Here is a 144179-nt window from a genome sequence, read left to right as displayed (position 1 = left end):
CGCGGCTATAGGTATACGAGAGAGGGAGAGAGAGAGAGAGAGAGATGAAGAGGAAAGGCAGGCAGGTTAACCAGATATCAGTCTCCGGTTTGCTACCCTACACTGGGGATGGGAGATAGGGGTTCGAAAGATGACAGCAGGGAGGAAAACGCTAAAAACAAAACAAAACAAAAAACAAGAAAAAGAAAAAAAGAAGCAGACATGGAGACACACACACACAAAAGGCGTATACGAATTCCTTTTGCGATCGCAGGCATGAAAGCTCATACTAAGGGAAATTGCACTCTTAAAGGGTGCCTTCTCGTGTCTATAACTCCCGTCCTTGCACCCATAGAAAACGGTGTTTAGGCGAAATAATATGCCAATCAGAAAGGGTAACTTTATAGAATTGCACCCTTTCCCTTAATGTGTGTTAAGATATCTTTTATTTTATCACTACTATAGTTCTTCAGACGTCCGCCGGAGTGATCCGAAAATGCTTTCCGATAGGTTTCTAAACAAACAAATAAAGCGAAAGAAGAGAGCGACGCAGCCAATTGGAACTGCGGACTTGCAGATTGTCGGAAGTGTTACCTCTCGCCAACTCCATCCACATAACCAGTGGCGTAGCCAGAAATTTCATTCGGGGGGGCTCACGTTGATGCTCGGCCTCCTCTTTATGGAGTTTGTCGAGTGATCGAATATATGAATAATAACTGCATTGCCATTGCCAAAGATACCGCAAACGAATGCTTGAGCGCTACGCACTGTCAAGACACGTAAAATATGAATTTTTTCATAAAAGAATACACTCGTCTGTCCCAAAAATTGTGTCCGAAATAACTGATATCAATGCTTCCATGGTTTTGATCTATTTAATAAGTAACGAAAATATCACACGAGCTTTAGAACTATATCAGTTCGAAACCAGCAAAGCAGTGCGTGCCGCTGATATGAAAAATGTATAGGCCATGAAATGAGAGAGTTGAGGACAAATGTTTTAATGAAACTTTGCCAGTCAAGAACCTTGTTTACATTATTGTACATGTGCAACAGCCAGTGAAAACTTTCAATGACGCTGTCATTTGTTCCAATAGATTGCTCAGGAGCAGCTGTCACCGGTCGTGTATTGTGAGTAATTGTACCTAAATTATAGTCGCAACAGAGAGCACATATAGGAAGCAGGAGCTCTGCAAAATATACGAGGGCGAGTCAAATGAAAGTGATCCAACGCGAATATATGACAAACGGGGCATATTATTTAAAAGTAGTCTCCATGAGTATTTAGACATTTGTCCCACTGACTAACGAGTCGCGTGATTCCCACCTCACAAAACTCCTTCGGCTGCTGCTTCAAAAAGTCTGTGACTGATTCTTTCACGTCATCGTCCGACACAAATCTGGTTCCCTTGAGCTTTTTTTTTCAATTGCCCCAAAATGGGGAAGTCGCAAGGCGACGTTTTGGCTGTATGGCGGATGTTGCAGCGTTTCCCACTTCAACTTTGCCAGTTTTGTAATAACCACATTAGCGGCCTGGGCACGGGAATTGCCGTGGAGCAACATGACCCCATTCATCAATTTTCCACGTCGTGTGTTCTTTATTGCGACACGCAGCCGATACGGCGTTTCACAATATCGGTAACGATTGATAGTCTTTCCAGGTTTAGCAAATTCTCTCAGTAATGACCCCTGATGACCGAAAAAAAAAAGTCAACAACACCTTTCCGCCGTAAATGACGGCCTTTGCTTTCTTTGGGGGTGGTCTATTCGAACGTTTTCACTGTAGGCTTGGCCATCGTGTTTCAAGCTCGTAGTAGTGGCACCATGATTCGTTCCCGGTCACAATTGCAGACAAGAAGTCGTCCCTTTCATTGTGATACCGGATCAGATGAGTCAAGGGAGCGCCGAACTTCTCCGTTTTCTGGCGGTAGCTCAAAATTTTGGGCATCCATTGTGCACACGAGTTCGGATAACCGAGGTGTTAATTAATTATGGTGTGAACCGAACCGTGTCTGATGTTCACAGGCTCAGCCACTTCATCGATGATTATCCTCCGTTCTTGTCTAATCAGCTCATCAACCTTTGCAATTGCGTTGGGGGTGATTGCACGGTGGCTTAGGCGCGGTCTTTGATCATTTTTGCAACTTTCTCGTCCTTCATTGAACCATTTCCGCCAACGCTTCACAGTGGCCAGTGAAATGCAATGTTCAACGTATACGGCAGCCACACGGCGAAAAATTTCTTTTTGGGAAACACCTTCAGCTGTCAGAAACCTCATGACAACACGCGGTTCAACTTTTGGAGTGTCTATTATGTCACGCAACCATCTTCAACCCAGTGTGTGAGTGCATTATAGAACATTTATTCTCACACCTGCGTGTCACTTTTGTAATGAGAGATGGCAGTGTGCTACGCGCATGCCTTACAGATAATGAACCGAACCATTATTGCACGGGGTTGGTTGGCTCACTTTCATTTGACTGGCCCTCGCACATTAGAAATGCGAAGATACAATCGAATATACAAATGCGGAGATACAGCTTGATGAGATGTCTTTTCGGGCGTGAAAAAGACATTCTAGACAAAATCCAGAAGGACTTCCGGCGCCGGGGGTTGTTTTGGTCGGCGGTGCATGCACAGCACGGAACAATTTCCGGGGGGGGAGGGGGGCTGCAGCCTCATCAGACCCCCCCCCCTCTGGCTACACCCCTGCACATAACTACAGGGGGGGACCTTAATAGGACCTTAATAGTGGAGTGGGCCTCCATACGTTCTGATACGCTGACGCCAGTGCTTCAGTTTGTCTAACTCAGCACGATGGTCAAACAAATTCAGCGAAGCTAGCAGTAAGGTGTCAAAGGATGGAAAGACAATAGGACAAAGTAGTTGTGTGTTCCTGTTTACACTTTAGAACCGTAGCGCGGCACCTCCACAATAATTACTGTGTTTTTAATGGTAGAAGACTGCTCCACATGCACCTGCGAATGTTTATTCTAATCAATGCATAAAACAGCGAGAGCCTTGGCCTGTGTAATATTGCCCCGGCAACGATGCTACACAAGAAAAAAGATGCGCCTGAAAGACTATGGTTGGCTGACGCGCAAATTAGCAAATTATTAGCCAGCTATACGAAGTAAGGTTCGTAGCTTTATCAGCCGTTTAAACTTGTAAACATTCATTTACTAACTAAATTAACAACGCCTGGTCGGCCCTATCTTCATTGCGGATAGCAGCGGAAGATTGCTCCTCGCTGCATCGGTTCATATCCCGCATCCTCCGCTGGAGATGAGTAACCTCGCAATCCACCAGCCAATCACCGACAGACCAAGTGACACGACGGCATGGTTTACGGCTATAAAAGCGTCCCCGGCAGTTTCCTTTTTCAGAGGGCGAGGCAACAGCGGCGCGGTCACCCTGTTGATTTCAATAGGTGAAACGCCAATAGTGACGACACACAAGAAGGAATACAGACAGACAGGTCCTGTCTGTATTATTTCTTGTGTGTCGTCACTATTGGCGCTTCACCTATTGAAAGCTATGCACCAACTAGCCCCACAACGTGTTTTACTACCCTGTTGATCCGCTGCCTGTCCATCACCCAGGTATGTTACTTTCCCAATGCTCGGTGCATCCGTTCTGATTACCGATATACGCTGCTGTTCTCCCGCCCACATGACTGCAACCATGGTTTTGTCTATATTTCTTTGTACTCTGCTCTGTTAAATACTGCCCGCAGGCTTTTATTGAACGGCGAAGTGGAAGTTAACCTTGGTCTCAACGCTCGTTCTCAGCGCGATCTTGCCTCCCAAACCCGGTTAACAGATGTGGATAAACAAGCTGAAATAGCGGAAATGCTCTCCGAACTCCTAAACGGCCAAATGATACTGGGTCTGGATATTGCTGAAATGAAAATGTTTCGATCATCTGTCGATAGGAGGTTTGAGACTTTGGAAGCTCGTGTATCTTCTCTGGAATCACCTACAAAGTCTAGTGGTGCGCAAGATTGCAATGACAACCTCAAGTCCAGCATTTAAAAAAACGCTATATCAACTCTTTCTTGCAGAAAGGACAATTTAGATAACAGGTCGCGTAGAAACAACATTATTATACATGGTCTCAGCGAGGGTCCTAACGAGAATTATAAGGAACTTTCTTCCAAGATTGCTAAGTGGTTCCAGGACACTCTTAAGATCGCATGTCTGCGTATCGAATGGTGTCATAGACTCGGCAATAATTTAAGAGGCCAGTCACGTCCCGTTATTAGGAAACTCCTTGATTTTCAGGACATGGTGCTGGTGCTGAGGAATCGTTATAAACTTAAAAATATTAGCTTTCGTGTTTCAGAAGACTTCTTGCCACAGGTTCGCAATGTTCGCAATATTCGCAAGAAGCTCTGGGAAGCGTTCTGCACTCATAGGGATAGTGGCTCATCTGTCCAACGTCGATTTGATCATGTATTTATTGACAGGGTACGATACGATTGGGATAGCACAACCAATACTCTCGCCAGATCATCTGCTGGCTCTACTAAATCCAACGAAACACTTGCTAGGACCAAATCCCCCTGACTCTATGGTACTGGCAATAAACTTTCCATTTTAAACGTTAATGCAAGAAGCCTTGTCAGCAATTCCTCTAAATTTATCTCCTTCGTCTCGTCTTACTCGCCACATATAATCGGTGTTACTGAGACCTGGTTACATGATGGTGCGCATGATTCTGAGGTAAGCCTCGCCCCCCTCCTTGTTTCGAGGTGGTTCGGCAAGACAGAACATTCGGAAGAGGAGGCGGTGTTGCGCTCTATTATGTCAATCTTGCCTTCACTTTTTTGTACTCCCTGCCCCACTTGATACTGAGTCTTTGTGGTGTAAAGACCAACTTGAAAATATGTCTTTGATTATAGGGGTCGTTTACCGTCCAGCTGGTTCTAATATTGAGCATTTACACAATCTAAGTGATTTTTTGCATAGTTATAATACTTCTTCATCCAAAGTTATCTGCATGGGCGATTTTAATGCTCCTGGTGTTGATTTGTCTTCTATGAAAGCAAGCTGACACGAAGTAGCTATCGGGCGGGAGTTGCTCCACATTTCACTGTCCTGTGGCCTCTACCAGAACGTTCAGGATTCACTCGGTAAACTTCAGTCCTTGATCTTGTCTTTCTTACTACATCTCTTTTTAATGCCGGCTACGAATGCGATGATATTGATGGTATATATGACCACAATGCTGTGTTCATTGCAGTTCCAGGCATCGTCCCTAAATCCCGCTATATCTACAGCGCTGATCGTTTGCCAATAACGGACGCCCTATGCGATTCTTTTCATAAGTTTCAACTGAAAAGTAGCACTACTGATACTAATACCTTGACAAGTTTCTTCGAAAATCTTGTCAGTAAGTGCATCAACCTTTTCATTCCTTTAAAAACGAAGACAGCAAACACCGACATTCCTAGGATGACTAGGGAGCTTTTGCATTTATCACGTCGTGTGGCCAGATTACGTCGATCGAAACGCTGTGGTGACTCAATAAAACTCACGCAATTCCATAGCGCTAAAAAGGAACCCTGTTCTAAAATTATTACTGCCAAAGAATTTTATTACAAGGTAACCTTGCCGAAATTAATGACGGCTAATCTCCGTAAATTTTGGAAAGCCATCCTACCACCTGGGTCATCCTGGGACACGTTAATTATTAACAATGTTGCAGTTTCTGATTCGCAGACAATAGCTTCTTCTTTTAACACCTAAATCCACTCTGTCTTTACGACTGATAACTCTGTTTTTCATTCCGGACCGTACCCTCCAATCGATGATATATCACTGTCTCCTGAGGGTGCACTTAACTTAATCCTAAACTTAGACACCAAGAAGTCGTGTGGTCCTGACGGTATCCCGACTGTTTTTCTCGTTAGATACTCTCTTTGGTGTCTCAAATATCTAACAATTATATTTGGAAAATCTCTCTCAACCGCTACCCTTCCTCCGTCGTGGAAACTTGCTTTTCTATTCAGCCCTTATTTAAGTCTGGTAACGCTCACTTTTTATCTAACTATAGGCCAATCTCCTTAATAACACACTCATGTAAATTACTTGAACACATTATCTTTAAACCCTATTATAGAATTTCTTGAAACTAACAAAATTTTATGCACTTTCCAGCATGGTTTTAGACGCGGCCTTAGCACTACAACACAACTGACAGAATTCGTTCATGACATCAAAAGCTCCTTATACATAGGCGACCCCCCCCCCAGATTAAAGCTATATTTATAGATTTATCAAAGGCCTTCGACACTGTATCACACCCTAAACTTATGCCCAAGCTGTTCGCTGTACTAAAATTGCATCTTTGGTTGACTTCGCAATATGTACGTTTCCAGTCTACTAACTCACCCTTGATGCCTGTTTCATCAAGGCTTCCCCAAGGCTCAGTACTGCGTCCTCTTTTATTCCTGCTTTATCTTAATGATCTCCCCCCTGCACACCTCAGTTAAAATAAGTCTTTTTGCAGATGATTGCGTTTTATATGATACAATTAAACCTGCTACTGATCATATTGTCCTTAAAATTATTTTGCTGACTTCTGTAACTGGTCCAAAGCAAGGGAAATGAATATCAACTTTTCCAAGACTCTCTCCATGTCTTTTACACGACGTTCATGCCCTTCCTTTTTTGCCTATGACTTTAACAGTATTACTTTAAAATATTACTTTAAATATGGTCTTCGAATTCAAATATTTAGGTATCCTGCTAACACATTATTTGTCATGCTCGAAACAGATTGATGTCACGTGTAACAGGGCCCTTAAAAGACTAGGTTACTTACATCGTACGCTGCCTCTTGCTCCTCAAGAAATTAAAGATCTTACATATAAAACCCTCATTCGCCCCATCTTGGAATATGGCTGCATTGTGTGGAATCCATACAAACACTCTGTCATCAAAAAACTAGAACCAGTGCAAAAAAAGGCAGGGCGTTTCGATTGTAGGAGATATGACAAGGAATCTTCACTGTCTAACTCTCTTCCCGTACTTGGTCTTACTACTCTTGCAGAGAGTCACAAACTTGAATGCCTAAAATCCCTCCACGTGTTAATCGATTCTTCTCGCCTCTCCTCTCTACATAACTATTTGACTTTTTCCGAATCCTCATGTACGAAAAGTCAGCCTGCGCTAAATATCTCAACCTTTTCTGCCCCCACTATTCGCTTTAAAAAAAGTTCTTTTCCATCAAAAATTGAAGTCTGGAATTAATTGCCGGGCAACATCCACTCACTACCACTGAAACAATTCACGCAAGCTTGTTTATAAGTGTTTATATGTTTGTTGTTTATCCCACTCCTGCAATAGCCTCATTGATGCTGCAGTAGGTATAAATAAATAAATAAATAAATAAATAAGTACGATGTTACCTGCACACAGGCAAACATGAACACCTCTAACTTGATGGCTGTGGACATTCGTTGTCGAAACGCTTGCTTGAGAAAGAGGGACAGTAGCATTGGCCGAATTGCCCTTCGTGCTGCGTCACGCATCAACGCGAACTAGGCGGCGCGAATACTGCGCACACGAAACCATCAGCTTTCGGCGTGCCTAGACAATGGCCTTGCCCAGACTCTGCACCCACCGCAGATGGCTATCGAGATAGAGCACGCGTGGCCGCGCTCAGCGGCCGCCCGAGTATACGATGACCCCCTCTCCAACCCTTCCCTGCTGCCTTGCATGCGGTAGAAGGCGGCGCGCTTCCTCCCAGCCTTCCTCCCTTCCGCGCGCGAAATCGAGCCACCGTGCATGAAGTGCAGGTTGTCATTCACAGCCTGCTGCGATCATATGACGTGAACAATTATTTGGCGGAAACCACTGGGTAATATACATTTACGGCATTTTACTTGATGGAAATGTTTAGATGTCCGGGCAACCTTAAGTATTGAAGCTGTAGGTTCAGCAGAAAAGACCATTTAAGCATCCTGAAATTAATGAAAGAGTGCACTGAGCGTGTTGGCCAACGAATGCACCCATTCTCAAAATTTTCAGGGAAAGTAAGAGTGCAAAAGGGGTGTTTCGGCATCAAATCAAGTCTCGAGGGTGTAATTTTCTTGAGAGGGCTGTTGCTACAATCTTAAAAAACTTTGCACCCTTTGGAGCTTGTCCCACAACCATAATCTTCATGTGTCTTGCTTGTTTCCTTTTTGGAAAACTCTGCGCTCGTTACTTTCTTGCCGAGAAAGCTATACCGCGCTGATGACGCACACGTCGTTCATGGCCTGGAAGTACCGGGCGCGCAGCGTTAAAAAAAAAAAAAAATGCGCGCAAGACAGAGGACGATTATTCTTGTGGGACAAAATAAGCCCCTAAGGGCGCAATATTTTTAAGAGAGTATCGTTCATGGGCGTAATCATTACCCATATACGTATATTGATGGCGTTGCTCATAGTGGTTTTACAGGCGATGTTACTAAAACCTGAGCGTGTCTCTCGCGTTCAATATGTCACCACGAGTCGTGAGCAACTTGGCGTCGAGCCCGGCTTCGTAAATGTGAAAGGGGCGTCTATGGGCGAATAAGAAAGAGGTGGCATAAAATACGTGGCCTTCGTTGAACTGAGATTTAAGTAGAATCCGGAAAAAAATTTCCGCTAAGGCCGCTAGAGTATTTGTAAACTTAAAGGTGAGGTTTTCTAAAGGTCTTCTTAACATTTTAGAGTGCCTACGTACGTACGTAGATTACCACGCATGAATAATTCTTATTCTGGGAAACATCATTTGCATGTCTCACTTGGCGTGTCCTGGTTTTCATTTTCACTCTTTTTGTTTCCTATATATGTAACGTAAGAGTTCGGCGATTTTAGAGCCCAGTGCGTTGAAGAGTCTCGGAGGGACGAGTTTGTCTAAGCGTGAGTTTATCAATATTATTTTCACAAAGATATATAAAAAGTGCAATTAAGAACGCGCCATTGGCCTTTTAAGGCAAATGTCTTGCACATTGTTGACAAAATTTTTAGTACTACGTCATTTTACTGCGACAGCTACAAAGCGCTGGAAAATGGGTTTGCTTTGTCCATCCATCCATTCAGATAAGAAATGACTATTTCTGGCGTCGTCAGGCCTCCTCTTCATGCTCAATTTGAACTATGGGGTGACGATAAAATTCAGGCGGAACCAATCTCATAATAAATGTCGACAATTAAGGGACACGGAAACTATCTCTACAAGCATATTGAGTTGGTATAGTATACGTTCTCTTGAGAATTGATAGGCAGATGTAAGCGCTCTCCCTAAAGCATGCAATTTATTATAAGGAGTTAAAAATTTGGAGGACGCTTAAGCTTCGCATTTGAGAATGAAACACGATACCAGTCAAATATCCCTGACTGCTTCTCATGCTTCCCGGCAACTGCAGCTTACATAACCGTAATGTTTTCCTGGAAACACTGGCGGCGAACGCCATGAACAAAGGCGAGTGGGCCGCACCGCCGCTCCTACTGAGACAGACTTCACACGGCAGCTGGATGGAAAGCGCTATCGCCTTAAAAGGGATTTGCCTTTGAGTTTCCGTGGAACAGAATTATGTTTTCTCGTATATTCAAATTACAACCCGATGCCATCGTGTCTGTACGTTGTATGTAAGTCGTACTTTACAAATTTTCTGACACATTTTATTTTGAGAAATTCCATTAGTTCAGTAACGCCTGTGCTCCACGCGGAGAGTCTTCGTTGATCGGGATGCATAGTTTGAGATGATTTTGCTGCAGTTGCTGCTTGCGCTCGGCTGCACGAGCCTGTTCTTGGGCACGGGCTGCAGCATCGGGACGGCGTAGACGAGCTCGTTTCCAGTTCTGCTCGCGGCGTTGCTGATCGAGAACTGCCGGCTCCTTAGAAGTATGCATGACTCGTTGTCTGCCCATTTCGGAGCCGGAGAGAAATTGCTGCGCGCCCGCTCGCCGCCAATCGCGTGCCTATCTTTCGCATTTTTTTTCGTGCATTCGCATGTGGTTGCGCCGGAGAAGTTTTCGGCGTACAGGCGACAGACGGACGGACGGACGAATCGGCTAGCTATATACAGCTTCGCTGTAAAACATCGTGATCGAGCTAGTGCCGTATCTGCCGCGCCTCGGCCGAAGTAACACGTCGCGCTTGGTTTAAGTTGGAAAAAAAGCTGTGATACCTGTTTTCTCAGCGTAGATGAAGTGCACGGATGTTTTTTTTTTTTTTTTTTGCCACAAACCCTATCACCACAAAAGCGAAATGACAACGTCAGTGCAAATGTTTAAAGTCGCGTTTTGTTTCGTCCCAATCGCCATGTCTTTCTCCAATGAGCAGAAGGTAAGATTTTTTTAAATATTACTTATGGCAGATAGCCCTTGATCTAAATTACTCGATGAGGCGGCCATTATTCCCACGAGAAATCAAAATGTTCAAATAAATAATGAACACAATTATGCTAATTAACTTCTTACTTAATTACTTTACGCCGCACATTACAATCTACGAATTATAGCCGCTGATTTCGCGAGCGTATCCACTTGGAACGAATTCTCTGGACAGCACCAGTCCTGAGATATTCATATTCAAGGTGTCGGACGAAATGCATTAGTGTTACAGTTACTTTTTTAAGAAGCCGCTGTTTTAAGCATTGAAGCACAAAAGTAACTGGAACACCAGTGCATTTCTATATATCAAAATAATCAGTACGATATATTATGATATATGTTGTCTCTTCCATGAGTCTTATTGGTCGGCTGGGAGTTTCTGTCTTAGGCCATGTAGGCATGTTGCGATGAGGGGCGGAATGCAAGAAGGCACGTATACTTTGTATTGGGTGAAAGTTAAAAAGATGGATTGTAAAAATTATTGACGTGCCCTTATAAATGACGTGCCTCATAACCAGATTGCGGTTCCGGCAAGTAAAACGAGAATTTAAATGGTCACGACGCTTTGTTTTAAATAGATACTAGTTAGAAACTACAAGTCAGTGTAAACTTATAACAGATTCTTCGAAAACTCGATTTTCAATAACGTCGCAATTATAAACTGGGGATGTTACGTCGAAACCCCAGGGACGGTACGCCAGTGTAATGTCGCGCATTACAAAGTACTGTGCTCTTATTTGGGCCGTTGTGTATCACTAAATATTCTTAAACTGTCTAAATTTTGTCATCGGCCCTCATAAATTCAAGGTAGTCGATTTTTATCGCCAAAAAAAAATGATAACTGCTCATGTAGACTATTTCAATATCAGTGATGGCCTAGTGAAGGAAGTTTAAGGCGGCTACAATTGCCCTTTGTGGACAATCTTCTTTTTCTTCTTTTCTTCGCCCTAATGCGATGGTAAATCTGAAGATGAGACGGTGCTCTGACGATGATAAGATGGCTTCAATGGCAAAAACAATAATTATCAGCTTACGAGAATCAACGAAAGAACGGTCACAGCAAACCCACTTTCCAACACTTGCATGTGTTGGTGGGCTAGTTGGTTAAGCATGATTACAAAGACGGCGCCGAATAAAACAATACACGAAGAAGGGGGACACGAGACACGAGACGAGTTGTTAGTGCGCCTATGTGCTGTCTCGTGTCCCCCTTCTTCGTGTATTGTTTTATTCGGCGCCGTCTTTGTAATCATTCGAACACTTAACTGGTGTTGCAGTAATAAAGTGTTATCCATCACCACCACCACGGCTTGAACGGATACTTCCGCGACAATGTGCGCTTAGAAGCAGTAAGCGGTAACCAGCAAGCTATTGTACAACATTTGCGCTTCGCCATTTGTGCGCTGTTTTATGCGCCTGCTCGTGTATTTCGGCGGTGACATGCGTATTACCGTTAAGGACGAAGAATTTTTTATTGCCAAGATGACGGTGTCATATCTACTGCGGGAGCTCACGAAATAAGGTCGGAGCTGAACGGATGACTGCGCTTACTTGCTTTTGAACAGGTTTAAAATTGGGTGCCTATAATGGGCTCTCCCTTTTCATTGTCGAATTAAGACAGATTAAGAGACTGATTAGGAGTAACAAAAACAATAAAAGAGACGCGCTTCAGGTCGAGTGCTCCTCCGATAGATCATATGCATGCGTCATTGGTGGCACGTATAAGAATTTGTGTACGCCTTGCTTCCTTTCGTGAAGCCGCTAGAATATATTAATGACAAAGATTGGGCGCCAAGCCTTATAAAGAGTGAATGAGTGTGTGGTGTTTATTGGCGCAAGGGCCAGGTATGGCCAAAGAGCGCCAAGCCAGTTTATAAAGAGGCGTACGAGATGAAAAGATGTTTTCCTGCAAACAAAGAGACACTAAAACGAAGCGTTCTTATAGGGTGCGAATAGTGCTCTGCCGTGAATTGTTTTGAGTGACAATGACCATGTTAGTATGTTCACGTAGCGTTTTCTCAGAAATGAGTTATATAAACAACACGAGCCATATTGAACGAAGGTGTTGACGTCAACAAACAAGCTCGGATGCTCGCAGTAAGCGATCTGAATTCATCTCTGGAAACCAATTTATAAACTCACAGATTTAAAATGGAAAACGTATTTTTAATTAGAGGAAGGCAATAGCTCGCGCAACAGGAAGGAAAAACGAAGTGCGGCGATCGAGGCCGCATGGCAGGGTAGTCCTACGTCTTGCTGCTGGGATAAACAGCGGCGTAAGACGCGCTGCTCTCGGCTCTTCGGGCGTATTGTCCACCATGCTTGAAGCCTGGTCAACCGGACAACGAGGCCTTCGGAGTTTGCGACGCGCGCACTTAATGTCACACTTCATTTAAAGGGCCTTTCACGACGACCCGTCTGCTGGTCATTTGTGTTTCCACAAAACATACCACCGCGTTAGGAGCCGTTTCTTTTGACCAGGCATGTCTACCTTTGTGGCCAAGTACCTCGCTTCTTGAGTCCAGTGTCAACGGCGGAAACGACCGACTTCGCCTCCTGCTAGGCTTTTACAGCCCATCCCATGTCCCGAGCCACCATTTGCCATCGTTGGGATAGACCTAGTCGGTCCTCTGCCCATAACACCGGCAGGTTATCTATGGATCGTCACAGCTGTTGACCAGCTCACACGTTACGCACAGAGCGTTCCTCTACGCTTTAGTTCAGCCTCAGGCGTTGCCACCTTCTTTCTGGATGCCATTGTGCTCCGTCATAGTTCACCTCGTGTACTGTTCAGTGACCACGGCAAGACTTTCATGTCAACAATGATCAAAGCAGTACTCGGAGCTTGTCGCACAGTTCATAAGACGACATTCGCATATCACCCTCAAACAAATGGCTTAACAGAGCGATTTCATCGCACACTAACAGATATGATATCGATGTATATCTGACCACACCACGACAACTGGGACAAACATTTACCTTTTGTGACGTTTGCTAACGACACTACTATCCAGTGAACTACGGGGTATTCATCTTTATACCTAGTTTACGGTAATTCACCGACATTCACCATCGACACCGCTTTCTTCAATGCCCCAATTAACACCTCGGCCAGTATAGCCAAACAGTTCGTTTCGAGACTTGAGGAATGCCGTCAACGTGCTCGCTTCAACACAGAAGTCAGTCGGCTAGATCGCAAGCAACGTTACGACATCTCTCGTCGCGACGTCTCCTTTCGTACTGGAGAGGAAGTGCTCCTTTGGACGCCCATTCGTACACCCAGTTTGTGTGAGAAGTTTGAATCCTGCTTCCTTGGACCCTAAATTATTAATGAACAAACATCTCCCTTGAACTATCACGTTACTCCCGTAGATGTTTCTTCGGATCATCGTTATCGTGGTTCGGAGATCGCTCACGTTTCGCGCCTCAAACGATTCGTCCGGCGTTTCCATCGTGGCTAAGTCGTGGCCTGGCTGGCCGCGTGCGCGCGCGGGGAAATTAATGCGAGCATTATTCATATGCTTCATATTCTCACATGTACATACTCACCATAACCGTTTTGGAGCCTGGTGGCGGGGCTCTCACTCGGGAGAATGAAGAAGAGACTGGTTGCCTAAATCTTGTCTCACAATAGACACACACACACACACACACACACACACACACACACACACACACACACACACACACATATATATATATATATATATAGAGAGAGAGAGAGAATTCTTCTGAACATTCTTTTATTACAGATGAAAGCAAGCCTGATTTACGTGGTCTTTTTCCATTTCGCATTAGGTAAGGAAGATTTGTTTTTTACTATAAACTAAATTTCGTTGTTTGTGCAAGTGCATTTTTTCACAACGACACATTTAGACACTAATAATTCAAGTCAATAAAATTCAACAGTAGGCGCTGAAATCTGAATTCAACAGTTCCATTGGGTCCGGTCAGTTTTCACACTTCTTGTAGCGAGCGGATTATTATTATTATTATTATTATTATTATTATTATTATTATTATTATTATTATTATTATTATTCTGGTGGTAACACATTCCATTCGGAAATCGATTTAAGAAATGACTATAAGGGCATCATGTCGTTCCTTATATTTGTGCCATGACATACATGCCATGAAAAGCATGTAGTATCACTGAAGTCTTGGCACGACATGTGCATGTACGTCCTGCCATTCACGTCATGACGCACATGACATGACATAAAATCAATGCAATTCATGTCATGTAATCAATGTGAAGTCGTGCATACATGTCATTCACACCATTCATGTCATGACATATTGCTATGACAATGTGTCATCTCATTGATGTCACGACGAGTCATTCATGCTTGTATGCATGCATGTCTTGTACTCCCATGCCTATTTTGATATATGTCGAACAGAGAGGTTCTCCATCACGCCCTCATAAACAGACATGACATCATCTTCCAATGGCTTCCGGGGCACAGAGGCATCGTCGGAAATGACCTTGGTGATGATGCCGCCCGGTCAGCCCATAAGGAACCCTGACAGTTCCTATACTCTTATCAAGGATAGACGCTGCGAAGCGTCATCGTTTACTTGCTCAAACCAAGACTGAAACTTTGTGACACACCTGGATTTTCTCCAACTGCCGTCTCCACCGGCTGGATCCTGCATTTAAGCTGCAGATTCCACCGACCTTCTCCCGCTGTGATGCAACTTTACTGTGCTGCCTCTGGTTAGGGGTGCTTTTACGAAAGCCTACTCATTCCTTATTGGAATGTCGGACATACCAATCTGAGACTCGTGCAACTGTGAAGAGACGATCGAGCACGTGTTGTGTTTTTGTAATCTCTATGACAACAGACGTGATGTTCTTCAGAGGTTGTTAAACCAATTAGATAACCGACCATTTTCAGATGCTAAGATTCTCGGGCAATGGTCCCACGCGCCTCAGGCTTCCAAAGCAACGCTGGCACTGCGGCGTTTCATGAAAACGACTGGCCTCAGTGTCAGATTACAAGTGTGAAGTTATGGACATCCGCACATATTGACACCGATAGTACCTTCTTACCACCCTCTCCCTTCGTTTTTTTCCCTTAAACCCCTTCCCTTGTGTAGGGTAGCAAAGCGGAAGTGCATCTAGGTGACCTCCCTACATTTCCTTCTTTCCTTTTCATCCTCCTCCACCTTGACATATGTCCAGTCAAAGAAACGACCACGGCCGCATGACGACGCACGTGGACAGACAGACAGACAGACAGACAGACAGACAGACAGACAGACAGACAGACAGACAGAGATAGATAGATAGATAGATAGAAGAACAGATAGATAGATAGATAGATAGATAGATAGACAGACAGACAGACAGACAGACAGACAGACAGACAGACAGACAGACAGACAGACAGACAGACAGACAGACAGACAGACAGACAGACAGACAGACAGACAGATAGATAGATAGATAGATAGATAGATAGATAGATAGATAGATAGATAGATAGATAGATAGATAGATAGATAGATAGATAGATAGATAGATAGATAGATAGATAGATAGATAGTGCTAGATAGTGCTGAAGTAGCAAAGTATCATCATCGTCGTCATCATCATCAGCCTGGTTACGCCCACTGCAGGGCAAAGGCCTCTCCCACACTTCTCCAACTACCCCGGTCATGAATTAATTGTGGCCATGTTGTGCCTGCAAACTTCTTAATCTCATCCGCCCACCTAACTTTCCGCCGCCCTCTGCTACGCTTCCCTTTCCTTGGAATCCATTCCGTAACTCTTAATGACCATCGGTTATCTTCCCTCCTCATTACGTGTCCTGCCCATGCCCATTTCTTTTTCTTGATTTCAACTAAGATATCATTAACTCTCGTTTGTTCCCTCACCCAATCAGCTCTTTTCTTATCCCTTAACGTTACACCTATCATTCTTCTTTCCATAGTTCGTTGCGTCGTCCTCAATTTAAGTAGAACCTTTTCGTAAGCCTCCAGGTTTCTGCCCCGTATGTGAGTACTGGTAAGACACAGCTGTTATAAACTTTTCTCTTAAGGGATAATGGCAACCTGCTGTTCATGATCTGAGAATGCCTGCCAAACGCACCCCAGCCCATTCTTATTCTTCTGATTATTTCAGTCTCATGATCCGGATCCGCAGTCACAACCTGTCCTAAGTAGATGTATTCCCTTGCCACTTCCAGTGCCTCACTACCTATCGTAAACTGCTGTTCTCTTCCAAGACTGTTAAACATTACTTTAGTTTTCCGCAAATTAATTTTTAGACCCACCCTTCGGCTTTGCCTCTCCAGGTCAGTGAGCATGCATTGCAGTAGGTCCGCTGAGTTACTAAGCAAGGCAATATCATCAGCGAATCGCAAGTTACTAAGGTACGTATTCTCCATTAACTCTTATCCCTAATTCTTCCCAATCCAGGTCTCTGAATACCTCCTGTAAACACGCTGTGAATAGCATTGGAGAGATCGTATCTCCCTGCCTGACGCCTTTCTTTATTGGGATTTTGTTGCTTTATTTATGGAGGACTACGGTGACTGTGGAGCTGCTATAGATATCTTTCAGTATTTTTACAAATGGCTCGTCTACACCCTAATTCCGCAATGCCTCCATGACTGCTGAGGTTTCGACTGAATAAAATGCCTTCTCGTAATCAATGAAAGCTATATATAAAGGTTGGTTATATTCCGCACATTTTTCTATCACCTGAGTGATAGTATGAATATGGTCTATTGTTGAGTAGCCTTTACGGAATCCTGCCTGGCGCTTTGGTTGACAGAAGTCTAAGCTGTTCCTGATTCTATTTGCAATTACCTTAGTAAATACTTTGTAGGCAACGGACAGTAAGCTGATCGGCCTATAATTTTACCAAGTCTTTGACGTCCGCTCTCTTATGGATTAGGATTATGTTAGCGTTTTTCCAAGATTCCGGTACGCTCGAAGTCATGAGGCATTGCGTATACAAGGAAGCCAGTTTCTCTAGAACAATCTGCCCGCCATCCTTCAACAAATCTGCTGTTACCTGATCCTCCCCAGCTGCCTTCCCCCTTTGCATAGCTCCCAAGGCTTTCTTTACTTCTTCCGGCGTTACCTGTGGGATTTCGAATTCCTCTAGACTATTCTCTCTTCCATTATCGTCGTGGGTGCCACTGGTACTGTATAAATCTCTATAAAACTCCTCAGCCACTTGAACTATTTCATCCATATTAGAAATGACATTGCTGGCTTTGTCTCTTAACGCATACATCTGATTCTTGCCAATTCCTAGTTTCTTCTTCACTGCTTTTAGGCTTCCTCCGTTCCTGAGAGCAGGTTCAATTCTATCCATATTATACTTCCTTATGTCAGCTGTCTTACGCTTGTTGATTAACTTCGAAAGTTCTGCCAGTTTTATTCTAGCTGTAGGGTTAGAGGCTTTCATACATCGGCGTTTCTTGATCAGATCTTTCGTCTCCTGCGATAGCTTATCGGTATCCTGTCTAACGAAGTTACCACCGACTTCTATTGCACTCTCCTTAATGATGGCCATAAGACTGTCGTTCATTGCTTCAACACTAAGGTCCTCCTCCTGAGTTAAAGCCGAATACCTGTTCTGTAGCTTGATCTGGAATTCCTCTATTTTCCCTCTTACCGCTAACTCATTGATCGGCTTCTTATGTACCAGTTTCTTCCGTTCCCTCCTCAGGTCTAGGCTAATTCGAGTTCTTACCATCCTATGGTCACTGCAGCGCACCTTGTTGAGCACGTCCACATATTGTATGATACCAGGGTTAGCGCAGAGTATGAAGTCTATTTCATTTCTAGTCTCGCCGTTCGGGCTCCTCCACGTCCACTTTCGGCTTTCCCACTTGCGGAAGAAGGTATTCATTATACGCATATTATTCTGTTCCGCAAACTCTACTAATAACTTTCCCCTGCAGTTCCTAGTGCCTATGCCATATTCCCCCACTGCCTTGTCTCCAGCCTGCTTCTTGCCTACCTTGGCATTGAAGTCGCCCATCAGCATAGTGTATTTTGTTTTGACTTTACCCATCGCCGATTCCACCCCTTCATAGAAGCTTTCGACTTCCTGGTCATCGTGACTGGATGTAGGGGCGTAGACCTGTAGAACCTTCATTTTGTACCTCTTATTAAGTTTTACAACAAGACCTGCCATCCTCTCGTTAATGCTATAGAATTCCTGTATGTTACCAGCTATATTCTTATTAATCAGGAATCCGACTCCTAGTTCTCGTCTCTCCGCTAAGCGCCGGTAGCACAGGACGTGCCCGCTTCTCAGCACTGTATATGCTTCTTCTGGCCTCCTAACTTCACTGAGCCCTATTATATCCCATTTGCAGCCCTCTAATTCCTCCAATAGCACTGCTAGACTCACCTCACTAGATAACGTTCTAACGTTAAACGTTGCCAGGTTCATGTTCCAATGGCGGCCTGTCCGGAGCCAGGGATTCTTAGCACCCTCTGCTGCGTCGCAGTTCTGAGCGCCGCCGTGGTCAGTTGCTTCGCAGCTGCTGGGACTGAGGGCCAGGGTTTGATTGTTGTGTTCATATAGGAGGTTGTGGCCAAGTACTGCACCAGGGGGGCCAATCCTGCTCTGGTGAGGGAGTGTGTTACCGGTTCTGGTCACCGAGATCAGGCCACACTCCAGGCCTGTTTATGCAATTTTATCAACACGCAGATTTTTTTTAATCCGGTGGAAAATTGCGCGGCACCGGGATTCGAACGACGGACCTCTTGCACGCGAGGCGGATGTTCTACCTCAACGCCATCGCTGCACCCCCCTGTAGCAAAGTATGCTTCGCAATAAAAGCCTATAGAATGATGCCGATATAACCATAGCTTTTATTTTGTTCCTATGTCGTCTCTAAAAAAGATATGCAGCATAAGCCCCATAGGTTGTATATGGACATATGGAGATACCTTATACAACCCGTATGAGAACATGTGGAGTCCCATATCCTCTTAAGGGAACATAAGGGTTTTTATATAGAATCCGCATATGTTCGTTTGCTGAGTGTAAGTTAGAGTGCATATGGGGTTTTTTATTTCTTATTTTTCAACAGGGTGCCCCATACGAAGTATGGGAATCGACATTGGTTCGTATGAGATTAATGGAAATGGGACATATGTATTTTCTAGATAGATGTATTTTACATTCCGAAAGCTTGGAATTTGTAGCTTGCTTATTCGCAGTAAACTGCAATTACACTGGTGCTTGAACAAGCACATTATAGAAGATGTCAACCAATTAGTGCAATATTAAGTTTGCGTGTGCGCTTGATTACAATTCAAATCTGGCAAGAAGGAACAGATCTCGGCTACTAAATATATCGACGCTTCTTACCTTTCTGAAGAAACACAAGTTGCATTAGCTCGTTGCTCCGCAGGATGTTCATTGCCACGGCTCAGTTCAATTACGCCGCCCGCGACGCCGAGCTCGGTTACTAAAGGAAAAAGAAAAAGGCGGCGGCTTGCCTCGTGTGCCGATACGCCGTATTGCGTGTTCTGGAAGCTTGTTCTATATAATATTTGTAAATATTCTCACGTAGTAGTGACGGCGAAGAACGCAGCAAAACTGTCATTGACGAAACTAGCGTTCTATTGGGCGAACGTGCCCTCGAAAGCACCACCTCTTTCTTTGCTTGTTACACTGTGTCTGTTTATTGTCCTTCTAGATACATAGACGTAACATTGACTCAGCTACGTAACAACAAAATACTCAGCGCTGCTATCACCTTATCAGGGCGTCATCACTGAGAAACTGATTTATTTAAACGTGTGCAAAGAGATGTTGGTGCTTACTGCATGCTCTGGCTGCCCATGTGCTGCCGATGTGCCAATAAAAACAAAACCATTCAAGCATGTGGTAAAACTGCGTTGTCTCGTTTTTTTACTCTTGCAGGCCAAGCACTTACAGACGACTGCAAAGATGAACTAAGAAAATCGTTAAGGAGCCAGTTAAGCCGGGTTATAGATTTGGAAGATTTTTCATTATGTTTTAATAAGTACGGGCTATCCTATTCGTTCAGTTTTACAAACGGCTTCTTGGTTCTTGCTTACAAAAACGGAAAACTCGATGGGAACTGCAGCATCCATGTTGAAGAAACATCCTTGCGCCTGTCCTGCGACTTTAACATTTCAAGAAGCTTTGCGCTGTACACCGTTTTCAAGGAGACTTTATTGAGGTCAAAATTCTTCGCTGCCGATGCTATGATCACAACAGGCAGTTTACATGTTTTGGTAGAGCTGAACTCCGATACTAATGGCGGTAAGTAAGAAGTTTCCTGTGGTAATACATAATTCATTTTATGAAGCCTCGTGTAATGTGCTTTACAATTGAAGCAATCGAAGGAAATCATTCGTGTTGTGAAAATTGTTACGAAATATAATTTCAGATTTCCACAGCCTGTTAACATCCTGAATGTAGAATTCACAATGACGTTTCATTACATTCAGTCGTAATTTTGTTGCTCTATATTCATGAAACAGGAACTAAATAAAATCATAAAAGTGACTTCGTACTTCTTGCTTTCTCCTGCAATATTCTTAACAGATCCTGGATTCCAGCAATAACCGTAGGCAACACAATCCTTCGCACAGTTAAAGCATCAGCGATCGCTAATCACAGGTTTCAATGGCACATAATTTTTACTGGAAGTCTTCACGGTTCGGCGCTGACTATATATGCCTTTTGTAAACATATCATGCTTCCCTGGTAATCTAGAATGTAGGCTCATATAGTACAATAGTATCTCGGTATTCGCTAAAGACTACATTTGATTAAATGGTCAAAGATTCTACTACGCTTCAAGGAAATGTGATTATTTTATCAAAGTTAGTGAGCACTTTGCCACAGACCGTGTTGATGAACAGCATTTTTTAAGATTATCAGCGCAACATGATAGCAAACGTGTAATTGCAGGAAAAGTTTCGGCTGCGCTATCTATAGCGTGAGTCGGTCCTATTTCGGTAATTCATATTTTCAATATGCACCAGAGAACGCAAGAAAAAAGAACGAAAAACAGTAAAAAAACTTTAGAAGCTGACGCCTCCAGGTTTTATATAATATCCGAACGACAATGCGTTATAATGCATTTTTTATGACACTGCAATTGGTCGCATTCAAGCATTCGTTTGTACAATCAACACAATGCAATATTTTCTTGTGGCAATGACGAAAGTTCGAAATCCGCGGCACGGTCTTCCCTTTTCAAAAGGGGAAACGTAGCCTTGAATTTCGTGAAAGAACAATGGCCGATAAAATATTCGAAAAAATTGTGCAACATTATGCAATATACATTTGGTTTATACTAGAACAAAAAATGAGAGCGTTGAGCATCAACATGCCAAAAAGATTTCTGGGGTGTTACGGGCCAAAACCTAAGCGGCAGCCCAGTGTGCTCTTGCGGCGACTGTGGTTAAAAAAAAAAAAAGAAAAAAAAACTGAAGCTGGTAAAGCGGCACGTGGCTCCGCGTCAGCGTGCGAACGTCATGAATGCAGAGGACTGAAAAATAAAAGAAGAAACGCTGCGCCACAATTTTCACAGGTAATACCGTGAATTCAGAAAGTTATTCGCTTACCTTGTCATTCTTTTTGGATGGTTCATGCATGGGCATTTTGCTCAAGTAAGCTTCCATTTCCTCCGGGAACGTCTGTAAGCTGCGTCACCATGACCGAGCATTATTGCGGGGCGCTTTAGTTGCCGAAATTGGCTGCATAAGATGCGAAGAAATGCCGCTCAGCGTCTCTAATCGCGTGGCGCTTTTAAAGCGAAGCTTTATATGGCTCTGCGAAACGAAAATCCATCTGTGCGCATCTGCGTACAGAAAACTGTCATCACCAGCAATGGCTCGAGCGTCGTCCTATCGAGGAAAACTTGAAGTAGCTCGAAGAAGACGAAGACAACAATCGAAAACACACAACAGGACGCGCGCCATGCTGCCAACTGGAAAACTTATTGAAAGATCACACAGCTTTTATAACATGTAAAAAAAAAACACCAAAACCAAATGGTTAAAACGCATGCGCCTACTGCCTCCAATTATAGGTGCTTATTTAAAACAAGTTATCTCAAGTTTTGTTAGGCTGAGCGACGTTGTGCTAACGCATTTATCTCCTGCTTTCGTAATTTAGTAAGCTTCTACAACTTCTCTTTCTTTCTTACTCTTTGCGCGCTTCAGAAAACCTAGTGTCATGAAAAATTGGGGTGCATGAGCATCTGTAGCAATGCGCAGCTAAATGGCTGCCGTACCTGTTTTTTACACAGTTTTAATGCTGCTTAGCTCTCTCATTAAACCAACCCGGTTTACCCGGTGTACACTTTTCCGCAATGTAAAGGCATTTCGTAAACGACTTCAGAGGTACACTTCCTGAATCGATTTTCGTGGTTCGTGTTTCATTCCGGGCGTTTCCAATTTTTCACAGCATTGCGCAATTTCGAGAGTTTACAGGGAGCGGAAAACAATAAGTTGATTTGGTGCCTATTGGCCACTTTCTTTAGATTATACCTTCTGAACATACGGTATTACATGAAAAGGCTTATTTTGCTTTTTCTGCTTTTCGATTTTTCTTCATGACCGCTTTATTTTTTGCAGAATGCTTCGCACACGGCTGTGATGACGGAAGATAGGTACCCGGCTGTTTTTAGGCGTTCTGTCTGCAGTAGGAGGCTATTTATCTTTTGGTGCTCACAGGTTTTGATCATTGCAGCTTCAATACAGGAGATGGATGTTCCCCTTTTCACGGGTTATGAATGAGCACTGTCATAGGGAAGCATGCCTTTCTTAGAACTATCAAACATGGTGAATTGAAGCAAATGAGAGATTAATATCTAAGAATTGAATGTTACTATTATTCGGCAGTTCAAAGGTGAACTTTACTCCCCCACCGTGCATACTAAAGATTCTCGTCTTCTTCACAGCTATACTCCGTTCCACACACAGCAGTCAACGTTGTGGAGGCTAGAGAGACTTTTTGCAGTGCCTTCGTTCACACGTCGATGTAGTTCGATCTCTTTTCATCGCGCGACTGGTTTCTATATAAGCTCAGTATTGCATGAAAGAAGTTTTAATACTTAGAAACAAACACACTGCGCTATACGGCTGCTAACCCGTTGTATTAGATCCTTTTTATTCTTGTTGCTCTTTTCGGGTTTTATATTTGCAATCCGTCGCGGGGAGCGTCACCTGCCCGCTAGCGTGAGCGCATGCTGTTGGCACGCAGCGAAGCATAGACGGAACGCGCGGGGTGATAGCTTTTCTCGGCCGTACTTCTTGCGCAGGTTTCGCTGCGTTGACTGCTATGTATGGAACGAAGTAAGCTTCGTTGGCGCACATCGGCGCAACCGCGAACGCGTTCGTGCCACTGTGTCACAGAGTTGCATGCCCGCGCCCCTCTCGAGTGGGCCGACATTGCCACCGCAGCCGCAACGCTGCTTGCACGGCGATGAGGGAGAGCGCTCCCCATTGTCCCTGAACCCGCCCGACGGGTTGATCACGTGGGTCGCCTGAGCGCGACGGAGGGACGAAGCGGTTCGGCGGGCGGCAGAGCAGTTTGGAAGACGAAGCAGCGTGGTCGTGCACCGGGAGACAGCTGAAGATGTGGTCGGCAGGCTGAAACCTCCAGGCCGAAGTCTTCGCCGTTCGACCGACAGACGGTGCAAGTCCGTCAGGATCTTCGGCAGCGAGGTACCAGCAGCCCGACGCTCTTCAGACCGGGATCTCGGCAAGCACGCCACAGTTAAGCCTCGTGTTCCAGCCCGCTCTCAGAACTTTCCGCCGGACTCTCTTTTCTAATCGCGTTTAATCTTTCATTTGTTTATCCATCGCGTGTTAATTTTTGTATGTTCTGTTAGTGTAGTGTTTGCCGTATTTATTGTCGCGTATATTTTTCATTTGTGTCGCGGATTTTTTGTTATTTCGCGAGTGTTAATGGTTCCCACGTGGTGGGCTTAGTGTCGCGCGAGTGGCGTCAGGGCGTGTGCTGTGTGACCCGCACGCCTTCCGCGAGCTAGGACCCACTACTGGAAGTTTGCATGTTTTTTTTCCAATATGTCTCGGACATGATTTTACTTTATTAAATTGAATGTGTGTGTTTTACGTCGCCTCCCGTCTCATGCCTCTGGTTCACGGTCGATCAGGCGTGGACCTTATCGCCGGTCAGCAGTCGAACCCTCACTAAACGCACGCGGGGTGGGTTTGTTGTCGCCCCATCCCCTCCGGTTCGGAGAGTGCGATTACCTCACCCATCAATCTTTGACAACTGGCGTCCGCACGACAGGACTTGCTGACCACGATCTTCCGTGACCACGAGGCATAGCGCGCGTAACAGACGCTTATCGCCGAGAGCGGGAGAAGGCCGAGATATGGCTGATGGACTCCTCGAGGAATTGGAGCGCATCGTGGCCGTCGGGAGGCAGATGGGCCTTGAGGGGCCAGCGCTCCGGGAGTTTGTGCGCGACATGCGCTCCAAAGAAGAGGCGGATAGTCGCGAGCGCAGGAAAGCGCGAGAGCTACGACAACGCGAGGCGGAGGAGTGCGATGCGGCACGGTCTTCCCAGCGCGTCCTCGAGTTAGAGAGGGAAATTGCGCTGTTGCGCGCGAGGGGGGACCGTGACGAGAGCATTCGGAACTGTTACGTTTCGCCTACAACGCGCGGTAATGCCGGCGCGGATGCAACGGACGCCGGGGCTTTGTTCAAAGCGGCGGACATTTTGGCCCGTCCGACGCCGCCGCGACGCCTACCCGCCAAGCGTGTCCAGGCGTGTTTCAGTGCCACGTGTCTTCGTGTGTGCGTGTGTGTGTGTGTGCCCTCGCTTGTCAAAGCGCGGCAGCCGGGGAGCGGAGTTCCCCGAATGAGGAGCCTGGAGGTCTCTCGGCTCAACCGTTCGCGCCGTCGTGTGGGCGGTTGGCGATGCGTCACTACACTCGGTTCAGCAGGTCTCTCGGCTCAACCGCTCGCGCCGTCGTGGGCTCCTGCTGCGCCGTCCCGTGACCTTCATCCCGTGACCTTCATCCTGTTACCTTCTCTTTTGGACCGCGGCGCCGAGGGTATAAAAGCAGCTGCCCCCGGACGCCAGGAGAGAGGCTCCGATTTGTACTGTTGAGTTACGTGCTCTCCCGTCTCTCCACTTCGGTCGAACTGACCGGCCGCTCTTTTGCTATGTTAGAATAAACAAGTTGTTCTGTTACCAGTCTTCTCATGCTTTGCCGGGACCTTCGGATGCTTCCAGTGCCCCAGGCCGCCAGGCCAACGCTACCCTTGGGGCTTGCGACCCATTGGCAATAACGGGCGTCAGCACCGAGACCCCAACAACTCGTGCCAGCGGTACGATTACAACATCTGGTTGCCAGCGGTGAGATCGCGACAACGGAGGCCAGCAGCGAAGAGATGCGGTTGACTGTATGCTGAGCAGCTCAACGACCATCCGGGAGCAGTGCAACAAGCCCTGTGTGATGACTGGTTGCCTGCAGCGGAACGACTGCGCTGAAGTCTTGGCTGCGAGGTTTGGTGAGTGCGGGACTTTCTTCTTCTGAGTTTTGCCAGGCTTTTGTTAGTGTTAGAAACAGAGCTGGTAATTGGGGTTGTCGTTGCTGCCGGGTTAGTTTGCGGCAAGACAATAGTAGGCAGTAGAGAAAGCAGCATTCAGAGCAGCCATGGATTTGAAGTCGTTGCGCAAACCGAAATTGCTGGAGCTTGCGAGAGAGTTGGGTCTGGATGTCTCAGACAAACTCAGAAAACCAGAACTGCTAAGGGCTATTCTTGAGTTAGAAGCTGAGGATGACGAGCTGTCGGAATGCCTTGAGACCATTGAGGAGAGGGAGGAACAAAAAGAGAAACAGGAGCGCGAACTTAAAGAACAGAAAGAGAAAGATGAGCGCGAACGTAAAGAGCAACAAGAGAAAGAAAGAGAGCGCGACCGTCAACACGCTTTGGAAATGAAGCGTCTCGAGTTAGAGATGGAACGCGCTCGTAATGGAAGTCAGGCACACGGTGCAGGAGAACGAGTATTGTTCAAAATGACTGACCTGATGCGGCCGTTTAAGCTTGGAGAGGACATTGGTTTGTTCCTGGTTAACTTTGAGCGAACGTGCGAGAAGCAGGGGTTCTCTCGGGAAACGTGGCCACAGCGCTTGCTCACTTTGCTACCCGGCGAGGCGGCCGACGTAGTCGCTCGCTTGGAGAGAGAGGAGGCAGAGGATTTCGACAAAGTGAAATCGAGTCTGCTAAAAAAGTACCGGCTGTCAGCGGAGGCGTTCCGTCGGAAGTTTCGGGAAAATGAGAAAGGCAGAAGTGAGTCATATACAGAGTTTGCGTACAGGCTTATGTCAAACATGCAGGAGTGGCTCAAAGAAGAGAAAGCGTTTGGTGACCACGAGAAAGTTCTGCAGTGTTTCGGGCTAGAACAGTTTTATAGTCGGTTACCTGAGAACGTGCGGTACTGGGTCTTGGATAGGCCAGACGTTAGTACGGTGGCTAGAGCCGCTGAGTTAGCCGAGGAGTTTGTGACGCGTCGGGCTCGTGGAGCTAAGGACGGTCAAAAGGGTGAATTTGGCTCCAAGTTTGAGAGGCCAAAGTTCACGCCCATGAGAGCAAAGGGGGACACACGTAGTTCGGATGCGAGTGAAAGCAGTCCGACCGAACGTACGGAGACGGCGGCAACCGAAGCCGAACGCAGAAAGCGGTTCGAGACGAGGCAAGCGCGCGTTTGTTATACGTGCCAGAAGCCGGGTCACTTTTCGGCGCAGTGTCCGACCGAACGTGAGGAGACGGCGGCAGCCGAAGCCGAACGCAGAAAGCGGTTCGAGATGAGGCAAGTGCGCGTGTGTTATACGTGCCAGAAGCCGGGACACTTTTCGGCGCAGTGCCCAGAAACAAAACCAAAAGTCGTGTTTTTTTCATTAGGCAGCACTGACGAGAACATGAAGCTTCTCGAGCCTTACATGCGAGACCTCCTCGTGAACGGGAAAGAGTGCCGAGTGCTTCGCGATACCGCAGCTACGATGGATGTCCTTCACCCCTCTTACGTAGAACCCGATATGTTCACGGGCGAGTGCGCATGGATCAAGCAAGCAGTGGAAGCTCATAGCGTGTGTCTGCCGGTAGCAAAAGTGCTTATTGAAGGACCTTTCGGAGCACTTGAGACGGAGGCCGCAGTGTCATCTATGCTGCCCCCCCCGTACCCGTACCTATTTTCGAACAGGTCCGATCACCTCCTGCGCGAGAAGGGGCTTTTGTTTGGTGAGGCTAGCGTTCAGGCCTTAACCAGATCGAAGGTTCGGGAGCTCGCTGCAAAGGCGGTAGTTGCGGGGCCAACGTTGTTGAACGATGAAAAAGGGTCAGAGGCGCAGCAAGCTGGTATTCAGAGCACGCCCGAACGGGATAAAATTGAGCCTGTAGCGTTAAAGGCACCAGATACTGGAGAGGAAATTCCCGATGCGGGAAAGTTAGAAGAGCTTCCGGGACTAGGCTCAGTGACAAACAGGAAAGACACCGATCAAGTCATTAGTGACTTAATAAGTAAAGCATCGCTGTCGCCTGGGCAGAACACCGAACTACACCAGCTCTTACAAGAGTTTCAAGGTCTGTTCTCTGAGAGGCCTGGTAGGACTTCTGTCCTTACTCATGACATAGAACTTACCTCCCCAGAGCCAGTACGATCCAAGGCGTACCGGGTGTCACCCCGCCAGAGCGATATTATGGAGGCTGAGGTAAAGAAAATGCTACAGCTCGGTGTTATTGAAGCGGGTGAGAGTGATTATACCTCCCCTTTGATTTTAGTTGAGGTACCGGGCAAGGAACCTCGTCCTTGCGTCGACTACCGCAGGCTTAATTCCATCACTAAGGATCAAATTTATCCGATCCCTAACATCGAGGAGCGCCTTGAGAGAGTGAGTAGCGCTCAGTTTATTTCCACCCTAGATCTTGTCAGGGGTTATTGGCAGGTTCCACTTACAGAAGAGGCTAGTAGGTATGCGGCGTTCATTTCACCAATGGGGACATTCCGTCCTAAAGTTTTGAGTTTTGGTTTGAAGAACGCGCCATACTGCTTTTCAAGCCTCATGGATAAAGTGTTGCGGGGACAGCAAGAATTCGCTTTACCGTATCTAGACGACGTAGCGATATTCTCCGCATCCTGGCCTGAGCATATGGCCCACTTGCGGGCAGTGCTAACCCGCCTGCGCGATGCGGGCTTGACAGTCAAAGCTCCCAAGTGCCAGTTAGCACAGGCCGAGGTTGTCTACCTCGGACACGTGATTGGTCGGGGTCGTCGCCGCCCCTCTGAAATAAAAGTGGCCGCTGTGCGAGACTTCCCGCAACCGCGCACGAAGACCGATATTCGGTCGTTCTTAGGTGTCGCCGGCTACTATCAGAGGTACATCCCCAGGTACTCTGATATCGCGGCTCCCTTGACGGATGCTCTAAGAAAGACAGAGCCGCAAACAGTCGTCTGGGATGAGACAAAGGAAAGAGCTTTTAGCGCCCTAAAGAGCGCCCTAACAAGCCAGCCTGTGCTACGATCGCCCGACTACACAAAAGGGTTCGTTGTTCAGTGTGATGCTAGTGAGCGAGGCATGGGCGTTGTACTGTGCCAACGGGAAAATGGAGAAGTAGAACACCCCGTCCTGTATGCTAGTCGTAAGCTGACCAGTCGTGAGCAGGCGTATAGCGCCACCGAGAAAGAGTGTGCGTGTATCGTGTGGGCCGTTCAGAAATTGTCATGTTACCTAGCCGGCTCGAGGTTTATCATTGAAACGGATCACTGCCCTCTCCAATGGCTGCAGACCATCTCTCCCAAAAATGGCCGCCTCCTGCGCTGGAGCCTCGCTTTGCAACAATATTCCTTTGAGGTGCGTTACAAAAAGGGGAGTCTCAACGGTAACGCCGATGGCTTAAGTCGAAGCCCCTAACGTGGGAATCAGCCTCAAAATTGCTTGTTACTGATGTTTTTCTTCCTGAGGCAGGATTTTTAACCTATTGCTTTTGTGTAGTGTTTCAAAGTGATGATGTGCTTTTTAGTGCAAATTTTCCGATTTGTGGACGCGTTCTGAGTGCTGCTAAACTACTGTAAGGAACTAGGCAGCAGTATAAAAGGGGGAAGAGCCTGGCAGGGCTTAGTGAGGGTTGTGCCGTGCTTGCTGACTGAGCGGTTGACTTTTGGCGTGGTTCTAACGCTTGCCGGAAACGAGAACAAAAATGTCAACTCTCCCGAAGTCACTTTGCAGTGTCCTGTGTGCACCTGAACGTGAGAACGAGGCCTTCTCTGTGCGCTGCGCTCAAGAAACGCCCAAGGACGCCCAACTTCGGTTATGAGCATCATCGAGCGACATCCCTCCGGACAGCGGATGCAGTCCCCTGACCATCGGGATCTCCTTCCCCCGGCGGGGCGGTCTGTTACGTTTCGCCTACAACGCGCGGTAATGCCGGCGCGGATGCAACGGACGCCGGGGCTTTGTTCAAAGCGGCGGACATTTTGGCCCGTCCGACGCCGCCGCGACGCCTACCCGCCAAGCGTGTCCAGGCGTGTTTCAGTGCCACGTGTCTTCGTGTGTGCGTGTGTGTGTGTGTGCCCTCGCTTGTCAAAGCGCGGCAGCCGGGGAGCGGAGTTCCCCGAATGAGGAGCCTGGAGGTCTCTCGGCTCAACCGTTCGCGCCGTCGTGTGGGCGGTTGGCGATGCGTCACTACACTCGGTTCAGCAGGTCTCTCGGCTCAACCGCTCGCGCCGTCGTGGGCTCCTGCTGCGCCGTCCCGTGACCTTCATCCCGTGACCTTCATCCTGTTACCTTCTCTTTTGGACCGCGGCGCCGAGGGTATAAAAGCAGCTGCCCCCGGACGCCAGGAGAGAGGCTCCGATTTGTACTGTTGAGTTACGTGCTCTCCCGTCTCTCCACTTCGGTCGAACTGACCGGCCGCTCTTTTGCTATGTTAGAATAAACAAGTTGTTCTGTTACCAGTCTTCTCATGCTTTGCCGGGACCTTCGGATGCTTCCAGTGCCCCAGGCCGCCAGGCCAACGCTACCCTTGGGGCTTGCGACCCATTGGCAATAACGGGCGTCAGCACCGAGACCCCAACAACTCGTGCCAGCGGTACGATTACAACAGAACACAGAGTGCCTGCCGGGCTCGACCGTCGCCGCTGACCAACCTCATCCCTCTGGAGTGAGCCTTGCGCAGGTTCGTGCCCAGCCCGAATCCTACCTCGTGCCTCAGCCCTTGGGCGCCGGGGCCTTCGAAGCGAACGTGAGGCCGGTGCTCCGAGAATCAGGCGGTGTGGCGGGTAACGATGGTCAGAAGCCGACCACGAAAAACGTCAGCCGCCGCGCAGGCAAATTGTGCCATCGCAGGCCGAGAGAGGCGGCGAAGTGTGTGGCGCGGCGGAGGCTGGCGGGTTGCCGCACACCGCGGAGGTACGAGGTACGGACCGCTAGCAGATTGCAGAGGGTGAGGAAGAGGCCGCGCGAAATGGCGCAGAGGTCACGGAGGCGTCGACGGAGCTCGGCGGTCGCGGAGCGTTGCTCGTCGTCGCGAAAGAGAGCGCGAGCGATACATTCGCTGCGGCAGGTGCCGCCAAGCCGCGCACTTCGTGGCACCCGGTTGGTCAGGCGCTGCCCGTGGGTGAGGACCGGGCAAGGTTCAGTGTACCCCAATCACCGAGCCAAAAGCAGGCAACCGGGGCGCGAGGTGACATATCACTGTAGAGCGGGTAGCGCGTCTCGCCACCTCTGCGTCGGGAAAGCTCGGGGGACGGCAGGATTGCGACCCCAGCGAGTACGACTGAAAGAAGCGGGTATTGAGAAGGGAAGCCGGCACGGCATTATAATTTAGTTTGGTTAATAGTGCCTCGCTACATTTTTTTAATGTTTCACTGCGTTTGTTCTTTGGTTTTCCTGCCCTTCAATACACCGATCTGTGATTTTTGTACGTTTTGTTTTGTGCGTGTGGGATACGGGTTGCGTGTAGACTGCGCGTACCGGCTTTGCCGTGGTTTGCGCCAGTCACAGGGCCCAAGGGGACAATACCGTATCGTATTCATTTTGGAGCTGGGGATTCTCGGGACCATTATTTTATCACTAGTTTTCTGTTCTTTTGCGTTTGAGTTGGGCTGTGGACTGCACTGACTGGCCGAGAGCGAGGCGGCGATGTGCGCGGACAGGTGCCTTGTGCGAAGTGCCGTGACCCACACGACGACGTGATTGTGCGCGTGACCTTCGAGTGCGTGGGGAGTGCGGTCTCCTTAAGGTGCGCGTACATGACTCTGTGTTAGTTTGAATGTTATTAGAATAACATTCTTGTCGTCGGGGTGGTGTCACAGAGTTGCATGCCCGCGCCCCTCTCGAGTGGGCCGACATTGCCACCGCAGCCGCAACGCTGCTTGCACGGCGATGAGGGAGAGCGCTCCCCATTGTCCCTGAACCCGCCCGACGGGTTGATCACGTGGGTCGCCTGAGCGCGACGGAGGGACGAAGCGGTTCGGCGGGCGGCAGAGCAGTTTGGAAGACGAAGCAGCGTGGTCGTGCACCGGGAGACAGCTGAAGATGTGGTCGGCAGGCTGAAACCTCCAGGCCGAAGTCTTCGCCGTTCGACCGACAGACGGTGCAAGTCCGTCAGGATCTTCGGCAGCGAGGTACCAGCAGCCCGACGCTCTTCAGACCGGGATCTCGGCAAGCACGCCACAGTTAAGCCTCGTGTTCCAGCCCGCTCTCAGAACTTTCCGCCGGACTCTCTTTTCTAATCGCGTTTAATCTTTCATTTGTTTATCCATCGCGTGTTAATTTTTGTATGTTCTGTTAGTGTAGTGTTTGCCGTATTTATTGTCGCGTATATTTTTCATTTGTGTCGCGGATTTTTTGTTATTTCGCGAGTGTTAATGGTTCCCACGTGGTGGGCTTAGTGTCGCGCGAGTGGCGTCAGGGCGTGTGCTGTGTGACCCGCACGCCTTCCGCGAGCTAGGACCCACTACTGGAAGTTTGCATGTTTTTTTTCCAATATGTCTCGGACATGATTTTACTTTATTAAATTGAATGTGTGTGTTTTACGTCGCCTCCCGTCTCATGCCTCTGGTTCACGGTCGATCAGGCGTGGACCTTATCGCCGGTCAGCAGTCGAACCCTCACTAAACGCACGCGGGGTGGGTTTGTTGTCGCCCCATCCCCTCCGGTTCGGAGAGTGCGATTACCTCACCCATCAATCTTTGACACACTGCTACCACGTTCGTCGTCGTCGTCGTCGTCTTCTTCCACAGCTGGCTCTATTCCAGCGTTTGAATTTCACTTCTGTTGTCGTAATGGGGAGGCTGCGTTTACGGGGGTATATGTGCCATTAATTAAGGGCCTTAAGGGTCATGAGCCATTCATCGTCTTATGTGACGGGCAGATGTAATTTTGAAGCAATTTTGCAGGATCTCAAGCATCAATGGCAGGCGGATGCCGCTAATCACGCCACCGAGCAAACTCGAGACATCGAACGCAAACGACAACGGCAGCCTGCGAGCACACCCCAACTGATGCCGTGCTCTCCGTCGCAGCCGAACGTGTGTTTAACCTCATTAAGAAACACAAAGACACAAGCAATAATTGAGCAACACTTTAATGAACCATCGGGATTAACCCAGTTAAAAACACCGGGGCCCCACGTTTCAACTTCGCCGGTTAACCATCTGTGTGGACTGCTTGGGCGGTGATTCTTTCATCTTGCCGGCTCACCAATGTTTCGCACACACAGGTTCTTACAGTCTTACAGTGTTAAAGTCATCTGGATGAAGTATTGCGAGAGCAGATCACATCAACTTTGCGGCGAAGCGAGTACCTTCGACGGGATCGAGCCCAATACGGTCAACCTGGCGCGCAAAATCTTGCTCGCGACATTAGGATTTGGTTAACGCGCCAACGCGAAACCGAAACACGTTGCATTGTTTCCTGAAGTGCGATGAACGGACAGCAATAGCAAGTTCTAGCGTTGCGCCTCGGCTGGTGTTGTAACCATGCGCGTGGAACATTGCGCGACGCACCACACACAAATCCCGCTGGGCAGAAGGAACAGCGGCTGGAGAGCTGGCGGGCGTCTCACAGCCCACGATGAACGACGCCGCCAGTACGGGGGAAAGCGTCGCACCTCACGTTAGCTTAGCGCTTACTCTCCGTTCCGCTCGGACCAACGCATGCACGCGGCAAATCAGCAAGAACGCTAGTGTGCCTCTAGTATATGCATGCGCTCAACGCTCGTGCCAGCAGGGTGGTGGTGATAAACTTTAATAAATATTGAGCCGTATCTTAAGCTATTCCTGGGTTGGCCTTTGGTCTCATGAAGTGGCCAGCAGTCGGTGACGTCCGGCGACTTCCGAAGCCCAGCCCACCAGCTGCTTTTGGACAGCTGGGTCGGAGCTGGATACCGCGACCTCCCATCGCTCGAGGTCAGTGAGTTGCCATTCTGATGGCGGCTGGAACTCGGAGCATATGTACAGTATGTGATGGAAATCAGCTCTTGGGGCTCCACACAAGGTACACTCTGGAGAGAACAGCCCTGGGTGCATTAGTGCTTGAAGGGCGGGGGAGAGAAAAGTGCGAGATTGTAGCTGGCGCCACGTCACCTGCTCTAATTTAGTGAGTGATTTGTGAGGCGGAGGATAGTGGAGTCGTTGCTCTCTGTAGTGGAGTGAAATTTCGTGGTATGTGACAATCAGCGTCAAGCGTAACGCTGTAGCGCTGGCTCCGCGGCCGAGCCGATTCAGCAGAGCGTCGATGGTGCGTCTTCTGTCGCAAAGTCGGCGCATACGTCGTCGAAAGCGGGACGACACGACAACGCCGACAGCGGCGCCAATGTTGATGGTGCGAACACATCTCGAGTGTTCGTATGATTGCTGTCGCAATTAAAAGCTGTTGCTGCTCTGCGCCTGCGTTGCGGGGACCAGCCACTACGCTGGGAGATTCCCGTGTTGGGATTCAATTCTACACATCTTCAAATTCCACCGTATTGTCCAATTCGGCAATGTCGGCACTTTGAGCCAATCAGAGAGACCGTAGAAGCGAGCTGGGCCTCCCTGATTGTCTCCAAATTCAGCCATTACATAATTTGCCAGTACGGCCAAATTTGACAGTCTGCAGAATAGTACCCCAGCTCTCTCAGCATAAAACATTTATTCTCGTATTATTTTACCTCGGGCTCATTGAACACAATAACAAATGCGAGTGGCGTACTATTGAAAGGCAGCGCTGTGTCAGCAGTTTCCAAAGGCGACGTGTATGTGTTGCACTGTATATAAGAAGGTATTCCGCTTAAACAATTTCTTTGTAATTGTTCCATCTTCCTTTCTTTTTTTTTTCCCACAGGTCAAAGCTATTCTTGCACTGCGAATGTGAGCGAAGTGTCCCTATCGATCCTTCCGCCACGAGTGTCCCATTTTGACGAAATCCAAAGAAAATTCCTGGAATACACTAAGAGTAATGTCACAGTCAGAATAAAAAAGGCACTGGAAAAGTCTTGCGAGGGGTCAGCCGGTCGCTTCCAAGAATTGTGGCGAAATCATAAGCTCGACAATACCAACTAAGCGTTTCAATGCTCAAGGTATTCGAGAAATGTGGATGAGCAATTCTCCAACATAAAAAAAAGCATCGAATGATGAGCTCACTGCAGGAGAAACGTGCGATAATGGTGGATCAATAGACTCTTTCAATCGTAATAAATAGCTGTTGACATGGCGACGACTTGACATGTAGTGTTATGTTTTTTGGACCACGGACATCGCTGTAAATGTTTGCGAAGCAGGCGCCTTTCATATAATGAGAGATGAAATTCTCGAAGCACTCATTTTCAATGCGTTAGCATTATGAGTGTCAACGTGCAAAAAAAAAAAGCAAAGGAGTATGTGTATGAAGTGTGAAATGCCATGTTGTGTGGTAGAGGTGGACAGCCGAGAACTTAGAAGAACATATATAGGTATGTGTGTATGAACAGGGTGCCCCAACTATTATGCACCAAGATTTAAAAATATGCAAATGCCACGTAGCTGGACAGAACCGAGAAATTGTTGTCTGCCGTCGCTTGGAGATACTCAGGGTACCTTTTTGCATTCCGCCTAATTACATAATTAGTGTTCATTAATTAATCAACTTCACTAATATTATAATTAGAATTAAAGTGTCAAGGAGAATATTGTAGAGCAACATGAAAAACTCCCGGTACAGCTTTCTGTTGCTCATATACGCACTACATAAAAGCGTTTTCCAAGCGTAAAAGAAACCCACAAACAAACGCAAAACTGACGGGCGACTGGCCGCTCGAGGCATTCGCGGGCTTCTTTCACGCTCGGAAAAACACTTACGCGGCACGAATTGAGCAACAGAAAGCTGTATCAGGAGTTCTTCATGTTCCTGTGCAATTCCTTCAGTCACACTTTTCATCTAATTATAATACTCAAGAAGTTGATTATTTATTAAGACTAAATATGTAATTAAGTAGAATGCAAGAAATACTTTTAAGTTTGTTTTCTTGCGTACGTAACCCCTTACATCCATATAAAGGTGTTGGAGTGAACTGACGACCACATTGGAATGGACGATTTTTTGGGAAATGCACCCTTTCGCCCATTGGGTGTTTTACAAATATGCCCACCACATCTTCTTCTTACAATCATATCTGTTCTTTTATCACTATCTACAATCTTAAGCAAAATTACACGCTTTCGGTCGTATCTTGCCACACAACGATCATGTCCGCATTTCCCTTCTTTCACGCTGCGAGCCCGGTACTTACAAGTCACGAACGGCACGCGCGTTATCAGCATGACAAGCATTCTCGACAGGAAAGTAGCGAGCGCAGCATTTTCAAGAAAGGAAACGCAATCAACACAAACGATGATCATTGTTGTGTGGCAAATATACACCTCGAAGGGTGTACGTTTGTTTAAGAGTGATGCTGTTTAAGTGGATGTCTGAAGTTTTCCGAGGCGTCTATAAAAATAAAAAAAGCAAACAACAGTCTCACAGCATCCTAGCGGGATTCGATCCACAGACTTATGTTTTCCAGTCAGAAATGCTGCCGTTTGACCACTCCGCTCTTTTTTTTTTCTTTCATGGTATTTATTACAGTAACATTCAGCCCGACATTCAACCAGTTGTGCATAGTCAGAGAATGGAGGGCAAATGAAAGTCACACACAGAAAAGGCAGCGTTCAAACTGTGAGTGGAAACGTTGGTTCCACTTTAGAAGAGCGGTAAGGATTCGCACCTCGCCAAAATGAGGTACCAGTTCGGTTGTACAGCGAGTTCATTGACACTACCGTAGAGAATAACCGCGCCTAAAGAGTGTACTGATGCCTTTAGCTGCTATAGCAGGCTGACGCAATGGTCTTCAGTTTATTGGTAAACTAGCACCAAGGTAAAACAATTTAGGCGAAGCTAGCAGTGAGGTCTGTAAGGCAGGATGGAGAGAGGAAGACAAAGCAACAGTGTCTCCCCTTTGCGACCGAGGCATTCCCTCTCCACAATAAAGGCTGTGTTCTTATCGGCAGTAGACTGCTCTGCATATACAATGCTATGCGATTAAAGCGCGATATCCGGAGCACGCGACTGCCACCACTTCTTGCTCACTATAGCACTGGACAAATCAAGGCGATTCATTTTTTTTATCACATGAAAGCGAGAGTCATTGTGATTTGCATTGTGACTGCAACCGGAATCTCAGCAATCGCCCAGCGTTCACAGAGAGCGCCGGCGCCATGCAGTCGGACTACCGCATTTCAAGCGCTGAGCACTCTATACTGGCGAATGTTTATTCGAACTCATACCGCATGAAACAGTGCAAGACTTAATGCGCATAATATTCTCTGCCGGCGCCAGTCTTACCACCTGAAGAAACATCACACAAGAACAATTTATATATATTGTAAGGAAGCGCTTTATTCCAGCCGAGCTCTTGCTGCATCCACCAGGATCAAGCTGTGCAGATGTTGATGATATGTACAGATGAAGATGTACAATGGATGATGATAAGTGGAGATGATGGAGTTGAAAGTCAGTCAGGCGCTCACACTAATTCCATCTCGTTATGGTTTTATATGGTCTATGGTTTTGAACGAGAGACATGCACTATCTCTGTCCCACGGCAACGGTGATCGGACGGCGTTCTAAGGGGCGAGACGAGGTAATTTGCAGGTGGTGCCTGTTCAATGACCGTATAAGGTCCAATAAAGCTTCTGAGAAATTTTTCGCATAAGCTGGGAGCGCGCACAGGAGTCCGAAGAAGAACTTCGTCGCCAGGAGAAAAAGTCACAGCACGGTGAGTTGAGTCGTAACGAGACTTGCGAGCGTCCTGGGAGATGCCGGTGTTAAGGCGGGCGAGGTAGCGGCAGCCCGCGAAGCGAGACAGAAACTGTTCCGAGAAACGAGCTTCTGGGGGTACAGGAGTACAAAGGTACGATATATCTAGAACGAAACTTGAACGGCCATAGACGAGGAAAAAAGGTGAAAAGCCGGTTATACGCTGCGTAGCCGTGTTATTAAGTTCTATTTCAGTAACCTCTGGCGTGCCTTAAGATAGTGTGCGTGGCCCACTACTATTTCTTATTCATTGTAAGGACATATTTGATGTAATAGGGGCCCCTGTCAATATTGGTCTGTTCGCAGACTGCTGTATCATTTTTGACGATATTAATGCAGTTATAATGATCTGCCATCGTTTCATTTAGCCTTAAACAACATTCTTGAGTGTAGCAACAAGTGGGGAATGAAACTTTACTCTGGTAAATTTATGCTTCTACGTACAACAAACAAAACACTACCCATGAAGTTTTATTATTCTATTGGCCAAAACCCCTTGGTCGAAGTGAGCGAGTACAAGTATCCTCGAATTGCAATTACCAACAACCTAAATTGGTATGGCCACATTGCTGCTACCGCCTCTTCTCCTTTTAGAAAGCTATGTCTACTTCGCCATAAGCTTAAACATGCATCCCATGAAGTAAAATTATTAGCCTATACCACTTTTATTCGACCCAAATTGGAATATTCGTGCGTCATTTGGGACCCGTTTACCAAAATCAACATTAACGCTCTTGAAAGGATACAGAGAAAGCCATACGTTTTATTTTTTCCAAATACGGCCGAGAAGAGTCTATAACTGAATTATTGCGGACAAATGGTTTTCACTTCCTTCAAACTATGCGAGAAATAAAACGCCTGAAGTTCTTTTACCCCTTCATAAACCGTAAATTTTCTTTAGATCCTAGTCCATAGATAACTCCTTCTGCATCCAGGAAAACACGTTGTTAGAATTAATGGACAGCCAATTGCCTACGAGAAGACGCACCGTTTTCTAGGAGTAATAATAGATCGAAACCTCTCCTGGAGTCCTCACGTCTCTTACCTAAAAAGGAAACTAGTGATGATAACAGACGTGCTCAGATTTCTTGCAGGAAAGTCATGGGGTGCGTCTGTGAGTGCAATGCTCCAACTCTATAAAGCACTGTTCTGGGGTCTCCTACGCTACAGCTTACCTGTACTAGGTGGGACCGGTAAGACCAACCTCCGAGCCCTCCAATCTGTACAAGCTCAAGCTCTGAGAATTTGTCTTGGCCTTCCGAGGTGTGCATCAACGGCAGCAACAATAGCCATCGCGCATGACCACCCTATCAATACGTATATTCATAGCGACTCCTTACGGGTGCACATCAGGCACTTTGCCCGACTTCCATCGCATCATCTCGCCTCCCTTCCTGCCGCTCGACCTCGTTCAGCGTTTAGCAGAATTATTGCCGCCAACCACGGAAGTTTACCGTCAAACTTCACACATGCAGCACGGCCATCTCTACCGCTGTGGTGCCTGCATCCACTCCAGGCCCTTCTTGTTATTCCCGGCATCAAAAAGAAAACGGAAATGTCATCTATTGCCCTCAAACAAACCGTCCTTTCATTCTTACATGAAAAACACAACGAACGCACTCACGTTTACACGGACGGTTCTGTCTCCTGTAATAGTTCAGCTGGAGCAGTGGTACTTCCCGCTCAATCTGTCACTATCAAATTCAAGACGTCTCACGTTACATCATCAACGGCTGCAGAACTCGCAGCTATCCGTGCTGCTCTGGAGTTTATAGGTCCCAATTCACCACATTCATGGTCCATCTTTTGTGATTCAAAGGCAGCTCTCCAGTGTCTGCTGTCCCCTTTCAACCACGGACCAAATGTACAATTAGTCGCAGACATCCGACTACTCCACCATTACGCAATCGACAAGGGACACAACATCATCTACCAGTGGATACCGGGTCACTGCGGAATTTCGGGGAATGACAGTGAGGATGACGCTGCCCGGTCGGCCCATGATGGTGCCCAGATTGTACCCATACCGCTGTCAAGAACAGATGCAGCCACAAGTCTTCGCTCCCTCGCACTCGAGCTTACGCTAACTCTGTGGAACACCAGCGAATTCACGAACACACGTCTTCACAGATTGGATCCAAGTTTGCAACTCCGTCTTCCACCAGGGTTGCCACGAGAGGAAGCAACACTTCTGTGCCGCCTATGGCTCGGCGTGGCATTCACGAACTCATATTCCTTCCGTATTGGAATGGCCGACAGCCCTGCTTGCGACACCTGCGGCTGCGAAGAGACGATCGCGCACCTCCTCTGTGACTGTCCACGTTACAATGTGGAAAGAAAAGTGCTCGTGACCGTGCTCGAAAAACTGGACAATCGCCCCTTCACAGAAGAGAAAGTTCTAGGACACTGGTCCAGACGAGTTTCGGCACTCAAGGCCTTGAGGGCCGTGCTCAAGTTCTTAAGGACATGTGAATTGTGTGAACGACTTTGACTATTGTTGCGCGTAACATCGCGTTACTGTGTGCATTTTTCTTGTTTTTTTTTCTTCTCTCTTCCTTCTCCTTTTATTCCCTTTACCCCTTTCCCCAGCACAGGGTAGCCAGCCGGTATTTACACTGGCTAACCTCCCTGTCTTTCCTTCCCTTTTGTCTCTCTCTCTCTCTGACACCCTCGCTCTCTTCCCTTACGTTGCCAGGACAAACTTCTTTAAATTATCTTCTTTTCCTCCAGCTATGTAGAAGAATGGAACCTCATCCCTTTCCATCATCTGAACCCTCTTGAAGCAATCTAAACTCATGTCATTAGCATTTCCTAAGCAACATTCCTGTTTTGCGCTATTTTTCTTCCTTTCCTAAGTTTTATATTTTGCAATTCTGCCTTTTGTACACGCATTTTTTATGTGTTACCTTGCCCCTCCTGCTTAGGCCACACGGCGTGCAGTATGATGTAAATAAATAAATAAATAAATAAATAAATAAATAAATAAATAAATAAATAAATAAATAAATAAATAAATAAATAAATAAATGCCAATGTCACGAACGCAGGATTGCATCCCAGTTTGTGCGGTCAGGGCGGATGTACATCGCAATCATGTCGGAGAGGGTACGATGAAAACGCTCCGTCAAGCCGTTGGTCTGCGGATGGTAACTGGAAGTCATATTGTGAATTGTGTTTGAGGCGCGCAGAGCTTCGGTAAGGATAGAAAATAGGAACACTTTGCCACGGTCGCTAAGGGGAACGCGCGGAGCGCCATGGCGTAAGAAAATGTTGTGTATAAAGAAAACGGCGACTTCAGCTGCGGTCCCCAGCACCAGTAGAACGGGACGTTGCGGTATTTCTGTGTAATGTCCCACTTGTTGAAGTCGCTTACGAGGGCGTAGCTTTGGAGCCAATCCCCTACGTCATCCCCACGTAGACCAGCGAAGACTTGAGGGCCGCGCTGGCGGCTATTGATGCTCACGACGGAAGGCGAAGGCTGCAGTGGAGCAGCGGCATCAGATGTGCCTGGATTCGATGAAGCGAGCATGGCCGGTGGTGTTATGCTGCGACCCGAGCGGAGCTCCATTGAGAACCTGCAAGAGGTCTTGCGGAACGAAAAGCACCGTCCACCACTTGTAGGGAACCGCTTTATCCCAGCCGAGCTCGTGCTGCTACCACGAGGATCAAGCTGTGAAGCTGTTGATGATATGTACATATGAAGATGCACCATGGATAATGATATGTGGGAGATAATGAAGTTGAAAGTCAGGCAAGTGTTGCGCTTACAACACACACATACACACACACACACACACACACACACACACACACACACACACACACACACACACACACACACACACACACACACACACACACACACACACACACACACACACACACACATATATATATATATATACACGAGAAGAAAGGGGGTTAACCGAGGGGCCCGATTTTTATTAGTCATATCATGAGAAGCCAACAAACACTGACACCAAGGACAACATAGGGGAAATTACTTGTGCTTAATGAATGGAATGAAGAAATGATAAATTAATGGAAATTAAAGTGGATGAAAAAACAACTTGCCGCAGGTGGGATCCGAGCCCACAACCTTCGCATGTCGCGTGCGATGCTCTACCAATTGAGCTACCGCGGCGGCGTCTCCCCATCCACTTTCTTGGGTATTTGTGTGTACTAGTAAACCCTGGGAGTGTTCACGTTCTCGTGACGCCTGCGGCAACAAGGACGTTCCACGTCCGCCGCCAAGGTCTGTGAGTGGTGGCGCTGGCTAACACTCCCAGGGTTTACTAGTACACACAAATACCCAAGAAAGTGGATGGGCAAACAGCGCCGCGGTAGCTCAATTGGTAGAGCATCGCACGCGAAATGCGAAGGTTGTGGGTTCGGATCCCACCTGCGGCAAGTAGTTCTTTCATACACTTTAATTTCCATTAATTCATGTTTCTTCATTCCATTTATTAAGCACAAGTAATTTCCCCTATGTTGTCCTTGGTGTCAGTGTTTGTTGGCTTCTTATATATATATATAATGGCTATGTAACAGCCCCGAGCCTAAGTAATTTAAACAAAGAGCGGTAAAAGGCACGATAGGAAATACCACTGGGGAAGCCATATACAAGAACTAGCAGGATGACATCCATAGCCTACGGTTACCATGTAACGTTTTCAAACTGTGCTTTGCCGCAAGCCGCTGGGAAGTAAGTGCACATTTCTTTTTAGCTGCTAAAACTGTTTAAATGTCTGAGCACCCTTACATTCTGGAGGGTGTATGTGCCGCACAAGACACCCTTCTAGCAACCTGAAGTTAATTAAAAAGGTGCGCTTAAAGTCTTCTGCCAACGAGTATAACGGTTTTCGAAATATTCAGTAAAAGCAAGGGTGCAGAAAGGATATTTCGATATCCAATACCCCTCGAGGGTGTTATTTTAGTTACTGTGTATTGATGTTTCCACTAGTTGAAATATATTTTTGCGGACGCAATGGTGAGAAATAGACAAGGACATCAGACGCATAGCCGATTACCAAGCGCTTGCAGAGGACAATCTATCTGCCTTGAAGAACACGTGTAGAACGAGGGACACGCGACGATATTTCCCCGTTTATTTCGCATCATTACAACTAAAGAAAGAAAGAGGGGGGGGGGGGGCTTCGCACGGTGTGTCAGCGAGTGTTTGGATCTCTTGAAAGCGTGAACTGCCACGAACTAAGTAGCGCGAATGATGCCTGAACCCATGGAAATCCAGGCAAGTAACATGGTAAGCCACCTGCCACAGGCTAGGCTAATTATTAAGCGCCAGCATGAAAGCAGGGGGCGTCACCTAACAATCATGACGCCTAGTCAATATAAAAAGAAGTAATCGGCCCTTCCACTGTGTGAAGAAGAATTAGCAGCGAAAGTGTTACGTGTTCTTCTAAAATGACAAAATTATATATGTGCATGACTACACTTATGCAATATATGCTGCTTTGCTGCAGCCGGCGCTCACGTTCCCGGTTCTGTTGGCGTTCCCGCTCGTCACGGGCACGCTGTGAATTTTCGCCAGGTATAGGGGATAGCTACGACGGGCGTTGGCAGCGTCTCTCCGCTGGCGCTGACACTCCCGGTTCCAGTCACATCGCCGCTCTTGACGGGCTCGCTGTGACGGGCCCGCTGGGACACGATGGGCCAGGCTCATCGAAGGGCGCACTGTCGGCCTTAGCGGCTTCCCGCCACAGGCGCGCCTGTTCTCGCTGTCGCCGCCGTCGTCACTCTAGAAGGACGCGTTGGTCCTCTTCCATGTGTACGATACGCGTCCCCTTCATGGAATCTCTCAAGAATAACTGCTGATAAAGTCGCTAGGCGACAGTTACGTCACTCTATAGACGAACACACATTAGACAATACATACCTGTACGTCCATTGCGGCCTTCACACGGACATGGTAGCTGTAGCAGCGCTCCCTCTAGCGGCGGCGAACGAGCGCAGCGTCGATAACGACGGGTCATCAATCACCCGACACGATTCTTGCGACGAGCGCACTAGGATGAAGAATGGGGCCATCCATCATAGAATTTGACACTTATGCTAATGAACCTACAAGACTACACTCATTTACACTAGCTTTGGAGACAATTTTTTTTTTGTCGACGCGACGGTGTACACGCACGGACGCAGAAAATCTGCCGGGCAGCCATATACAGCTTCGCGGTAACATAAACTAAATACTAAATGTAGGCCCTCGTCTCCCATAGTACGGCTTCCACCAGCGTATAGTTGCGTGTATACATATACTGGGTGTTTCAGCGAACACTTAAATAATTTTTTTTTAAAAGTCGCCTGTGGCAGTAGCGCAATTTTAGTTCTTGAGGTGGTCTACTCGTAGCGGTGGACATTATTTGCAGAAAATATTGTTATGCATGATCGCTTAAATAACAAAAATTCGCTAATTAAGGTTTCAACTAATGACCTTATGGCTCCTAATGCAATTTACAAATTCTAGTAGTGGAATGCCTAAAACGACGATTCGTTAAGAAAGTAACTGGAACGCCAACGCCATTCTCCGCAAAGTTCGGGAATTAATATATCCAAACTGGTGTCATCCTTAGAATTCGTTTTAACTGGACCCGCCTTGTGAAGTCCACGGCTGCAATTTGTAAATCGCAATATGGGCCACGAGGTAAACAGCTTAAAACTTAATTAGTGAATTTTGCTAATTAGTCCATTATGCACTTCAATATTTGTGCAAGTAATGTGCATCTCTTCGAGTAGATCAGCTCATGAACTAGAATGGTGTTATCTGCCACAGGCGAACTTTCAAAAAATGTTGAAAGTGTTCGTTGTAACACCCGGCATATCTAAGTATACCGCATCACCGGCTTTCCACACTTCTCACACATATACACTTTTTTTCCCTCTTTGACCCTCCTAATGCTAATGCATTAACAATTGCGCACGTCCGACGCCTGTGTTGGAAGCGTGAGAACGCGAAGCTTTTGATGCCGCGCCGCCAGCGCGATTTATTTTGGATGACCACCATGGCACCAGCAATACGGAAAATCGCATAGCTCGCACTTTTTCTGTGCCCTGATGACCGGATGAGCTCCATCATATGACGGGATAATAGCCAACCAGACTTCATTCTTATTTTTGTTTCTTTGTAGCAGACGAAATGCTGCTTAATAGTCCTCTCACCAGGTTTGAGCACTGCCGACAGAAAAGCACATAATTTCCGCTCCGACAGGCGTAAATTCATGTAATAGCTAGGAGGAATGCCAGTTAGTGGTGAGTTCAGACTCAAATCAGTCAATTACGGGAATGTCGTCGAGCAGGTTATTGCTTCTGGTATCCGCACAATGAACGAGCTTTTTGGTTCAATAAGCAATCTCAGCTTTGATTAGCTGCCGTGCCTAATAACGTGCCGCGTGTGGGAAAGGTCTTCAACATCTTTCCTATTTTTTTTTATTTACTCTCTGACTTCAAAGAAGAAATTGTCCTGCAAGGGACATTAAAGGCAAATAATAAGTCGACATAGACTGCTTAGATACAACTACAGAAATTTCGCAACGACTGTTTCGATCCAATAAAAGACTTATATTATGAGAAAATGGCTGGTATATGTTAATAACTTGTCTATTTACTGCTACAGCAGTTAAGTGCTGGAAAATGGATTTGCTTTGTCTGTGCGCCCGTCCGTCCATTCCGTTACGCTGACTACGACCATTGTCATTAACGACGTTGTTCTGTCGTCGGCAGGTCACCTCCTTATTCTCGGATTTACTATCGCACTAGATCGAAGAAAATGAAAACTGTCCACAACGGCCACTACATCGCTGACGCAAATGACTGGTGTAAAAAAAATGGAGTTTCTACTTCTTGAATGCTGTCACACTAAAATTTTCTGCGAATGGACGCAGAAACCAGTTTCAATAAAAGTTGCCTTTTAATGTCAGCGACTACGTCAACCTTCTCACTCGTCGACAGTGGCGTCAAGCCTGAATAAGATAACTCATTTGAACAATTTAAGACAATGCTCCACACGAGCATGACGTTATCAAGCACTGCAGAAACTCAAACCTAGGCTTTTTTGCTAAAACAAGAACGTTATTTACTCTGTGATATACTCTACGCAACGTTATGCGTCTCACTTGCAAATAGTAGTATCAGGCCCACTCACGCATTTTTTTTATTTTCATTTTTTTTTTTTCAGTTCTCATCTGGAATATTTTCATCCCATTCCCCATCCCTATATTGAGCAGCATGCCAGCGGTTATATACGCGCCGGGAAAAATATCTGTTTTTGCAATAAGAGCCTATCTCTCTGTCTACGTACCGTGTAAAGTTGCGGAAGCAGAATTTATATGGAAGAAAAATTATATGCCGATCCCATGGACTGCTGAAATAAGCGGACGCGAACCGTCTCGATGGCTTCAATCACACTCCCGAGGTGGCGCAAGTTGCAACTAAATTGCAATTTGTCGTGTATGTATACTGATAATTGTACAGCGTAACTTGTTAGCTCGGAGGCGTCGCGCGTACACCTTGAAAGCCATGATCAAGTGCACATCCCAAAGGAGAGATTGGCCAATATAATTTAGGTTCCCTCTAAGCAATATGAACACCATGCGAGTGTCACTACGCAAGTGCTCCCTCTCGACACTCCTCTACGCTAACGTCACTTCAACCTTTCCAAACCCACGCGTTAACTACGTGAAAGACCTCCCGCTACCTCTACTTGTCAAGACATCAATGCCATAAGGCAAAGTGACATACTACAGTTGAGCGTGTGTAATACGATAACATTATCAGGAAAGGCCCACCCCCGCCTTTACTGCACTGCCTTCAGAACTAGCTGGGGCTACAGAACATATCAATACCCTCGTGAACTAGCGTCATGATTGGCCAACTAAGAAACCGAATTTTATGAAGTAGTGCTCCGCGCCTGCGCAGTTTTAATTACACAAGTTTAGGGTCAGTCCTCTTGCAGTTAATCTGTATCCGGGATCAGCCTGCTTTGCTTGACGAGACAGTCGACTATGACATGCCGAACCTCGGCTAGTCGGGTAAAGGAATACTCGATTTAAAGCCATGACCAAGATTTAGGGTTCCTTGTGACGCCTTCTTGTGTTGCAATTATAAACGTCGCTATATTTTACCGCCACGCCCGTCATATTTCAGCTCCTATCATCATCACCTCCTATCATATTTAAATACATTTAAATGCCCTGGCATTTTTTGTTTGTTTTGTTCACTGCATGCCTGCATGACGCGGCTATAGGAATACGAATTCATTTTGAGATCACGGGCATGAAAGCTCATACTAAGGAATATTGCACTCTTAAAGGGTGCCTTTTCGTGTCTTTAACTCCTGCCCTTACAGTCATAGAAAACGGTATTTAGGCGAAATAATATACCCATCTAAAAGGGTAATTTTATAGAATTGCACCTTTTCCCATAATGTGTGTCCAGACGAAATGCACAGTGCGTTTTACTTTCGCAGTGATATCGTTTATTTTATCACTACTATAGTTTTTCAGACGTCCACCGAAGTCATCCGAAAATGCTTTCCGATAGGTTTCTAAACAAAAGAAGCGAAAAAAAAAGCAACGCAGCCATTTGGAACTGTGGATTTACAGATTGTCGGAAGTGCTAACTCTCCCCAACTCCACCCACATAACTACAGAGGACCTTAAGAGTAGAGTGGGCCTCCAGATGATCTGATACGCTGACGCCACGTTCTGCAGTGCTTCAGCTTGTCTAACTCAGCACGATGGTCAAACAAATTAAGCGAAGCTAGCAGTAAGGTGTCAAAGGCTGGAAGGAGAATAGGGCAAAGTAGTTGTGTGTTCCTGTTTACACTTTACAACCGGAGCGCGGCACCTCCACAATAACTGCTGTGTTTTTAACGGTAGAAGATTGCTCCACACGCACCTGCGAATGTTTATTCTGACCAATACGGCATAAGGCAGCGCAAGCCATACCCCGTGTATTATTGCGCCTGCAACGATGCTACACCAGAAAAAAAGATATTGGCAGCTGATTTACGAAAAAAAAAAACCTGAAGCAACTTAAAGTAAGCCAGTAGTAAAAAGCGAAAGGCTGGGTAGGCACTGAATGTCGTAGTTTCACCCGAAAGGTGAAGCGTCAATTGGGGTAGAAAATTATTAGACAGGTATACGAAGTAAAGATGATAGCTTTATCGGCAGTTTAAACTTGTAAATATTCATTTACTAACTAAATTAACAACGCGTGGCCGAGCCTACCTTCCTTGCGGATAGCAACGGAAGATTGCTCCTCGCTTCATCGGTCAATATTCCGCATCCTCTGCTGGAGATTATTAACGTTACAATCTACCGCCCAATCACCCACAGACCAAGTGCCACGACGACATGGTTTTCGGCTATAAAAGCGTCCCCGGCAGTTTTCTCCTTCAGCGGGCGGGTAAACAGCGGCGCGGACACCCTGTTGATCCGCTGCCTGTCCATCACCCAGGTATGTTACTTTCGCAATGCTCGGTGCATCCGTTCTGATGACTGATATACGCTGCTGTTCCGTCGCCCACATGACTGCAACCATGGTTTTGTCTACATTTCTTTGTATTCTGCTCTGTTAAATGCTGCCCGCAGGCTTTTATTGAACGGCAAACCTTGGTCCCAACGCTCGTTCTCAGCGCGATCCTGCCTCCCAAACCCGGTTGACAGATGTGGATAAACAACCCGAGATAGCGGAAATTATCTCCGAACTCCTAACCGGCCAAAAGAAACTGGCTTTGGGTATTGCTGTAATCAAAATGTTTCAATCATCTGTCAATACGAGGTTTGAAACTTTGGAAGCTCGTGTATCTTCTCTGAAATCATCCTCAACATGTAATGGTGCGCAGGATTGCAATGACAACCTACACACTCAAATCCAGCAATTAAAAAACGCTACATCAACTCTCTCTCTGCAGAAACGACAATTTAGAAGGCAGGTCGCGTAGAAACAACATTATTATACGTGGTCTCAGCGAGAACCCTAAAGAGAATTAAAAGGTATTTTCTTGCAACATTGCTAAGGGGTTCCAGGACACTGTTAAGATGGCGTGTCCGCGTTGCTATAGGTGTCATAGACTCGGCAATAATTGAAGAGGCCGGTCAGGTCCCGTTATTATGAAACTCCTTGATTCTCAGGATAAGGTGCTGGTGCTGAGGAATTGCTATAAACTTAAGAACACTAGCTTTCGTGTTTCAGAAGACTTCTCGCCCCAGGTTCGCAATATTCGCAACAAGCACTGAGAAGCGTCCTGCTCTCATAGGGATATTGGCTCATCTGTCCAACATCGATTTGATCATGTATTCATTGACAGGGTACGATACGATTGGGATAGCACATCCAATACTCTCGTCAGATGATCTGCTGGCTCAACTAAACCCAACAAAAAACTTGCAAGGACCAAATCCCCCTGAATCTATGCTACCGGCAATAAACAGTCCATTTTAAACGTTAATGCAAGAAGCCTTGTCAGCAATTCCTCTAAATTTCTTTCCTTGGTCTCGTTTTACTCGCCACATATTATCGGTGTTATTGAGACCTGGTTACATGATGGTGTGCATGATTCTGAGGTAACCCCCCCCCCCCCCTCCCTCCTTGTTTCGGGGTGGTTCGGCAAGACAGAAAATTCGGAAGAGGAGGCGGTGTTGCGCTATATTATGTCAATCTCGCCTTCACCTTTCTGTACTCCCTGCGCCACCTGATGCTGAGTCTTCGTGATGTAAAGACCAACTTGAATATATTTCTTTGATTATAGGGGTTGTTTACCGTCCACCTCGTTCTAATATTGAGTATTTACACAATCTAAGTAAATTTTTGCATAGTTATAATTCTTCTTCATCCAACGTTATCTGAATGGGCGATTTTAATGCTCCTGGTGTTGATTGGTCTTCTATGAAAGTAAGCGGACACGAAGTAGCTATCGGGCAGGAGTTCTCCACATTTAGCTGTCCTGTGGCCTGCACCAAATCATTCAGGATATCACTCGATAAATTTAATTCCTTGATCTTATCTTTCTTGCTACATCTCTTTTTAATGCCAGTTGCGAATGCGATGTTATTGATGGAATATCTGACCACAATGCTGTGTTCATTGCAGTTCTAGGCATCGTCCCTAAATCTCGCTATATCTACCGCACGTTTCTTGACTTTAACCGCGCTGATGACTTGGCAATAACAGACGCCCTATGCAATTCTTTTCATGAGTTTGAACTAATAAGTACCACTAGTGATACTAATAACTTGACAAGTCTCTTCGAAAATCTTGTCAGTAAGTCCTTTAAATACAAACAAAACAAATAATAAAATTCCTTGGATGACTAGGGACCTTTTGCATTTATCACGTTGTGTGGCCAGATTACGTCGATCGAAACGCTCTGGGGACTCAACAAAACTCACCGAATTCCATAGCGCTAAAAAGGAACTATGTTCTAAAATGATTGCTGTAAAGGAATTTTATTACAAGATAACCCTGCCGAAATTAATGACGGCTAATCTCCGTAAATTTTGGAAAGCCATCCTACCACCTTGGTCATACTGGGACACGTTAATAATTAACAATGTTGCAGTTGCTGATTCGCAGACAATAGCTTCTTCTTTTAACACCTACTTCCACTGTCTTTACTACTGATAACTCCGTAACCCCTAATTTTAATTCCGAACCATACCCTCCAATCGATTATATATCACTGTCTCCTTGAGGGTTTACTCAACTTAATCCTAAACTTAGACGCCAAGAAGTCGTGTTGTCCTGACGGTATCCCGACTTTTTTCTCCTTCGATACTAACTTTGGTGCAGCAGATATCTAACGATTACCTTTGGAAAATCTCGCTCAACCACCGCCATTTCTCCCTCGTGGAAAATTTCTTCAATTCTGCCCTTATTTAAGTCGGGTAACGTTCAATTGTTATGTAACTACGGACCAATCTCCTTAACAGCACACTCATGTAAATTACTACAACACATTATCTTTAAACATATTATAGAATTTCTTGAAACTAAAGAAATTTTATGCTCTTTCCAGCATGGTTTTAGACGTGGCCTTAGCACCATAACACAACTGACAGAATTCGCTCATGACATCAGCAGCTCTTTAGACATAGATGAACCAGATCGATGCTATTTTTATAGACTTTTCAAAGGCCTTCGAGACTGTCTCACACCCTAAACTTATGCACAAGCTGTTCGCTATACTAAAAAAATGCCTCTTTGGCTGGCTGGATGTCGGACTCTCTTTCCCAGCGTTCGCAATATGTCTTTTTCAACTCTACTAACTCACCCTTGATGCCTGTTTCATCAAGATTTCCACAATGCTCAGTACTGGGTCCTCTCTTATTCCTGTCTTATATTAATGATCTCCCCTTACACACCTCTGGTAAAATAAGCCTTCTTGCTTATGATTGCGTTGGATATCATACAATTAAATCTGCTACTGATGAAATTGTCCTAAACAATTATTTTGCTGACTTCTGTAAGCGGTTAAATGCGTGGCAAATAAGTATTAACATTTCCAAAACTTTGTCCATGTCTTTTACACGACGCTCATGTCCTTCCTTCTTTGTCTATGCCTTTAACAATATTACTTCAAATATTATTTATATAGGGTCTTCTAATTCAAATACTTAGGTATCCTGCTAACACACGATTTGTCATGGTCGAAACACATTGATGCGACCTGTAACACGGCCGTTAAAAGATAGGGTTCCTTACATTGTACGCTGCGTCTTGCTCCTCAGGAAACTAAACTTCTTACATATAAAACCCTCATTCGCCTCATCCTCGAATATGGGTGCGTTGTGTCGAATGCACACAAACACTGTAACGTCAAAAAACTAGAATCAGTGAAAAAAAAGGCAGTGAGTTTTGTTTGTAGGATATATGACAAGGAATTTTCACCGTATAACTCTCTACCCCTACTTGGTCTTACTCCTCTTGCAGAGCGTCGCAAACTTGAATGCCTAAAATTCCTTCACACGCTAATCAATTCTCCTCGCCTCTCCTCTCTAGATAACTATTTGACTTTTCCAAATCCTCGCGTACGAGGAGTTACCATGCGCTAAATATCTCAACCTTTTGTGCCCACGTTGATTCCTTTAAAAACAGTTTTTTTCCATCAACAATTGATATCTGGAATTCAATACCGGGCAACATCCGTTATCTACCACAGAAACAATTCACACAAATTTGTTTATGAATCTTTGTATGTTTGATGTCTCATTGAGGCTGCAGTATGTATAAATAAATAAATAACTAAGTAAATAAATAAGTAAATAAATAAATAAGCAGGATGTCATGTGCACACAGGCAAACATGAACACACCTCACTTGATGATCGTGGACATTCGTTGTCGAAAAGCTTGCTTGAGAAAGAGCTGCAGTAGCAGTGGGATATAAGTGGTCCTTGTGGGGAAGGAGGAAAGGCTAGCACTATGTTATGCGACTCATGCGGGAGCACGGCTCAGCGCGAGCAGGTTGGAGGCGATGGGATTAAAAGAGAGACAGGGTAGGAGGGATAAAGGTAGAGGGTTGTCCTAGCAGCAACACAGCAGCCTGGCCGGGAGGGCCCAGTGGGTTCGACTGGAGGAGTAGGCTGGAGGTAGACCGTATAGGAGATGACCCAGCGGAAGCGAACTAGTGGCGGATCAGGAAGCCCGAGGAGGTGGGATGGCCGTTAGGCAATCCCTCTTTGTAGAAATTTCATATAGTCTCGACGAGAGCCCCGACGAGTCGAGGTACTCGACGACACTTAGGAAGGCTGCTAGCTGATTACGACAGGGGAAGAGGATATCTTCCTGTCGTGAACATGGGAGCCCCAGGCGGTGGAACTCTTGCAGAAGTCGGTCGCGGTGCTGCAAGTGAGCAGGGCAGGCCAGCAGGAGGTGCTCCAGAGTCTCTGGTTCACCACAGGAGGCACAGGCTGGCGAGGTGGCTTTCCCAAAGCGGTTCCGGTTGGCTGCCGTCCAGTAGCAGCCAACTCGCAGTCGGAGCAGCAGCGAGGCATCCATTCGTGGGAGGCCGTGCTGTAGAAGAGTCCGTGGAGGCCGGCCCAGGGATACCCGTTTATCCGGGTGGCAGGCGATGATGTCCCGGCGCAGCCTGTGTCTCGAGAAGTCTGCGGCCGTTACAAAAGGGCTGAGGGGGACGCTTGAGTGGTGGGAACATTTTTCAAGAGTGTCCGCCTCTATATTGCCCGGGATCCCCATGTGTGTCGGTAGCCAATGTAGGGATAGTGAGCATCCTGCGTCCTGAAGGGCCGTCAGTCTTGAAGAGAGCAGCGCAACCCCGAGGCTAGCCCTGTCAGGGTTCTGCAGGCAGTGTAGCGCCGCCTTGGAGTCACAGATGATGGCTGGCGGGGTCGCTGGTAGCTCCTCTGCCAGTAGGTCTACAGCAAGGTGGAGTCCTGCTAGCTCTGCGGCGGTAGAGCTTGCATGTCCCGGGACACGGCACAGCTTGCTCTTTTGTAGGGCCGGTGCAACGCAGGCTGCTGTGGAGGAGCCCGTCTCCGGTATCACAAATCCATCGACGAAGATGTGAAGGTGGTCCCCAAGTCTCTCTTGGAGGAGAGAGGCTGCCGTCTGCTGTAGGGCACATGTTGGTGAACGGTTCTTCGAGACACCTGGCAGCTCCGTCGAGATAGGGATTGGTGGTCGATGTGGCGGGCGATGCAGTACACCGTCTGCAGGCGTGTCCTCTATGACAGCCGTCCCATGTGTGATGTAGGCCGGGAACGTAGTAGCAGTAGGAGAATTACCTTTCGAGCTGCGTCTCGCATTATCACGACCTAAGCGGCGAGAAGACTGCGCCCACGAAACCATCAGCTTTCGGCGTGCCTAGACATTGGCCTTGCCCAGGCTCTGTACCCACCGCAGATGGCTGTCAAGATAGAGCCGGCGCGGCCGCGCGCAGCCGTCGCCCGAGTAGAACGACCCCCTCTCCAACTCCTCCCTGCTGCCTTACATGCGGTAGAAGACGGCGCGCTTCCTCTCAACCTTCCTCCCGTCCGCGCGCGAAATCGAGCCACCATGTGCATGAAGTACAGGTTGTCATTAACAGCCTGCTGCTATCATATGACGTGAACAATGATTTGGCGGAAACCGCTGGAAATATACATTTACGGCCTTTTACTTGAAGGAAACGTTCAAGTGCCTCAGGAACCTTAAATATTGAAGGTGTAGGTTGAGCACAAAAGGCCTTTAAGCATCCTGAAATTAATGAAAGTGCGCACGAAGCGTGTTGGCCAACGAATGCACCCATTCTCAAAGTTTTCAGGGAAGGAAAGGGTGCAAAAGGGGGGCATTGGCATCAAATCCAGTCTCGAGGGTGTAATTTTCTTGAGAGTGCTGTTGCTGTACCCTAAAAGAACTTTGCACTCTTTGGGGCTTGTTCCACAACCATAATGGTTCTGTGCCATGCTCGTGTTTCCTTTTTGGAAAACTCTGCGCTCGCTACTTTCCTTCCGAGAATGCAATGCCGCGTTGATGACGCGCACGTCGTTCATGGCCGGGAAGTACCGGGCGCGCAGCGTTATAGAAAGGCGCGCCAGACAGATGACGATTATTGTTGTGGGACAAGATAAGCCTGTAAGGTCGCAATATTTTAAAGAGTGTATCGTTCGTGGGCATAATCATTCCCCATATACGTATATTGATGGCGCTGCTCATAGCGGTCTTACAGGCGGGGTTAGCCTGAAACCTGAGCGTGTCTTTCGCGTTCAATATGTCACGACGAGCCACCATGGGCAGGTTCATGTGCATTTGATTTCTGATTAGGTTTGGGCCCACTGTACAACGTCGTCGCAAGCAACTTGCCGTCGAGCCCAGCTCCGTAAATGTGAAAGGGGCGTCTATTGGCGAATAAGAAAGAGGTTGCATAAAACACGTGGCCTTTGTTGAACTGAGAGATAAGTAGAATCCGGAAAAAATGTTCCGCTAAAGCCGCTAGAGTATTTGTAAACTTAAAGGCGAGGTTTTCTAAAGGTCTTCTTAAAATTTTAGTGCCTACGTAGGTTATACGCCAGATTACTACGCATGAAGAATTATTCTTTTGGGAAACATCGTTGCGTGTTTGCTTTGTTTGTTGAACTGAGAGATAAGTACAATGCGAAAAAACATTTTCTGCTAAGTCCGTTAGAGTATTTGCAAACAAAAAGGCGAGGTTTTCTTAAGGTCTTAACATATTAGAGTGCCTACGTAGGTTATACGCAGATTATTACGCACGAAAAAATAATAGACATCATTGAGACCCAACTTCCGGGTACGGTCTACTACACGGGCACTGCCTCAGACCAGAGAGGGCACGTGGCTGTAGTTTTAGATGACGAACACAATATCACATCATGAGTCACGGTACTTAACGCCAGACCCAGTGAGCGTGGAGAGGTGGCCATAGCAACCGCCACCTCGCACATCCTAATCAATAGTCCAACGCATACCTCATAATCACAGATTCGCAGGTCGCACGCAAGGCGTACCTACGGGGCACAAACCTCCACCCCGCCGCACGCCGAATCTTAATGCAAATCCCCATCGCCACCACACAACACAGGATCAGGCTCATCTGGACGCCTCGCCACGCATCACTGACGGGCAATAATCGCGCTCATGCGGCTGCCCGAGTGCCTACCTGCCGGGCGGACCCGTGCAGTGAGACGGCCAACCCAGACTCTGAAACGTACAACATTCCACACACGATCACAGACACTCTAGATCATTATAGACGGAGCCGTTTCAGATACAAGCCACCTCCTAAATAATTTACCCGTGAAGAAGCTGTTTCCTTGAGACGCCTTCAAACTCATTTCTTCCCGGACCTACTGACTCTCCACCGCTTCTTCCCCACCTCCTACCCCAATAGATGTCCAGGCTGCAATGCCCCACCAACTTTTCATGCCACGGTGGAGTGCCAACACCCACCTAATAGCACCAAACTTCTAAACAACCCTACCCCAACCTATCTGCAATGGGAGGCCGTCTTGTGCCACGGCGAACCTCGGGTCCTGCAGGAGCTCATCCAGTGGGCTCACGACGTGGCAGTGGCCATTGGGGCCCTGGAGTAGGGGCTCCGACCACAATAACTGAACCCTGAATAAAGGTTGTTTCTCTCACTCTGCGATCAGAGGCGGTGGCAAGCACTGCATGGGGTTCCGAACGCGTTAATTTAGGAAGTAGCGCTCGAAGCACCGGTTGGCTTCCGCGTACGGGTAAGGCACGGTGGTAAGAAGGAACACCCCCCACAACAGAGTGCAATATTGGACCTCAAATAACTACCTCCCAATGCACGCTCAACGTATTTTTGATAGTAAGCGGGGTTGGTTCTTAATAAATTTTTTCGTTATCCATTAACAGCAAACATTTTATCAGCGCAATTTGAGACATATGGGTGCCAGACTTTGTGTTCAAAGTGTTAGCTTAAAGAGTATGAAGGACGCTTAACGATTTTTTCCCTCAAATTTCTGGTTTGTCGTTGCCCATAGTGCTAAATAAATGTGCGGAGACATCTGTAGACTAACCGGACCGAGCACGGATGCGCAAGCACCTTCCCCGTACGCTTTACTCGCGGATTCAGATAAACACCACCGATTTCATGAGCGGGGCCGTTACGCTTGCGCTTAAAAAGCTGTAATCGGCTCAAGAAATCGGAACACAACAAACTCCTGTCACTACACCCATCGCAAGATCCCGCTAGCGAGGTCACTATACTAATCCACTTGGCCCGAATAGATACACTATCCAACTATGCTATTCGACGCCACATTCAGAAGATCCGGAGAACCAGTGTGTCAAGTATGGGCAAAGTCCCCGGACTCACTCCATACTAAAAAGGAATAGCTCAACGCTCTCACTTATCCACGCTTGCTAACTGGCTCAAACATTGCACCGTCCATTATCTACATCTGGGATTGCTGGACCACTGGACTGCAAGAGCTACACTCTACACTATGGCCACTGATAAGGGCCCACATAAAACACGTCAATGAGTCCACAGAAATGGATTCCTTGACGGGAACCCCGCAGGACTCTGACAGCGACGGCGCGGGCTAAGAGTCCTCAAGAGACAGCGAGAAAGCGAAAGTCTCTCTGTGAGCTTTCCTACCTGTTTGCACAGCGCTGTATGCTAGCCTTAGATACTTTATGTTGCACTAGCTGAAACATTATGCGGCCGAGGAGAGGCCTTTACATGTGCTGCTCCCTCTCAACTCGCCGCGTAAGGTATTCCCTGATGTAATCTACGGTTTTAGACGGAACCAACTAGCCCAGCTAGCTATTTTTGCTGCATTAGAAAGGTATCTTTCAAAAAAGAGTAAAAAGGAATATGTCTACTTCAAATACCGACATTATTAGAAAAGGGTGGGCATAAAGTAAAAATATAGCCTAACTAGCAGTTGTAGCGAAGCTTGAAGAAAAGTAAGAAGAATATTTAGTCGCCAAGTAAACACCCCATTCAAACAAATACTACAATATAGCAGAGAACAACGTTTCAAACATACAAGAACAACTTATGAGTAATAAAAATATCATGGCAAAAGTACATCTTCTGAGAAGTTTTACTAAAACGTGCTAAAAAAAAATATAGTTCCTTTACTCTGTATGAGCTCGATGGTAATAAATTCAACTCGGTGGTTCATAGCATGAGGTGCGAGGTCAAAAACTTTCTTCTTGAACCGAGGACTCGTTGTACGCTGTAATCATGATAAATGCCAAGTCAAGTAGGACGTGGTAAGAAGATAGAACCGTGAGCAAAGGCTACACTGCCGCCTTCTTAAGAAGTGACAAACAACAGGCGCATAAGCTTACTGCGCGAGTAAGGTGATTGGATGAAAAGTGGTTGCTTCAGTTCTGGTATAGTTTGATATCCTGAGCTTTACGATGTGATAAATAAAACAGCCTGTTTCGGAGCACAATTCACCGAAACATAAGGGCTGGTATGGCGGCGGTGTGCCGGGCAAAGTTGAGCCTACTGCTTATACTTAAATGGTGACATCAATATGGGACATAAACGTCGCCTACATTGTGACATTTAAAAAAAAATTAATTCAATTCTGATGTTTCACATGCCAAAACCTCGATCTGATTCAGAGACATGCCGTAGTGAACTCCGGGTTAATTTTGACCACCTCTGGTTCTTTAACGTGCACCCAATGCACGGTACACGGGCGTTCGTGCAAGTCGCCCCCATCTAAATGCGGCCACCGCGGCTGGTATTCGATCCCGCGATCTCGTGCTCAGCAACGCCATAGCCGCTAAGCCACCATGTCGCGTCAAGGGTGAATAATATAACGGCGCATATTTTCACATTCAAACGTAACAGTCGGAGTCGATACCTTAGCTAGTGAGAATATAGATGCCCTTGTCGAAGCGTTGATAATACTTGCACTTACAATTATTGAGTAAATGCTGCGCGAGACGGCACGATATGCATATACAACAGCTATTAAACCCCTTCCCTGTTCTTCCTGAACACGAAACCGTTGCTCAGTATCAAATGAAGAGTGATCTTCGAGATATGCAGCCAACAACCGTCCAGCACCATGATTCACCATTTGAAAATGATTGCGAGTGTTAAGCAAGATACTGAATAGGCTGCATACAGAGCGCGCCATCTGAAGAGGTGCCAAATGAATAAGATGGTAGCCGCCACAGTGAGCAAGGCAGTCGTATAGGGTAAGTATCATTAACTAGTAACCAGAGGAAAAATGGCGCGAGACCTTCATTACCCTCCTTCTTTAACACGTCTTGCCTGCTCAAGCCTCGACGAAAATCAAAACCTGCGTTGGGGTCACATAGATCACTTCCCTGTTCTTTTCATTTCTGCTGTGGAGCAAGTTAACTCTCTTCCCTGACACTGACATTAGTTCCGGAAGTTACCGACAGCGACTGCAAGGTCGGCGCTGCCGTCGCTGGAGAGCGTGCGCAACCTTTTCTTTGAACTGTTGGAGTCTTCGCAAAGCTTTTCACTGTAACTTTCGGCCAAACCGATCACGACTAAGCTCTCGACCGCGCTGTCCTAACGTCCAAATAGTATCTACGGACTTAATCAAGGTTTCCCAAAAGAGCACACTGACGACCATCGCGTCAAAGCTGTCAGCACAGACATGAGTACCGGGAAATTTTGTTGAGCGAATTTCTCTGCCTCAAACGAAGATGACATGTCAAAGCAGCATGTCCTGAGGGCAGAATTCAGTGACATTTAACTGCTCTTGCTGTGAGTGCGTTTCTGAAGGGAGTAATATACAACGTATTGTCGCAGAGGACTTGATCAAGCAACATGTTCGCTGAGTTTTTCTGACGCTATGCTGCATTAGCGGTGGCGTCTACTCATAGACTTCATTGAGCACATTAGGTTTCGAATGTTTCCTCAGAACCGCTTGCGCCAGCTCAAGAGGCTTATGCAGGATATGTCTGCGTGAAGTTGGCCTTGTTCTAAGGCCAGCAGGTAGTGTCAGATTTACTTCAGATTTCCTTTTTTGCCCTAGACGTGTACCAGAACTCATGACTGAGGTCTGATACGGGGGACAAGTTTCTATGGTAAGTGTTTACTTCAAATCATATTTGCAAACCATGATTTTAGTTCCCTTTAGCATATATGTGGCAGCGGAGGCGCGGGAAAGTCTAAATGAAAAAAGGTTAGACAAATTTGACGTCTCAATTACAATGTTTAGCTAAGGGCACCCTCTAACGAACCAGCTTGCAATTGTGTTGATTCTGTGGTGTTTTCAATTGTTCATTTGGTGTTGTTTAGCAGCACGCTGTGATCCGCCTGTTCTCTCCTTCATGACCGACCGTGATTTCGAAAAGTGAGTCGCTTTCCCGCAGTGAGCAAAGTGAAGTAAGCACCTGTCGCATCGGGTGACTTGAGCTGGCAATTGAAGGTGCGGTGGAACGTGCAACTTTTATCTTAAAATAATCCACACTCAACGAGAGAAACAGAATCGGGATTGTAAATTTCGAAAACACAGAAATCATAATGGGCCAAATGATTAGTGTGCGTCTAATGTGAGGGTGTTTGTTGAAATAGTTCATTCAAGCATAGCGTCACTTTCACGCGGAGCTTGTGAAGCGCATGCTTCTACTTAAAGTAGTGCAGCACTCCTATCTCAGTGCTGAGCGCGCGCGCAAACACAAACACACACACACACACACACACACACACACACACACACACACACACACACACACACACACACACACACACACGCACACACGCACACACACACACACACACACACACACACACAAAGAAACACAGGCAGAAGGAACTGACGGAATGACAGATGGGTACGCCCGTGTACACAATCTCGCGCATGCGCACCCACGCAAGATGGAATAAGAGGAAATGTCCGGCTGCTAAATATGCCAATCTTATGATATCAAACAGTCCGTTTCGATGGCGGCTACATGAGCGCGGTAATTGTTTCAGTAGAACTGACGCTTCAATACAGGTTGATGTACTTCCTATTTCATCTGAGTTAAGCACAGCGTTGCTGAACATGAAGCATTCCTTTTTTCACGGCCGGCAGACATTTAGAGGAAATTTAGTGCTACTTCCTCGAAAATCCTGAAATTACAACTGTTCAAAGTAAAAAAGCTTGAGATCAGAAAACAACTAGAATACTCAACTCCTGAGGTTTATTCAGGCTCATTACTTCACATCCAGAGCATCTTAACTGATAACTGCCCTTTGTTGGGTAAATTGTGAACAAAGTGTCCGTTTGGGCTCCAAACTTAAATTTTGTCACCATCAGTGACCGTAATATCACGGAATGTGGCGAATGGATATAGGCTAGAGGTATTCTTTTCGTATCCGAGGAAATTGTCCAGCATTTGCCAGACGGTGCAATCCCTCCCACAGGCGCCGTAGCGCGCAGTGCTTGCAAGTTGCGTCAGCAGGTCAAGATTCGTGCCGTGCGGTACATAAACAATGTGATTTATGAGATTCCGATGTCCAGCGGGAAGTGTCACATTCACAAAACGAGCGGATGCATTAATAAGACATTACAAGAACATTTGCGATGATTGAGAAACGCAGGTCCAGCATATTTGTCATCGCATGGCACAGCGTGCGATTGCAGGCCAGTATTTGATTCAACGCGTATGCTGCGGAGGTACAAGGAAGAAAAATCCCGCATTATAGCGGAGGACTACCTGATAAAGAAAAAGTGCCGACACGTGCTTAAGCGAGGCGTCATTAGACAGACACCGAAAAGAAAAACACTCTCTTGGTGCATTTACGCACTGATCTTGTCGTCTCGTCTCTGGAGAAGGCGATGTCGTGTTGTGGGCTTTTTTGCTAGCGTATTTCAGTTTTGTTGGTTTGTGCATGAGTGTTTTTTATTTGCGTGTTGTGTACTAGCAATAGATAGTCATTCGTTGGTCAGCGCTCGTGTGGTGTCGTCCTTTATTCGTGTAGAGTCTGATTTGTTCGTGGTGTAGGTAAACATGGCGCCTTCGCTGAAGTTACAAACAGAATATTAATCCATTGCAGATGAAACCGAATGTGCTCTACGTTGTCACTGCTTTTTTCGCCGTTGCCTTGGGTGAGACATTTTTTCCACTTTTATTTTCTAGGGACGTATTAATTTTTTTTACGTACGTGCAGCCCTTTCTGGTGCTCATGCATTTTTCGCCTTCCCATGTGGTTAGGAGTGCGGCTGTTTGAATCGCTCTGCTCCTTCGTTATGCAAATACCGGAGCTGATGTAAAAGTGCATTTCGTTCTGAAAAAGTGCGCAATTATTAAGGAATACTATGCTCCGAGTTATGAAAGGTAGACGATAAGCAAACTTTGAAAACCGATGCGATAAATTGTACTTCCACGGTGGAAACCAAACGCGGTTGCTTTTTGGACGTTGAAGTTGCAATTTTACTGTTCTGTACTTCACATCATGATATGATTCAAACCGCAAAAGGACACACGTCATGCGCTAAGTTGAGCAACCTGCTAGATGCGCTTTGCAGTGTTATGTTAATCATTAATCATCTTGCGAAGAAAATAATTTAGTAAGGCTCAGCTAACGTTCCACAGTTGTTCGAATGGTAGATCCAACACACTTGTGCGAATATAGGTTAAGTGAAGCCTTCTGGAATCGTTTCAGTTTAATCGTGTGCAAGCAGGCATATGATGCGTGTAGCAGTCTATTATTTGCAACTCATGTAATTGTTCGCACTTTCATGCGTAAGTGTAAACACTGTTTCACATGGCCTCACTGTGTGCGACGTCGATACAGCGATCCAGTGAGACAATATATAGTTTTAAAGAGAGGGGACCCAATTTTGCGAGATGCTATCTGCCAGGCTTACAAAAGACAAACAAACGCAGGTAGAGAACAATGGATTGCAAAAGTGGCTCAAATGAGTATGAAACTGTGGGTACACAAAGCCGCCTGGGGATGCACCATGTGTAAACATCCATGTTTAGCTACTGGTGAAGGAAAAGGTGAGCACAGGTATGTGTACAATAAGATGTGAGAGGTGGCGATAAAAGCTTAATGCTCCAACACCTCTGATGAACACCTCAGCAATCAATCATCCCAACCACATGACCCACGCAACCACGGGGACCTCCTGTTAAGTACAACCGGCGAGATCTTTGTTGACGTGCTGGTGTTCTTCGTGCGTTCCCTGGCCGCGCTTCACCTGTGTGAGAGACACTTCACTGCGTCTATCGGCGGGACAGCGACTCCATACACAGTTGAACAGGCAACAAATTATATGTCCACATGCTACACCGAAGCTGCTCTAATAATATAGCATTATAAGGATTGTACTGCTTGCAGCTTCTGCTCGCTTTGCGAACCATAACAGAACACTCGTGAGGACAGATTGTTGCGCATTGGTGGTCGAATCAACCCACCAAGTCGTCCCCTTTGATTTGGCAGCCCTCCGGGATCGGCCAATTTTAATATCACGTTGTGTCCTGCAATCAGTCACGTTTTGATTACGCCATCTCCCGGAACAGCCTAGTTTCGTTTTACACGGTCTCCGAGGTTAACCCTCTTTACTTGGCAAGGACCAGACTGGTGGAAAGACAGGAAACCCGGGACTGAAGGACAGGAGGTAGGCAAAGACAACTTCGCGAAAAGAAGAAGACAACAGTGGCTGAAAACTTAACCGAACTAATCTGCAGCAGATGCAGTGAGCAGACGTGGAGGGTTATATAAACGCGATGAATTAGCGCTATCAATGGTTTTGTCTGAGTTGCCAAGACATGTGGCTTTCTTTTGCCGAAAATGTTTTATGTGCACACACACCGGGAAGATTTTCTCTTACTCCGGGACTGCAACGTATTCACGTCAAATGGAAGTTCTGCATACAAAGTGCATGTCTGCGCCACGTCAACTGTCACAGAAAGTTAGACTGACAATTCTTCAAAATATGAAACGTCCGAGAAGTTCACCAAAGGTCAAAAGCATGAGTTAAGACGCCAAACTAAAAACAATGATGACAGCAATCGAGGAGATGCCGAGAGTCTAAAATGTAAAAGGGCGAGCAAGATGCACACATTTATGTAGCAACATATGCAACTTTTGTGAAATATATTTTGCCAAAATAATTTTCTATGCCACCGATGCTCGGCCTTCGTAGTATTGCATCGGAGGAGATGCCACTGAAGAAACATATCCAAAGCACCCTTAGCACTTCCTTGTGGTAACGGTATTTACATAATGCAGCTTGTCATGTCTGGATATTTCTGTTACGGAAACAATATGGTGTCTGCTATTTTTGAGAATACCACCTCGATGGCTCAGTGGCTGTGGCGTTCAATTGGCGAACATGAAGTACCATTAGCGCCCGGCCTCTGTACTCGTCTCGTCCTTGGTATGTTTTTTTTTTTTTTGCATTATTGTTTTTGTTTCCAAGATACCAAGTACCATGATCAGTTCACGACCGTAAAAAGCGCATTTCCATAGTGACGGGTTGTGAAAGACAGCAGTTTCCCACAGAGATCGAAGCAGGTCTTGCGAAATTAGTCTCAGCAAGACTCACTACGGCTCGCGGAGAACATAGTAAACAGCGATACGCAAGCGATCCACAAATCGCTGTACGTATAAAAGCAGTTTTGGTGCATGCAATAGGTTCAACCAATGCGATCGTATACTTTGATAGGGGAATGGTCAAAATATGACGTTGAGGCAGCGGAGGTCAGTTGGTATGTACGACCCCGGTTTCAAGTCTAGGCGCGGTATAGTCCTCCTGCTCAGTGTGAAACCGTGCAGAGATGTGCACAACAAGGTCAACATAAACTGTAACAAGCTCACAGATATTGTCCAGAGCTCTATTAACCTGCAATATTGTTGGCACTGAAGTTGATGACAATGACGATGACGATGATGGTAATGATGATGATAATGATGATGATCTCAAAGGCTTTGACGCATAACCAGTAAGGCAAAATGGTCCAGGATCCGGCAGTGCAGCAGAAATGCGTTCTTGAAACACTTTCGAACTCAATGAATGAATGAATGAATGAATGAATGAATGAATGAATGAATGAATGAATTTGCAGAATGGGTGGTTCTATAGCCTGGTACGGCATGGTGGCTGTTGGAAAACAAACACTGCGATTGAGCTGTCAGGCGCATACGAAATAATTGCTGCTACAGTTTTATGCTTATGGTTTGATTCTCTTATTTGTTTCCGAGTTGTTAAAGCGCCCCTCACCAGGTCTGGCCATATTGAGCTGACAAGCGCAGAGCATACATTGCGCGATAACAATCGTGTCTGCAAAGTATGACATCTCTACGCGCCGCCGAAAGATAATAAATTTCAATCCGAACGCATTTTCCCACTTCACTCGCAGCCACCGCACCCCAAGCCGGACGGTAACGTAATCGTGCCCCTGTGCCTATGTAATTGTGTCCGCAGTGTGACGTCGCCAGTGGGGACACGTGACTTCGAGAATTATTAAGGCACTATCTGTTATTTGTGTGATCTGTAGCTTGAATTGACGATTTGAAGTTTAGAGAAATAACAAAACACACAAACGGAATGCCCGCGTGGCCTTCTTGTTTTACTTCGCACCGAAGCAAGAGAGACGTACTTCCGCTTCGTCTGCTAGTTTCCACGGTCGTGCGGTCACTTGCGCAGGTAACGAAACTATGCCATTTTCTACCGCGTTCGAGCGCGTGATCACGCTCTGCGATCCACTTGTTCTGCCTCAGTATTCGTACAGCACTGAATTGTACCGCTAGACATGTTTCCTTGTGCACAGCGCGCAAAATCGTGCGCTGCACGAACGAGACAACAGCTCGCGCGCGGCGCGGTCAGCGAAAATACGTAGCGCAGGAAAACAGAAGCGAGGAGAAAAATAAATGAAGGCGCGGCCTGTGACGTATGCGTCATGCGCTCCTCAAGGTCTGGTATGGGAGAACACAGGGAAGGAATTTTGCTTGCGTAGGCTAGACGAAGCGAGTGGAGAGAACGTCTTGCTTGGCAGTGGAGCCCGCCTGCTGAAATCATGGGTTCGCGGCACTGAAATATTTATATCTCGGCTGTTAATGAGCCGACCTGAAAAATTTTTGCGGCAGAACGCTCCCTAGAGGACACGTAACAACTTCCAGCGTGTGACCAACATTTTTTATGGGGCCTGGTGAGGGAACCTTTAATGGGAAACAACTCCAAAACCTTACTTTCTCACTTTTTCGTTCCCTTGTTTTCTCGTTGCTTTCCAAACTAAGTCGCATGACGTTGTGCGTAGCTCGAATACGATAGCTCCAACCCCAAACAAAATGTCTCTCATACAGTTATCGATAGGTATAGCTACAAATCATTCGTCTCTTATATGCTAAACGATATTTCGTGGCATGCGACAGAACCCCGTGAGGTTGAAATCAGTTGAATGTCTTTCACTGCTCACTCATGCATGGGAACATTCAATACCTGTAATGAATAAATATACATGCGCATCTAATGGTCGCGACTAGTGCACTTCTGATAAATAATGTCGTTCATATTACCTGTAACCGCTAAAGGTCAATTGTTTATGTGTCACTTTATCTGAGTATTTCAATGCTTCTCTACTGTGACAGCCGTTAAGGGCTAGAAACAGGGCCTGCTATCCGCGACGATAGCTTAGCGGCCGCTTTTAGACGCATTTCGAAGAGGACGAAATGCAAAGATGGTAGTGCGCTTAGATTTAGGTACATGTTAAAGAGCCCCAGATGGCACAAAATGGTGCTGCCGCATCCTCCACTATGGCGTGCCCGCTGATCAGATACTGGCTTTGATGTGTAATGACCCAGACGTTATATAAAGAGGGCTTGCTGTCCTTACCGATACGCTTGTGAGGACGGAACTCGTCGTCGGACCACTTCCTCATTCTCAGCTTCAGCCTTTCCACGGGGTGAAGAAAAAGAAACTTTGCTCAGCACTTTGACTCGAACTTCCATCACTGCGGCAATGTGCAGTTGGGTGCTGGACAAGCTAGCCACTGCGTAATCACGCAGCTTTGTCACTTGGTAATGTCTGCGGGGTTTGTTGCACCACACAAACTCTGAGAGTGATGGAGTCTGTACATGCATTTCGGAGGCCAAGACAGGCAATCTAGGTCGGCGTACTCACTTGTGAGTGCGCTGATTCACGATAGCTCCACACTCATATTATAGACGTTGGATAGAGTGTGAGTGAGTGACGAATGGTGTCACTGGACTTCAGTATATAAGAAGAGCAATGAGTTAGGCTAGCGTGGGTATCCATGAAGGTCAATGACGGTGTGTTTGAGCCGATGTGTACGGACGTGAGTGACTGTTGGCGAGTGTGTGTGAACACGAGTGTGAATGTGAGTTAATGTTAGTAGATGCGAGGGAAGGAAGCATGAATGCCAGTGTGGGTGACAGAGTATGAGGGCGTGTGAGTAGGAACGCGAGGGAAAGTTGATGATTATGAGTCGATACAAACATGAGTTTGAGTGAGTACATAGTCTGAACAAGTATTGCTGAGTGAGTGTAAGTGGGTATGGAATTATTCTACAGACCTAGCTAGGTAATGCTGATGTAGCGGAGAATGACATTGTGTCGCAGAGATCTTGTTCTCGAGAGAAAAAAATGGCCACACACACTGTAAAAGCCGATTGCAGTGGCAATAAATGAATTTTGAGCCATGATAATTCCTGAAGCCCGCTTATATTTGTTTCACCTTTCTCGGTCTGCACGAATAAACAAACAGAAGAGTATATAAAGCTGTTTATTGCGGTTGTTTAATGTACCAATGTCCTGTAGAAAACCAAAAAGCGCAGTGCATCTGTGTACATAACGAGCACAAGGCATAAGTCAAAAACAGTCATATAAGAGTAGAGACAGGAACAAGATTGTAGGGGGGGGGGGGGGGGGGAGTAGGTGAGAACAATATAAATAAGGTTTTTGCTCTTGTGGCAATCCGGAACTCCGAACAAGGTAACCTTACAAAAGACATAAAAAGTGTCAATCCCAGTTTCATGACGCTATAGCGCGGCAGAAATGTTAAACTATCACTCATGTCGACGAAGCGAAATACTCCTGAAAAGGCTGTCTAAATGCAGTCGAAGACTTTAGTCCGTCGCTCTGAGTGATTTAATGTATTGCACTTTTCATAAGCTCTTCATGCCGTAGCTAAGTCCTGACCTTCTGCTATAGTGGAGAATTTATAAGCCGACCGTTTTATTGCTTCAAAAATACAATTTTCCTTCAATGGCGTGCAATTTTTCCACCTTCTTATGCATTTACTTTCCCAGGCATCTGATTGCCTTATTGTTCTTGAAGTGAGCCGTATGTTTATATTACGCTTTCTGGTACTTTCATAAAACCTTATAATCTGGAGAACTTGGAGTTTTTCGTAAATTTCTTAAGCGATTTTTGAACTTTTGACATGAGTTAAAACTACTCTGCCTCATACAAAAACATGATGCTGACATGATGACCCTATGTAGGACTGCATAATTGTCATGCAGACACTGCGCCGAAGTATTAATAAAAAATGGTTTCCCATTCCACATTTCTCCCAGCTCTCAAGTTGAGACAACTAACCGGTTCCCTGCAGGATAATCCCCTTTAAGACACACACCAAACAATTTTAGAGACAGCTAGAGTAGATTGAATTTACTGTTGAAATAAAACATGCGCTAATAAAAGTTTTCTTCGGCGTAAGTTAAATGTATCTTGCTTTCCTGGTATTGACCGCAAGTTTATTCGTCGCTAGCCACTCAGAAGGTTCACACAGCCAAGTCTTCGTGTTTTACATAAAAGAAGGGGTTGCGGGAAAGCGCAGGTTGCGAGATCATTCCGGTAAAAAGTGTTTTGTTCATGGTGTTGGCGGTGTGATCTGCTTGCATTCGCGTCGACACTGGAGCTAAGTAACATATCGACTGCAAACATGCATACCTTCTTTACGCCTGATTGTCGGGCATTGTTTGTTCGCCATTTCCAAAGCATCCTCTTACCATACTAACGTAGCGAAGGCATTCTAATGCGAATGACATCCCAAATCTGTTTTTCCAGAAAGGTAATTAAATGTTCTCAGCCATTAAGACAACTTTTCGGATCCGGCATATAAAAACAGACTCTCCGATAGGCTCATCAGATTAGCTCACACCCTCCCCACGCAGCAATGCAAAGATGCCACTGGAAAAAGAATAATAATGAACGTTGCAACTGCAGTCTGTTAACGGCCAAATGTACATTGTGAGTGGACATATAGCTGCATGAATTCCACGTTAATGGGCGTTTAAGTATTATTCGCTGCCGATGGGTTTCGCATGTGCCTATACTTCTCGTTTAACTGGAAGGGCTGAAAAATTCTGTCCGCACAACACAATAATTATTTCTCTCATACAGTCATAGCTGTTATAAGCTCAATCCGCAAGTCGTCTTCATTTCCACCGGTGCCGCAGCTGTCCGTCCAAGGAATCTCAAAGTGCTTTGTGACAATTAAAAAAAGAAAAACAAAGGACGCCTGTATTATAAGTACAGCGCGAGGAAGACAGGACGGACAGGAGTAGACGCACGTAGCGCTGACTTTCAACAAGTTTTGTTGGAGAAAAACTCCCATAATTACAACAGAATGTAACAATCGCGGCACTGAAATCACGCAAAGCTGCATAGGGAAGGATTTGTCGACCCAAGCGGGCCGATTAACACCCAAAGAACAGCAATAATTTATTCTTGGCGTGTTCCTTTCACCGATATTGCCCATGAAGGCTGCTGACTAAAAATTGCGTAAGTGCTCTCTCGTGTTTATCAGGTGCGCAGCTTTGAGCAAGCACAGTGACCGCTTATCACGTGAAATCACTGAACCGATAAAAAACTGCGCATTCGGGCGATACCTGTGTAAGCACTCCATCTACAGCTTTATCGACGAAAGAGTTGTGTTTCATTTATAGGCAACATCGGTAAAACTGACTTCCCAACGTGAAGTGCTGGTCGTTTTCGCCCGTCGCGGTAGCTCAGTGTAAATGCCGTCGCGCTGCTGAGCGCGAGGTCGCGGGTTCAATCCAGGGGCCGCGGCGGCCGCAGTGCATCGTCCGTGCCCTTCTCATGACCCGTGCCTTGCGCTGTTAATCGTTATTTACGCATTATGAAGGGACCAAATGGCAAAAACGTGCGCCATTAATACGGCGCACGTTGAAGAACCCAATGGGGGAGAGAGAGAAATTTATTTACAGAAAGGTAGAGAGGTCGGCCTGAGCTATAATTTGCTCTGGCCTGCTACTCTACACTGGGGAAGAGGGACGGGGAGGGAAAGGGCTGATGAAGAACCCAATGGGGGTCAAAATTAATTCGATGCCTTCCCCTATACATCGCGTATGATATCATGGTTTATGGTATAAAGACAGAAAACCCCAGCCTTTTCTTTTATTTAATGACACATTTGGATTCGACGTGTCTTCTCGTGGTACAGCGCCACGATTGTGACACGGTGCATGTTCTTATGAGTGCACGAGGGGTCACCCCAAAGTAAGGCAGTAGGTTTTATTTATTTCGTGCAGTTTTTCTCACAATCCAAAATTTGGAGTCGGCGTATACTCAATGTTTCAAATACGGATCGAATGCTACCCACTAACAATTCATATTCCCATTCGAAAAGGAATTGTTGGGCATTTTCGAATATTTGAAACTAACCAAATAGATTGCAACCAACCACTGCTGAAATCTAGCTAGTGTTCTCTGTCTTCTAAGCAAAGTATCGCAAATTAGCAGAAGTAAGAAAACAACAAAAGTGTTAAAAGCAACGCAGAAAAAAATGCACAATGCAAGTTTTGTTTTAGGTTTGGCGGCGTAAACCTACATGACAATCTGAGTTTCTTGTAATATGTCATTAGTGTTGTTTTTGTTGTAGTCTAGTCATGTTGTTTTCCTGGAATGTTAACAGATGACGCTTTACTAACAATAACATCCGTAATATACAGGCTAGCAATGCCGGCCAATAAATTAAAGCTGCAAGCATGGGCCGAGAATAATGGCATTTTGGGAGAACTTTACAATGGTTTCAGAATAGGTAGGCGTTTGGATTATAAGTTATTTGTTTATATCGAGAGTAGAAAGGAGGCCGTTATATGCGGCCTTTTTAGACAATACAGGGGCGTATGACAATGTAGACCGCAACATTCTGTGGGATATTCACGAAGGGAAAATCTTAGGCGACGATTGTCTACAGCTTTGAGAGAGATTTACCTAGAAAATACTGTTTGCGTTGAATGGGAAGGGATGAGCAGTGAGGAGAAAGCTTTATCAACAAAGGGATGAGGCAGGGGTGCCCTTTATCCCTAGTGCTCTTTATGATGTACGTGGTGAGGATGGAGAGGGCGCTAGAAGGAAGCAATATCGGTTTTAATCTCTCATACAAACAGGCGGGTACCGAGAGCAGCAGCTTTCAGGTTTGTTTTATGCGTACGACATTGTGTTCCCAGCTAATAAGCAAAATGATATACAACGGCTGGCTGATATCTGTGGGCAGGTAGGCAACAATTTAGGTATGAAATTTAGTGTTAGAAAATCAGGTGTTGTGATATTCAATGAAAACAGTGAACAGACAGTGTCAATACAGCGCCAGGAAATATCTCGGGTACGAGAATATAGATACCTTGGTATATCGATAAACGAAGGCAATAGATATATGGAAACACAGGAAAAAACAATAACAGTAAAAGCGAATAGAAATGCGGCCATAATAAAACACAAAGCGCTATGGGAATACAATAGGTATGAGGTGCTCCAGGGTATGTGGAAAGGTGTAATAGTTCCAGGACTTCCATCTGGAAATGCGGTTGTTTGCTTGAAATCAGGGTACAATCAATACCAAAGGTCAGCGGGACGCCTCGCATTGGGCACTCACGGGAAGACCAAGAATGAAGCTGTGCAGGGTGTTATGCGCTGGGTAAGTTTTGAAGTGGGTGAAGTTCGTTGTAAAATTGATTGTGAAGAACGACGGAGGAATACTGAAGCAAGTAAATGGGCTGGGAGAGTGTTCAGGTATTTGTAGAGCAAAAACACTGGCTCACAGTGGAAGAAAAGAACTAGGAAGCTTACCAGCAAGTATCCGGCCTGAATGATGAGCAACACAGTAACAAAGAACGTCAAGCGGAAAGTCAGAGAGACTGAGATTATCTCATGGGTGGCGGCAATGGAAAAGAAACTTGCCATGAGTAACTACTTAAGAGAAAAAAAATCAGTAAAGAAACAATTTATGATAACTCAAAGGGAAGCTCATTACTTTTCGAAGCGAGATCACGAGCCATAGAACACTCACTTCTAAAGCGAGATATAACAAGGAAGAAGAAGCACGTGCTTGCCGCCGTAAAGCTAGGGAAACGATGGAGCATGTTTTACTATAATGTGAAGATATCTGCCCAGCAATCGATTTAGGCACCACTGGTCTCCTTGAAGCCCTTGGTTTCAGTGAGACCAGGGGAAAAGTAAACACGTCCACAATAGAGATTAGTAAGAGGCGATAGGAAGATTGGTAAAAGAAAAGTAGGGAAACGACAAAGTACGGAGGCGTACAAAAACAAAGTTCACAATAGGGATTAAGAAAATTCGGTTGTTTGAAGTCATCGCGGTTTTTCTTTTCTTTTCTTTTTCTTTTTTAACCATAGGTAGGACATTAGGCAATATTATAGCAAGAGCTTGGTGGCGCGACCTACCACCCCGTTCCAAATGGGACGCTCATAACATTCATCCATCCATCCATAAATGACAGCGAAGGCTGAGCGAAGAGCGTTCTAGCTTTAATGATGGACACAGTGATGTTTTCCTTGCAACATGCTTTTTACATGTGTACGGCACACAAGTCGTTCTGCAGCTTTTTCTTTTCTTCCTATACAACTTCAAACCTTCTTGCCCTAAACACTTCTTTAGGCTTTTTGAAAGCTACAGTCATACAACATCCATTCTTTCTTGGAAAGGTTTTTGCAATTAGGCAATTAAAAGTTGTGGAGAAGGTATTCGTGCATGCTTTTAATATGACAATCAGTAATCATCTGTTTAAACTGATAATTTTTACGCGTTACTTAACTGTCTTTTTACACTACCCAGTGCACGCGTGATACCTAATCATACCTAAGTACCGCTGATGTAAATATACGCACCATCGTTTGGCTACTTTACATGCGATTCGATACTTACTATTCGTATTCGATCCGTATTCGACGAAGTTTATATACGCCCACTACGACAAAAAATAGTTATCGCATTTAGAGAGCACACTCTCGGGCGCAATAGACGTCTGCCCCCGTTTTACATACTGTTAAAACCATATGAACCTCAGTGTTTCCGTAGTTTTCTTCTCTGTTTCCTCTGGGCCTTTAAAACGCTCTCCTTTAAGCTTTCGATTCAGGCATGGAAGTATGAAATCTCAAAAGGCAAGCTTACGGACTAAAGAGGGCTATGCAACTTGGCGTTGTCACACCAGTTTCGTGAGGTAGTGCCGCAGGCTCAGTGCTGTGTGGTCTGCAGCGTTGTCGTGATGCATAAGGTTTTCGCCTAACTTCTACAGATTGGGGCTTCTCTTCCAGCTGCATTATGAAACCGCTTGGGTACTCCGACTGCCACTACTTGGTTAAATTAATTTGTTAACATGCTTAGGGTGCATCACGCAATTTCCGGGGCCAGCTATGTATAAAAAATTATGGGGTTTCACGTGCCAAAACCACTTTCTGATTATGAGGCACGCCGTAGTGGAGGACTCCGGAAATTTCGACCACGTGGGGTTCTTTAACGTGCACCTAAATCTAAGTACACGGGTGTTTTCGCATTTCGCCTCCGTCGAAATGCGGCCGCCGTGACCGGGATTCGATCCCGCGACCTCGTGCTCAGCAGCCCAACATCATAGCCACTGAGCAACCACGGCGGTTTTCGGCTATGTATGTATGTATGTATGTATGTATGTATGTTTGTATGCATGTATGTATGTATGTATGTATGTATGTATGTTTGTATGTATGTATGTATGTATGTATGTATGTATGTATGTATGTATGTATGTATGTATGTATGTATGTATGTATGTATGTATGTATGTATGTATGTATGTATGTATGTATGTATGTAAGGACGTCTTGTTGGGCAAATTGGTCACAATTCATCTTGGGTACTAGGCGCTAACACACACAGAAACAATGAAGGAGACGGGACAGAGCGCCTTGGGTACTAGGCGCTGTGTCCCGTCTCCTTCCTTGTTTCTGTGTGTGTTCGCGCCTGGTACCCAAGATGTATGTATTGTGAAGAAGAAGACGCGCCTCGCGGCACAGCCGCATCGCCAACACGCGGCTCGTCTCCGCTCGCGCTGTTGATTGCTGGCGTCCGTTTGGACAGTGCTTCGGGCTGCCTCGCCGTTCCCGGTCGCTGTGCCTTCGCATTAGGCGCCACCAATAAACCCTTTCACAATTGGTGGAGGTGCTGGGACTCAAACCCCGTCGCTTGAAACCCTGGAGCTAAGATCAAGAACGCTACCCCCCGCCATGACCGACAGCTCATCCCAAACGGCACCGACGCCACAGTCCGTCACCTGCACCGGCGTTCCACGACAACGGGACCCCAAGATCTTCAGCGGTGCAGACGACGAAGACGTAGAAGACTGGTTTGCGTCATATGAACGGGTGAGCGCACACAACAAGTGGGATGATCCAGCCAAGTTAACGCACGTCATCTTTTATCTGGCTGGTGTTGCCCAACTGTGGTTTCACAACCACGAAAGTGACGTACCCACATGGTCGCTCTTCAAGACAACCTTTACGGAAGTGTTCGGCCGACCCGCTGTTCGCAAGCTGCGCGCCGAACAACGCTTGCGCGCCCGAGCACAGCAGACGGCAGAAACGTTCACAAGCTACATAGAAGACGTCGTGGACCTTTGTAAACGAGTCAACGCCGCAATGCCCGAAACTGAGCGAATTCGCCATATACTGAAAGGCATCGATGACGGCGCATTCCAGATGCTCCTAGCCAGGAATCCGCGCACTGTGTCTGAAGTTGTCAGCCTATGCCAAAGTTACGATGAGTTAAGGAAGCAACGCGCTTCGACTCGGCGTCCTCTGGGAAGCGACGACTTGTTGGCGAGCCTTGACAACATGTACGACCCATCCTCATTCCTTCAGCGGGTCAAGGACTTCGTGCGTGAGGAAGTTGCCCGCCAACTTTCTTTAGTCCCCTTCACTCAGGAGCCCACCTCCCGTATTCCAAACACGCTCCGCACCCTCATTTCAGAAGAGGTCGCCCAAGTTGTCCCGTCCGCACACCATCAGCCGCCTGCAGCCGCGAATCTCAACTCTGCGCTGGCAGTGCAGCCTGTCGCCGCGCCTCTCACCTATGCGCAGCCAGTCCTGCCTGTGGCCGCGCCTCTCACGTACGCGCAGCCAGTGCGCAGGCCTCCACGGGCGTCTTTCGCGACCCAGTCCCAACCGCTGCCACCGGAAACCCATGCTGCATCTTGGACTGCACCGCGAGCTAATCCTTGGAGGACACCTGACAATCGACCTATCTGTTATTCCTGCTGCACTCCCGGACACGTCGCCCGATATTGCCGCCGTCGCCCTCAAGCGTTCGGCGACGCCTCGCGGCCCTTCCAGTACGGCAGCCAGCCATTTCGCCAATACGCCGCTCCTTCCCCCCAACCGTACGCTCGTGCTGACATCCCAGAATTTCCTTCACGTCGCTCGCCATCCCCTCGCCGACGCTCGCTCTCCCCAATGCGTCGGCGACCCGCACCACCTGACCAGGAAAACTGAACGTCGCAGTTCAAGAGGCAAGAACTGCGCCCCATTCGAACTGTCTAAGTCCTCGCGCCTCTCCTGCTAACGTGGTCGAAATTTGTGTAGAAGGTGTTCCTGCATTCGCTCTTGTGGATACCGGCGCTGCCGTTTCTGTGATAGCCGCCAAACTGTGCCGTTCGCTGCGCAAGGTGACCACGCCGCTTTCTGGACTGTCGCTTCGTACGGCAAGCGCGCAGCACGTCACTCCGCACGCAGCCTGTACTGTACGTGTGCTTATTCACGGCATTGTTTACATCGTCGAGTGTATTGTTCTTCCCACCTGCTCACATGACGTCATCCTCGGATGGGACTTCTTATCCAGCCATAAAGCCGTGATCGACTGCGCACGCGCCGAAGTTGAATTTTCCCCTTGCGACGCACCCTTGGACGAAGATTGCGACCGCCCTTCTAAACTTACCGTGCGCGAGGACACAGATATTCCACCTGGCTCCTTCGCCCTCGTACCTGTCTCTTGCGATGCCATCGCTGATGCAACGGTCTTCTTCACACCGTCCGACGTCTTCATGAGCCGTAAATCCCTCCCACTACCCTTCGCGACGCTTGACATGGCTGGCGGCTGCAGCAATATATACTTTTACAATCCCCTCTGTGCGCCTATTACGTTGCTCGTTGGCGAATGCCTTGGCTTCGTGGAACTCCTCGACTCTTCGTCTTTGGTTGACGTCCCCGGAGACTCTTTTGATGTCGACTCCGGCCAACCGTCTTCGATGTCCGCGCTTGAGGAAACGTCCAGGGATGCGTTCTCGAATGCCATCGCCGATACCCTCACACCTGCCGAACGCGCCGACCTTCTTGATCTCCTGCACAAATTTAGAAATTCATTCGACGTTTCACAACCTCGCCTGGGCCGCACGTCGGAAGTGCAGCACTACATTGACACCGGTTCACATCAGCCGTTACGTCAACGACCGTACCGCGTTTCTGCCGAAGAGCGTCGTGTCATTACCACCCAAGTCGAAGATATGCTGCGCCGTGATGTTATTCAACCTTCGCACAGTCCCTGGGCATCTCCTGTCGTTCTCGTTCGCAAGAAGGACGGGTCTATTCGCTTTTGCGTCGACTACCGTCGGTTGAATAAGGTAACGCGCAAAGACGTCTATCCTTTGCCGCGCATCGACGACGCCCTCGACAGTCTTCAGGGAGCAGAATTCTTCTCGTCCCTTGACTTGCGTTCAGGGTACTGGCAGGTCCCGATGGCTGCTGCCGATCGCCAGAAAACCGCATTCATTACACCTGACGGCTTATATGAATTTAAGGTGATGCCTTTCGGGCTTTGTAACGCCCCTGCCACCTTTGAACGACTCATGGACAACACGCTGCGTGGCCTCAAGTGGTCTATATGTCTGTGTTACCTCGACGATGTCGTGGTTTTCTCGCCTGATTTTCCTACTCACCTGCTCCGCCTCAGACAAGTTTTGACCTGTCTAACGAACGCTGGCCTTCAACTCAACCTCAAGAAGTGCCGCTTCGCCGCGCGAGAGCTTACCATTTTAGGCCACGTTGTGTCCAAGCATGGCGTTCTACCCGATCCTGCAAAACTTCGAGCAGTCGCTGAATTTCCGAAGCCTCAGACCATCAAAGAACTTCGAAGCTTCATGGGCCTATGCTCATATTTCCGGCGCTTTGTTCGAAATTTCGCATCGATCATGGCGCCATTGACTCAGCTTCTACGCGGTGACGCCGCCCTCTCCTGCTGGTCCACTGCATGTGACTCCGCCTTTGCGACGCTGCGTCATCTTCTCATCTCCCCACCTATTCTTCGCCATTTCGACCCGTCAGCTGCAACTGAAGTACATACAGATGCCAGCGGGGTCGGTCTCGGCGCCGTCCTCGCCCAACGAAAGCCGGGCTACCCCGAATACGTAGTCGCCTATGCGAGTCGCACGCTGACGAAGCCTGAGGCCAATTACAGCGTGACCGAAAAAGAGTGCTTGGCTTTAGTATGGGCACTTGGCAAGTTCCGACCATATCTGTACGGGCGCCCATTCGACTTAGTCACAGATCACCATGCGCTTTGTTGGCTCGCCAACTTGAAAGATCCCACTGGCCGCCTAGCCCGTTGGGCACTACGCATCCAGGAGTACGATATTCGCGTCGTATACCGCAGCGGACGCACACACTCCGACGCAGACGCCTTGTCTCGTTCACCTTTACCTCCAGACTCGGCCTGCGGAACAACTTCCGCACATTCCGTGTCATCTCTCGACATGGACTCCTTTGTCACCGCACAACGTCGTGACCCGTGGATCGCTTCTCTTTTCGACTATCTTTCTGGATCATCGACCATCCCTGTATCCCGAACCCTCCGACGCCAAGCAGTTCATTTTGCCATTCGTGACCAGCTGCTGCACCGACGCAATTACACTCCTGAAGGTCGTCGGTGGCTTCTGGTGGTTCCCCGCAGCTTAAGGTCTCAAATATGTGCCGCTTTCCACAACGATCCGCAGTGTGGCCACGCCGGAGTCTTCAAGACGTACGAACGAATTCGCCACCGCTACTACTGGCGCGGCATGTACAATTTTGTACACAAGTTTGTTCGGTGCTGTCTTGACTGTCAACGCCGCAAATCGCCGCCTTTACGCCCAGCTGGTGCCTTGCAGCCGCTCCCGTGCCCTGCCGCACCCTTCGATCGCGTCGGCATCGACCTATACGGCCCGCTTCCTATGACGCCAGACGGCAATCGGTGGATCGTAGTTGCTGTTGACCATTTGACACGCTACGCCGAAACTGCTGCTTTACCGAGTGCTACAGCGCGGGATGTAGCCTCTTTCGTCCTACATCGCTTCGTGCTTCGACACGGCGCACCTCGAGAACTCCTCAGCGATCGAGGTCGCGCCTTCCTCTCCGAAGTCGTCGAAAGTTTGCTTTCGGAATGCCACATTATTCATCGGACAAGCACGGCATACCATCCACAGACTAACGGGCTCACAGAGCGATTTAACCGCACACTTGGTGATATGCTCTCTATGTACGTGGCATCTGATCATGGTAACTGGGACCGCATCCTTCCATTCATCACGTTCGCGTGCAACACCGCGATCCAGGCCACTACGGGATTTTCACCTTTCTTCCTCCTGTATGGTCGCGAGCCCACGCATACCATCGACACGCTCCTTCCATACCGTCCTGACGCCTCCGAGTGTCTACCTCTGTCCGACGTCGCCCGACAAGCCGCAGAATGCCGCCAGCTAGCGCGCTCCTTTACGGCAGAGCAACAGCAGCGCCAGAAAGAAAACCGCATCGACACGCGTCCAAACACCACCTACGCTCCAGGCGTTCTTGTGTGGTTGTCGGTCCCTTTCCAAACGCCGGGGCTTTCCTCGAAACTCGTCCCAAAATTCGAAGGGCCTTACCGAGTCTTGGAACAAACGTCCCCGGTGAATTTTCTCATTGAGCCCCTGTCACCACCTGAAGACTTGCGCCGGCGTGGACGTGACATTGTCCACGTCTCGCGTCTCAAGCCCTACCACGACCCTCTACCTCCCGATTCTTAAGGCGCCAGGATGGCTCTTTTTGTCCGGGGGGAGATTGTGAAGAAGAAGACGCGCCTCGCGGCACAGCCGCATCGCCAACACGCGGCTCGTCTCCGCTCGCGCTGTTGATTGCTGGCGTCCGTTTGGACAGTGCTTCGGGCTGCCTCGCCGTTCCCGGTCGCTGTGCCTTCGCATTAGGCGCCACCAATAAACCCTTTCACAGTATGTATGTATGTATGTATGTATGTATGTATGTATGTATGTATGTATGTATGTATGTATGTATGTATGTATGTATGTATGTATGTATGTATGTATGTATGTATGTATGTATGTAGGTATGTATGTACATTGTGATTTATAGGTGCAAAGGACGGTGCCTTCATGAGCACCGTGTTCTCGCGCACCTAATGTTGGAGGTCGCGTAATTTCGAGTTTCTGGAATGCATTGAAGCGAGAGGCAACACGAAGCATTCGCTCCTGCTGCGGCCCCCTTCATTAGGACAGCGTTGTGACAGCAAGTGTGTGTGATCATCGAGTAAGATCTGTATATGGCTGCCTGTGCGCACGCCATGGCACCATGCTTGTTAATTTAATTAGTAAGCGCATGTTTGCTGCAATTTAGGTGACAAATTAAACTATGAAGCTCATTTTACGTAGTTGTCAAATACTTTGCTATCCCTACCGATGGCTCACCTTTCGGGTGCGGCATTTCTTTCACTACAAGACTTATTTCCAGGCACATGTAATACATTACGATGAAATATATTAATTTTTAATGCCAAACACAATAAGAATGTGTTGTAAACTATTTTTTCTATATGTTCTTGATCTTTTATTTAATGAGTGTATGTGTGCTTATTGGTGCATTTATTAGCAAAGAAGTCTGAAGCTGCCATTCACGAGTTCAAATTGCGACAAACGTTAAAACAACATTTCACCATTTATCATTCTTACGTCATGACATTAAATAAACGCCTTTCTTTTTCATATATATGCAGGTCAAGCACTTCCAAAGTTCAGCGAACAGGACGTGTTACGATGCTTCTTCTGCGGCAAAGCGACCAGTCAATTAGTTTTGGAAGACACCTCGTTTTCTTTTAAACATATATTTTGGAAATACGAATTTTTCCTCAAGGCCGGCTCCTTATATCTACCGGATGGAGGGAAACTACATGGGAGATGCAATACATCGTTTGCACCAAAGCAAACAAACTACGCATCTGTTTCCTGCACATTTGACCTTTCCGGTAGCGTTGGCTACTACTACGTCACGAAGACTAACAGCTGGCGTTATCATAACAGTGACTTCCGTATCAGTGCCACAGTCAAGACGGGCAGTTTTCATATATCTGTGAAGTTCAACCGACCGGAGGAGGAGACACGTAAGTATACTGGATTTGTAGAATTGCGGCAAAATAATTATTGAAATCATGCATCTGATTTGCCATAGCTGCAAGAATTAAGACACGGAATGAAAAGCCTCCCTGCAAAGCATACATCCTGCTTGCCGAGCTTAAGACGAGCGACCAAGCACTCCAACAGCTTTAGAGTGGTATCTCGTTATCGCTGGACCCAGAACTTATCTGACCGCTATGACAAGCTTCGCTATGCAGTCAATTAGTACTTTATGCCGAGTTTAAATAAAAGAGTGATCCCAAGGAAGGCAAACTATCTGCCTTTGCAGTGCTAGCTAGAGAAGCGGAACTATTCGCTTCAATATTTTTAACAATTGGTAGCTGGCTGCATTCCTGTGTTACTTAGTTTAGACGGTTACCAGCGCATAACTAAAATGGCACCGCTGGAGTGCCCAAACAACGTTGTCTATCGTTGCGCGATGCTCGCTCTGAAAATTTTATTCAAGATCAAGTTCAAACCATCGTGAAAACAAAAGTGCCGTTAATGCTCTTCGCACACACACTGAGAACGAATGCTGTTTACTTCATCTGGCTAAAACCAAAGTATAGTCCTTGAGCTTCTATCTACGCACATCATGCCTTCAAGTCAATGATGGAGGCACATCCTTTTGAAATGAAAAGCAGGTAACTTGTGCTTACATTTGGAGAATGTGACCGTTTCCGCAAGGTCTATTGGAAAATGAGATGACTCTGCTCGGAATCAAATTGTTGTGTAGCCTTTCTTCGCATTTCTGAGAACTTTCGCGCCGTACAGCGATACTGGCTGCTTTAAGATTGGTGATAATAAATAATGCCCCGACAGGTAGAGGAGGGCATCGCGGTTCGCTTTTCTCGCTCGTCTATGCTTTTGGATGGCCTCCTGATTCTTCCTTAGAGCCGACAGGCTGGAAAAGAAAAATCATTACGCCTTTTAGCACCTTTCAAGCTGTATGACGAAAGTGGCGGCTATCTTCAGTCCCACGGAAAAAAAAAAAAAAAAAAACAATGAAGAAGCCTCAAGTGCCGCTCTGCTCGTATTTGAAAAGCAATAGTGATGGGTGCTGTAGAATAACAGCAAACTAAGCAAAAAATTCACTTATAGAGACGAAGTTATCAGCAGTGGGTGCACAAGGGAACCCTAATTCGAGCCAACGTTTCGACAAGGCGAACTGTCTTCATCAGTCCTTAACGGCGTTTCTTGGCAGCTCACTTTCCCCCAACGGAGAGGCCCTCACCCAATATTTTGAAATTTTTGGACAATGTGCCCAGGCCGCGACTGAAACAGTCCATTTTAAGCGAAATGTCGCAAAGTAATGATGACAATGGGTTTTTGAGAATTCTGTCTTTTTTTATTTAAGTGTTCCGAGACGTCTTCCTTATTATTTTTTAATATATAGGCCGACGTCATCTGCATTGTTGGAGAGCTAACGGTCGGAATGTGAAAAGGCAATACCATAACCCATTTCCAAAACTGTATCCCATTTGACGATATTTTCTTGCAAGGAAAAACAGCTTTGATGCGCTCAGGTGGTTTACTAATAGGTTCGTTATGCATTTAGAAGTAGCAACCTATGGAGGCGCATGTGCCCCTTGAATTAAAATGGCGCTCAGACTATGGACTTCATTATTATTAGTCAAAGTCCCCTGATGGTTATTACCACAGATATTTACTGCCTATATACGCCTATAAAAAGCAGACTCTAGAGAGCCAACATTGTCATTAAAGTGACTGAACCTTCGCTAGATTCCGTTACCTTCTCACTAAGATGCGAACGCTGCCCTCACCTTCTTCAGAATCATTACTCCGCTTTACTCTTTCGTATCCGCTTATGCTCAACGCCCCTGGTACATAAATAAAGATGCCAAGCAAAACATATGTTACCAAGCTCCAAAGAACACGCCTAGTCGAAACGGTTGCTCCAGTCTAAGACTTCCCAAGTTATCTCACTGCTCATCACTTCCCATTGCTGAGTCCAGATCCCGACAAATCCCTCCAAGGAAGTTTGAGGAGGTGTAATGCCTGTGTCCGCTATAAAGGTTTCTTTTACCATTGTCAAAATCCTGCTGCAGTGCAACATTGAGCATTTTCCTGTGCCGGCCCCTTAAATATGACATTCATTGGTGTTGAAGTAAGCATCATGCGCTACACTTGAATAGAAAGCTTGTTGCACATATTTTATTCCACAGAAAAACAAGACGCAACTGTAACAGTGACTGTGGATGCACTGAGCCTTGACATCAGACATCCGGCAGGCGTATCTCTTCTCAACAAGGTTGAAAGAAAATTTGTGGATTTTGCCAAGACGAGCGTATCTCAAACAATTGAGAAAGCATTGCAATCTCATTGCGAATTCAGCGAAAAGTGGTTCCTTGAAATGTCCCGCAATTACACACTGCAAACCTCGTCGAGCATGCCAACGACTACTACAGATCAAAAGAGCCTGTCAACCAAAATCATCACGAAACCAGTGCAAATATCGACAAGCACACCAAGAAACTACCCAAGTGATTTCTATCCCAACCATGTATCCAGTACAGTGCAAGCAACCTCCACTCTAGCGAAGACGGATGCCACAAATGCCAAAGACTTCAGGGACGTCACAAACACTAACAGAACAAACAAAGACCAAAACGGTGCGTACGCCACAACACGGGAAGAAAATGGCTGGAGCAACATGTCCAGCTTTCCCCCAAGAGAAAAAAGTTCAACTGCGACAACCCCTACACTGGAAAAACAAACCAGCACAAACGACGCGCAGAGCAGCTCTCACCCTACAACAACTACAACAACCCTTAAGAAAAGAGATATGACTTCCTCCCTTGAACCGAACAATACTTCAACCGGCATACAGGCGCCTGCAACAAAAAGCATTTCTCCAAAAGAAATATCTAATAAGCCTACAAATCAACTGCCAACCAACAAGTCCAAAACGTCGAACGTAATCGGCTCGACTATGAAATCAAGGAGCACACAAAAAAACAATTTAACATCTTCAACTTCGACTACATGGCTGATAGAAAAGTCCAACAATAGGACAAGCCCAAAACCAGAGAGTCAGAACTCGGCAACGAAAGAAGCAGAGAAAACAACTGCTACGCACAGCATTACATCAAGAGAAAAGCGTTCTACTGCGACATACTATAGCACAGCAACAGAACACACCTCAAGTACACCACCAAGTAGTGTTCCCATAACCGAAAGCTCAAATATCATAACAAGAATTTCAACAACAGAAGACACTTCTCATGTCACAACGACTACTAATCCGATAGCTAAGCAAGAAATCACAAGACCAACGATATTTACCACAAGCTCGCCTACAGTATATAATGCCGCACAATCCAACGACGGCTCAACCATTCTTACAGAAAACAAAAGCAGTACAAGCGAAAAAAATAGAGGCTCGCAGAGTTCGGATGAGTCAAATATAGCACCAAAGACTACAACACTCCACCCAGCCACTCAAGAAATGACAACTAAATCCACGGGCGACCAAAAACACACTACAACGACAACAACATCTCGCATAAGCAAACCAGTGGCATCTGTTACAGTACAAACGAACAGCACCTCCAGTCCGGACACAAGAAGTTCTACCGTCGGAGCTTCTACACATTTTCAAAACATAACTACGGCGAGAGAAAGCACCTCCGTGAAAGAAACAACACATGCAAATAGCCAAGACATCAATGATGAGACAGTAGGCGGTTCTATCACTCCATCTCTTAGAACAAAAAAACAAGAAAGTACAACTTCAGAGTCTAAAGACTCTCGCAGAACCATGAGCTCCACTGCAACGATAAGCAGCGATACCGCCAAACTGACCACTGCTCAAACCACCAGTAATGATACAAGTCAGCGAAAGACCACAACGACAACAACAGAAATTACCATAACCACGACTCCAGCATCTTTCACTATTCCATTCCACAGTACCTCAGGTACAATTAGAAGCAACTTTACAAAAAAAACTTCGTCTGATCGGGTGCGCCTAACTACGAAGAAGGAACGCACGTCTACAATAGGCAAAGCAAAAACAGATGCGCGAGAATACAAAAATGGGAGTGCCGAGGGTTCCTTCACTGGCTCTGTTGCTGACGAAACTGAAAGTAAATCTACTATAACACCAAGCGGATCTCATCGAGCAGACAACTCCAGTAATGCGTCAGAGCAAACAACACTTAAACCCACTACGCCAGAAACAAATAAAGTTACGCACAAGCAAACAACCACTACGACCACAACATCTCGCCGAAGCATGACAACGCCATCTGCAACAGCACAAAAGAACAGCACCTCAACTGCGGTGATGAGCAGTTCCACGGTCGCAGCTTCCAACAACTTTCAAAACATAACTATTGCGAGCGAACATACCTCCACGAAAAGAAAAGAAAAGGAAAATAGTCAAACCATCAATACTAAGACACTAGGCGGTTCCAGCACTCGCTCACTTACATCCGGAAAAGAAGAAGCCACACGTTCAGCGTCTAACGACTCTCGCGGAACCAAGAGCTCTACTGAAGCCATCAGCAGCGATACCACAAAACTGACCACTGCCGAAACCACCAGTAATGATATAAGTCCGCAAAATACCATGACGACTACAACAACTACTATAACCACGACTACTTCTTTTACTATGGCATCTAACAGTACTTCAGGTGCAGTTAGAAGCAGCTCTACAGCAGGAACTTCTTCTGACCACGTAAGCTTAACTACGATGAACGAACGTAGGTCTACGATAAGCACAGCAAAAACTGATGCTCCAGAATTCAAAAATGGGACGGCCGACGGTTCTTTAACCCCCCATGTTGCTCACGAAACACCAGAGAAAGCTACACTGCCACCTAGCGGATCTCACCGAGCAGACAACTCCAGTAAAGCGTCAGAGCCTACAACAGTTAAACCCACCACACCAGAAACAACCACTACGAGCACAACAACCTCTCGCGCAAGCATGACAACGCCTTCCTCTGCAGCACAGAACAACAGCACCTCAAGTGCGGCTATAAGCAGTTCTACGATCGGAGCTTCCACAAAATTTGCAAACATAACTACTCTGGGCGAAGGTATCTCCACGAATGGAGCAGAAAATGCAAATTTTCAAGATAACAATAATGTGACAGTAGGCGGTTCTAGTACTCGTTCTCTTGCATCCGGAACAGGAGAAAGTGCAAGTTCGGCGTCAGAAGACTCTCCCCGAACCATGACCTCCACAGAAGCGATCAGAAACGATACCGAAAAACTTACCACTGCAGAAACCACCAGTAATGATACAAGTCAGCAAAAGACCACAACGACTACAACAACTACTATAACGACGAGTACAACATATTTTACTACGCCATCTAACAGTACTTCAGGTACAGTTAGAAGCACCTTTAAAGAAGGAACTTCGTCTGATCACGTGAGCTTAACTACGAAGAACGAACGTAGGTCTACGATAAGCACAGCAAGAACTGATGCTCCAGAATTAAAAAATGGGACGGCCGACGGTTCTTTCACCCGCCATGTTGCTCACGAAACAGAAGAGCAATCGACATTGCCACCTAGCGGATCTCACCGAGCAGACAACTCCAGTAAAGCGTCAGAGCCTACCACAGTTCAACCCACGACACGAGAAACAACTAAACGTACGCACCAGCAAACAACCAATACGACCACAACAACCTCTCGCGCAAGCATGACAACGCCTTCCTCTGCAGCACAAAACAACAGCACCTCAAGTGCGGCTATAAGCAGTTCTACGATCGGAGCTTCCACAAAATTTGCAAACTTAACTACTCTGGGCGAAGGTATCTCCACGAATGGAGCAGAAAATGCAAATATTCAAGATAACAATAATGTGACAGTAGGAAGTTCTAGTACTCGTTCTCTTGCATCCGGAACAGGAGAAAGTGCAAGTTCGGCGTCAGAAGACTCTCACCGAACCATGAGCTCCACTGAAGCGATCACAAACGATACCGAAAAACTTACCACTGCAGAAACCACCAGTAATGATACAAGTCAGCAAAAGACCACAACGACTACAACAACCACTATAAGGACGACTACAACATATTTTACTACACTATCTAACAGTACTTCAGGCACAGTTAGAAGCACCTCTACAGAAGGAACTTCGTCTGATCACGTGAGCTTAGCTACGAAGAACGAACGTAGGTCTACGATAAGCACAGCAAAAACGGACGCTCCAGAATTCAAAAATGGGACGACCGACGGTTCATCCACCCGCCACGTTGCTCACGAAACAGAAGAGAAACCAACATTGCCACCTAGCGGATCTCACCGAGCAGACAACTCCAGTAAAGCGTCAGAGCCTACCACAGTTCAACCCACCACGCCAGAAACAACTAAATTTACGCACCAGCAAACAACCACTACGATTACAACAACCTCTCGCGCAAACATGACAACGCCTTCCTCTGCAGCCCAAAACAACAGCACCTCAAGAGCGGCTATAAGCAGTTCGGCGATCGGAGCTTCCACAAAATTTGAAAACATAACTACTCTGGGCGAACGTACCTCCACGACAGGAGCAGAAAATGCAAATATTCAAGATAACAATAATGTGACAGTAGGCGGTTCTAGTACTCGTTCTCTTACATCCGGAACAGAAGAAAGTACAAGTTCGGCGTCAGAAGACTCTCCCCGAGCCATGAGCTCCACTGAAGCGATCACAAACGATACCGAAAAACTTACCACTGCAGAAACCACCAGTAATGATACAAGTCAGCAAAAGACCACAACGACTACAACAACTACTATAACGACGAGTACAACATATTTTACTACGCCATCTAACAGTACTTCAGGTACAGTTGGAAGAACCTCTATGGAAGGGACTTCGCCTGATCACGTGAGCTTAACTACAAAGAACGAACGTTGGTCTACCATAAGCACAGCAAAAACAGATGCTCCGGAATTCAAAAATGCGACGGCCGGCGGTTCTTTCACCCGCCATGTTGCTCACGAAACACAAGATAAGCCTACATTGCCACCTAGTGGATCTCACCGAGCAGACAACTCCAGTAAACCGTCAGAGGCTACCCCAGTTCAACCCACCACGCCAGAAACAACTAAATTTACGCACCAGGAAACAACCACTACGATTACAACAACCTCTCGCGCAAACATGACAACGCCTTCCTCTGCAGCCCAAAACAACAGCACCTCAAGTGCGGCTATAAGCAGGTCGGCGATCGGAGCTTCCACAAAATTTGAGAACATAACTACTCTGGGCGAACATACCTCCACGACAGGAGCAGAAAATGCAAATATTCAAGATAACAATAATGTGACAGTAGGCGGTTCTAGTACTCGTTCTCTTACATACGGAACAGAAGAAAGTACAAGTTCGGCGTCAGAAGACTCTCGCCGAACCGTGAGCTCCACTGAAGCGATCAGAAACGATACCGAAAAACTTACCACTGCTGAAACCACCAGTAATGATACAAGTCAGCAAAAGACCACAACGACTACAACAACTACTATAACGACGACTACAACATATTTTACTACGCCATCTAACGGTACTTCAGGTACAGTTGGAAGCACCTCTACAGAAGGGACTTCGTCTGATCACGTGAGCTTAACTACCAAGAACGAACGGAGGTCTACGATAAGCACAGCAAAAACGGATGCTCCAGAATTCAAAAATGGGACGACCGACAGTTCATTCACCCGCCATGTTGCTCACGAAACAGAAGAGAAACCAACATTGCCACCTAGCGGATCTCACCGAGATGACAACTCCCGTAAAGCGCCAGAGCCTACAACAGTTCAACCCACCACGCCAGAAACAACCAGACTTACGCACAAGCAAACAACGACAACGATCACAACAACCTCTCGCGCAAACATGACAACGCCTTACTCTGCAGCACAAAACAAAAGCACCTCAAGTGCGGCTATAAGCAGTTCGGAGATCGGAGCGTCCACAAAATTTGAAAACATAACTACTCTGGGCGAACGTACCTCCACGACAGGAGCAGAAAATGCAAATATTCAAGATAACAATAATGTGACAGTAGGCGGTTCTAGTACTCGTTCTCTTATATCCGGAAAAGAAGAAAGTACAAGTTCGGCGTCAGAAGACTCTCGCCGAACCATGAGCTCCACTGAAGCGATCAGAAACGATACCGAAAAACTTAACACTGCTGAAGCCACCAGTAATGGTACAAGTCAGCAAAAGACCACAACGACGACAACAACCACTATAAGGACGACTACAACATATTTTACTACACCATCTAACAGTACTTCAGGTACAGTTAGAAGCACCTCTACAGAAGGAACTTCGTCTGATCACGTGAGCTTAACTACGAAGAACGAACGTAGGTCTACGATAAGCACAGCAAAAACTGATGCTCCAGAATTCAAAAATGGGACGACCGACAGTTCATTCACCCGCCATGTTGCTCACGAAACAGAAGAGAAACCAACATTGCCACCTAGCGGATCTCACCGAGATGACAACTCCCGTAAATCGCCAGAGCCTACAACAGTTCAACCCACCACGCCAGAAACAACCAGACTTACGCACAAGCAAACAACGACAACGATCACAACAACCTCTCGCGCAAACATGACAACGCCTTACTCTGCAGCACAAAACAAAAGCACCTCAAGTGCGGCTATAAGCAGTTCGGAGATCGGAGCGTCCACAAAATTTGAAAACATAACTACTCTGGGCGAACGTACCTCCACGACAGGAGCAGAAAATGCAAATATTCAAGATAACAATAATGTGACAGTAGGCGGTTCTAGTACTCGTTCTCTTATATCCGGAAAAGAAGAAAGTACAAGTTCGGCGTCAGAAGACTCTCGCCGAACCATGAGCTCCACTGAAGCGATCAGAAACGATACCGAAAAACTTAACACTGCTGAAGCCACCAGTAATGGTACAAGTCAGCAAAAGACCACAACGACGACAACAACCACTATAAGGACGACTACAACATATTTTACTACACCATCTAACAGTACTTCAGGTACAGTTAGAAGCACCTCTACAGAAGGAACTTCGTCTGATCACGTGAGCTTAACTACGAAGAACGAACGTAGGTCTACGATAAGCACAGCAAAAACTGATGCTCCAGAATTCAAAAATGAGACGACCGGCGGTTCTTTCACCCGCCATGTTGCTCACGAAACCGAAGAGAAACCAACATTGCCACCTAGCGGATCTCACCGAGCAGACAACTCCAATAAAGCGCCAGAGCCTACAACAGTTCAACCCACCACACCAGAAACAACTAAACTTACGCACCAGCAAACAACCACTACGACCACAACCTCTCGCGCAAGCATGACAACGCCTTCCTCTGCAGCCCAAAACAACAGCACCTCAAGTGCGGCTATAAGCAGTTCGGCGATCGGAGCTTCCACAAAATTTGAAAACATAACTACTCTGGGCGAACGCACCTCCACGACAGGAGCAGAAAATGCAAATATTCAAGATAACAATAATGTGACAGTAGGCGGTTCTAGTACTCGTTCTCTTACATCCGGAACAGAAGAAAGTACAAGTTCGGCGTCAGAAGACTCTCGCCGCACCATGAGCTCCACTGAAGCGATCAGAAACGATACCGAAAAACTTAACACTGCTGAAGCCACCAGTAATGGTACAAGTCAGCAAAAGACCACAACGACTACAACAACCACTACAAGGACGACTACAACATATTTTACTACACCATCTAACAGTACTTCAGGTACAGTTAGAAGCACCTCTACAAAAGGAACATCGTCTGATCACGTGAGCTTAATTACGAAGAACGAACGTGGGTCTACGATAAGCACAGCAAAAACTGATGCTCCAGAATTCAAAAATGAGACGGCCGGCGGTTCTTTCACCCGCCATGTTGCTCACGAAACCGAAGAGAAACCAACATTGCCACCTAGCGGATCTCACCGAGCAGACAACTCCAGTAAAGCGCCAGAGCCTACAACAGTTCAACCCACCACACCAGAAACAACTAAACTTACGCACCAGCAAACAACCACTACGACCACAACCTCTCGCGCAAGCATGACAACGCCTTCCTCTGCAGCACAAAACAACAGCACCTCAAGTGCGGCTATAAGCAGTTCGGCGATCGGAGCTTCCACAAAATTTGAAAACATAACTACTCTGGGCGAACGTACCACCACGACAGGAGCAGAAAATGCAAATATTCAAGATAACAATAATGTGACAGTAGGCGGTTCTAGTACTCGTTCTCTTACATCCGGAACAGAAGAAAGTACAAGTTCGGCGTCAGAAGACTCTCGCCGAACCATGAGCTCCACTGAAGCGATCAGAAACGATACCGAAAAACTTACCACTGCTGAAACCACCAGTAATGATACAAGTCAGCAAAAGACCACAACGACTACAACAACTACTATAACGACGAGTACAACATATTTTACTACGCCATCTAACAGTACTTCAGGTACAGTTAGAAGCACCTCTACAGAAGGAACTTCGTCTGATCACGTGAGCTTAACTACGAAGAACGAACGTAGGTCTACGATAAGCACAGCAAAATCTGATGCTCCAGAATTCAAAAATGAGACGGCCGGCGGTTCTTTCACCCGCCATGTTGCTCACGAAACACAAGATAAGCTTACATTGCCACCTAACGGATCTCACATAGCAGACAACTCGAGTAAAGCGTCAGAGCCTACCACAGTTCAACCCACCACGCCAGAAACAACTAAACTTACGCACCAGCAAACAACCTCTACGACCATAACAACCTCTCGCGCAAACATGACAACGCCTTCCTCTGCAGCCCAAAACAACAGCACCTCAAGAGCGGCTATAAGCAGTTCGGCGATCGGAGCTTCCACAAAATTTGAAAACATAACTACTCTGGGCGAACGCACCTCCACGACAGGAGCAGAAAATGCAAATATTCAAGATAACAATAATGTGACAGTAGGCGGTTCTAGTACTCGTTCTCTTATATCCGGAAAAGAAGAAAGTACAAGTTCGGCGTCAGAAGACTCTCGCCGAACCATGAGCTCCACTGAAGCGATCAGAAACGATACCGAAAAACTTACCACTGCTGAAACCACCAGTAATGATACAAGTCAGCAAAAGACCACAACGACTACAACAACTACTATAACGACGAGTACAACATATTTTACTACGCCATCTAACAGTACTTCTGGTACAGTTGGAAGCACCTCTACGGAAGGGACTTCGTCTGATCACGTGAGCTTAACTACTAAGAACAAACGTAAGTCTACCATAAGCACAGCAAAAACAGATGCTCCGGAATTCCAAAATGGGACGGCGGACGGTTCTTTCACCCGCCATGTTGCTCACGAAACCGAAGAGAAACCAACATTACCACCTAGCGGATCTCACCGAGCAGACAACTCCAGTAAAGCGCCAGAGCCTACAACAGTTCAACCCACCACGCCAGAAACAACTAAAGTTACGCACAAGCAAACAACCACTACGACAACAACAACCTCTCGCGCAAGCATGGCAACGCCTTCCTCTGCAGCACAAAACAACAGCACCTCAAGTGCGGCTATAAGCAGTTCGGCGATCGGAGCGTCCGCAAAACTTGAAAACATAACTACTCTGGGCGAACGTACCTCCACGACAGGAGCAGAAAATGCAAATATTCAAGATAACAATAATGTGACAGTAGGCGGTTCTAGTACTCGTTCTCTTATATCCGGAAAAGAAGAAAGTACTAGTTCGGCGTCAGAAGACTCTCGCCGAACCATGAGCTCCACTGAAGCGATCGGAAACGATACCGAAAAACTTACCACTGCTGAAGCAACCAGTAATGATACAAGTCAGCAAAAGACCACAACGACTACAACAACTACTATAAGGACGAGTACAACATATTTTACTACGCCATCTAACAGTACTTCAGGTACAGCTGGAAGCACCTCTACAGAAGGAACTTCGTCTGATCACGTGAGCTTAATTACGAAGAACGAACGTGGGTCTACGATAAGCACAGCAAAAACTGATGCTCCAGAATTCAAAAATGAGACGGCCGGCGGTTCTTTCACCCGCCATGTTGCTCACGAAACACAAGATAAGCCTACATTGCCACCTAGCGGATCTCACCGAGCAGACAACTCCAGTAAAGCGTCAGAGCCTACCACAGTTCAACCCACCACGCCAGAAACAACTAAACTTACACACCAGCAAACAACCACTACGACCACAACAACCTCTCGCGCAAACATGACAACGCCTTCCTCTGCAGCCCAAAACAAGAGCACCTCAAGTGCGGCTATAAGCAGTTCGGCGATCGGAGCGTCCACAAAATTTGAAAACATAACTACTCTGGGCGAAGGTACCTCCACGACAGGAGCAGAAAATGCAAATATTCAAGATAACAATAATGTGACAGTAGGCGGTTCTAGTACTCGTTCTCTTATATCCGGAAAAGAAGAAAGTACAAGTTCGGCGTCAGAAGACTCTCGCCGAACCATGAGCTCCACTGAAGCGATCAGAAACGATACCGAAAAACTTACCACTGCTGAAACCACCAGTAATGATACAAGTCAGCAAAAGACCACAACGACTACAACAACTACTATAACGACGAGTACAGCATATTTTACTACGCCATCTAACAGTACTTCAGGTACAGTTGGAAGCACCTCTACGGAAGGGACTTCGTCTGATCACGTGCGCTTAACTACCAAGAACGAACATAGGTCTACCATAAGCAAAGCAAACACAGGTGCTCCAGAATTCAAAAATGGGACGGCGGACGGTTCTTTCCCCCGCAATGTTGCTCACGAAAAAGAAGAGAAATCAACATTGCCACCTAGCGGATCTCACCGAGGAGACAACTCCAGTAAAGCGTCAGAGCCTACAACAGTTCAACCCACCACGCCAGAAACAACCAGACTTACGCACAAGCAAACAACCACTACGACCACAACAACCTCTCGCGCAAACATGACAACACCTTCCTCTGCAGCACAAAACAAAAGCACCTCAAGTGCGGCTATAAGCAGTTCGGCGATCGGAGCGTCCACAAAATTTGAAAACATAACTACTCTGGGCGAACATACCTCAACGACAGGAGCAGAAAATGCAAATATTCAAGATAACAATAATGTGACAGAAGGCCGCACTAGTACTCGTTCTCTTATATCCGGAAAAGAAGAAAGTACAAGTTCGGCGTCAGAAGACTCTCGCCGAACCATGAGCTCCACTGAAGCGATCAGAAACGATACCGAAAAACTTACCACTGCTGAAACCACCAGTAATGATACAAGTCAGCAAAAGACCACAACGACTACAACAACTACTATAACGACGAGTACAGCATATTTTACTACGCCATCTAACAGTACTTCAGGTACAGTTGGAAGCACCTCTACGGAAGGGACTTCGTCTGATTACGTGAGCTTAACTACCAAGAACGAACACAGGTCTACCATAAGCAAAGCAAACACAGATGCTCCAGAATTCAAAAATGGGACGGCGGACGGTTCTTTCACCCGCAATGTTGCTCACGAAAAAGAAGAGAAATCAACATTGCCACCTAGCGGATCTCACCGAGGAGACAACTCCAGTAAAGCGTCAAAGCCTACAACAGTTCAACCCACCACGCCAGAAACAACCAGACTTACGCACAAGCAAACAACCACTACGACCACAACAACCTCTCGCGCAAGGATGACAACGCCTTCCTCTGCAGCACAAAACAAAAGCACCTCAAGTGCGGCTATAAGCAGTTCGGCGATCGGAGCGTCCACAAAATTTGAAAACATAACTACTCTGGGCGAACGTACCTCAACGACAGGAGCAGAAAATGCAAATATTCAAGATAACAATAATGTGACAGAAGGCCGCACTAGTACTCGTTCTCTTATATCCGGAAAAGAAGAAAGTACAAGTTCGGCGTCAGAAGACTCTCGCCGAACCATGAGCTCCACTGAAGCGATCAGAAACGATACCGAAAAACTTACAACTGCTGAAACCACCAGTAATGATACAAGTCAGCAAAAGACCACAATGACTACAACAACTACTATAACGACGAGTACAACATATTTTACTACGCCATCTAACAGTACTTCAGGTACAGCTGGAAGCACCTCTACGGAAGGGACTTCGTCTGATCACGTGAGCTTAACTACCAAGAACGAACGTAGGTCTACCATAAGCACAGCAAAAACAGATGCTCCGGAATTCAAAAATGGGACGGCGGACGGTTCTTTCACCCGCCATGTTGCTCACGAAACCGAAGAGAAACCAACATTGCCACCTAGCGGATCTCACCGAGCAGACAACTCCAGTAAAGCGCCAGAGCCTACAACAGTTCAACCCACCACGCCAGAAACAACTAATATTACGCACAAGCAAACAACCACTACGACAACAACAACCTCTCGCGCAAGCATGACAACGCCTTCCTCTGCAGCACAAAACAACAGCACCTCAAGTGCGGCTATAAGCAGTTCGGCGATCGGAGCGTCCACAAAATTTGAAAACATAACTACTCTGGGCGAACGTACCTCCACGACAGGAGCAGAAAATGCAAATATTCAAGATAACAATAATGTGACAGTAGGCGGTTCTAGTACTCGTTCTCTTATATCCGGAAAAGAAGAAAGTACAAGCTCGGCGTCAGAAGACTCTCGCCGAACCATGAGCTCCACTGAAGCGATCAGAAACGATACCGAAAAACTTACAACTGCTGAAACCACCAGTAATGATACAAGTCAGCAAAAGACCACAACGACTACAACAACTACTGTAACGACGAGTACAACATATTTTACTACGCCATCTAACAGTACTTCAGGTACAGTTGGAAGTACCTCTACGGAAGGGACTTCGTCTGATCACGTGAGCTTAACTACCAAGAACGAACGTAGGTCTACCATAAGCACAGCAAAAACAGACGCTCCGGATTTCAAAAATGGGACGGCGGACGGTTCTTTCACCCGCTATGTTTCTCACGAAACAGAAGAGAAATCCACATTGCCACCTAGCGGATCTCACCGAGCAGACAACTCCAGTAAAACGTCAGAGCCTACAACAGTTCAACCCACCACGCCAGAAACAACCAGACTTACGCGCAAGCAAACAACCACTACGACCACAACAACCTCTCGCGCAAGCATGACAGCGCCTTCCTCTGCAGCACAAAACAACAGCACCTCAAGTGCGGCTATAAGCAGTTCGGCGATCGGAGCTTCCACAAAATTTGAAAACATAACTACTCTGGGCGAACGTACCACCACGACAGGAGCAGAAAATGCAAATATTCAAGATAACAATGATGTGACAGTAGGCGGTTCTAGTACTCGTTCTCTTATATCCGGAAAAGAAGAAAGTACAAGCTCGGCGTCAGAAGACTCTCGCCGAACCATGAGCTCCACTGAAGCGATCAGAAACGATACCGAAAAACTTACAACTGCTGAAACCACCAGTAATGATACAAGTCAGCAAAAGACCACAACGACTACAACAACTACTGTAACGACGAGTACAACATATTTTACTACGCCATCTAACAGTACTTCAGGTACAGTTGGAAGTACCTCTACGGAAGGGACTTCGTCTGATCACGTGAGCTTAATTACGAAGAACGAACGTGGGTCTACGATAAGCACAGCAAAAACTGATGCTCCAGAATTCAAAAATGAGACGGCCGGCGGTTCTTTCACCCGCCATGTTGCTCACGAAACACAAGATAAGCCTACATTGCCACCTAGCGGATCTCACCGAGCAGACAACCCCAGTAAAGCGTCAGAGCCTATCACAGTTCAACCCACCACGCCAGAAACAACTAAACTTGCGCACAAGCAAACAACCACTACGACAACAACAACCTCTCGCGCAAGCATGACAACGCCTTCCTCTGCAGCACAAAACAACAGCACCTCAAGTGCGGCTATAAGCAGTTCGGCGATCGGAGCTTCCACAAAATTTGAAAACATAACTACTCTGGGCGAACGTACCACCACGACAGGAGCAGAAAATGCAAATATTCAAGATAACAATGATGTGACAGTAGGCGGTTCTAGTACTCGTTCTCTTACATCCGGAACAGAAGAAAGTGCAAGTTCGGCGTCAGAAGACTCTCACCGAACCATGAGCTCCACTGAAGCGATCAGAAACGATACCGAAAAACTTACAACTGCTGAAACCACCAGTAATGATACAAGTCAGCAAAAGACCACAACGACTACAACAACTACTATAACGACGAGTACAACATATTTTACTACGCCATCTAACAGTACTTCAGGTACAGTTGGAAGCACCACTACGGAAGGGACTTCGTCTGATCACGTGAGCTTAACTACCAAGAACGAACGTAGGTCTACCATAAGCACAGCAAAAACAGATGCTCCGGAATTCAAAAATGGGACGGCGGACGGTTCTTTCACCCGCCATGTTGCTCACGAAACCGAAGAGAAACCAACATTGCCACCTAGCGGATCTCACCGAGCAGACAACTCCAGTAAAGCGCCAGAGCCTACAACAGTTCAACCCACCACGCCAGAAACAACTAAAGTTACGCACAAGCAAACAACCACTACGACAACAACAACCTCTCGCGCAAGCATGACAACGCCTTCCTCTGCAGCACAAAACAACAGCACCTCAAGGGCGGCTATAAGCAGTTCGGCGATCGGAGCGTCCACAAAATTTGAAAACATAACTACTCTGGGCGAACGTACCTCCACGACAGGAGCAGAAAATGCAAATATTCAAGATAACAATAATGTGACAGTAGGCGGTTCTAGTACTCGTTCTCTTATATCCGGAAAAGAAGAAAGTACAAGTTCGGCGTCAGAAGACTCTCGCCGAACCATGAGCTCCACTGAAGCGATCAGAAACGATACCGAAAAACTTACCACTGCTGAAGCCACCAGTAATGATACAAGTCAGCAAAAGACCACAACGACTACAAAAACTACTATAACGACGAGTACAACATATTTTACTACGCCATCTAACAGTACTTCAGGTACAGCTGGAAGCACCTCTACAGAAGGAACTTCGTCTGATCACGTGAGCTTAATTACGAAGAACGAACGTGGGTCTACGATAAGCACAGCAAAAACTGATGCTCCAGAATTCAAAAATGAGACGGCCGGCGGTTCTTTCACCCGCCATGTTGCTCACGAAACACAAGATAAGCCTACATTGCCACCTAGCGGATCTCACCGAGCAGACAACTCCAGTAAAGCGTCAGAGCCTACCACAGTTCAACCCACCACGCCAGAAACAACTAAACTTACACACCAGCAAACAACCACTACGACCCCAACAACCTCTCGCGCAAACATGAGAACGCCTTCCTCTGCAGCCCAAAACAACAGCACCTCAAGTGCGGCTATAAGCAGTTCGGCGATCGGAGCGTCCACAAAATTTGAAAACATAACTACTCTGGGCGAACGTACCTCCACGACAGGAGCAGAAAATGCAAATATTCAAGATAACAATAATGTGACAGTAGGCGGTTCTAGTACTCGTTCTCTTATATCCGGAAAAGAAGAAAGTACAAGCTCGGCGTCAGAAGACTCTCGCCGAACCATGAGCTCCACTGAAGCGATCAGAAACGATACCGAAAAACTTACAACTGCTGAAACCACCAGTAATGATATAAGTCAGCAAAAGACCACAACGACTACAACAACTACTATAACGACGAGTACAACATATTTTACTACGCCATCTAACAGTACTTCAGGTACAGTTGGAAGCACCTCTACGGAAGGGACTTCGTCTGATCACGTGAGCTTAACTACCAAGAACGAACGTAGGTCTACCATAAGCACAGCAAAAACAGACGCTCCGGATTTCAAAAATGGGACGGCGGACGGTTCTTTCACCCGCCATGTTGCTCACGAAACCGAAGAGAAACCAACATTGCCACCTAGCGGATCTCACCGAGCAGACAACTCCAGTAAAGCGCCAGAGCCTACAACAGTTCAACCCACCACGCCAGAAACAACTAAAGTTACGCACAAGCAAACAACCACTACGACAACAACAACGTCCCGCGCAAGCATGACAACGCCTTCCTCTGCAGCACAAAACAACAGCACCTCAAGGGCGGCTATAAGCAGTTCGGCGATCGGAGCGTCCACAAAATTTGAAAACATAACTACTCTGGGCGAACGTACCTCCACGACAGGAGCAGAAAATGCAAATATTCAAGATAACAATAATGTGACAGTAGGCGGTTCTAGTACTCGTTCTCTTATATCCGGAAAAGAAGAAAGTACAAGTTCGGCGTCAGAAGACTCTCGCCGAACCATGAGCTCCACTGAAGCGATCAGAAACGATACCGAAAAACTTACCACTGCTGAAGCCACCAGTAATGATACAAGTCAGCAAAAGACCACAACGACTACAACAACTACTATAACGACGAGTACAACATATTTTACTACGCCATCTAACAGTACTTCAGGTACAGCTGGAAGCACCTCTACAGAAGGAACTTCGTCTGATCACGTGAGCTTAATTACGAAGAACGAACGTGGGTCTACGATAAGCACAGCAAAAACTGATGCTCCAGAATTCAAAAATGAGACGGCCGGCGGTTCTTTCACCCGCCATGTTGCTCACGAAACACAAGATAAGCCTACATTGCCACCTAGCGGATCTCACCGAGCAGACAACCCCAGTAAAGCGTCAGAGCCTATCACAGTTCAACCCACCACGCCAGAAACAACTAAACTTGCGCACAAGCAAACAACCACTACGACAACAACAACCTCTCGCGCAAGCATGACAACGCCTTCCTCTGCAGCACAAAACAACAGCACCTCAAGTGCGGCTATAAGCAGTTCGGCGATCGGAGCTTCCACAAAATTTGAAAACATAACTACTCTGGGCGAACGTACCACCACGACAGGAGCAGAAAATGCAAATATTCAAGATAACAATGATGTGACAGTAGGCGGTTCTAGTACTCGTTCTCTTACATCCGGAACAGAAGAAAGTGCAAGTTCGGCGTCAGAAGACTCTCACCGAACCATGAGCTCCACTGAAGCGATCAGAAACGATACCGAAAAACTTACAACTGCTGAAACCACCAGTAATGATACAAGTCAGCAAAAGACCACAACGACTACAACAACTACTATAACGACGAGTACAACATATTTTACTACGCCATCTAACAGTACTTCAGGTACAGTTGGAAGCACCACTACGGAAGGGACTTCGTCTGATCACGTGAGCTTAACTACCAAGAACGAACGTAGGTCTACCATAAGCACAGCAAAAACAGATGCTCCGGAATTCAAAAATGGGACGGCGGACGGTTCTTTCACCCGCCATGTTGCTCACGAAAACGAAGAGAAACCAACATTGCCACCTAGCGGATCTCACCGAGCAGACAACTCCAGTAAAGCGCCAGAGCCTACAACAGTTCAATCCACCACGCCAGAAACAACTAAAGTTACGCACAAGCAAACAACCACTACGACAACAACAACCTCTCGCGCAAGCATGACAACGCCTTCCTCTGCAGCACAAAACAACAGCACCTCAAGGGCGGCTATAAGCAGTTCGGCGATCGGAGCGTCCACAAAATTTGAAAACATAACTACTCTGGGCGAACGTACCTCCACGACAGGAGCAGAAAATGCAAATATTCAAGATAACAATAATGTGACAGTAGGCGGTTCTAGTACTCGTTCTCTTATATCCGGAAAAGAAGAAAGTACAAGCTCGGCGTCAGAAGACTCTCGCCGAACCATGAGCTCCACTGAAGCGATCAGAAACGATACCGAAAAACTTACAACTGCTGAAACCACCAGTAATGATATAAGTCAGCAAAAGACCACAACGACTACAACAACTACTATAACGACGAGTACAACATATTTTACTACGCCATCTAACAGTACTTCAGGTACAGTTGGAAGCACCTCTACGGAAGGGACTTCGTCTGATCACGTGAGCTTAACTACCAAGAACGAACGTAGGTCTACCATAAGCACAGCAAAAACAGACGCTCCGGATTTCAAAAATGGGACGGCGGACGGTTCTTTCACCCGCTATGTTTCTTACGAAACAGAAGAGAAATCCACATTGCCACCTAGCGGATCTCACCGAGCAGACAACTCCAGTAAAACGTCAGAGCCTACAACAGTTCAACCCACCACGCCAGAAACAACCAGACTTACGCACAAGCAAACAACCACTACGACCACAACAACCTCTCGCGCAAGCATGACAGCGCCTTCCTCTGCAGCACAAAACAAAAGCACCTCAAGTGCGGCTATAAGCAGTTCGGCGATCGGAGCGTCCACAAAATTTGAAAACATAACTACTCTGGGCGAACGTACCTCAACGACAGGAGCAGAAAATGCAAATATTCAAGATAACAATAATGTGACAGTAGGCCGTTCTAGTACTCGTTCTCTTATATCCGGAAAAGAAGAAAGTACAAGTTCGGCGTCAGAAGACTCTCGCCGAACCATGAGCTCCACTGAAGCGATCAGAAACGATACCGAAAAACTTACAACTGCTGAAACCACCAGTAATGATACAAGTCAGCAAAAGACCACAACGACTACAACAACTACTATAACGACGAGTACAACATATTTTACTACGCCATCTAACAGTACTTCAGGTACAGTTGGAAGCACCTCTACGGAAGGGACTTCGTCTGATCACGTGAGCTTAACTACCAAGACCGAACGTAGGTCTACCATAAGCACAGCAAAAATAGATGCTCCGGAATTCAAAAATGGGACGGCGGACGGTTCTTTCACCCGCCATGTTGCTCACGAAACCGAAGAGAAACCAACATTGCCACCTAGCGGATCTCACCGAGCAGACAACTCCAGTAAAGCGCCAGAGCCTACAACAGTTCAACCCACCACGCCAGAAACAACTAAAGTTACGCACAAGCAAACAACCACTACGACAACAACAACGTCCCGCGCAAACATGACAACGCCTTCCTCTGCAGCACAAAACAACAGCACCTCAAGGGCGGCTATAAGCAGTTCGGCGATCGGAGCGTCCACAAAATTTGAAAACATAACTACTCTGGGCGAACGTACCTCCACGACAGGAGCAGAAAATGCAAATATTCAAGATAACAATAATGTGACAGTAGGCGGTTCTAGTACTCGTTCTCTTATATCCGGAAAAGAAGAAAGTACAAGTTCGGCGTCAGAAGACTCTCGCCGAACCATGAGCTCCACTGAAGCGATCAGAAACGATGCCGAAAAACTTACCACTGCTGAAGCCACCAGTAATGATACAAGTCAGCAAAAGACCACAACGACTACAACAACTACTATAACGACGAGTACAACATATTTTACTACGCCATCTAACAGTACTTCAGGTACAGCTGGAAGCACCTCTACAGAAGGAACTTCGTCTGATCACGTGAGCTTAATTACGAAGAACGAACGTGGGTCTACGATAAGCACAGCAAAAACTGATGCTCCAGAATTCAAAAATGAGACGGCCGGCGGTTCTTTCACCCGCCATGTTGCTCACGAAACACAAGATAAGCCTACATTGCCACCTAGCGGATCTCACCGAGCAGACAACCCCAGTAAAGCGTCAGAGCCTATCACAGTTCAACCCACCACGCCAGAAACAACTAAACTTGCGCACAAGCAAACAACCACTACGACAACAACAACCTCTCGCGCAAGCATGACAACGCCTTCCTCTGCAGCACAAAACAACAGCACCTCAAGTGCGGCTATAAGCAGTTCGGCGATCGGAGCTTCCACAAAATTTGAAAACATAACTACTCTGGGCGAACGTACCACCACGACAGGAGCAGAAAATGCAAATATTCAAGATAACAATGATGTGACAGTAGGCGGTTCTAGTACTCGTTCTCTTACATCCGGAACAGAAGAAAGTGCAAGTTCGGCGTCAGAAGACTCTCACCGAACCATGAGCTCCACTGAAGCGATCAGAAACGATACCGAAAAACTTACAACTGCTGAAACCACCAGTAATGATACAAGTCAGCAAAAGACCACAACGACTACAACAACTACTATAACGACGAGTACAACATATTTTACTACGCCATCTAACAGTACTTCAGGTACAGTTGGAAGCACCACTACGGAAGGGACTTCGTCTGATCACGTGAGCTTAACTACCAAGAACGAACGTAGGTCTACCATAAGCACAGCAAAAACAGATGCTCCGGAATTCAAAAATGGGACGGCGGACGGTTCTTTCACCCGCCATGTTGCTCACGAAACCGAAGAGAAACCAACATTGCCACCTAGCGGATCTCACCGAGCAGACAACTCCAGTAAAGCGCCAGAGCCTACAACAGTTCAATCCACCACGCCAGAAACAACTAAAGTTACGCACAAGCAAACAACCACTACGACAACAACAACCTCTCGCGCAAGCATGACAACGCCTTCCTCTGCAGCACAAAACAACAGCACCTCAAGGGCGGCTATAAGCAGTTCGGCGATCGGAGCGTCCACAAAATTTGAAAACATAACTACTCTGGGCGAACGTACCTCCACGACAGGGGCAGAAAATGCAAATATTCAAGATAACAGTAATGTGACAGTAGGCGGTTCTAGTACTCGTTCTCTTATATCCGGAAAAGAAGAAAGTACAAGTTCGGCGTCAGAAGACTCTCGCCGAACCATGAGCTCCACTGAAGCGATCAGAAACGATACCGAAAAAATTACCACTGCTGAAGCCACCAGTAATGATACAAGTCAGCAAAAGACCACAACGACTACAAAAACTACTATAACGACGAGTACAACATATTTTACTACGCCATCTAACAGTACTTCAGGTACAGCTGGAAGCACCTCTACAGAAGGAACTTCGTCTGATCACGTGAGCTTAATTACGAAGAACGAACGTGGGTCTACGATAAGCACAGCAAAAACTGATGCTCCAGAATTCAAAAATGAGACGGCCGGCGGTTCTTTCACCCGCCATGTTGCTCACGAAACACAAGATAAGCCTACATTGCCACCTAGCGGATCTCACCGAGCAGACAACTCCAGTAAAGCGTCAGAGCCTACCACAGTTCAACCCACCACGCCAGAAACAACTAAACTTACACACCAGCAAACAACCACTACTACCACAACAACCTCTCGCGCAAACATGACAACGCCTTCCTCTGCAGCCCAAAACAACAGCACCTCAAGTGCGGCTATAAGCAGTTCGGCGATCGGAGCGTCCACAAAACTTCAAGACATAACTACTCTGGGCGAAGGTACCTCCACGACAGGAGCAGAAAATGCAAATATTCAAGATAACAATAATATGACAGTAGGCGGTTCTAGTACTCGTTCTCTTATATCCGGAAAAGAAGAAAGTACAAGTTCGGCGTCAGAAGACTCTCGCCGAACCATGAGCTCCACTGAAGCGATCAGAAACGATACCGAAAAACTTACCACTGCTGAAACCACCAGTAATGATACAAGTCAGCAAAAGACCAGAACGACTACAACAACTACTATAACGACGAGTACAACATATTTTACTACGCCATCTAACAGTACTTCAGGTACAGTTGGAAGCACCTCTACGGAAGGGACTTCGTCTGATCACGTGAGCTTAACTACCAAGAACGAACGTAGGTCTACCATAAGCACAGCAAAAACAGACGCTCCGGATTTCAAAAATGGGACGGCGGACGGTTCTTTCACCCGCTATGTTTCTCACGAAACAGAAGAGAAATCCACATTGCCACCTAGCGGATCTCACCGAGCAGACAACTCCAGTAAAACGTCAGAGCCTACAACAGTTCAACCCACCACGCCAGAAACAAACAGACTTACGCACAAGCAAACAACCACTACGACCACAACAACCTCTCGCGCAAACATGACAGCGCCTTCCTCTGCAGCCCAAAACAACAGCACCTCAAGTGCGGCTATAAGCAGTTCGGCAATCGGAGCGTCCACAAAATTTGAAAACATAACTACTCTGGGCGAAGGTACCTCCACGACAGGAGCAGAAAATGCAAATATTCAAGATAACAATAATGTGACAGTAGGCGGTTCTAGTACTCGTTCTCTTATATCCGGAAAAGAAGAAAGTACAAGTTCGGCGTCAGAAGACTCTCGCCGAACCATGAGCTCCACTGAAGCGATCAGAAACGATACCGAAAAACTTACCACTGCTGAAACCACCAGTAATGATACAAGTCAGCAAAAGACCACAACGACTACAACAACTACTATAACGACGAGTACAACATATTTTACTACGCCATCTAACAGTACTTCAGGTACAGTTGGAAGCACGTCTACAGAAGGGGCTTCGTCTGATCACGTGAGCTTATCTACCAAGAACGAACGTAGGTCTACCATAAGCAAAGCAAAAACAGATGCTCCGGAATTCAAAAATGGGACGGCCGACGGTTCTTTCACCCGCTATGTTGCTCACGAAACAGAAGATAAACCTACCATGCCACCTAGCGGATCTCACCGAGCAGACAACTCCAGTAAAGCGTCAGAGCCTACAACATTGCAACCCACCACACCAGAAACAACTAAACTTACGCACCAGCAAACAACCACTACGACCACAACCTCTCGCGCAAGCATGACAACGCCTTTTTCTGCAGCACAAAACAACAGCACCTCAAGTGCGGCTATAAGCAGTTCGGCGATCGGAGCGTCCACAAAATTTGAAAACATAACTACTCTGGGCGAACGTACCTCAACGACAGGAGCAGAAAATGCAAATATTCAAGATAACAATAATGTGACAGTAGGCCGTTCTAGTACTCGTTCTCTTATATCCGGAAAAGAAGAAAGTACAAGTTCGGCGTCAGAAGACTCTCGCCGAACCATGAGCTCCACTGAAGCGATCAGAAACGATACCGAAAAACTTACCACTGCTGAAGCCACCAGTAATGATACAAGTCAGCAAAAGACCACAACGACTACAACTACTATAACGACGAGTACAACATATTTTACTACGCCATCTAACAGTACTTCAGGTACAGCTGGAAGCACCTCTACAGAAGGAACTTCGTCTGATCACGTGAGCTTATTTACGAAGAACGAACGTGGGTCTACGATAAGCACAGCAAAAACTGATGCTCCAGAATTCAAAAATGAGACGGCCGGCGGTTCTTTCACCCGCCATGTTGCTCACGAAACACAAGATAAGCCTACATTGCCACCTAGCGGATCTCACCGGGCAGACAACTCCAGTAAAGCGTCAGAGCCTATCACAGTTCAACCCACCACGCCAGAAACAACTAAACTTACACACCAGCAAACAACCACTACGACCACAACAACCTCTCGCGCAAAGATGACAACGCCTTCCTCTGCAGCCCAAAACAACAGCACCTCAAGTGCGGCTATAAGCAGTTCGGCAATCGGAGCGTCCACAAAATTTGAAAACATAACTACTCTGGGCGAAGGTACCTCCACGACAGGAGCAGAAAATGCAAATATTCAAGATAACAATAATGTGACAGTAGGCGGTTCTAGTACTCGTTCTCTTATATCCGGAAAAGAAGAAAGTACAAGTTCGGCGTCAGAAGACTCTCGCCGAACCATGAGCTCCACTGAAGCGATCAGAAACGATACCGAAAAACTTACCACTGCTGAAACCACCAGTAATGATACAAGTCAGCAAAAGACCACAACGACTACAACAACTACTATAACGACGAGTACAACATATTTTACTACGCCATCTAACAGTACTTCAGGTACAGTTGGAAGCACGTCTACAGAAGGGACTTCCTCTGATCACGTGAGCTTATCTACCAAGAACGAACGTAGGTCTACCATAAGCAAAGCAAAAACAGATGCTCCGGAATTCAAAAATGGGACGGCCGACGGTTCTTTCACCCGCTATGTTGCTCACGAAACAGAAGATAAACCTACCATGCCACCTAGCGGATCTCACCGAGCAGACAACTCCAGTAAAGCGTCAGAGCCTACAACATTGCAACCCACCACACCAGAAACAACTAAACTTACGCACCAGCAAACAACCACTACGACCACAACCTCTCGCGCAAGCATGACAACGCCTTCCTCTGCAGCACAAAACAACAGCACCTCAAGTGCGGCTATAAGCAGTTCGGCGATCGGAGCTTCCACAAAATTTGAAAACATAACTACTCTGGGCGAACGTACCACCACGACAGGAGCAGAAAATGCAAATATTCAAGATAACAATGATGTGACAGTAGGCGGTTCTAGTACTCGTTCTCTTACATCCGGAACAGAAGAAAGTGCAAGTTCGGCGTCAGAAGACTCTCACCGAACCATGAGCTCCACTGAAGCGATCAGAAACGATACCGAAAAACTTACAACTGCTGAAACCACCAGTAATGATACAAGTCAGCAAAAGACCACAACGACTACAACAACTACTATAACGACGAGTACAACATATTTTACTACGCCATCTAACAGTACTTCAGGTACAGTTGGAAGCACCACTACGGAAGGGACTTCGTCTGATCACGTGAGCTTAACTACCAAGAACGAACGTAGGTCTACCATAAGCACAGCAAAAACAGATGCTCCGGAATTCAAAAATGGGACGGCGGACGGTTCTTTCACCCGCCATGTTGCTCACGAAACCGAAGAGAAACCAACATTGCCACCTAGCGGATCTCACCGAGCAGACAACTCCAGTAAAGCGCCAGAGCCTACAACAGTTCAATCCACCACGCCAGAAACAACTAAAGTTACGCACAAGCAAACAACCACTACGACAACAACAACCTCTCGCGCAAGCATGACAACGCCTTCCTCTGCAGCACAAAACAACAGCACCTCAAGGGCGGCTATAAGCAGTTCGGCGATCGGAGCGTCCACAAAATTTGAAAACATAACTACTCTGGGCGAACGTACCTCCACGACAGGAGCAGAAAATGCAAATATTCAAGATAACAATAATGTGACAGTAGGCGGTTCTAGTACTCGTTCTCTTATATCCGGAAAAGAAGAAAGTACAAGCTCGGCGTCAGAAGACTCTCGCCGAACCATGAGCTCCACTGAAGCGATCAGAAACGATACCGAAAAACTTACAACTGCTGAAACCACCAGTAATGATATAAGTCAGCAAAAGACCACAACGACTACAACAACTACTATAACGACGAGTACAACATATTTTACTACGCCATCTAACAGTACTTCAGGTACAGTTGGAAGCACCTCTACGGAAGGGACTTCGTCTGATCACGTGAGCTTAACTACCAAGAACGAACGTAGGTCTACCATAAGCACAGCAAAAACAGACGCTCCGGATTTCAAAAATGGGACGGCGGACGGTTCTTTCACCCGCTATGTTTCTTACGAAACAGAAGAGAAATCCACATTGCCACCTAGCGGATCTCACCGAGCAGACAACTCCAGTAAAACGTCAGAGCCTACAACAGTTCAACCCACCACGCCAGAAACAACCAGACTTACGCACAAGCAAACAACCACTACGACCACAACAACCTCTCGCGCAAGCATGACAGCGCCTTCCTCTGCAGCACAAAACAAAAGCACCTCAAGTGCGGCTATAAGCAGTTCGGCGATCGGAGCGTCCACAAAATTTGAAAACATAACTACTCTGGGCGAACGTACCTCAACGACAGGAGCAGAAAATGCAAATATTCAAGATAACAATAATGTGACAGTAGGCCGTTCTAGTACTCGTTCTCTTATATCCGGAAAAGAAGAAAGTACAAGTTCGGCGTCAGAAGACTCTCGCCGAACCATGAGCTCCACTGAAGCGATCAGAAACGATACCGAAAAACTTACAACTGCTGAAACCACCAGTAATGATACAAGTCAGCAAAAGACCACAACGACTACAACAACTACTATAACGACGAGTACAACATATTTTACTACGCCATCTAACAGTACTTCAGGTACAGTTGGAAGCACCTCTACGGAAGGGACTTCGTCTGATCACGTGAGCTTAACTACCAAGACCGAACGTAGGTCTACCATAAGCACAGCAAAAATAGATGCTCCGGAATTCAAAAATGGGACGGCGGACGGTTCTTTCACCCGCCATGTTGCTCACGAAACCGAAGAGAAACCAACATTGCCACCTAGCGGATCTCACCGAGCAGACAACTCCAGTAAAGCGCCAGAGCCTACAACAGTTCAATCCACCACGCCAGAAACAACTAAAGTTACGCACAAGCAAACAACCACTACGACAACAACAACCTCTCGCGCAAGCATGACAACGCCTTCCTCTGCAGCACAAAACAACAGCACCTCAAGGGCGGCTATAAGCAGTTCGGCGATCGGAGCGTCCACAAAATTTGAAAACATAACTACTCTGGGCGAACGTACCTCCACGACAGGGGCAGAAAATGCAAATATTCAAGATAACAGTAATGTGACAGTAGGCGGTTCTAGTACTCGTTCTCTTATATCCGGAAAAGAAGAAAGTACAAGTTCGGCGTCAGAAGACTCTCGCCGAACCATGAGCTCCACTGAAGCGATCAGAAACGATACCGAAAAAATTACCACTGCTGAAGCCACCAGTAATGATACAAGTCAGCAAAAGACCACAACGACTACAAAAACTACTATAACGACGAGTACAACATATTTTACTACGCCATCTAACAGTACTTCAGGTACAGCTGGAAGCACCTCTACAGAAGGAACTTCGTCTGATCACGTGAGCTTAATTACGAAGAACGAACGTGGGTCTACGATAAGCACAGCAAAAACTGATGCTCCAGAATTCAAAAATGAGACGGCCGGCGGTTCTTTCACCCGCCATGTTGCTCACGAAACACAAGATAAGCCTACATTGCCACCTAGCGGATCTCACCGAGCAGACAACTCCAGTAAAGCGTCAGAGCCTACCACAGTTCAACCCACCACGCCAGAAACAACTAAACTTACACACCAGCAAACAACCACTACTACCACAACAACCTCTCGCGCAAACATGACAACGCCTTCCTCTGCAGCCCAAAACAACAGCACCTCAAGTGCGGCTATAAGCAGTTCGGCGATCGGAGCGTCCACAAAACTTCAAGACATAACTACTCTGGGCGAAGGTACCTCCACGACAGGAGCAGAAAATGCAAATATTCAAGATAACAATAATATGACAGTAGGCGGTTCTAGTACTCGTTCTCTTATATCCGGAAAAGAAGAAAGTACAAGTTCGGCGTCAGAAGACTCTCGCCGAACCATGAGCTCCACTGAAGCGATCAGAAACGATACCGAAAAACTTACCACTGCTGAAACCACCAGTAATGATACAAGTCAGCAAAAGACCAGAACGACTACAACAACTACTATAACGACGAGTACAACATATTTTACTACGCCATCTAACAGTACTTCAGGTACAGTTGGAAGCACCTCTACGGAAGGGACTTCGTCTGATCACGTGAGCTTAACTACCAAGAACGAACGTAGGTCTACCATAAGCACAGCAAAAACAGACGCTCCGGATTTCAAAAATGGGACGGCGGACGGTTCTTTCACCCGCTATGTTTCTCACGAAACAGAAGAGAAATCCACATTGCCACCTAGCGGATCTCACCGAGCAGACAACTCCAGTAAAACGTCAGAGCCTACAACAGTTCAACCCACCACGCCAGAAACAAACAGACTTACGCACAAGCAAACAACCACTACGACCACAACAACCTCTCGCGCAAACATGACAGCGCCTTCCTCTGCAGCCCAAAACAACAGCACCTCAAGTGCGGCTATAAGCAGTTCGGCAATCGGAGCGTCCACAAAATTTGAAAACATAACTACTCTGGGCGAAGGTACCTCCACGACAGGAGCAGAAAATGCAAATATTCAAGATAACAATAATGTGACAGTAGGCGGTTCTAGTACTCGTTCTCTTATATCCGGAAAAGAAGAAAGTACAAGTTCGGCGTCAGAAGACTCTCGCCGAACCATGAGCTCCACTGAAGCGATCAGAAACGATACCGAAAAACTTACCACTGCTGAAACCACCAGTAATGATACAAGTCAGCAAAAGACCACAACGACTACAACAACTACTATAACGACGAGTACAACATATTTTACTACGCCATCTAACAGTACTTCAGGTACAGTTGGAAGCACGTCTACAGAAGGGGCTTCGTCTGATCACGTGAGCTTATCTACCAAGAACGAACGTAGGTCTACCATAAGCAAAGCAAAAACAGATGCTCCGGAATTCAAAAATGGGACGGCCGACGGTTCTTTCACCCGCTATGTTGCTCACGAAACAGAAGATAAACCTACCATGCCACCTAGCGGATCTCACCGAGCAGACAACTCCAGTAAAGCGTCAGAGCCTACAACATTGCAACCCACCACACCAGAAACAACTAAACTTACGCACCAGCAAACAACCACTACGACCACAACCTCTCGCGCAAGCATGACAACGCCTTTTTCTGCAGCACAAAACAACAGCACCTCAAGTGCGGCTATAAGCAGTTCGGCGATCGGAGCGTCCACAAAATTTGAAAACATAACTACTCTGGGCGAACGTACCTCAACGACAGGAGCAGAAAATGCAAATATTCAAGATAACAATAATGTGACAGTAGGCCGTTCTAGTACTCGTTCTCTTATATCCGGAAAAGAAGAAAGTACAAGTTCGGCGTCAGAAGACTCTCGCCGAACCATGAGCTCCACTGAAGCGATCAGAAACGATACCGAAAAACTTACCACTGCTGAAGCCACCAGTAATGATACAAGTCAGCAAAAGACCACAACGACTACAACTACTATAACGACGAGTACAACATATTTTACTACGCCATCTAACAGTACTTCAGGTACAGCTGGAAGCACCTCTACAGAAGGAACTTCGTCTGATCACGTGAGCTTATTTACGAAGAACGAACGTGGGTCTACGATAAGCACAGCAAAAACTGATGCTCCAGAATTCAAAAATGAGACGGCCGGCGGTTCTTTCACCCGCCATGTTGCTCACGAAACACAAGATAAGCCTACATTGCCACCTAGCGGATCTCACCGGGCAGACAACTCCAGTAAAGCGTCAGAGCCTATCACAGTTCAACCCACCACGCCAGAAACAACTAAACTTACACACCAGCAAACAACCACTACGACCACAACAACCTCTCGCGCAAAGATGACAACGCCTTCCTCTGCAGCCCAAAACAACAGCACCTCAAGTGCGGCTATAAGCAGTTCGGCAATCGGAGCGTCCACAAAATTTGAAAACATAACTACTCTGGGCGAAGGTACCTCCACGACAGGAGCAGAAAATGCAAATATTCAAGATAACAATAATGTGACAGTAGGCGGTTCTAGTACTCGTTCTCTTATATCCGGAAAAGAAGAAAGTACAAGTTCGGCGTCAGAAGACTCTCGCCGAACCATGAGCTCCACTGAAGCGATCAGAAACGATACCGAAAAACTTACCACTGCTGAAACCACCAGTAATGATACAAGTCAGCAAAAGACCACAACGACTACAACAACTACTATAACGACGAGTACAACATATTTTACTACGCCATCTAACAGTACTTCAGGTACAGTTGGAAGCACGTCTACAGAAGGGACTTCCTCTGATCACGTGAGCTTATCTACCAAGAACGAACGTAGGTCTACCATAAGCAAAGCAAAAACAGATGCTCCGGAATTCAAAAATGGGACGGCCGACGGTTCTTTCACCCGCTATGTTGCTCACGAAACAGAAGATAAACCTACCATGCCACCTAGCGGATCTCACCGAGCAGACAACTCCAGTAAAGCGTCAGAGCCTACAACATTGCAACCCACCACACCAGAAACAACTAAACTTACGCACCAGCAAACAACCACTACGACCACAACCTCTCGCGCAAGCATGACAACGCCTTCCTCTGCAGCACAAAACAACAGCACCTCAAGTGCGGCTATAAGCAGTTCGGCGATCGGAGCTTCCACAAAATTTGAAAACATAACTACTCTGGGCGAACGTACCTCCACGACAGGAGCAGAAAATGCAAATATTCAAGATCACAATAATGTGACAGTAGGCGGTTCTAGTACTCGTTCTCTTGCATCCGGAACAGAAGAAAGTACAAGTTCGGCGTCAGAAGACTCTCGCCGAACCATGAGCTCCACTGAAGCGATCAGAAACGATACCGAAAAACTTACAACTGCTGAAACCACCAGTAATGATACAAGTCAGCAAAAGACCACAACGACTACAACAACTACTATAACGACGAGTACAACATATTTTACTACGCCATCTAACAGTACTTCAGGTACAGTTGGAAGCACCTCTACGGAAGGGACTTCGTCTGATCACGTGAGCTTAACTACCAAGAACGAACGTAGGTCTACCATAAGCACAGCAAAAACAGATGCTCCGGAATTCAAAAATGGGACGGCGGACGGTTCTTTCACCCGCCATGTTGCTCACGAAACCGAAGAGAAACCAACATTGCCACCTAGCGGATCTCACCGAGCAGACAACTCCAGTAAAGCGCCAGAGCCTACAACAGTTCAACCCACCACGCCAGAAACAACTAAAGTTACGCACAAGCAAACAACCACTACGACAACAACAACCTCTCGCGCAAGCATGACAACGCCTTCCTCTGCAGCACAAAACAACAGCACCTCAAGGGCGGCTATAAGCAGTTCGGCGATCGGAGCGTCCACAAAATTTGAAAACATAACTACTCTGGGCGAACGTACCTCCACGGCAGGAGCAGAAAATGCAAATATTCAAGATAACAATAATGTGACAGTAGGCGGTTCTAGTACTCGTTCTCTTATATCCGGAAAAGAAGAAAGTACAAGTTCGGCGTCAGAAGACTCTCGCCGAACCATGAGCTCCACTGAAGCGATCAGAAACGATACCGAAAAACTTACCACTGCTGAAGCCACCAGTAATGATACAAGTCAGCAAAAGACCACAACGACTACAACAACTACTATAACGACGAGTACAACATATTTTACTACGCCATCTAACAGTACTTCAGGTACAGCTGGAAGCACCTCTACAGAAGGAACTTCGTCTGATCACGTGAGCTTAATTACGAAGAACGAACGTGGGTCTACGATAAGCACAGCAAAAACTGATGCTCCAGAATTCAAAAATGAGACGGCCGGCGGTTCTTTCACCCGCCATGTTGCTCACGAAACACAAGATAAGCCTACATTGCCACCTAGCGGATCTCACCGGGCAGACAACTCCAGTAAAGCGTCAGAGCCTATCACAGTTCAACCCACCACGCCAGAAACAACTAAACTTACACACCAGCAAACAACCACTACGACCACAACAACCTCTCGCGCAAAGATGACAACGCCTTCCTCTGCAGCCCAAAACAACAGCACCTCAAGTGCGGCTATAAGCAGTTCGGCAATCGGAGCGTCCACAAAATTTGAAAACATAACTACTCTGGGCGAAGGTACCTCCACGACAGGAGCAGAAAATGCAAATATTCAAGATAACAATAATGTGACAGTAGGCGGTTCTAGTACTCGTTCTCTTATATCCGGAAAAGAAGAAAGTACAAGTTCGGCGTCAGAAGACTCTCGCCGAACCATGAGCTCCACTGAAGCGATCAGAAACGATACCGAAAAACTTACCACTGCTGAAACCACCAGTAATGATACAAGTCAGCAAAAGACCACAACGACTACAACAACTACTATAACGACGAGTACAACATATTTTACTACGCCATCTAACAGTACTTCAGGTACAGTTGGAAGCACGTCTACAGAAGGGACTTCGTCTGATCACGTGAGCTTCTCTACCAAGAACGAACGTAGGTCTACCATAAGCAAAGCAAAAACAGATGCTCCGGAATTCAAAAATGGGACGGCCGACGGTTCTTTCACCCGCTATGTTGCTCACGAAACAGAAGATAAACCTACCATGCCACCTAGCGGATCTCACCGAGCAGACAACTCCAGTAAAGCGTCAGAGCCTACAACATTGCAACCCACCACACCAGAAACAACTAAACTTACGCACCAGCAAACAACCACTACGACCACAACCTCTCGCGCAAGCATGACAACGCCTTCCTCTGCAGCACAAAACAACAGCACCTCAAGTGCGGCTATAAGCAGTTCGGCGATCGGAGCTTCCACAAAATTTGAAAACATAACTACTCTGGGCGAACGTACCTCCACGACAGGAGCAGAAAATGCAAATATTCAAGATCACAATAATGTGACAGTAGGCGGTTCTAGTACTCGTTCTCTTGCATCCGGAACAGAAGAAAGTACAAGTTCGGCGTCAGAAGACTCTCGCCGAACCATGAGCTCCACTGAAGCGATCAGAAACGATACCGAAAAACTTACAACTGCTGAAACCACCAGTAATGATACAAGTCAGCAAAAGACCACAACGACTACAACAACTACTATAACGACGAGTACAACATATTTTACTACGCCATCTAACAGTACTTCAGGTACAGTTGGAAGCACCTCTACGGAAGGGACTTCGTCTGATCACGTGAGCTTAACTACCAAGAACGAACGTAGGTCTACCATAAGCACAGCAAAAACAGATGCTCCGGAATTCAAAAATGGGACGGCGGACGGTTCTTTCACCCGCCATGTTGCTCACGAAACCGAAGAGAAACCAACATTGCCACCTAGCGGATCTCAGCGAGCAGACAACTCCAGTAAAGCGCCAGAGCCTACAACAGTTCAACCCACCACGCCAGAAACAACTAAAGTTACGCACAAGCAAACAACCACTACGACAACAACAACCTCCCGCGCAAGCATGACAACGCCTTCCTCTGCAGCACAAAACAACAGCACCTCAAGGGCGGCTATAAGCAGTTCGGCGATCGGAGCGTCCACAAAATTTGAAAACATAACTACTCTGGGCGAACGTACCTCCACGACAGGAGCAGAAAATGCAAATATTCAAGATAACAATAATGTGACAGTAGGCGGTTCTAGTACTCGTTCTCTTATATCCGGAAAAGAAGAAAGTACAAGTTCGGCGTCAGAAGACTCTCGCCGAACCATGAACTCCACTGAAGCGATCAGAAACTATATCGAAAAACTTACCACTGCTGAAACCACCAGTAATGATACAAGTCAGCAAAAGACCACAACGACTACAACAACTACTATAACGACGAGCACAACATATTTTACTACGCCATCTAACAGTACTTCAGGTGCAGTTGGAAGCACCTCTACGGAAGGGACTTCGTCTGATCACGTGAGCTTAACTACCAAGAACGAACGTAGGTCTACCATAAGCACAGCAAAAACAGATGCTCCGGATTTCAAAAATGGGACGGCGGACGGTTCTTTCACCCGCTATGTTTCTCACGAAACAGAAGAGAAATCCACATTGCCACCTAGCGGATCTCACCGAGCAGACAACTCCAGTAAAACGTCAGAGCCTACAACAGTTCAACCCACCACGCCAGAAACAACCAGACTTACGCACAAGCAAACAACCACTACGACCACAACAACCTCTCGCGCAAGCATGACAGCGCCTTCCTCTGCAGCACAAAACAAAAGCACCTCAAGTGCGGCTATAAGCAGTTCGGCGATCGGAGCGTCCACAAAATTTGAAAACATAACTACTCTGGGCGAACGTACCTCAACGACAGGAGCAGAAAATGCAAATATTCAAGATAACAATAATGTGACAGTAGGCCGTTCTAGTACTCGTTCTCCTATATCCGGAAAAGAAGAAAGTACAAGTTCGGCGTCAGAAGACTCTCGCCGAACCATGAGCTCCACTGAAGCGATCAGAAACGATACCGAAAAACTTACAACTGCTGAAACCACCAGTAATGATACAAGTCAGCAAAAGACCACAACGACTACAACAACTACTATAACGACGAGTACAACATATTTTACTACGCCATCTAACCGTACTTCAGGTACAGTTGGAAGCACCTCTACGGAAGGGACTTCGTCTGATCACGTGAGCTTAACTACCAAGAACGAACGTAGGTCTACCATAAGCACAGCAAAAACAGATGCTCCGGAATTCAAAAATGGGACGGCGGACGGTTCTTTCACCCGCCATGTTGCTCACGAAACCGAAGAGAAACCAACATTGCCACCTAGCGGATCTCACCGAGCAGACAACTCCAGTAAAGCGCCAGAGCCTACAACAGTTCAACCCACCACGCCAGAAATAACTAAAGTTACGCACAAGCAAACAACCACTACGACAACAACAACCTCCCGCGCAAGCATGACAACGCCTTCCTCTGCAGCACAAAACAACAGCACCTCAAGTGAGGCTATAAGCAGTTCGGCGATCGGAGCGTCCACAAAATTTGAAAACATAACTACTCTGGGCGAACGTACCTCCACGACAGGAGCAGAAAATGCAAATATTCAAGATAACAATAATGTGACATTAGGCGGTTCTAGTACTCGTTCTCTTATATCCGGAAAAGAAGAAAGTACAAGTTCGGCGTCAGAAGAGTCTCGCCGAACCATGAGCTCCACTGAAGCGATCAGAAACGATACCGAAAAACTTACCACTGCTGAAGCCACCAGTAATGATACAAGTCAGCAAAAGACCACAACGACTACAACAACTACTATAACGACGAGTACAACATATTTTACTACGCCATCTAACAGTACTTCAGGTACAGCTGGAAGCACCTCTACAGAAGGAACTTCGTCTGATCACGTGAGCTTAATTACGAAGAACGAACGTGGGTCTACGATAAGCACAGCAAAAACTGATGCTCCAGAATTCAAAAATGAGACGGCCGGCGGTTCTTTCACCCGCCATGTTGCTCACGAAACACAAGATAAGCCTACATTGCCACCTAGCGGATCTCACCGAGCAGACAACTCCAGTAAAGCGTCAGAGCCTATCACAGTTCAACCCACCACGCCAGAAACAACTAAACTTACACACCAGCAAACAACCACTACGACCACAACAACCTCTCGCGCAAAGATGACAACGCCTTCCTCTGCAGCCCAAAACAACAGCACCTCAAGTGCGGCTATAAGCAGTTCGGCAATCGGAGCGTCCACAAAATTTGAAAACATAACTACTCTGGGCGGAGGTACCTCCACGACAGGAGCAGAAAATGCAAATATTCAAGATAACAATAATGTGACAGTAGGCGGTTCTAGTACTCGTTCTCTTGCATCCGGAACAGAAGAAAGTACAAGTTCGGCGTCAGAAGACTCTCGCCGAACCATGAACTCCACTGAAGCGATCAGAAACGATACCGAAAAACTTACCACTGCTGAAACCACCAGTAATGATACAAGTCAGCAAAAGACCACAACGACTACAACAACTACTATAACGACGAGCACAACATATTTTACTACGCCATCTAACAGTACTTCAGGTGCAGTTGGAAGCACCTCTACGGAAGGGACTTCGTCTGATCACGTGAGCTTAACTACCAAGAACGAACGTAGGTCTACCATAAGCACAGCAAAAACAGATGCTCCGGATTTCAAAAATGGGACGGCGGACGGTTCTTTCACTCGCTATGTTTCTCACGAAACAGAAGAGAAATCCACATTGCCACCTAGCGGATCTCACCGAGCAGACAACTCCAGTAAAACGTCAGAGCCTACAACAGTTCAACCCACCACGCCAGAAACAACCAGACTTACGCACAAGCAAACAACCACTACGACCACAACAACCTCTCGCGCAAGCATGACAGCGCCTTCCTCTGCAGCACAAAACAAAAGCACCTCAAGTGCGGCTATAAGCAGTTCGGCGATCGGAGCGTCCACAAAATTTGAAAACATAACTACTCTGGGCGAACGTACCTCAACGACAGGAGCAGAAAATGCAAATATTCAAGATAACAATAATGTGACAGTAGGCCGTTCTAGTACTCGTTCTCCTATATCCGGAAAAGAAGAAAGTACAAGTTCGGCGTCAGAAGACTCTCGCCGAACCATGAGCTCCACTGAAGCGATCAGAAACGATACCGAAAAACTTACAACTGCTGAAACCACCAGTAATGATACAAGTCAGCAAAAGACCACAACGACTACAACAACTACTATAACGACGAGTACAACATATTTTACTACGCCATCTAACCGTACTTCAGGTACAGTTGGAAGCACCTCTACGGAAGGCACTTCGTCTGATCACGTGAGCTTAACTACCAAGAACGAACGTAGGTCTACCATAAGCACAGCAAAAACAGATGCTCCGGAATTCAAAAATGGGACGGCGGACGGTTCTTTCACCCGCCATGTTGCTCACGAAACCGAAGAGAAACCAACATTGCCACCTAGCGGATCTCACCGAGCAGACAACTCCAGTAAAGCGCCAGAGCCTACAACAGTTCAACCCACCACGCCAGAAATAACTAAAGTTACGCACAAGCAAACAACCACTACGACAACAACAACCTCCCGCGCAAGCATGACAACGCCTTCCTCTGCAGCACAAAACAACAGCACCTCAAGTGCGGCTATAAGCAGTTCGGCGATCGGAGCGTCCACAAAATTTCAAAACATAACTACTCTGGGCGAACGTACCTCCACGACAGGAGCAGAAAATGCAAATATTCAAGATAACAATAATGTGACATTAGGCGGTTCTAGTACTCGTTCTCTTATATCCGGAAAAGAAGAAAGTACAAGTTCGGCGTCAGAAGAGTCTCGCCGAACCATGAGCTCCACTGAAGCGATCAGAAACGATACCGAAAAACTTACCACTGCTGAAGCCACCAGTAATGATACAAGTCAGCAAAAGATCACAACGACTACAACAACTACTATAACGACGAGTACAACATATTTTACTACGCCATCTAACAGTACTTCAGGTACAGCTGGAAGCACCTCTACAGAAGGAACTTCGTCTGATCACGTGAGCTTAATTACGAAGAACGAACGTGGGTCTACGATAAGCACAGCAAAAACTGATGCTCCAGAATTCAAAAATGAGACGGCCGGCGGTTCTTTCACCCGCCATGTTGCTCATGAAACACAAGATAAGCCTACATTGCCACCTAGCGGATCTCACCGAGCAGACATCTCCAGTAAAGCGTCAGAGCCTACCACAGTTCAACCCACCACGCCAGAAACAACTAAACTTACGCACCAGCAAACAACCACTACGACAACAACAACCTCTCGCGCAAGCATGACAACGCCTTCCTCTGCAGCACAAAACAAAAGCACCTCAAGTGCAGCTGTAAGCAGTTCTACGATCGGAGCTTCCACAAAATTTGGAAACATAACTACTCTGGGCGAACGTACCTCCACGACAGGAGCAGAAAATGCAAATATTCAAGATAACAATAATGTGACAGTAGGCGGTTCTAGTACTCGTTCTCTTATATCCGGAAAAGAAGAAAGTACAAGTTCGGCGTCAGAAGACTCTCGCCGAACCATGAGCTCCACTGAAGCGATCAGAAACGATACCGAAAAACTTACCACTGCTGAAACCACCAGTAATGATACAAGTCAGCAAAAGACCACAACGACTACAACAACTACTATAACGACGAGTACAACATATTTTACTACGCCATCTAACAGTACTTCAGGTACAGTTGGAAGCACGTCTACAGAAGGGACTTCGTCTGATCACGTGAGCTTATCTACCAAGAACGAACGTAGGTCTACCATAAGCATAGCAAAAACAGATGCTCCGGAATTCAAAAATGGGACGGCCGACGGTTCTTTCACCCGCTATGTTGCTCACGAAACAGAAGATAAACCTACCATGCCACCTAGCGGATCTCACCGAGCAGACAACTCCAGTAAAGCGTCAGAGCCTACAACATTGCAACCCACCACACCAGAAACAAGTAAACTTACGCACCAGCAAACAACCACTACGACCACAACCTCTCGCGCAAGCATGACAACGCCTTCCTCTGCAGCACAAAACAACAGCACCTCAAGTGCGGCTATAAGCAGTTCGGCGATCGGAGCTTCCACAAAGTTTGAAAACATAACTACTCTGGGCGAACGTACCTCCACGACAGGAGCAGAAAATGCAAATATTCAAGATCACAATAATGTGACAGTAGGCGGTTCTAGTACACGTTCTCTTGCATCCGGAACAGAAGAAAGTACAAGTTCGGCGTCAGAAGACTCTCGCCAAACCATGAACTCCACTGAAGCGATCAGAAACGATACCGCAAAATTTACCACTGCTGAAACCACCAGTAATGATACAAGTCAGCAAAAGACCACAACGACTACAACAACTACTACAACCACGACTACAGCATCTTTTACTACGCCATCCAATTGTACTTCAAGTACAGTTAGAAGCACCTCTACAGATGGAACTTCGTCCGTTCGGGTGAGCCTAACTACGAAGAACGAACGTACGTCCACGATAGCTACAGCAAACACAGATGCTCCAGAATTCAAGAATGGGAGTGCCGACGGTTCTTTCCTCGGGCAAATCGCTCACGAAACGGAAGGTAAACCTACTTTACCACCTAGCGGATTTCACCCGACAGACAACTTGAATAATGCGTCCCAGCCAACAACACTTCAACCCATCACGCCCGAAGCAACTAAAATTACGCGGCAGCAAACAACCACTACGACCACAACATCTCGCGCAAGCATGACATCGTCATCTCTTGCAGCACAAATGAACAACGCCTCAAGCGCAGTCATAAGCAATTGTACGGCGGGAGCTTCCACACATCTTGAAAACGTAACTACGCCGAGCGAACGTACCTCTACGAAAGGAATAGAAAATGCAGAAAGTCAAGAGATCAAAGATGAGACAGTTGGCGGTTCTAGCACTCCTTCTCTTCCAACTAGAACAGACGAAAGTACAAGCTCAGTGTCTAAAGACTCTCGCGGAACCATGAGCTCCACTGAAGCGATCAGCAGCGACATGGCAAATCTGACCACTGCTGAAACCACCGGTCATGATACAAGTCAGCAAAAGACCACAACCACTACAACAACTACTATAACCACGACTACAGCATCTTTTACTACGCCATCCAATTGTACTTCAAGTACAGTTAGAAGCACCTCTACAGCAGGAACTTCGTCCGATCGGGTGAGCCTGACTACGAAGAACGAACGTACGTCTACGATAGCCACAGCAAAAACAGATTCTACTGAAATCAATAATCGGAGTGCCGACGGTTCTTTCACCCGTCATGTTGCTCAGGAAACAGAAGGTAAACCTAGTTTCCCATCTAATGGAACTCACAGAGCCGAGAACTTGGGTAATGTGACTGGACCAATAATTCTTCAACCCAGTACGTCAAAAACATCTAAAATTGCGGAACAGCAAACTACTACTACGACCACAACAGCATCTGGCACAAGCATTACAACGCCATATGTTAAAGCACAAACTAACATCACCTCAAGTGCGCCGATAAGCAGTTCTACAGTCGGAGCTTCCACTCATCTTGAAAACATAACTATGGCGAGCGAACATACCTCTACGAAATTATTGGATAATGAAAATTCTTTCGAGAGTAATAATAATACAGTAGCCGATTCTAGCACTCGATCTGTTATCACAGAAGCAGAGCAAAGTACAAGTTTAGTGCCTAAGTATTCTGACAGAACCAAAAGCTGCAACAACATGACAAGCACGGCGTCTTCTGAACTCCTGAACTCATCAAAGACAAATGATTACACAAGTCAGGGAACTACTGCTACAATGACACTATCTGCCAAAAGCATCACTACGGCATCAGTTCCGTGTCAGAACAGCTCCTCAAGTGCGTCTGCAAATGTTTCTATTGGAGGAACTTCGACTGTTGCGGTAAGCATGTCTAGGAGCATTGAACAAGCCTCTATAAGAAAGGTAGAGAGTACTGGTGCTCCTCCCAGATATCATTCAAATGACGATAATTCTACGAGAGCATCAGTTAGCAAGGATGCTGAAAAGAATCCCCATCTCTCCCCTAGCGATTTTCACATAGCCATGAGCTCCAGTACGGTGAAAAACATGATCACAATAAATCCCGCGACTGAGGAAAGCTTTAGGCATGCCACACGTGAACAAAATGACACTGTGACGACACTGTCAGCTGCCAGCAGCATCACTACGGTATATTCTTCTAATCAAACGAGCAGCACCTCAAGTTCAGAGATAATGAGTTCTACAGAAAGAGCTTCGACTGACGGCGCGGATATGAGTAAGAGCGACAACCCTACAAAAGTTGTAGTGGAATCAAATGCTACATCCAGTATTGGCTGGCGCTATGGCGGATCAACTGTCGCATTTGTTTCGAGAGATACCGACAAAGGTCCTAGTGTGGCAACAAACGAATCTCTCCGAGCCAGCAGCTCGACGGATCTTAGAAGTTCCACAACATTTAAAAGCCCGCAAGCGGAAACGACAACCCAGCATGAGATGCCTACTGCCACCAGACATTTTCTGAGCAGCTTGTCTACGGTAGCTGCTGCAACGCGAACTGATAACTGCTCAAGTGCGGTTGTCAGTAGTTCTGTAGGAAATGGAACTAATGGGACGAATGCTATAAACAATACTGAACATAATACCGAGTTCCCCACTACTCTTGCTGTCGAAAACACGGCCACTGCATCTAGACTTCCTTTGACAAAGAATAGTTCAACTGCTGTGTACACTACTGTGCAAACAGAGAAGAGCTCTCAGAGCATGGAAAAGGGCGAGAACTCGAGCACGCAGCTTGGCATTTTATCGAAGGCGAACAGTTCGATTACTCCATGCAATAGCACGCAAACCGAGAAGATCTCAACAGTAGCAGTGACAGGAGATACCTTATCTACGGAACCTAGTGGAACTCCAATGGGCACTCGAACGCACTCGAACGCTATAACGAACATTTCTCCAACAGACAATAGTTCAAATTCTGCAGCAAGGACAGGCACACGAGGCTACAACTTTAGTGAGACACCTTTAAGCTCCCCAAGTGCCGACTTGAGTGATACGGCGAGTGATGATTCCCCTGCAACTAAACTAATGACGACTGTATCCTGCAAGAACTCGAGTGTTCTTTCCAGCATAGCTCGTGCGGACAACAGCTCATTCTTTAATTCCAATGCCGTAAATGTAAACGGCACGTCAAGCATGAAGTCGAGCAGTTATGCCTCAGTGAATAAATCTAGTTATACCAATGACTCAACATTAGAGGGCCAATTTGGTGAACTAAATACTACGGCTGCAAACAAGAACTGGACCAGCAAGCCCAGCATCCCATCTGTGTTATCCAATCCTGTGCAATCAGGAAACGGATCAGATGATGCACCACTAATCTCCGCAACGGCAGAAATTTCCAATGACACGAAAGTGACTGCAGGAAAACACCATTCGTTGAGTGAACCAACGAATGCGCCACGATGCAAGAACTCTACTAGTGTGCCTATCAGTTCTCTTGTGGATAACAACTCATCTTCTGAACCTAGTGCTGATGCAGCATACCGCATGCCAAGTTTGGCGCCGGGCATTCATGATATAGCAGAGAACTCAAATGACGCAAGTAGCACTAAAGCAAGAACTCCCCAGCTTAGCGACCTAATCACCACATCTACGGCAAAGCCCTCAACCAACTACCCCACCATTTGGACTAAGGTATTCGGCCCTGCGCGAACCGAGAACGGCTCCCGTGTGGCGCAGCGTTATTATCAAGCAGGAGAAAATTTCACTCATACAAGGACTACGGAAAGTGAAAATACGACTACAACTGAATCATCGACCACGACACGATGCCAGAATTTGACAAGTACGAGCAGTGACTCTTCAGCGGACAATCATTTGAATTATTCAAACAATTCCAGGCGAATTGAGAACAACTCAAATTATCAGTCGGAAAGTTATTCCACAGCCAAGAACTCTAGTGCTGCCTTAAGCTTTACAACAGGAAAATCCCGACCCAATGAATCAAGCACTGTGCCTTTAAGTAATAGCTCAATCAGGTTTCCCAGCCTATTTTCCTTGGGCAACTTCTCTGCTGCGTCGATTTTCGCGCAAGCAAACAGCTCAAATGTTCCACCCCACATTTTCTTACCTGCCAAAAATTCTAGCGATTCCAATTCGCACACAACAGTACAAGGACAGAACTCAAACAGTACGAACGGCATTTTTCCAACACTGAGCAGTTTGATGGTGACGTCTTATACCGCACAAACAGACAGCGGGTCTCATATGAATTCAAGTTCGGAAAAAAATAAAAAACAACCTTGTCAGACCAATTTGACAGCGGCAAGCAACAACTCCATCACTACGCGAGGAATTCTTACAGCTGTCAACAGCTCGACAGCAGCACTCGGCGTCATACATACAAACAACTCACACGTGACGCAAAGCAGTTCTTTGAAGCATGACAAATCGAGCTATGTGACCACCACCGAGCCAGAATACTGGAGAAAATCAACTGAGCCGAGCACTGAACCACCATCCAAGGACACGACCACAAATGTCCCATCACGTGTTCAGCGCACATTTCCTCCGCGGCGTCGTCAACCGCGCCAAAAAGCAAGATCCGTGCTGTCACGCCGATCACTTCGCTCACAGCTGAGATCACTGCGTAGGCTTCCATCGAAGCGTCTACGTACATAAATCCCTGAAGAACTCGTAATATATCAGTATGTAAGTTGCAACTGGTGGCGACATTTACGAAAATCGGCCTTGGTACGTGTTAACGCTTCTGTATGAGTATACACGCTATATAAACGTCCACATTTCGTCTTTGTTCCATCTGGAATAAACAAACAGTGTGTTACGTGGCATTATATCAGAGTCAATGTGTTTGATTGTGGCCGCACTAGTCGGCCTTTTTTTGCCTGGCGTACATGATGTGACCTCGCGTATTCGTAGACGTCGTTCTTTTGTCAACCTGTATGTAAAACATTGTGACATTTTTCGTGTGTTCGCAGGGAACCGTTCTGATAAACAAATTAGTGGTTGTCATTCAACAACTTTAAATATTACAATCTCTGGCACTATTTTTACGTTCTCGAATTACATAGGACCCGCTCTTTTTTCCGTTTTTTTTTTAAGAAAGAATAATTGGCTGTGACATATAGCGGTACTCCGCCTTTTGAGGCGTATTTCTGGAAGACGCGGAAATTACCTCCATGAAAAATCAGTGTCTAGGCAGCTTCATAACAATATTAAATAACTTCCCTTTAATCATTAACTTTAATGCAAACGTTTTTATGGGAAATTCCAGCCATACAGTAATGAACTGAAATCCTAATGTCTGCTGAACAGAAATGCTAAGAGTAGCAGCACTTGTGAAATAATCGTCCTCGAAATGTGCTACGACATACACTGGCATTAGAGTTAAAAATTTCTTAAGTTTCCCGTCAGCAGCCAGGAGCAATCTTAACTTGAACACTAATGCTTTTTTTTACCAGATTTCGAGAGACGGTGTGCTAGATGTGATGCTTGTCTGAGCACTTTTGCCAGAGCACTCATGACTTTACTACTGCTCTGCTTCAAGTTCGCTATTGCAACTTGCACCCTAAAGTGAATTAAGGATTGTCTATATGCACGTTATGATTTGTTTTTCAAGTTATATGCGTCTATTCTGACATGCCGCCATAAGAGGCCAGAACTGAGCTGTAAGCTAAATGCAACTCCTAAAGATCCGTTTAATAAAAAAATATATGTGGAACCACGCACCACGGGAACAATAAACCCAAAGCTCCATGACTTCTTTCACAATCTCAATACCAAGACACTGTACGCATGCGTATATTGAGAAATACGAAACGTAACGCTTCACATTCAACGTGTCGGCGCCCTTTTCAAAGGTCTGGACAATTGCACCTCTTAATTTCGACGTTGTTGAAACTCCTTTAGGATTGCCCGTAACTGTACCAGCGCCGTTTGTGACATACAAACCAAAGCTACAGCGCAAGCGCTTCCTCCCCAAACTCCTCAACGCTGACGTAAGAGCTGTCCTTCGTGTTCTGTCCCTCCTCACCTTAATTGTGTGAAAGGCCCCTTACTTGATTTGTACTCGGCGAGGCATTGACGCTATGACTACCCGCTAACTGCGGAGATGTAAGCAAATAAAGGTTTGTTTCTCTAAACATCACGATTACAAGGACACTCGGGGTCCGGTCGCTCCGTTGGCGCCGCCGCAGCCGCCGTCTTGATCTTCAAGTATCGACGGCGCAAACGCGGCCCGCGCACGAAGTGTTCAAGGCCTCCAGACACACGCATGCGTTTGGCTCCAAAAACGACAAAGCCAAACGGATGCACCACGACGCTCTGCTCAATTGGCTCTGCCTGCGCCAGGACAACATTCTGGCTACCGCTGCTTGCATAAGCGTTGCGCGCAAGCGCTACAGCGTTCTTGCTGAGAATCTGTGTGCACTGCACTGTGTATTGCTGTATACTGCGCTCGTTGTGTCTCGTTCCTCCTCCGTTGCGTGTGTTTGTGCTTCCACTCAACCAAGAACCTATACCAACTGGCCCGATTATGCACTCTCCTGTAAATATACATAATCATTTTATTGGGCGCTAAGAAAGAGTGAGAAGAAGAAACGCTTTATTTTTTCATATTTCTTCGGCTCGGAGGGGTTCCTTAGTAACCACCTCCTAGAGCCGTAGTCGAGTTCCTTCCTGCCTGCCTGAGTTCCGTCCTGCTTTGGACTTGGCCCGACATGGTGCGGTCATGTAAAATTTTCGTTTTCAGGCCGCTCCTGGTCTAGTGGCGTGTCGAAGAAATTACTTGGCGTATGCAGTCATGTAGCACTCATTCTGATGACTAACGGCTGTAGTCAGCCACCCCGGATGATGGGCGAGGGTAAGTTGCCTGAAGGAGGAGTGTGGGCGAGCGTTCAGGTGGGCGCGTTCATAGGATGTGGGAAGTGTCCGGATGCTCCCCACAGTGAAAGCAAGCGAATGGGTCTTTGATGGTGAGGCTACGCAAGAGGTGAACTCGCTCAGACGTGGGCAGTGTTCTTTTGTGCTTGTCGTACGAGCGTTTCTAGGCAGTATGTCAGTTCGAGGCCTATGCGCAGGAAAACGCGCCTATATACAGCGGGCGCGTTAAGTTACCGCGCTCTGAACTCAAAAGCCAGGCACTCGAGTGCGCTCGGGCGCGACACCTTTAAAGCGTCGCTTAACGGCGATGTTAGTCGACTATACACGCAGTAACACCAACACGTCATCGGGCGAACGTTATGTTGCTTCTGCACCTGCGATTGCATTTTGCGCGCCTAGCGAACATGTCATCGCTGACAGGCTGCTGCGGTTCTCGATCCATGATGACGAGCTCGAGGAACTCGACGCGTGGCCACGAAGGTACCAAGTGCGATTTACGCTTGACATGCGAGCTGTTCTCGCTGCTATCATAGGTACCGTACCACACCAATTCTTTCTGCTCCGCGGTATGCCGACTCTAGCACAGATCACACGAAGATCACACGAAGCGCCTTATGATTCCAAGCGCTGAGAATTATGTGGTCAACGAAATATGTGACCAACCAAATAGTCCGCGAATAACGACTAATTTGTTACGCACGAGTGCCTCTGACAGGCAGAAATAGTGCTGTCATTTCTCTGTTTCGCGTGAAACAAGAGTGCGAATGCGAAACCAAATAGTGCGTGCAACGCGTCAACTGTGCCTTGAACGGGTCAAAGTGCAAGGACGTCACAAACACTTCACTTTGCTGGAAACCATAGCAGGTACGAGCGCCCGTGCATCATCTCACAGGCTGGATCGCTTAGAGCACGCTCCCACATAGCTCACTGGAAGTCGCTTTCAGCCGTTAAATTGACTTGGAGAGTGCTCGAGCTTCTTAACTTAGAGTGCCTAATCGTAGCTTATTTGTGCTCCCCCATCATCGAAATGCGGCCGCCTTCGCCGAGATCAAACCCGCAACCTTGAGCTCAGCAAAGCAACGCCGTAGACACTGCGGTACCGCGGCGGGTTCGAGATTATTTAGTGCTTGTGAAGGAGTCAGAAGCGCGGCGAGAATGGGTTGGACACAGAGGCAGAGGCAAACACTGACACACAGGTACGACAGCGCGAAGCCACTCAAGTGTGAGTGTCCTCTTATTTTCACGTCTAACCGGACATCCCTTCCTAGTCTAAATACCCACAGCGGAATTCAAGCGTGCTGGATAAAATTTAAGTAGTACTTCTTCAGCTCGGCTACCATGTGCGCTAACTTGCTTCTTTTCTTTTCATTCAGTATTAAAGTTCTGATTTTCTTTCTTTCTCACTCTGCCTACTTCACTCATTTTCTTATTTTCGGTCATTTTTTTCTTGTGGCACAGTAGTCATCCAAGAAGATGGGAGCATTTATATTTATGATCACTTTCAGCTCATCTGAACTTGGGTAATATTGTTAAGAACAACTTAGTTTCTCCTTTTTGTAACTTCTGCCACCTAAAGTTCTCAGCATTGAAACAACTTGAATTTAAGGAATACCGCTCAGTGATACCGCTCTTCTAGATGTAACCATCATCATAATAGGAAAGCATGCTGTCGATAACACACACGTGTTTCTTTTTTATTACAGCGTAAGTTGTTATGGCGTCATTTCAATAGCCGGTTTGGTTGGCGATGTTGTCCACCACGGCCGTCGGTGTCCGTCGCGGCTATCGCAGGAATGAGAATAATGATACTCAGTTCCCGCCGCAAAGGAACCTGGGCCCTCTGCACGGGTGTCAGCTACTTTACCACTGTACCATGCCAGCGGTTGCTAAGTGCTGCAGAAAAATGCCCTATACACGCGTCCTAGCGTACAAGAAGACACCTGATGCAAGATACGTGCCACGTAGCGTCGATACGTGTACACTTTTTATTGCAGCTGCATATTATTGCACCAGGTGGCACATCATGTAGCAGTTGCACCGTATCGTGCCACTTCTCAAACGATGTGAGATGCGCGCCGTTGATCATCGATACGTGCAAACTTTGCGTTGCAGTAGCGTTTTATTTCACCAGCTGTCACGACATGAAGTAGTTGCATCGTATCGTACTATGTGTCCAGGAATGTGACATGTGCACCACGTTGTCTTGATCCCTGTGTTTACGATGGCAAGCCCTCAAGAGGGCATTCCTCGCCCTCAACTGCGCTCACCCACATTTGGTGAGGTGAGGGAGAGGTGCACATGAGGATCACCTTCGGGAAGTTTGGTGAGGGTTAGGTGAGGGAGGGCAGGCGCTGTGAGGTGCGGTCGATGCAGGGTGCGGTGACGGCCTGAGGTTACATGATGAAAAGGGGATCCATATAAAGGGTGTTTCAGCTAACTTTAGCCAGAGTGTAAAAATATGCCGATGCAATCTAAGACGACGCGATCAAATGCATGTTGCTTACTTTTGTATGTAGTGTGTCACGCTATGTTGTATGTTGCTTAATAAGTTAATTAGTCTAGAATTATTAACCAACTTCTGAAGCAACGAAGCTAGGAAAAAATCCAATTATGAAGTTGCAGAGCGGCGTGCAAAACACCCGAATAAACCGTTTCTGTCTTTCTATTTATTAAGTATTAGTGTTTTTCAGCGTACTACGGTTTCCCGTGAAATACAAAAGAAAACCACGTGACATGGCCGCTTGCGCGTCGTGATCGCACTGCTCCCAAGCATTCCGCGGACAAATGAGCACTTAGCCAGGTGCGCTGCCGCTGCGTCTGCTATCGTGAACCGCCGCGTGGGAAGCACATCGCTGGCGTAAATCGCACAGCCAACGATTTCGTCACTGCCCTGTCGCCTTTTAAGCGGCAGCACGCCCTGCTAGATGCTGTGTTCGTTTGTACGCGGAAAGTTTGGGAACGCTGCCATCACGACACGCAAGCGGGTATGTAACGTGGTATTTTTTTTTTTTTTGTATTTCGCGGGCATCCGCAGTAAGCGGGAAAACACTAATACTTAATAGATAGAAAGTTAGAAACTGCCTAATCGAACGTTTTACAAAACGCTCTACAACTTTCTACTGGAACATTTTGCCTAACGTCGTCGCTTCAGAGTTTAGTTAATTTATCTTGACTAATTGCCTAATTAAGCAAAATACAAGAAATAGCGTGACACACTACATACAAAAGTGAGCAACATGCATTTGGTCGCGTCGTCTTAAAGTGCATAGGCATATTTTTAAACTCTGGTTAAAGTAAGCTGAAACACCCTGCGTATTGTAGAAGTCACTCAGATCTTAATGAGTGCTGAGTTTAAAGTACAAAGTTCTGAAGTGCGCCCAAACAAAATCTCTCTAGCGCTCTAGCGCAGATGTACAGCCGCAAGCAAAAATTTGGAGACCACGACATCAGCAAAAAATTCAAATATATTTCAGTGCAGCTCCGCGGCCTGGAATTGGTTTCAGACATTGTACTTGTCACACACGCACGCGCAGGCGTGCGCTCTTTATTTCAGACGGATTGACGAGGCTGCGAATGAAAAAAAAAAAAATCGCGGAACCTATGCTTCCCCAACATTTGCGATTGTAGGTCGAGTCAGCGCTCGTGCCTCGTCTCTCTTCTTTGCCCGTGTTTGTAGCACGCGCTGCAAGTAATAATAATGTAGGTCGAAGCCCACTTTTAAATGACTAAAGTCATAAATGGCTGTTGATGTTACCGGTAGCCAAACCAATTGAAAGATGTAGCCAGTGAAATCGGCTACGAGAGATGGAGGAGGGGCAGCGACTTTTTGGAGTCACTCCGAAATTATTTTTCTTCTCGCTGATCATCGCCGGTCAGCGCACTCCTTCATTCGAAATAAATGCCCTGGAATGTCCTTTTTTTTGCTCTAGTTAGGTTAATGCTAGCAAGAAATAAAAGCGGTGGCAGCTCCGCGAGATTTGCAGACTGCTTAATATTTAGGTTTAGTCAAGGGTATAGGTCGGCACACTACGAGGGCTGAGAACTTTGTCAGGCTGTATGCCTTTAGTCTCAGCCTGCGCTCGTTTGAATGAACGAGAAATAAAATTCAGTTCATTTCAATTCATTTCAAAAGCTCACTTATGAGTCGACTTACTCAGGCTCACTATCACTCAGAACAACCCATGAGTCTGAGTGCGAGTGAGCCCGGCTGAGTAAAATTTTGGTGAGTATGAGTCCGAGTGAGCTCTAAGCAAAAAAAAAAAGATAATTTGCGAGTGAGTCTGAGCGAGCTCCGTTTATTTTGCCGACCTATGGTCAGGAGCTTAAAAGCAAAGCAGGCTCTGTGTTGCACGCTTTGACAATAGGAATGACACTAGACAATCAGAGTTGTAAACTAAGTTCGCGGGTGAAGCTAATGGTTTATTTGAAATTGTAGAAAACGTTAGGTAAGACAAGGATCGCAGCCTTTTCAGCATGACGGTGACGGAGGGCGGATAACCTATTTGTTTTTTTATTAGGTGAGGACAACCGTAGGAAGGCGGCACAATTTTTCAACGTCAGGGTAAAGGACGGCACTCGCATCGAGAGAGTGAGGTAGTAAAGCAAAAAAAAAAAAGAAGGCATTTGCCGGCCTTTGCTCTTAGGTGCACGTTATTGCGCCTCCTCGCAACGTACGAACCTCTGCTGAAGAAGCGAATCGTAGGGCTAGGTGCGCGACTGCAACAAGGCAACGCCGGGCTCAGCAGAGCGCTTTGCAGAAAGCAGCCCAACCGCAGCTCCCCGTCGACGCCGCGCGGACACTTCCGCTCGTTCTCATCAAAACGACGCAGATAGACTTCGCTGCAAAGACCGTCTTGTGTGTGCTGTCGAAAATGCGGCCCGACAACTTCGCCGCCAAGACCCTCAAGTGCGTGCTGCCGAAAATGCGGCCCGGCAGCTCCACCACGAAGACCCGCAAGTAACTTCACGTGCGTGCAGCCGAAAATCAGACACGGCAGCTTCGCCGAACACCCTTACGTGCATGCAGCAGAAAATGAGACCCAGGAGATTCGCCGCGTCGGGATGAGCTTACGATAGTCTCCTATGAAACCGCTCTTTCAGCTTACTGTGTGAGGATGCTCCGTGTGCCGCGTAGGCCTGTGAATTTTTTGTAATGCCTATAGTTTTTGTCGCACACAGGCAAGTGTTCATGCTGGCGTCAGGCGCTGCCGCAAGTGCGCGTTGAAACGCTGCAGTGCGCAATGTGGTTTACAGGAATGTGAGAGTATTTGTTCTGGCCCAAAAGTAAAGCGTCTTAGGCTATATTAGCGTCTGTTGGCAGGGCGGGCCCGCAGCAACCTGTAGCATATCAGCTCGCAGAGCAAAGCGCAGAAGGCCATGGCGCACATGATGCCCCAAAGGAGGAAAAATGGCACGGTGTCCTCCACGCTAATGCTGTCCACAGTAATATCCCCCGACTGGATGCAGCGCTGCCAGTTTCCCTTGCCATCGGCCAGCCATTTGGCCATTAGACCGGTCTCCTGGATCCGACGGAACCTGAAAAGGACGCGTCAGGATAGTGGATGCTATGAGTGTGCTGTCCTGTGGCGTTTATTACTTAGCATGCGACAGAACCACGGAGGAAGGAAAGCTTATGAGAGGCATCTGCTAGATAGGCTATATTGCAGCAGGTGTTGCATAAGTCATGTGTTTTCAGAAAAAGAGTATGGGGCCTGGTGGTGTAAAGACTCAGGTTGACCAAGAAACCGCGTCTCGATCTTCCAGCCATGTGAGGCGAGCAAATGCGGGCTGCGCCAACGATCGTTCTGTGATTGTAGCGGCGCGAATATCGCCTTCAAAGCCCGCGAAGAAGGTAGCGCGAGAATATAGAACACACTATAGGCGCGCTCGACCTGTGGGAATTTGTGGGAAGGCTGGGCTCCGTCGTCCGGGTCACCAATTTGTGGGAGGCGGCGCAAGGAGGTGGCCGCCGTAGCCGCGGTTTATTTAGGCAGGCCAGCCATTGTGCAGCGGGATTTCGGGAGCGGCCGATACCGCTCAGGTCGAACGCCCTAGTGTGTTCTGTATTCTCGCGCCCCCTGCATGGGAGCCCTTTTTGTTCGCCGGCTTTGGACGCGATAGTTGCTCCGCAACAGGGCCCCCCATCCTAGTGCGAAGCGCAATTGAAATAAAGTCAAATGGTAAAGTCCTGGTAAAGGAGTCCAGCTAAAGTGTGCAGATGGTATCGTCGTTGGTAGTTTCGGGTTCACGCAGTCCTAGAAAGATGCACCAGGCAGCACCGGCAGCGTAGGTTGTGAGCAAGGCTCAGCCACAGCGACGCCGTAGGACGATATCGCGACCTGCCGCAGGTTCTCGTAGATGCCAGGGCCTGTGGAAGTCGGACACAATTTGGCAGCTCGGGACTTCCGTCGAGATAGCGAAAGTGCTGGTCAAACACGATGTAGGCGTAGAAGTGATGCTCGAGCTGAATAAACCAGATGGAAGAGCTGCTCCTGTAAAGCTTCGGTAGGCCATGCGTCCGCGGAAGGTGTGAGCACAGAACAACCGAAGGCTCGCCTGCTGCTGCTTACCGTGAAATCTCGCATGCCGATAGCACCAGGGTTGTGGTGTTCGCTGAATGCATCGCGAAGGTTGTGCTTGTGGTGTCGCCGTGCATGCGAGAGTTAAATTTGCGCCTAGTCGAGCGGGTTGGTGAGCATCTGAATCGGTGATGAGTGAGGTGCCCTCCAACGGAAAGCGGACAGCTTGCGGGAATGTCCAAGGAAGGATAGGAGGGCGGGCCGTAGAATAGCTGAAAGCGCTGACGTTTAGCCCAGTGAATTCTTTGGAAAGAGTCGTCGCGCAGCTGCCTTTGAGCTGCGAAGGAGGCTCACGAACCGAGTAGAGGTCTGATGTTGGGGCCGGCGCGTGCTTACGATCGGCACGGGTGGACGCAAGCGATGTGGAAGGACTAGATGCCGGCCACCGTCTGACAACACTCGGTATGACATTCTTAAAGATGGCCGCCCATAGTAAACTTCTGACGCAGGAATGAAGACACCGTTTTTCCTAAGCACTCAACATTGCTGGGAGCCGCCTTAACAGCAGAGCGTATCCTCAGCGTTCATTCTATACATGTCCTAGACATGTCCAGTTTAGTTAAAGCCGGACATCAGTTTATTAATTTACCTTAAGGAAACTGAGCATGGACCTCCCAGAGGTGTCATTATACTGCAGTGGGCATAAAGTAGTTTTAAAGGTCGCGAAACAATGTCCGGATGTGTCTGGAGTTCCTGCCACTGATAACACGCATCTGCGCCTCAGGCGACCGTCTTTTCTTTCCTTTGAGCAACCCTGGAGGTGCACTACAAGCATAGCGAATTAAACAAGTGCGAGAACTGACCCCCCTTAATTCGTGCCCTGAATTCAAAGGTACACACAGAAAGTCATTGTGTCCATAAGTACTTATATGTACGAACTAAAACTGGCATAGCTTCGTGTGCAATACAGCATGGAAGAAAGGCTCGAAAGCAACACAGCAGTAATACGGTTTGTCTCAATACACTGATATTGTTCGGGTGTTGAACGCATTCGAAGTGTCGTAACTAGAAGCCTTAGAGTAGCGCTCAGTCCAGTAACGAGACTTGTATATAATCATTAACACGTAATTATTTACTTGTAATCAATTAGGCTTCTGTTAATTTTCTAATTTGATGATGACTTTGTTTAGTCGGTAGCGCTCAATGTAAATCAATTTTTTTTCAATAACCAATGACATCTAACCAGTGAAATGTTTGAAGAAAGAAGCTATAACAGGCAACGCAGGCTCTGATCACTTCATTTTCGCGTGAACTAGAGTACAGAGGGATGAAAACATCCACATGGGCTACCTCGTTCCGACAATCAGTGAGCTGCACCTGCGCCTCGAACACCTGAACATGGCAAGCTTGCAGATTTGTGCACCTCTCCTAGAAGTCCGACTTTCAAACTTTCTTCTTGTATTAAATTTCCATCTGTCTCCTGGAATTGCCTTTAAGTGGCCTTCATGGACGCTGAGCGCTGCTGCTTAATTCTTCTTCGCTTAGTGCAGTCGATGGTTCTCTGACATAGGATGTTTTGGTCTTGAAACGCATATGTTTCAATCTGTTCTGATATATACGGGACTCGTATGCACTAATTGGCGATTGTAACAAACGAATAATGTTAACCGTTTATATCATGAACGAATAATACTATTAGGGCTCAATAATATGCAATTTTATATTAAATTACATTACACAGTTGGATGCCTTTTCAAGCAAAATAAACGCTTCTTGGCTCCCGTTACAGTTAGTCGTCTATGTAAAATGGCTAACGAATGAAGGGGGCCGGGTGGAGGACCTCTACATGTTGGCTGACGAATTGAAACGGCGCTTCTATGGCTCGATAGTGATGGCCACTTCGGACGCTGATGCTAGGAAATCTCATATGATGGATTTTTCAGTTTTTCACTGGCCTATTGGGAGAGCTTTCTTCTAACTCCAGCAACAATAAAGCGCTGTGCATCATAGAGGAGCAAGGGCGTCGCGACATTACAGCACGGCCCTTCTCTCTAGCGCGCATATCGAGCGAGTGTTCAGCGTCGCTGCAGATGTCTTTACATAAAAACGAGGGAAGATTAAGGACGAAAATTTTGAAAAACAAACCCAAGTGAAGATAAAAAAAACGTGTCAAGGTCTGCAGAGGACGAATTAAAGAGCCAGGTCAGGTCGTTCTATTTACTTTGATTACGCAATACTAATAAAGTAAGAAAGAAAGCAAAGGCAAGGAATTCAAATAATTTGTTTAAAAATTGCTCAATTACGTTCATGCGGTAACTGTGACCAATCATATTTTTCGAGGACGTAATTGTAATTTATTACTATTTTTAACTTATACAAGTGTCGCAGTGACCTAACTGAAATACCTGATTAGGGACTTACTTGTCAAAGAGTTTCCGGAAGAAGCGCTCATCGAGGCTCCGAGAGAAGAGATAGCCGAACGGCGACTGCTCGATCGGCTGGCTGGCCACGACGAAGGTACGCACGTTCTGGCGTTCACAGAAGCCGGTCATCTGAAGCAGTATCGAGCCGTGGTCGCAGAGAATCACAGCGCGGCGCGCAGCCACCTGTTCCAAGGCTGCGTCTGAGAACATCTCCGCAACTGGATACATGGCTCGTCGGCTTCGTGACCGCTCCCACACCTGCTTCACAGCCTGCGAACGACTGTGCTGCGGAACAGAGAACCGGAAGTTTAAGTGGAGGGGTACAGCGGTACCATACTGTGCTTCATCGCGTAAGTGCGTTAATTATTAAAGAGCCCGCCTCATGAGGTACCACTGGAAAATTTTCATACACTGGAAGTTGCAAGGCGCCGCCTAGGAAGCACTTTACCGCAAAAAGATTTCAATTTTGTTTTGTTTTCTATTTTTTGTTATTTGAAGAGATAGGAGAAAATTAAATGTCGCATTGCCACGCTTCCAGGAAGCGAGCTTCACTGTCAACATAGATGCTGTCTCTCTCTTTGCCTCGACCAGCGTTGCCAAGCCACGTTCCTTCCCTGCCTTCTCCAATACCGTATCCGAGGTGTGGAATCATGTTTCGGTCATTAGCGCTGGCTTCTTTCATTCTGATAGCAAGTATACGGATACTGCAAGTGAACTTACGCCGCCACCGTAATGTCGGGATATATAAGAACCGGATTCGAACGAAGGCCCTCCAGGGCACAAGCCCGACACTGTAAACACGCACGCTTGCCTCACTATGCGGAATAGAACATAGAATGTTTCGTAGCTGCGAGGGCGCTGTTCATTCTACCCAGCCGCAGTTGCCTCGCTCGCTGCGTCGAATCAAAATGTCGCACCCGCGCATAGTTTTGATGCTGTTGCCTCAAAGCATGGATCGTACCCACCAGGGGGATTGGTTATATTGGTTTGATTGAAAAGTACACCTAACAAAATACAAAAAGGGGTAAAAGGCAAGCATCCCAAACGAAAAATGAGGCAAATAAAGGTTAACACCCATTTTGAGAGGGCTTATTTATAAACTTATAAAAAGGAGTAAGGGGCACCGAGGTCGGAATCCTAGCAGCGTAATATTGTGGACGCTTCAATGAACTTGTGCAGAGCAGTAATCATAGACTCACGGCTTGTGCCTAATTGACTGGCACCAAAGTACAAAGTGTTTGCTGTTGTAAGCGCTAAACCTAGATTGCCAGTCGGAAATATAAGAAACATCTCCGTAGGGAGGAGAAGCGGTGGCAAGAAAAAAGAAAGAAAGGGTCAATAGTTTCTGGTTTGTCCCAAAAAGAGCAGAGGTTAGTTATCGATGAACCAGATCTACGAAGGTAAATATTTTGGCGGGGAATCCAACTACTGAGATTTGATAACGTCACCTCGTATTGTCGAGAAAGGCATTTGCTCGTGTTCCACGGAAAACTTAGATGTCGAAAATCATCAGCGGAAAGTAGGAATGACTGATTACAATACAGAAATAAAAAGCGTTTAAATCTAGTTCCTGTTATCAAGGAGAAATCAGGAAGAACATTCTAGACCGGAGCTTTGAGTGACAACGACGCCAACGAGTCAGCGGATTCACTTAAAGAGATCCCACTAGGTCCGGGGACCTAGACAAAGTGGACTTCAGACAAAATCTCCTAGGCAAGCGTCGAAAATACTATTAGCAAGTGTGACCACGTATAGTTTCAACACCGTTCGAGGAGTCATTGTTGTTTGTACCCTTTCAGCTCATGGCCCATAACCGCTACGGAGGATAGGCCAGGAAATTGGTGGATTATTTAGTCATAACCTACAAATACACTTTCAATACTGCCGTAGAGTAATTGATGTTTAAAGATGAAGTTACATGCTAAAATGAAAGGAATAATAGCAGGAGGAATGAATAATCATTTCTCTAAAAAGAAAAATAAATAGGATATGGTTGAACCATCTTTCTTAGAAATCCGTAGAACACGAAAGTGAAACTTGTCTCTACAGAAGCTGTTGAATGTTTGCTTCGTGAAGTCACGTACCGCTGCAGGGAAAGGAGCACGATTTGCGGGTCGCCGACCACGTTGCAGGTTTTCGTGGCGCGCGGCGTTCTGCTGGCGACCGGCGGACGCCTGCTGCCGAGTCGCTTCGGCGGAGGTAGAGCATTTCGGTCCGGCTCCGTACTGTCTTGGGCAGCCAGTTGAGTAGCGACGCGCTCAGCTTCTGGAATGCGAGTGGCCGAGTTCGCAGGGCGCGCCGGGAACGCGCCATGGCTTCATGCTTCACGATGGCGTCCCTCTGGCCGGACCAAGGCGAGATTCGCCCGTCGACGTTGTTGCCCTTCTGCAGCAGTTTTCTTAGTTCGTGGCGTCGCAAGCGAAGCAGTAGGCTGCGTGTGAGCACTGCTGACGCACGGTGAAGCTGCACTCCGTAGGTGACGAGGCGTCGCAGGCTAATCGAACGCAAAAGACAAACCACGTGCGAAAACTGCGTCGCCGCCTCAGCATAAGTCCTACACCGCCTACACCTACACTAGGCGACGCCGCGTGGTAGCCCCCGCTGGACCGAGATTACCGATGCGCTCACTATCGGCGCTCCTTATTGTCATGATGCAGTACTGTGGCGACTAGAATAATGCCCGGCTAGAAGGGGGCAGTGTGACAGGCGGGAGCGGGCCGGCGGCGCGCACAGAGGAGCGATGAGGTAGTAGACGGCGCTACTTGCAGCTGGTGTGCAGCTTTCGCGGCTTTTGAAGGGGCGGAGCATGGCAGCTAGCACGCGCGTCGCGTTCACTTTGCGTCGCGTTTCAATGTAATGCGCGGTGCAAACATCATGAAGTGTTAGCAGCTCAGAGATGCATAATTAAGGAGGGTAACACTTCTTCGGAGAGCAAATCGTTATTTGCAACACCATAACGCGCAGCAAATGTTTAGCCATGCGATTTAAAGAACTAGGGACATCACATTTGAAGGTCATTCTAGACGAGTTGGTTTTTACTAAATGGCTTGGTGTTAGCGCAAGCGAACGTAGACCGTGAACATAAACAACCCGAAACGTCGACTTTCAACTTTTGTTATTCGGTTATCTGCCACAAATACAGCCAGTGGACCAAGAGAATGTAGTACACGCAAACAGCGAAAACCAACGCTTGGGCTGCGCGCAATAAACCGGGGAAAAACATCACCGCGTCGTTCACTTCACTCTCCACGTCCGCATGCGCAAGCAACATACGCTTCAAGCTTTACCTTTGTAAAAAAAATTACGTACATATTTGCGTGCTCTGGTGAACTTCGGCATGCACTAAGTAATTTTCATCACTGCTTTTGTTGTACAGATCCACAAGACGAGAGGAAACACTTTATTGTATAGCAGTAATCCACATGCACACATCAGACCGAGCTTAGCAGTAGGCTCTACTTCACTCTCCTTAACTTCAAGTGTTTCTGGCGCTCCCCCCTTGTTCAAAGATTTGGTGAAAAAAGAGTAGCCTAGTTAACACTACAAACTGGATAATTTTTGCAGTGAGCGCTTTGCGATGGAGCTCGCATCCGACTTGGCGGAGTGTTAAACTGCTCAAGAACTGAATAAAATCATGCACACTTAAAGCATAAAGCCTCTCTGTTGAAAAAAAAAAATAATGTGAGTGCATCCTCTAGCACTTTAATGAGCATGGTCAACTCATCTCCAGGGTACAACATGCCTCCCCTGTCAAATTTTTGCGTGAACACGCTGTCTGCATTGCATTCAGCTGCTCCTCTGGTTTACTGTGAGGCCAGAAACACAACGTTGGCAAGAAATTTTGCCACTAAACTAAACTGCACAAAACATGTTCGCGCTTTCGATGCCATGAGTGCACGCCGCGTTATCTAATACATAACCGAGGAACAGCACAATATCACGCACTAATAGGTCCTCAAAATAATCACAGTCGCAAATACGCGACGCTTCGCCGCTTCCAAGTGATCACGATCGACGTGCAAACAAGCGCAGTCTACATGCCTATGCTAGCCCGGAAGACCTCGCTGGCGCTACACTGGCAAGGGCCTTCCACGGACGGACGGACGGACGGACGGACGAATGGATGGATGGATGGACGGACGGATGGACGGTTGGATGGATGGATGGACGGACGGACGGACGGACGGACGGACGGACGGACGGACGGACGGACGGACGGACGGATGGATGGATGGATGGACGGACGGATGGACGGTTGGATGGATGGATGGATGGACGGACGGACGGACGGACGGACGGACGGACGGACGGACGGACGGACGGACGGACGGATGGATGGATGGATGGATGGATGGATGGATGGATGGATGGATGGATGGATGGATGGATGGATGGATGCATGGATGGATGGATGGATGCATGGATGGACGGACGGACGGACGGACGGATGGATAGATGGATGGATGGATGATTTGGATGGATGGATGGATGGATGGATGGATGGATGGATGGATGGATGGATGGATGGATGGATGGATAGGTGGATGGATGGATGGATGGATGTTATGAGTGTCCCCTTTGGAACGGGGCGGTGGGTTGCGCCACCAAGCTCTTGCTGTTATACTGCTTAATGTCCTACCTAAGTTAAAAAAAACACGATGAATTCCTATAACCAAATTTTCTGACCCCCTATTGTGAACTTTGTTTTTGTACGTCTCCGTTTTTTGTCGTTTCTCTACTTCCACCAATCTTCCAATCGCCTCTTACTAATCTCATATTGCGGACATGTTTACTTTCCCTCCGCTCTCGCTGAACCCAAGAGCTTCAAGGAGGCCAGGGGTGCCTAAATCGACCGCTAGGGTAATATCTTCACATTCTAATGAAACATGCTCCATCGTTTCCCTAGCTTTACCGCAGCAAGCACATCCTTCTTGTTCCTTCTTATATCTCGCTTTATAGGCGCGTGTTCTAAAACATCCTGATCTCATCTCGCTTCGAAAAGTAATGAGCTCCCCTTTGAGTTATCATAAATTGTTTCTTTCCTGATTTCATTTTTTCCTCTTATGTAGTTACTCATGGCAGGTTTATTTTTCATTGCCGCCACCCATGAGATTATTTCAGCCTCTCTGACTTTCCGCTTGACTAAACTTGCTGGTAAGCTTCCTGGTTCTTCCCCCTCCCCCCCCCCCCCCCATGTACACATACCTCAACACTCTCCTAGCCAATTTACTTTCTTCCATATTCATCAGTCGTTCTTTATAATCAATTTTACTGTGAGCTTCCCTCACTTCAAAATTTGTCCAGCCCATATCACCGTGCACAGCTTCATTTGTAGTCTTCCAGTGAGCGCCCAATGCCAGGCGCCCCACTGACCTTTGGTTGCCATCGAGTCCTTATTGTACCCCTGAGTTCAAGCAAACAACCGCATTTCCAAAAATAAGTGCTGGAACCGTTGCACCTTTTTCCACGTACCCCGGAGCACCTCGTACATATTGCATCCCCATAGCACCCTGTGCTTCATTAAGGCTGTGATATGTCGCGCGCCTAGGCGACAAGGCGTCACAGTTAGGCATGCGCCGTGGCAGCGGCGCCAACGTTATCACTCTATGGTTGTGCTTAAAAGCGCCGGCATTCGCTTCAGCGACAGGCTGCATTTCGCTTCCCCTTTACTGTTATTGTTTTTACCTTTCTTTCCATATATCTATTGCATTCGTTTATCCACGTACCAACTTTACCACGGAAACCACATGCCTATTCTTCCTTGTTATATCTCGCTCTATAGATCCGTGTTCTCAGGCATTAAAGCGCGTTCCGGCGCACCTAGCGGCGCCGGAAAATTTCATCGTTCATCGCGGCTCTCCCTCGCACGGCGCACGTACGCCGCCCGTCACACTGCCCCCTTCTGGCCACCATAGCAGTACTTAACTTCCCCGCTTCTACAGGTGCCGGCGCCATCCCTGTCAAGTGAAGATAAAACACCTCAATATACTGTAGAAGGATCGACATTTGGGCGAGTTGGCACTGGATGGACATCTTGAAAGGGCAGCGCAATACAACGAAGACGGAAGGCAGGAACACACAGGACAGCGTGAACTCAGCGCAGTGAATTTGAATTTTTAAGCCACCTCATAGTGTAGCATTAGATTACAGGATTTTGCATTTTTGCATGCGCACTAATAATGACGCCATCAATGGCTATGGGTTGTGTACATGAGCTTGTGTATGCCTTCGAATAAAGTTAGTTGTGAGTTCAGCGCTGTCCTGTGGGTTCCTCCCTTCCGTCTTCGTTATATTGCGCTGCCCCTTCAAGATGTTCAAAGCCTCACTATGTCAAGATGGTCAAGATAGAGCATATTTTACGCGTTCGCGCGACGTCACATCCGTTACAGGAAGTTGATGGTAGACCCCGGCATAAAAAAAGACTGTCGTGTTAAAAATAAAGAAAGATAGAAATTTACCAGGGCATTTGGTTAGACTTCATGAGAAATTCTTGGACAGTTGAGCTAACATCCCTGCGTCTGGATCACAGACTATAAAAAGCGTCAAATGAGAGTCCAAGCGCAACGCTCAACCTTACTGTCTCCGTCAATGCATCGTCCTCCGCGTAAAGCAGTAAACTTCGGTGCGGCCCAAAGCACCGAAGGAACACCCTTAAACAGCGCTGCCACGCACTTCTGTGTTTTTCGCTGTTTTTACTTAATGAACTTCGGCGAATTCGCCCAAATCGCACTTTCTGCACGCAGCGAGTGTTGTTAACCCTCTCGTTGTAGTGCGTGCCCACAAGTTCTTTCTTCTATTTATTTTCCTCTCATAATATACTCCCATACTCTATTCCCTTACGCACCAATAGCCGAATAGCCGGCAATATATTACGGAAAATAAGCGTGTCGTTTTGTAGCACTTACACGGTCACACGAGAGCAAAACCATTTTAGCCAGCGATTGATTCTCCATGCTTAGGGAAATCTTAGCGTCCATAAGTTTAGCGGGGACCAGAAAGAACCATGACACGGAAAAGCGTACAGTTCACTTCAAAAAGCCTTAAATGCTTTCATTTTCCTGAGCCCAAATCACTATTCTTTCAGCTGCAGAGAATTCTTATTCATTTTCTCCAACTCACTGGTGACGAGATAGAAATACGCTCTGCAATAACGATATGTTGTAACATTATATACCTCTGAAAATGCCTCGTAGTAACTTCCTTTTGGTATGATAGGCGTAAGATATGGTCTTGCTGCAAGGTCATCGACACTGTCGACTTCTGGTTTGAAGTTGAACACGGCTTGTTTAGACTTTAGGAGACTTCCGAACGAGTTCGCCAGCACGACAACAGTCACTAGCCATGCAGCAATCAGCAGCTTCTGCGTTGCGTGCACATAGTGTCTCGGCGAACCTGAAAAGACAAAGAAAGAGGTATACGCTTTCATACGTAGTGTACCCGAGTTGATTCTACAACGTCAAATGCAAACACAGCAATTGCTTTTGCACTGGTTTCTTTTGCCGCGGCCCCCCTTTCCTCCCCAAACATGGCCCATGGCTATAAAGCCATGCGCCATGGGCATCTCTCTACATTGCTGTTTTATAGATCATGTTTCTCACCACGATGAATATGGTTATGAAATCTTTTCCTAAAGACTGCTGACACGCTCGAAATGCACTGAATGTCTTTAAGCAGAATGCGTGCACTGATATCCACACTGTAAATTAAAAGCCGTCAGATATTTTTATTTGTTCAACTAAAGTGGTAACTGGAGTTGGCACAATTCTACATTCCCTGTTTCCCTTTCTCGGTATGCACTTGAATGTACATTTGGTTTTTTAGATTTTCACTTCTTTTTCCCAGCAAGCAGCTTGTTACTACTTACGCATCCCCAAACACTGAGCTCCTCAGCTAATCTTGTCTGCGCCGGGCATTTATTTTGACAAATAAAGTTACCACAACTCGGTTATTGTAGGTAAAAGCAGTGCGATTTGGTGAAAGAGTGCGCCAGATGACGTACTTTCAGCGAAGAGCAGGCCAAACAGTTCCCAGCCGTAGACGTACGCCCAGCGCAGAAAGGTGACGTACTTGCCGCGCTGAGTCGACATTGTTTTCCAACCGCCTAGGGCTACCAGGCAGGAAAGACAGGTGAGGCACACGAAAACGGCGAGCCACACCTAAGGATAGACGACCACGAACAAAAGATTTCCATGTTCAGTTTTCATCGCCTTTGCATTTAAGTATTAAAACCTGGATGTCCCTTTCGTGTGATTATTGCACTACTGTTGGGTATTATTACATCCAAACGACTCTATCTTTAACAGACATCCGCCACATGTGCTTTATCGCTCTATTCTTCAAAGAAAAATTTGAAATAAAGAAAGGAATTTCGTGCTTAGGTTAGCTTATTGTTTCTTATAATCGTTACGTGGTTTATGCTTAAAGTTGTGGAATAAAGCCATAACAATCGAGTCTCTCCATTTCGATTAAATGCAGGGTCAGTCTACGCCCTGTGCACTCCTGCACGTTATTTTTGTGGCACTTTGTCTTAACGTTAATTTATCTCGTATAAATGACGTTAGTTATTGAATCGTCGTCACTCACAAGCGGCCTCACGTTGCGGGTCAAGTACAAGCTCCGTTGGTATCTTAGCTGTGCACTGATTTCTGTAGATTGATTCTGTCGTTAGCCAACCGCGTGGGATATTCCCGGAACAGCCTTATTTGCACCAGAAAGTGGCAACGACTAGTTGAGGCCACCGCTTTGTTTGACATTCTTCGATATTCTTTTGCCAACCTAATAT

The 144179-nt window shown here is 46.8% G+C and overlaps 3 protein-coding genes and 1 non-coding gene across 4 annotated transcripts; 3 read left to right on the top strand and 1 right to left on the bottom strand.

The window, feature by feature from the left end:
- Positions 1-42009: 42009 nt before the first annotated feature.
- On the top strand, positions 42010-42082 carry TRNAS-CGA (transfer RNA serine (anticodon CGA)). The gene has a single exon. It is a non-coding gene; the product is annotated as a tRNA-Ser (tRNA).
- A 40574-nt stretch (positions 42083-82656) lies between these two features.
- LOC126532076 (uncharacterized) lies at positions 82657-116747 on the top strand. Its single transcript, XM_072288355.1, has 6 exons — positions 82657-84577; positions 95564-95668; positions 98108-98209; positions 106445-106618; positions 115415-115528; positions 116620-116747. Exons 1-6 carry the CDS (start codon positions 82738-82740, stop codon positions 116745-116747), a joined length of 2463 nt encoding a protein of 820 aa, XP_072144456.1. The 5' UTR covers positions 82657-82737.
- A 2938-nt stretch (positions 116748-119685) lies between these two features.
- Positions 119686-124409, top strand: LOC126532073 (uncharacterized). Its single transcript, XM_050179765.3, has one exon. It carries the CDS (start codon positions 119809-119811, stop codon positions 124234-124236), a length of 4428 nt encoding a protein of 1475 aa, XP_050035722.1. The 5' UTR covers positions 119686-119808; the 3' UTR covers positions 124237-124409.
- Positions 124410-130957: 6548 nt separating this feature from the next.
- LOC126531137 (uncharacterized) lies at positions 130958-143525 on the bottom strand. Its single transcript, XM_055070377.1, has 4 exons — positions 143397-143525; positions 142572-142789; positions 135396-135682; positions 130958-131991 (listed from the first exon to the last, which is right to left on the bottom strand). Exons 1-4 carry the CDS (start codon positions 143482-143484, stop codon positions 131760-131762), a joined length of 825 nt encoding a protein of 274 aa, XP_054926352.1. The 5' UTR covers positions 143485-143525; the 3' UTR covers positions 130958-131759.
- Between the last annotated feature and the right edge of the window lie 654 nt (positions 143526-144179).

The sequence above is a fragment of the Dermacentor andersoni genome, chromosome 5 (assembly GCF_023375885.2).
Source record: "Dermacentor andersoni chromosome 5, qqDerAnde1_hic_scaffold, whole genome shotgun sequence".
Taxonomy (NCBI): domain Eukaryota; kingdom Metazoa; phylum Arthropoda; class Arachnida; order Ixodida; family Ixodidae; genus Dermacentor; species Dermacentor andersoni.
Note: the sequence above shows the minus strand (reverse complement) of the source record. Positions and strands in the feature narration are given on the sequence as shown.

Excerpts from the sequence above, each read along its gene's own strand:
- LOC126532076 (XM_072288355.1), top strand. The coding sequence starts at position 82,738 with ATGAAATCAAGGAGCACACAAAAAAACAATTTAACATCTTCAACTTCG. Across the intron at positions 95,669-98,107 it reads ACAAAACAACAGCACCTCAA|CCACCAGTAATGATACAAGT; the intron begins GTGCGGCTATAA and ends CCACTGCTGAAG. Across the intron at positions 98,210-106,444 it reads GCCATCTAACAGTACTTCAG|AAACAACTAAAGTTACGCAC; the intron begins GTACAGCTGGAA and ends CCACCACGCCAG.
- LOC126532073 (XM_050179765.3), top strand. The coding sequence starts at position 119,809 with ATGAACTCCACTGAAGCGATCAGAAACGATACCGCAAAATTTACCACT.
- LOC126531137 (XM_055070377.1), bottom strand. The coding sequence starts at position 143,484 with ATGTCGACTCAGCGCGGCAAGTACGTCACCTTTCTGCGCTGGGCGTAC. Across the intron at positions 135,683-142,571 it reads ACTACGAGGCATTTTCAGAG|CACAGTCGTTCGCAGGCTGT; the intron begins GTATATAATGTT and ends TCTGTTCCGCAG. Across the intron at positions 131,992-135,395 it reads TTCCGGAAACTCTTTGACAA|GTTCCGTCGGATCCAGGAGA; the intron begins GTAAGTCCCTAA and ends CGTCCTTTTCAG.